The sequence below is a fragment of the Strongylocentrotus purpuratus genome, unplaced genomic scaffold (genome assembly GCF_000002235.5).
Source record: "Strongylocentrotus purpuratus isolate Spur 01 unplaced genomic scaffold, Spur_5.0 spur5_scaffold_21, whole genome shotgun sequence".
In the NCBI taxonomy this organism is placed as follows: domain Eukaryota; kingdom Metazoa; phylum Echinodermata; class Echinoidea; order Camarodonta; family Strongylocentrotidae; genus Strongylocentrotus; species Strongylocentrotus purpuratus.
The window spans coordinates 36,855,770-36,967,432 of NW_022145607.1; the positions used below are offsets into that span (position 1 = coordinate 36,855,770).

General features: G+C 38.5%; 3 protein-coding genes across 13 annotated transcripts; all 3 read left to right on the forward strand.

Annotated features, from left to right (window-relative positions):
- Positions 1-1,487: 1,487 nt before the first annotated feature.
- LOC752828 lies at positions 1,488-82,378 on the forward strand. 11 transcript variants are annotated; one of them, XM_030994706.1, is made up of 18 exons: positions 1,488-1,645; positions 15,795-16,221; positions 17,970-17,972; positions 31,531-31,758; positions 32,376-32,693; positions 39,104-39,216; positions 57,493-57,689; positions 58,372-58,455; positions 62,775-63,506; positions 64,217-65,986; positions 67,146-67,202; positions 69,045-69,446; positions 70,783-70,809; positions 72,841-73,022; positions 73,633-73,897; positions 74,586-74,827; positions 76,955-77,160; positions 77,859-82,378. In XM_030994706.1, exons 2-18 carry the CDS (start codon positions 16,121-16,123, stop codon positions 78,002-78,004), a joined length of 5,073 nt encoding a protein of 1,690 aa, XP_030850566.1. In that variant the 5' UTR covers positions 1,488-1,645; positions 15,795-16,120; the 3' UTR covers positions 78,005-82,378. The 11 variants fall into 11 exon arrangements, with proteins under 11 accessions (XP_030850566.1, XP_030850563.1, XP_030850565.1 ...); XM_030994703.1 differs by lacking the exon at positions 17,970-17,972 and adding an exon at positions 26,900-26,911; XM_030994705.1 differs by lacking the exons at positions 17,970-17,972; positions 70,783-70,809 and adding exons at positions 26,900-26,911; positions 71,532-71,552.
- A 9,541-nt stretch (positions 82,379-91,919) lies between these two features.
- On the forward strand, positions 91,920-94,498 carry LOC105441695. Its single transcript, XM_030994715.1, has one exon. The coding sequence runs from the start codon at positions 91,967-91,969 to the stop codon at positions 93,593-93,595; it is 1,629 nt and encodes a 542-aa protein (XP_030850575.1). The 5' UTR covers positions 91,920-91,966; the 3' UTR covers positions 93,596-94,498.
- Positions 94,499-98,644: 4,146 nt separating this feature from the next.
- LOC581917 (muscarinic acetylcholine receptor M2-like) lies at positions 98,645-104,190 on the forward strand. The gene is made up of 2 exons (XM_781894.1): positions 98,645-99,550; positions 103,879-104,190. Exons 1-2 carry the CDS (start codon positions 98,645-98,647, stop codon positions 104,188-104,190), a joined length of 1,218 nt encoding a protein of 405 aa, XP_786987.1.
- The last annotated feature ends 7,473 nt before the right edge of the window (positions 104,191-111,663 follow it).

Below are 111,663 nucleotides of genomic sequence, written 5' to 3' on the forward strand. Positions count from 1 at the left end.
TTAATTAAAACTGGACTCGCTACGCTAGCTCGCATTTATAGATGTTCAAGTAATTATTTTTTACTTATAAAAGAACTTTTCAGTCTTTCTTCACTAGATTGTGCTTAATACTCATCAGGGTTTCTTTTTTGTCTACTTTATTAGGATGTTATGTTTTGCACTGGGACCTCACAAATCTTAAAATTAATATTCAAACATAACATCTAACTAAGCAAATTATTTTATTGTACCACGTAAAGAAAGAAATGATTGATGTCATCCGTAGTGTAATCACAATCATGAAGATGTTAGCAGTTGGGGAAAATACCAATGTCTAAGAATGGTGTATGTTTTGTTTATGTCTCCCTTTGTAGTTGCCCCTTTTTTTCTTCCAAAAAGTACCCTTTTTGTTGGTGCCCCTCCCTCCTACTTTGGAAGACGCTGCGCCGCCCCTGCTCTATGCTACTTGGTGGTGATGCACTGATGCGGATATTGTTCTGACCCCCCCCCCCCCCAAGGTTTTGCTCATTACTCCATTGCGTGCACCCAAATAATTATTATGCCTATTTGAAAAAATAATGAATCCTAACAAACGATGAAGGTGTGATTCCCCCATTCCAAAAGTTGGCCTCGGGAGGAGCATGCATTCATTGAGCCTATAATTGATAATAATAATGGTTCCTTCTTAGCGCATTTCAGGACCTCATGCCCTCTCAAAGTGCTTTACAGATATATATTATTACCCCGTACATCGTATTCAGGCTTACCCGCACACAATGTATGCACATTCTCCACTCCCTAGGGAGCATTCCAGCCAGGCGTCATTTTTACAAGCGCACACTTGCTTATCTAACCACATCAAATTTTGCATCCTACCGGGTACCCATTTAACACCTGGGTGGAGAGTGGCAAATGTAGATCAATGTCTTGCCAAAGCAGGGGCGGATGTAGCTTTTTCCAAAGGGGGGGGGGGGGGGGGTGGCCAAATTTGTTTCCTAAAATCGCGCCGTTTTACTATTTTTCCTTGTTTTCTGTCTGTTTCACTGTGTTGGCCGCCCAGGGGGGGGGGGGGGGGGTAAACCGCCGAACCCCCACCCCCACCCCACCCCTAGATCCGCCACTGCAAATGACATTATTTCAGCAGTGCGAGTCACTTTTTTTTTTTTTTTTTTGGTCTCGAAATTTGAAACTTTGACATTTGGCTCCGTTGGGGGGGGGGGGGGGGGGGGGGGGGGTAAGGTCACCTTTTTAGGTCAGCCATGGGAATATTTTTTAATTTTTTTTTTAAATAATTAAAAAAAAAAAATTCCAAGGGGGGGTTTAGGGGGGGGGTGATGGGGGGGGGGGGGGGTTTACACACATAAAAATACCAAGGGGGGATAACCCCCCCCCCCCCTCCCCCCTGTGTACGCGCCTGACCGGGGCACATTATTGAAACAAATCTAAATCTATCTAATAAAAGATCATAATCTGGGCGTTTACCATGTTATCATGCATTCACACAGTTGCGAGTGTACAGTACAGAGCCATCGATATCGCGACGTAGAACTCGTCTGCATTTTTGTATGGCGCCATACCATTCACCGGCGGCCAGCTTGACACAATCTATAATTTTCGATCTCCCAAAAGAAGAATTTTGCAGATATTTGAACTCTCCAGTGCATAAGTAAGTATAACATATATTGATGAGCACTCGAATAATAATTGGAGCAATAAGCAAAACTTGTAGAGCATTATATATTCTATCTTGCCAGTCATGTGAATGTGAGTGACTGTGAGTTTGTGATTATATCAGGCCGATACACTGCATTGTTGACAATCGACAGATCGAAAGGTGGGGTTTGTGTCGCCCGGTCCACTGGGCTGGTGGTGGTGGTAGTAGTGGTAGGCTTGGTACGAAGCTAGCCGCGGCGCCGATATGTCGATGGCATTAACATTACATTGTCATCAACGCATCTCTTCTCGTTGTGGTTTTCGTATTTGTATTGTTATTTTACGACATTTCAACTATAACAATGTTTGTTCAAATTGAGTTTAGCATAAAGCATCTATAGTGTAGCCAACTATAAATACTCTATTTAGATGCAGGTACTCAACTGGAAGAAGAAAATGAAGAAGAAGTACTCTCATGAGTGAATAGAAATAAAAATAGATCCTAAGTTCATGTAATGTTGTGATGTCCATGTAACTCTGATTAAAAAAAAAATAGTGAGCAAAATTTTTGAAGAGAAGCAGCTGAAACTGGACAGGGCTCTGCCGTGGAACCGCTCTACGGCGTACGGCCATCGTATCCTAGCCCATTTCTGGGACAACTGGGACATTGTCATATTATTTGCCCCAAACCTCAAAGAATGACCAAGATACAGTTGATGAATTTGCGGTGTCGAGTGAGAGAAGTCAAGAGTTGGGTGTTTCATTTTGGTTTTGCAAAAATGTTATGTTCTTTATATTGAAATTATAATATAAAAATCTTTCTAAAAAAATTCTTTAAAAAATGAAGTACCAAGTTGATGGATATTTAATTTAATGGTAAACTATTTTCAAGAGAAGTATCTGCTTACCCCTGCCCCAGATTAGTGACTACCCATGATGCAATAGGAATATAAAAGTACATGTATAATTATATTAACATTTCCGAACTAGGCACTAGCCTGATCCTTTTTCACAGCGAATTTTTTTTCTTTTGTTACTTTATCTCTATTTTTGTGGTATTTCTTAGGAATCTAGACTATTTTCCTTCTAATTACTTATGGAAAAAACATAAAAAATGGACCCTCAAAACCTATTTTTTAGGCTAAGGATTTGGAACAAAAGATACCTAGATGAAAATTATATTCAGCCTTCAAAATAGTCATATATTTTCTTTACTGTTTTTGTTTGTTCCTATTTTTGGACTAATTTTCAATGAGTTTATTTTAACAATGGTAGGAGTGCCCTGGTGTACTCACTTAAATTCATTGTTTATATAATAAAGTATTACTAGAGAAATTCAACCAGCGGAATATGAAGACCAGATAAAGCCATTCAGAAGGTCATTATCAAAGATTATTCTCTTGTATTTTTGTTGTTGTATTTTGTTGTAATTTATTTTGCTACATGTGATCATTTTTCATATGAATGAGAGCCAAGAAGAATCAATTTCAAAATGGCAATGTTTACATGTCCATATTATTCCACCTTCCCTGTTAAAGGGCAGATACCTGGTGCCCTCCCCTCCCCCCCCCCTAAAAAAAATAGGAACAACTACAATTTCTGTCTAACCCCAACAATTGTAAAATGATATTTAACACAGAGCATTATTCTTTAGTTTGTATCATGAATGCTAACAATGCGTCATTGATTCATATTGGAGAGTGTGTGCAGGTATGGTACCCATACAGTATGTACAATACATGTATGTTAATTAAGCTGTTTCAGCTCTGTACGAATATAAGGATGGGTTGTCAATTTAATAGAGACAGTCAGCACAGCATGCAGGCCAATTTAATGATTCTTGCATGGCTGGTTTGGGACAATATTTGATGCGGTAGACTGCCACCCGTTCATTTCAAATCTCTGTCACCACTTTCCAAGGCTTGTGATAAAGCCTGATTATGTGTGATAACAGATACTGTATTTCATTGTACATTCAATTAAAAAAAAGAGGCTCTCAATGCTATTAGTCTTTGATACGAAAATTGATTCTGACCACCTTGCAATGAGTAGTAAAATTTATGTGGTATTGCTTGGGAATTTTGACAATCCCCATCAAAATGCTTTGTCTGTGTTTTGTATTGTTTTTAAATTTTCCCTCTCAATTGGCGTGTTGATATTTTCTGGTCATCTTGCTGGCAGATCTTGTAATTAAGACACCCCCCGGCCGTCCAATATAACAGGTCTAGTGGTGCGGCTGGTGCCCCGCGTGTATGGAGAGGTTCACCTGTTCAAAGCTTTGGAATAATGTTCCAAATGCCATAAGATAAGCCTGATCGAAGATTGATTGAAGACCCTTTATTGAAGACCCCTTTTGTCAGAAGCTTTTAAATACTGGTAGGTTAGTCATGTGTCACCAATGTAGCATTCTCAGGAGTTTTTCACTAGAGCGCAGTAAAATTTGTACAAGTTATGTACATTGTGAGAAGTAGCAGCACTTCATGAATAGATTTTATTATTATTATTATTATTATTGTTATTATTATTTTTATCAATATTATCATCATCATCACATTGTTTTTGTTGTTATTATTTATTATCACTAGTAGTAGTAGTAGTATCACCAGGAGGTTGAATAATCTTAAAACAAAATTACGTAACATGTAATCATGTTAAAAACTCAAGCACAGCAAACAAAATATCAAACTCACACACACAAACACACACCCACACATGTTAACACATTTACAGTGTATTTCATAACCTTTCTTTGATAAATTTGTTTTGTGAATACACGTCAGGTTACCAGTGAAAACACTGTAACTATAGGCTGGACTATATATATGACAGGTGGTTCACACAGTAGGATAGAAGGTCACTGTTGCATTCATTAAACCTCAGTCACACCGACGGGTCTGTCTACTCCGGACCGACACAGAAGGCCCATTTACACTTTCCCAAACACCATTTTGAAAACTTCATTTTTTTGGACAACATTCACACTACTGGAAAAACCCATTAAAAAAAAAAACGTTGAAGTTTGCTCATACCAATTTTTTTGAGAGTTGTGTGCATGTGCCACTTGTCGGTACCCTGCATGCATTAGCACGGAAGGAAAGCGGGGAGAGTCACATGACCAAAAATCGTCATCTTACCAAAGTTTGCATTTACATCGCAAAAATCAGTGAAACTTCTCCCGCAGGCGTTTAATGAAAACCCTCTCCAGAGGTGGATTTTGTTTCTATTCTATTTTTTTCATTGTGTTTGCCGGTAGTTGCTGCAACTAATGGCAAAGTTGGCAAACACAACAATGCATGCCGAAGTTTCACTGATTTTAAGGTCCCTGATGCTTCCGTGCTAACACAAGAAGGGTACCTAGGAGTGTCGCACAAGCACTACTTACCCACGAAATTGGTATGAGCCAACTTCAACGTTTTTAATGGGTTTTAAACACCGGAATAAGAGAAAAATTGATGATTTTATTGTTTGCAGTGTGAATGCAGCTATTGAGAGACTGGCAGAGTGACAGACCTTTACTCAAAGCTTTAAGAATTGTGGTAATTAAAGTGTCAAATTAGAGTCTGTTGCTTGCCGACTGGTTTGGCAGTGTAACTGAGGCATGAGGATGGGAGGTACCCTCCTTAGGTAAGATAGATTCAGAGCAATTCTCAGCAATGAATTGACGTCATATCACATGTGGATCTCTTGCTTCCTACATACACCTGTACATGTAGGTACTGGTGTATTGAATTTCTAATTTGTATTGCTGAACCTGTGGTACATGTACACTGTATATGCTGGTAGTGCGTGTTTATTGAATTGGTTGTATTACAAGGGAAGCCTAAATATAGTGACCCTGTAATTCTCATAAAATTAGATAAGGTACTACATGTATATTGTCAGATTGATTAGACTGTAATGAAAGAGTAAGTTTTTTTTAAATAGTTTCTTTTATAATAATATTTATACTGAATATATACTGAATGATTTAGGGTGCAGGGGGTATAAATTGTGTCAATACATTAAAAAGGTTTACAATTTGGTTTTGGAATTTGTTGGTAATGGAGAGACAATATATTGTACTTTTATGCAATGTAAATTCAAAGCAAGTAGGGGCTCCATGTTGAAGAGATTTATTTTGAACAAAGTTCTGACTTGCTGAAAGAATTAATCTCAATTGTGCCCTTTCCTTAACTCAGCGGCTGGCTGAGTCGTTGCAAAATTTTCGGCGCGATTTTCAAATACCCCCCCCCCTTGAAAAAATCACTGCCGTTGAGCAAAACAAAAATTTGCATATGACCTCCTTCGAAGCAGTTACCCAAAGTTGACAGCCCTGTGTCAGTCTTAACGGCTCTGAGTTATAATGGGCTTACTTCGAATCATACATGTAAGGTCCCTTCATCTGGTCGGGTGGTCGCATTACACAACATTTTGTGAAAAAAAAATAAGAAGATCATGCGACCTCTTGTTGATTTGCCATAGGGTTTTCACAAAGTGTCATGTAATTTGGACCAGACTATTTGTAAATGAGAGGGGTTTATTTCACAAACATAACCCCCCCCCCCCCACACTTTGTTAGTAAAGGGTCATGTTTTCACAAATGGTTGGGTGACGCAACCACCCAACTGATGACCCAATGATTCAAATTACCGGTAGTATTGGTAAGCCAATATATTTGACTAGACAGAGACCCCCTCAATTGGTCCCGCAAGGTGTTATGACTTACATGTATAGAGAAGGTTGAGTTCTGGGAAGAGGTGAAAAATAATTTGTGAGCGTTATCATTCTTATTATGCAAGTGTGGGAAGAACATCAGATAAGACATGTTCTTTGAAAAGCATGGCTCTTCAAATGCCTTCATATTCTAAATATGCAGAGACGCCAAGTTCAAAGATCGGCAATGCGTGAAATTTTCAAATCTAGCGCACGCATCGTGCGCAAGAGCATTTTCAGACCCTCGAAATGCGTGATGTCACGCCTAATGCGTGATACTTGGTGGCTCCGAATATGTCATGTAACATCGTAAAACTCGGGGGTAGGATTTTTACGCCACGTGTTCGTGTAGTCCCAAATACATCTTGTCATTTTGATGATTCCAGAACCTTGCAATACACACAATTTCTTATATGCTAGATGATCAACCTTTTCTGGTCGATTCCACACCGTTTCTTTCACAATGCAATCGCATGACCAGAACTCAACTTCATCTTTGATAATAGAATTCCAATGCTCACAAGTGATACAATCTCATTCTGGATGTGACTCACTGATAATGATGTTGACATTTGATATTATACTGGGAATATGTTATTACCAGTCGGATGCATCCATAGTGCTTTGGGATAGTGAGGTTCACATGACAGCCTGTTAACTTAAAGATAAACTTGAGTTCTGGTAAAAAAAAGAAAATGAATTCTCACAGAATCTAACGAAACTTACACTGAATGCTCAAGATTACAATTAAATGTCATGTGCCAAACAATTTTGGAAGAAAATGTATACTGGCTGAGTAATGAGCATAGAAAGATAAGGAAATCAGGGTAGTACTAGCCCCGACACATGTGTGTTGTCCCATATACATCTATCTGTGTAAGTGATTGTTACTAATTACCAAGACTCTGCCAAATTTATGATGATTTTGATGACTCTAGAACCTTGCATTACACACCATTACTTACATGCTATATGATCAACTTTTCTGATCCATTCCACACCATTTCTTTCACAATGCAATTGCATTACCAGTACTCAAGTTTATCTTTAAAGATGGACATGATTTTAAGTTTCAAAGTTGTCTTGTACTAGTAGTAGGGACCATGCGGAATTGCGAATGCACTCGTTTGCAGATTATGTTTGAGTTCTGGTAATGATAAAAAATAAATTATCACAGAATCCAACAAAACTCACACTGAATGTTCAAGATTACAAAAACGAAAATGTATAGGCCTTTAGAGTGGTGAATAATGTCCAAATGTTGAAGGCCAATTGAATATGTTAAGTATTGGCTGGGATATGACCATCTGAATAAAAAGATTTCCTATCGGAACTCAGTGTTATTTTGCTCTGGTTTATAACATTAGGAGCCAGAGAAAAATAACACTGAGCTCCTATAGGAAATCCTTTTATTCAGATGGTCATATACTCATATTTGGACATTAATTTTGATGCTCTTTCGGAAAATGAAAAAAGCACAGCTTAGGTACTCTATAAGACCCTGCATGGTCACTGACAGGTGGTTTATCTCAGCAAATAAGCTCTCAATTAACATAAGAAAAAGGGGATCATGGGGGGCCAACGGTCACAGCTTAGGCATTTTTTGCTACAAATGTACCGGTATATAGAGGGCGCAATTAGTAGCTATAAGTAGTGCAGTGGGACTTTATGTTTACCAGTTATGGTTTGCGATTGCATTGTGAAAGAAACGTTGTGGAATCGATCATAAAAGGTTGAGCATCTAGCATCTAGCATCTGCAAGGTTCTGGAATCATCAAAATGATAAGAAATTTGGTCCATTCTTTGTAAAGTTACAAGCACTATACACAGAAAGATGTATATGGGACTACCCTATATCTCTCACAGACCATGAGAGAAACAAATTTACCACATATATGAATTAGTAGGCGGTTTCCCGGCAAATTTGTTATCATCATGTATTAGTCAAAACATATTCTTTCACATGATTGGTAATGAGAGCTTCCATTTCATTTTTTGAAATTGGGGCGTTTCCAAAACTGGCCTTTACCTTTAAAGAGAAATAAACTCTCTTGTGTAATGATTTTGTTCTCTCTCTTCTCTCTTTTGACTTGAAGTGTTTATTGTGAGCCCACATGTCTAGCCCATGTCAGCAGGTGCTTGTATACTTGCACTTGATTGTCACAGTATTAATCACCATCCACATTCTCACCCCATATGTTTCTAATACCTTTTTCTAACTGCACTCTATCGGAGTCACACCGATGAAAATACCGATTGAATTTTCCTTATGTAAACAAAGGTGAAACCGCAGTTTTCCCCCTGTCGTTTTCTAACTGCCGGTGAAATTCACTCGCTGTGGCGAGCCCTTGCCGGAAGTGAAGAATTATTGCGTAATTATTAAGGCCGCGCTCCATCTAGCTAGCATGCAGCATGTTCAACCATAAGTCAACAAACACAGCTGGTTACGATAAAGCGTGCGTATACTGCGATCTTTGACCATTTTAATCGCTGTTTTAATCGCCTTTTTCTCCCGAACGTTTTCTAACTGCACGTTTCATCGGTGTCACTCCGATAGAATGAGAATTTCTCCTGCTCTTGAGCAGGAGAATTTAATCGCCTATTTCTCTTCTTTTCATCGGCTATTTAATCGCCTTTTTCTCCTCTGTTGATTTCTAACTGCTACTTTCATCGGATGCGTCCGGATGCATCCGATGAAAATCGGTGCAGTTAGAAAAGGGTATAAGGGCGCGTTCATGCTTGATTTTGACGGCCAGAATCAGGCATCTGTTACGCGTTTAGTTTAAAACACGATTGCGTTCATGCTCACTTTTGTAGAATCACCGAAAAACGGCGATCACGATCGCTGATCGTAAACTTACAAAAAGATGCGTTTACAATTTGTAAACGCGTTTAAATGGGGTCAACGCACTGACCTCTAGTGGGTCTACGTAGCATGCGCACACAGGTTTGCGAATCCAGCTGAAGGCCACCCAAGGAGAATTGCCTGGAGAAGTGAGCATGAACAGTGCACCGTGGAACTGCGATTACGATGAGCGTTTACGATGAGCGTTACAAATCGCTCATTCTGCCTTCAAAATCAAGCATGAACGCGCCCTAAGTTGGTATTGATGGCAAGCACATTCATTTTCTTTTCTGTTTTTTGTTCAGTGTACACGTATCATGATTCGGACTAAACTGTATCATGTTATATGTACATTATGTACATGTAGGTGTTTTAAAAAAAAATTTAAAAATAATGTCAGGGTTTTTCAAACTGATATTTGTTTATTGTTAAGTTGAAGTCTTGGAATGTTTGAAATATTCTTTTTTGATTAAAGCTCCCCCTATTAATGGCACTTTTAGTAGATAGTAATAGTGACTAAGTAGGGTGTGGTGTTTAAACAATAATAAAGGATCTCTTATACATTAGGTTATTGCACTCATGTCTGTCAAATTATATACTTTTGACTGAGCATTACGCTGATTACAGCTCTAACTGCCTAACTGCTTTCTCAATCTTTTTCCCGTTCATTGTACAGCACATGAACAATGCTTTATATCAGCTTAAACCAAGGTAGATTTAAACAAAAGAGATTATAAAAGGGCAAGGATAAAGACTTGTTCAGTTTGAGAGCCCGGCTGATCCAATTTTTGTTTGAACTACTTAGGAAAATATGTCATTAAGCCCATTTAACAGATCCCAAACACCATTTTGAAAAAAAATTGTTGATATTTGGACTACCATTTACACTACGGCCGGACAAAAACCCATTAAAAAATGTCAGAGTTTGCTCATATCAATTCTTTGGTGAGTAGTGCGTGTGCACCACTCGTCAGTGCCCTGCATGCATTATTGCGTTAGCTCAAAGGCGACGAGAGAGTCACGTGAGCAAAAATCACTATCTTACCGGAGTTTACATAAATTTACACTGCAAAAATCAGTGAAACTTCGGCAGGCGTGCATTAGAGAAAGTCACACTCCAGTGGTTGATTTTGTTGTTGTTTGCCGGTATTTGCTAAACAACTAGCGGCGAAAAACACTGGAATATATGTGAGAAAAATCTATGATTTTATGTTTACATTCTAAATGCAGCTACATGTAATAGGGACTTTTCGATTTGCACGTCCACTAGTGGACTGCGACGTATGCGGTCACTTTTGAAGCAGTGCGCATGGGCTTCGACGAGCTCATCGTTAGTAGCAGAATTCTCGAACGCGTTCGCCCTTGTTTTGCCGTCGTTCGCAAACTGTGACGATACATGTTCATAGGCAATCTTTTGTAGGCACGAAACATCACATTGAAGTCACAAAATGGACCCATTAATTGACCTAATTCTAGAACCAGAGAGTGGTGGAAGCATGAACTATCTTAAATTAAAACATTTTCGTGTCTGTAATTTCCCTTAGATCAAAATTGTTGTAGAATAATTCATAAAATGAACACATTTTATTTGTGCATCGCCAATCTGTTGCAGCATAATTTTTGAGATCAGTCCCATGCACCAAATTTGGTGTGTTGAATCTTTAGCTTTTCGATCAAATTTCGCGCTCACTAAGCAGAATAATTCATAAAATGAACACATTTTATTTATGCAACGCTAATCTGTTGCAGCATAATTTTTGAGAACAGTGCCATGCACCGAATTTGGTGTTATATCTTTAGCTATTCGATCAAATTTCGCGCTCACTAAGCGAGCGTCGTAGTTGTTTAAAATCGAAAAGGTAACGAACAACAGTCAGCGTGCCTCGTCAACCCTGCTTAAAAATGACCGCATACGTCGCAGTCCACTTATGAACGTGCGAATCGAAAAGTCCCTACTGTTGCAAATGAGGGGGTGGCCTGGGCTTCTGGAAGGGGGAGAGGGCACAAAAACAAAAATCAAATTTTGGATGACAGGACCTGCATCGATCAGCTTGTGGCAGATTGAAGAGGGGCACAGCCGGTCAGCGCCTACCCTCCCCCCCCCCCTCCCCCTCCCCCTCCTACTTTCTCTCTCGTTATATCGATACTTACGCGTCCAAAAAAGCAAAAAGCACAGGGCTCACAAAATTGTATTATTCTAATAGGTTTTATACAGGGATCAATTACCTCGTTCCTGGGAAAGAGCAATTATTGTTGTAAAGAAATTTGCACATTTTTTTTCTACCACAAACATGCCATGATCGAGCAGCACCTAGATTCTACTTGGTTGCCATTATTTTGGTAATACTCTGCAGAACTCACACATATATATGGAAGATTATAAGTTTTTGTCTGCATATTTTATGCACAAATATTTAACCGTTAGCTGCTTGACTGATGGGAAGGTGGGTGTGTTGTAACTTTACAAATAGTCACGATTGCTCCACAAAGCTCAGTCGTGCGAATCGACCAAACAGTGCCGGGACATACCAGCGACAAAGAAAATAGTTACCCTGGCCCTGTGCATGATAGGTTTATCTACACGGGTATGAAGCTGACTCCATTCAACCGTGAGGCGTAAGGTTTTTCAGGTTTTAACCACTAATGTAAAGCTTATCACAGGAGAGAATTAAGTCGGGAGTGATTATTAAGTTTGTGAGGCTTACATCGTGGACCTACTACTTACATGCAGTTCCACAGGATCCTGGCACCTTTCATCTGTTTTGTTCATTTTTGTTTTACTGCATTGATATCTATCTTTTGATTGGTTGGATGTGTTTTGTGGATTCTCTTCTATTAAGTTACAGGTAACTTTTGAAAGACAATGTTTCTTTTTGCTTACAGGTTGTAGGGTATATAATTTTTGTAGACCTTTTGAAGCTTTTCGTTTTCTGAGGCTCCCTTTTGATTGAGTGTTATAGAGTATAATTATTTATGTAATATGTCTATTTTTCTCTGTTTAACAGTTTGTAAAATATATATTCCATTTTGGATCATTACAATGTCCTTTATTAATGATAGAATGGACATGACTTATGTGCCATTCAATTTGTGCTTGCAGCTGTATAAGAAACCATCCTGTTTAAATCAAAACATATATGTTTTCTTCAGTACTCTTCAATTAATATCAAAGAAATAGTGGAACAACTGGACTGTGAATTTACATGTAAAGTTATATGCATAACATTCAGTTTTCAATTAAACCAATATAATAATGATGAACACATTTTTGACAAGTATTACTAAGTTAATCAAATACTTATAATTTAACAAGAAGAAGGATAATGGACAATTGTAAAGAAATTCCATCTGGAAAATCGTGTCATAGATTTTCCTCCAAAACTAAAAAAGGCTGTTGGCATTATTAGTCCATGAACTCAATTTCTTTGGCATTTTGTTTAAGAGACTGGTAGTTGATAATCATCACGTCTTAATTACTGGTGTTTTATGGGCCTAGTGTACATACAGAGCTGAGGGCATGGGCATAATGAGGTTGCTGTATTCGCTGTTTTATGAGAAACTGGCAGGTACTGCATGGTACCGGTATATGAAATTTTGCTGATTTGAAATCCAGAAATTACAAACTGATCAAGAAATGGATCATAGTAAACCAAATGACTGTCAATTGTGTACACCTTAATATATTTTGACAGTTCGTACATACATGTGTGTAAGTAATTCTATTATAATAATAATAATACATGAGATTTATATAGCGCCATTATCCATTTTAATTAAATGCTCAAGGCGCTATTTCAAAATGATGTCCTGAAGTATTTTGATTTTTTTTTTCTTGAATTATACTTTATAGATGTACATGTACATGCATACCCACAATTATACTCCTTTCTTCCAACTGCATGGGCCAGGAGTGTCGATTTTGACAGACATATATTGCACATTACAAATGTTCACTATCAATATTTTTTTTTTTATACCTTCCTCAAATCTGAAGCACCGGCAAAATTTGTGAACATTTTGTGTACTAGTATGTGCACTAGGAAATGCTCCTACTACATGTAGATAGCCCTTCCTTCAGAAGTTCAGGCACACAACAATCTATACTTGCACAAATTACTGGTAAAAAAAAGAAATGTCATTAAAAAGAAAAAAGAAAAACAGACTTTGCCAAATGTTTAAGGTAGTACACATGTAGTGGAGATACATTGCATGCAAGCAGTGGCGGAGATCCTTACTTAATACCTATTGTTCAGGGGGATATGAATGAATAGATCATCCCCCCCCCCCCTGAATGATAGGTTTTAAGTATTAGGATCTACGCCACTGCATGCAAGGAATAAATTAGTGGCAACATTATTTATTAATAAACTTTAGCGAGAAGTTAAGAACATGTGCTGAAAGGGAATGAATCCTTTTGTTTGAGAATGATTTCGATCTCAATGCACATTGTACAATTAAGCCATAGTACCTTATGACAATCTATCCCAATTTACATACAAACAAAGAGCATCAGTTGTGTGGAGACCTGTTAATGTTTATTGACAAAACAGCTCTATATATATGACTCAGCTGCAGGCAGTGATGAGCTAAAGTTAGCCCTTGATCATTTTAAGGAGGGGTCGAAATGACGTAAAACATATCGTATTTGATCAGTGGTGATAGGGCTACGGAAATTAACAGGTAAACAACCAGATTTTTTTAATACAACTGTGCCCAACAAAGATCCAATGCTTATATTCACTTATTAGCTCTGTGTTATAAGTAACAGAAATGTGAAATGTGTTGGACTTAATTACGTTTTCATAAACACTGCCAAGGTTTAACGCCTTCATATCTGAACAAGTATAATGATGTTTATTTCGTTCAGAGTTTGATAGAGCTATCGATCATTCTGAGGGTGCGTTTATGCTTGATTTTGAAGGTAGAATGAGTGATCTGAAACGCTCATCGTAAACGCTCATCGTAATCGCAATTCCACGGTGTACTGTTTATGCTCACTTCTCTGGCTCCTCCAGGCAAATCTGGCTGGGTGGCCTTGCAGCTGGATTCGCAAACCTGCACTGCGCATGCTACGTAGACCCACTAGAGGTCAGTGCGTTGACCCCATTTAAACGCGTTTACAAATGATTGTGCGTTTATGCTTCCCAGAAGCGCCGATTTTGCAGCATCGACGATCGTAAACGCACCTTTTTGTGAGTTTACGATCGGTGATCGTGATCGCCGTTTTTCAGTGATTCTTCAAAAATGAGAAAGGACGCAACCGTGTTTTGAACTAAACGCATAACAGATGCCTGATTCTGGCCAGAAAAAGCTGAGCATAAACATACCCTGAATCTATCCAATTTGTGATTAATTATCAAAGATCATATTTCGATACCATGTCACCGCAAAAGATAATTTGTGTACAACTAGAATGCATGAAATCTACCTCCAAAATCTTGACCAGCATTCTATAGGTCAGCGGATAAGTATAAAGAAAAAGAACTCATAAAGCTTTATGCACTTTAGTTAGTTCCATGCAGTCACTTGGGTGCCATAATTCCATGCAAGTGCGTATGTGTGTGTCGACTACTCATAAGTCCCTTTGATGTTAATCCAGAGTGTATTGAAATGTACAGTGTTTCTTTACAGAGGTGCTTTTTGAAGTTCATAGTGTAATATTATATAGCCACATAGAGCAACTGTGAATCAAACGCCCAACTATTTTTGGAGATTGATCGCTTTAATTTGGGTCATGGCTATCATCATCATTATTCAAGCCCTGGAAGTTTTTTGTGTGGTTGTAAAACTTGTAATGATCGACTATCAGGTTCTCACAAAGTTAACGAAATTGACACCAATATCTGCCATTAAAGTTTGCTAGGAAATGTACTGGTATTGTCAATTTATGGAGGGGTAATCAGCCAGGAAAAGTTATAGATTATGATCATTTGGGCTGATCAAATTTGTAAATGCAAGTAAGTGGGGTTCAAACCGTTTTATAATACATTAATTATAAGAAGAAGAATAGTAATAGTGGCGTTTACTACAAATGTTTTTAAGCATTTGTACTATTATTAGCCTGGCACTTGCTGAATGTTGATGATTGTATGGGAATTTGCAAGTGTTTAAGTAATTTAGACATTTTTCTTCTCTTACCAATGTATTTTAACTTATAAATGCATTCATGAATTGGCACCAATTTATCTGCAAGAATTAATCGAGGAATACACACCCTCACGCAGTTTACGGTCATCTTCACAATTAAACCTCGTATCTACTTCTGTGTAAACTCTTTCTTATGGTAATCGCTCCTTTCGCAAAGCTTCTGCTGAACTTTGGAACAGATTACCTTTAAATGTAAAAAACTGTCAAACTGTCAACCTATTCAAAACTAGTCTCAAGACACATTTATTCAAAATAGCGTTCAATGATTAATTAACTCTGTTCACTTTGACGTGTATTCCATATGTATTGTAATTTGTATGTTTATTTGCATTTTTAGTTTTGTATAAGATGTAATTGTATATCAGTCTATTTTGTGTGTATAGCGCTTAGAGACTTCGGTGGTAAGCACTTTATAAGTAACGTTTTTATTATTATTTATTATTTATTTTAATCTTTATTTCTCTTTTTGTGTGTACAGGTTCTGAATGATAACTCATCTGGTCGACGAAAACAAGTGAAATCTTATACGAAAGAGCCTGACCAATCTAGCCTGATTGTAATTACTGCGGAGAAACCACTCCAATTTGTTCAAGGTTCTTTAAAAGTGGTTTAAACCAACTGTAAAACTATGCTTTCCACGCCGTAGCAACTTAAACTGCTTCCGTGTCCATGGTACAAGCCCGGGATACTGCATCCAAATTATCTTGACTACGAGAGGAAGGGGTGCGGAGCGGTACCGCGGTAAGGGGGCGATAGACCCCAATTGAAGTTTCTCCTGGTTGTTGACGAGAACAGCAAGGGAAGATGATCAACCTGGAGCATCTGACAGAGCAGGAGAGGAAGATCATCATGGATGTCTTGCAGAGAGATGAGCAGCTCAGACAGTCGGAGCAGGAGAGAGTCAAGTGAGTATTGAGCTAGGAAGGGGTAGGATTGGGAGGGGGAGGGGTAGGGTATTGGGAGAGGGGAAGAGTAGGGCATTGGGAGAGGGATAGGGAGAGGGAGGAAAGGGAAGAGAAGTGCAACTTTAGGTGGTTGGGAGGGGTAGGATAGTGACGGGGAGGGGAGAAAGGAGAAGTATGAGGTTGGGAGGAGTTTGATAGGAAGGGGGAGGGATGGCGGTTGGTAGTGAGGGGTAGGAGAGGGGTAGTGGAATAGAAGTTGCTGGGGATAAATAAGATGAGGAGGGGAGGGATAAGATCTTAGGAGAGAAGGGGAAAGAGGGGTAATGATACAAACCCTTGTATACTAATCAACAACCTGAAACAATTCTGAAAACTTGTCTCTCCTATTACTAGTATTAGAGATAAACTTTTATTGAAGATTGCTCCACACGGTCTACTAGTAGTAGTACACTCTACATGTTATGGTTGATTAATTTATTCAATTGGAACAAGCGTTTCATTAAAGATACCTTTTGAATCGATGTGCTATCCATGCACCCCTATATCCATGGTTAATCAAGGAAGAGAAGAGACACACATCATACACCTTGACTCTATGAAAGGACAAGGTTTTATCTTCTCTTTTGTGATTACCAAACTAGGCACAGAAAGCAAAATTGATTTTATTTTACAGGCTAAGCATAGCCATTGTATATTGTTTGGGTGCCTTATTGAATCGACTACCCCTCATCTTGTGGTTGGCATTCCAATCATTGTGTCTGGACTCTGGAATGGTATCAAGTTTTGATAAAATGTATTAGCCCCCCCCCCCTTTATCGATCATTTGATCCCAGCTTATCTACATCCATAGTGAGTAGGCCTTACAGTGACAGTCCTGCTTCCGTGGTTATATACTGTATAGCTTTCTTGGTTAAGTCTGAAATTTAAATGTAGACTTCAAAACCTGTGATTTATTCAATAAACTTGATTCCAAGCTTAAAGTAATGACTATATTTTTAAAACGTCTGTTTGGAGCCAGAAGGGCTTTAATATGAGAACACACCCTTTTGCCTCCACACAGACGAAATTGTCTCGGAGCAACAAAAAAATCCTTGTGTAATTATTCATTTCAAGTATTAGTTAGGTTGATACATTTTATATGTTATCTATTAATGTACATGGAGACTTTTAGAAGAGATGGATATTCATTTTTAAAAATTGTTTTGAGTTTATATCACATAATGTACTACCTAATGCTATGGTCACAAACCCCAAAAGTAGCCTGCTCGGCGGCCGAGCGGCGAGTTTTTAACCAATTCTGCCCGGCGGCTGCCCGGCCACCGAGCGGCGGCCGCCCAGGTACCGCTCGTTTTTAGGGCATCGCTCGGTCGCCGCTGAAGTTTTAGCGCGGAGTTAAAATTTGGGCGGCGCCTGCTCACTTTTCACTCACCGCCCAAAATACGCTCGGTGCCTGGGCGGTCGCCGCTCGGGCACCGACCTAATCGCTGGGCGATGCCTAATTCCAGCAGCGACCGAGCAGGCTACTGATCGGTCGGTCGCTGTTCTGATTTGTGACCATAGCTTAACCGAGAGCTGTACAATAAGCATGTTTACATGCGTGTGCACTCCTTTACCAGCTTGTATTACTGCTATGATCTTTGCATTGAATTCCAAACCTACTTATTATTCATCTCATTTCATTGTCATTAATAATACCTAATCACCTGTCATGTTTTTCCCTCCCTCTTGTCTTGTGTTTTTTACAACAGCGAGTAAGATATCAACTTTTTTTTAATCACACTTGCATAGATTTAGAATTCTCAAGAATAAAGGCCACTTGGCAGGCAGGCAGGGTAGTGTGGATCGAAACACTTTGTAGCTTACAATAAGAAAGCATGTTAGATCAAATGCATGTTTAAGACTTCTGTCACGAGTAGACCAAACTGCCAAAAGTCAAGAAAAGAAATTGTGAATGATATTTTGAGCAATGGCATTGACAGAGTTAACACCTTTTTTTATTGCAATAAAAGCCTAACTAAGGCCTCAAAAATTTAACCCACATGTATTTTTGGACTGAAGCAGTGCCTCCAATTTTTTCCTCACTTGACATGCATGCTTTCAGAATATGAGCTTTTGCATGCCTCACATGTTTCTTCTCTCTCTCTCTCTCTCTCTCTCTCACTTTCTTTCTTTTTTTGTTGTTAAATTTATTTATTTAGATTTGATCTTTGCCTGGTTGTGTTACTTCATGTTGAGTGGCTCTACACATGATCATTAACAGAGTAAAGAAAACTAGCACCTATTGCGCATACTTTTAAGAACATTTTCCAGAAAATATGACCCTCCCTTACATAACAAAATGGGTCTAAAATGTGTCCTTTGTTTTTGGCTTAGCATGTCTACATGCACAAAAAAAGCACAGGTCTTTTTCCAAAATTTGGTTCATTCAATCCTTCATAAATCATTGCAGCTTGCAAACATGATTAAAATATAACCTCTTTTTCTTTAAATTTTATGCATAACAAAATTAACTTCCCTTTCTGTCCAATGTACGACCATTTATTGTTTGTGAATATCCCCAATAATTACAACATTTTCTATCATGCGTACACAAAGTCAACATGAAGTAATCTCATCTGAGGACCGTTTCTCAAAACCGTCATAACTCTAGCTTCTTCGGCCTTTCTGTTGAAACATGTAATGTGGATTTAACATGTATTTCTATTTGGGATGTCCACAAACTGAGACATATACTTGTATGGTGGGTGCGAGAAACTGGCTCCGGGAATCTTTGGCTTATACATTGTAGCTGTAAACTTTATGAAGGAACCAGTTGAAAACTCATGGTCTTGAAGAAGCCAGATCACACTCACGCCCGCATGTACATGTACATGTAGATAGAAGGGAAAGATGTTTTTACTGAAAGAGATACTCGACCTACTCGAAGACGCTAGTCTAGTAGAAAGAGAGAAAAACAAGTGCTATTAAAAAATTCCATTACATGTAGTTACATATGTATGAAGAAAGTTTACAAAAAAACTTGTAGCTCTGCTTTTTCCGAGAACAAGACATTTGTCAGTGGCTTAACTATTCTTTTCTATCCAATCAGACTGGATTCTGCCTTGAAACTTGCAGATTTACTCATTCCTTCTTAATTGGTATGATCTAGATTCAGGGCCCTTGGGGGGGGGGGGGATGCTTTGGGCTTATTCAAATCATGTACCATGTTAACTTATTTGGTTATTGTAGAAGTGGCGACACATTGTAAGTAAACAAAAAAAAAAGACTACATTGCATGATGCACTTAGCACTAGACCAGTATCTGGCTGGTTTTATTTCAACAAGCTCTCCTACTTCGTGATCTCTACCCTACCTGCTTCAAGCTGAAGATAGTGTAATCAAGAGAAAAATTACGCCCTGCCAACATTCGAAAGAATTCAGGATGCTTTTGATTGCAGTAATGGGGGAGATTGCAATTCTGGAGATTAAAATTAAATCAGACAGATTCTGGACTAGCTTTGCCCTTGCATTTTGAATCTGTAGGGTTAATATTTTAAAACAAACGCAGTAAAATATGTTGTAGATCCTCCTCATTCTTTTTTTTCACTCTTAATTTCAAAGAAAGAAGAAACTTTATTTTAAACACACCTGATTTACAAGTACATGTAGCACCTTTCATCATTTTTAGCACATGGCAAGGTATATTAGTGAATTATTCTCTTATTTCGGTGTTTTCCTATTTCCTGTTTCCATCATACTTTTTGTTTGTTTGTTTGTTTTTGTTTACTGTGGGACTATAGCGACATTGTTACAGATTGATTCATTCTAGTATTATTCATTATAAATGTGTATGCACATGCACATGAAGGGTTGCAAAACATGCAATAAATAAATAAATGGGAAAATGAAGAAAAAGAAGATCAACATAGTTTCAAATAAATGGTTGAATCATCGATTAACATACTCAGTTCAATCAGTATTGAAATGATTTATTTTGTATCAATAAATGAATGATTAAGAATATGATTTTTATCAGGCCTATGTGTTATGTCAGTCATATAGGGTATACATGTAAATCTTCTGTTAGATTTACACAAAATTCTCCCAGTTGCAATACCCCCCCCCCTATTATTTATAAGGTACCGTACTTAATTCAGGGTAAGGTCTTGTAGTATTGTAGCGCTTCAAATCCCTTTCTGAATGTACTCAAATGTATTGTATACTGTGGAGAAAAGGTTATTCTTTATTCCGAGAAACAGCTAGGGGTACATTGCTTGAAATAAAGTAGACACGTTACCACAAAGTCACACGTCACACCAAAGTCTATGGGATAATACATGTACATGCAGTCACGTGTGACACAGTGTGAGTGTCTACTTTAGTCCAAGCTATTCTCTCCATTTTTCCTTTAGAACATTATAGTCTGTTTAGTACCAGGAGGGCATTTACTTAAATAACAATGAGTTAATGCTCTCCCGGGATTACCGGTAGTAGAATACAGACTATTATGGTATGTCACTTCTCTCACACATTAGCTGTTGGCCTAAACTTGGTAGTGTAGTGCATGGTGTATTATTTTGTTTTGTTTTTAATTTGGCATGAAAGGATTAGGTTGATTTTGGTTTATGCAATTTTTTCAGACCACTGCCTGGACTATTTCTGTTTCGCACACCCAATCTGCTGAGCAAATAATTATCACACCCTCAATGCTAAAATTGGAGACGGCCCTTTTCATGCACTCTTTTTTTTATGGGTTATTTGCGGGAATCGTACGATTTGTGGAGACATCGCCCTCCGTGTTGGATGCATTAAAGGCAGTGGGGAAAAAGATGTTCGAAGAAAAACATATTAAAAAACAAACAGAATCTAGACTATGAAAACCCCTGCAAATAGAAGAAAAATAACCAATCTATCAGCTGTTTGACAGTAAGAGTGACAGAAGCTATAAATGTAAATTCACATTTTTTTTATTCAACAAAGAGTTATAGAGCTCCATGTAGACATTTAACAAAATTAGACAACCTGCTAAATGCTTGTATTCTGTTACAATCTCAGTTTTTAAGAAAAGTACAATATAATCTTTAATATGGCCGTGTTATGGAAGAACATATATAGTAGAGATTTTTTTTTATTCAAGTGATTTTAAAAAAATTCTTTAATAGTGTATTTCTATTGATACTTCATCTGAATTTATTTAATGTATCCTTGAATGAAACTTGATCGACACAATGTGAGGGAAGAATTTTGTTATCAAAAACACAAAATGAAACAAAGAAAAATACATGTATAGGGTATTGAATAACAATTTGTAGAATCAAAGACGTGCTTTTACAAAGGTTGCGAAAGGCAAATATATCAGCAATTCAGACCTTCATAATTTATCCTTTCATTTGTATATCCAGGTTATGACAATAATCACTCATGGAAGAGAATGCAAATATCAAAGTCCATCCTTTTTTTCCAAAAGCTCATGAAGTCAAATTTAAGCATTTAATGTAATCATTTTGTACAGGTGGAATGTTTGAGAGCAAACACTACACTTCAAAAAGACAAACATGATTCTATTTGTTTAGGGGATGGATCGCATTCTTTAGCTAGAGATTATTGAAAGGTAACCTTCAGTTCCGTTGATCTTAGAAAATGAAATTCTTTATGTAATCCGACAAAACTATTGCCATTTTCAGACTATAAGAATTAAACTTCCTTATGCTCTTTTCACACTGGTTTTGCTTAACCCCGGACTATTTTTTTTTGGCTTTTCACACATGCTGTTTTTAGTCCCGTACTAGCACCTATTCCGGAATAAGAAAATTCCCGCTGTTCTCACTGCAATTCGTTAGCCCCGGATATCGTGAATGTTATGATAGGACAGTGGGCTCCTTACTTCGCATCTGGCCAGCTGCGATACGCTCCATTGCGTAGTACCGGACTATTTTTTGTTTCTGTTCTCATTCATTTGCTAAGCACCGCAATTGCGGGGTTAGCAGGAGTTAGCACCACAATTGCGGGGTTAGCCCTGCTATTTTGTAGGGTGAGTTAACCCCACACTATAGGTGGGGCTAGCCCACTTTGGTAAATACGAGTCTGAACAGAAAGTGGAATAGGCTTAACCCCAGACTATAGGTGGGGCTAAGACCCCCCCCCCCCCCCCCCCCTTAACCCCACCTATAGTACGGGGTTAAGCAAAATTTTGCCAGTGTGAAAACAGTATTAGTCTGAATGACGCATTGTGTCAAACGAAAAGTCAATAAAGAATCAGCACTCACTCTAGTCTGAATGTTCTATTTTACAAAATTCATATAACTGGGCGGGGCTTATCTTGAATGCACACTGATGATTGGCCAGCTGTAATGTCATGTGACCTCTTCAAAATGAGTTCCTTTAATATGACATTCTTTAGTCTGTAGGCTCCTTTCGCTGTATAATGTTTTTCTTATACAGCGTTTCTTTATACGAGTTTGGTATAAAAATCCCAGAGTCTAAACAGAGTCTTTATATGTGTAACAATCTAGAGGGGGAAAATTGTATCTGCCAATACAAGGAGTTTGATGTAAACTGTATGAATGGGTTTATTACTATTATACCCCATTCACAGTGGTTTTGAAATTTGTAGCGGCGTTGTAGCGGAGCGGCGACACCGCCATAACACCGCTACAAATGCATTCACAGTAGAAAAGTTATCCCGCTGCAGCAGCGGGATAAATATCATGTACCCATTCACGCTGCAGCGGGTGATTTTTATTACCTCCGTAACAAACACGTGTATGCATGGCTCATGACCCGCGAGTGACCCCGATATGACCGGAAATACTTCAGCGCGGGGTTTTCGATTGCTTGAAATTGCGCGCGCTAGCTGTACTTTATTAAAAAACTAGCATTTTTATTGCTTCCAGTCAGAATATTTTAATTTTTTGAAGTGTGAAATATTTTTATTTGGATAATTATAATATCTACATAATAATAAAATCAATTTGAATCCACTGGTTACTTTATTTCTATTTCACTTTATGTTCCCCATTGCTGGAGAAAAGAGGTCAGTGATAGGTAAGTAAACAAATCACACGTGTTTGTCGCGGTGTTATAGCGGAGAGCCTTCACACTGAGTAAACACCGCGACAGCAGCGGGACTGTCCCGCTGCTGTAGCTAGGCGAACCTAGCGATAGTTTGTCGCGGCGTTATCGCGAGGCGGTGTTATCCCGCGATAGTTTATAACGGGTCCGAGCCTTCACACTGAAGACAACACCGCGACAGCAGCGGGACAGTCCCGCTGCTGTCGCGGTGTTTGAGGCCACTGTGAATGGGGTATTAGTAAGTAAAGAAAGATGATTTCATCTGATTGGAGTCGGAAGGGTATTAACTCATAGATACATGTACTTAATCAGAGAGTTAAGGCCTTTTAGGCTCCAAAAAGACAACGTAGTGTAGGTGTATTAGAAAGGCCATCCCATTCAACCAAATTAAGATCCATTTAAATTCATTATTTTTATGATTAAAATTGGCCTGCCATATTAAAGACGATGAGTTGCTCTACATACATGAAGGTGAAGTGTGAAGCTTATTCCTGAATCGATATTTACAATCCAAAATAAATACTGTTATGTAATTCATTATTTTGCTGGTACACGTTAATGTCAAGGAAATTCTTTGTGTGTTAAGAATGCGTGACAAAAATGAATTTTATCACAAGCAGTCAAGGTCTTTGCGGTCGTATACCATCGACATATTCATTAAATCGTCCCTATTTTCACGAAGTGACGGTAGTGAGGAAAATCGTCATGCAAAGTGAATGCAATTTTTTTTCACTACCGTCACTTCGTGAAAACAGCAACAAAATGTGTTCTAAAACGCAACTAAAATCCATACATATCTTCTTTTCAAGTTTCTCTGATGTTTGTTGCAAGTAAATATTCTTCAAGGATTGTGTTTTGATCCTCTTTCATGAATATTTCATATCTTGATGCAGTTGTGGACTTTCGTGGCCAAAATTATGGTTACATGTGATCCATAATGATTTTTGAATAAATTCAATAACATTTTCATGTATTTTTCTCCCATTTCTCCACTCCAACATATTCCTATCCACTGTGCAGCATTTTAGATTCCTTCCTCTCTTATTATTATATCATTTTATTTGTTGTCTGTCTCCATTTTGTATTAGCTTTACATCATTATTTTGCCCCTTATTCCTGATACAGATTTCTGTGAATTTTAAGATTTTTGTTGTTGAAAATAAGAACAAACAAACGAAACAACCACAAAATTCAGGAAAAAAGGCTCTCAAAATAAATATGCTTTCCATTACAATGTTTGCCTCAGTACATTTCAAATTTCAAAATTTAGAAATTCAAAACATTAAAAAACACCTATTCGGTTGTAATAGTGAGAAAAGATATAATATATTTACATGTATTAATAGTTTTAATTTCTAAGATGCTCTCTTACCCATACTTTTTTCCAAGGCTTGAGACTTGAGACTTGAATGTCATTTCACTGCATTTGTACATCTGAGCACAGTTTATCCCAGGCATGATACAATAATTATCAACGTTCTCATAATTGCTTTACCGTATTGGTTCTTAAGATTTCACCAAATCATTTTGAAATGATTCGCAATATAATGACTTCATGATACAAGGTAGTCAATTGCTGTGAGATTCGTTAAAAAAAGTCCTTTTAATACAAACAGTTTATTTTTTGTTTGATACTTTGACATAAAAAGAAGCTCTCATGCACATCTAAAAGTTATCTTAGATGTGGTATGCTTGAGGTGGTTTTCAGAATTATCTGTATGGGGCAACTTTACCCTCGCCCCCTCCTCTAAAATTACCCCCCCCCCCCCTCTGCTCCCCTTCTTTAAACCTTTAAACTATATCTCTAGTGCTATTATTTGCTTACTGAAATGCTTGCAAGCATATTTTTCCCCTGAGTTTTTAAATATATCCCATTGCTCCGGAGTAAGCGGGAATAGAAATATGGAGGTATGTTCTGGATGTATGGTGTTTTTTGTTGTTGTAGACTTTAGTGCTTTTTACACATTGTGCCTAATATTACAATCAAATGTTATGGCAAGAATTTAGGCAAAGCTTGGGATGTTGAGGGCTATCAATCAACTTTGTAGACTTTGAATCCATAATTGTGACAAAAAGTTATAAAAAGGGGAAAAAGAAGCATGGCTATAATATGATAATGTAGTGCAGGTATAAATAAAAAGTGAGCCGGGATAAAAACAAAAACAACTGAAATGTGTAGATATGGTTTGCATGTTAGAATTATAATGCTTTTCTCAAACATATCTGGTTATTCATGTAGAGAGTACAGTGCATCAAATAAAAGGGTCAGCTTTGTATGCTCAATAGCATAAATCTTGTCACATATTTGATTGTGTATATATATGATTTATTCCTTTCTTTGAGAAGTATATGTAGATTTTTGTTTTTGCTTTTTTGACAAAATATCAAATGTGTATATAGAGTGTGTATTTTAAAGTGGAATGCATGCTCTTTTTAGTTATACTTTTCTGATTTATTGTGAATTTGTGAACAGTAGGAACAATTATTTAAAACCAATGTACCATTACAAAGGTAATTGGGTAGAAAAAACAATTTGATCAGAAGTCATTGCAAATTTAAAGTAAATTGTAAATGCAAATGCATTGTCATCTTGTTCTATCTAATTTGTTGAATCCAGCTTGATAGGAGCTTGTATCCCAATCAACATGGCATTTCATGAAGTTTTCTTTGTGCATCTTACCAGTGCCCCCTACCAGTGCCCCCCCCCCCCTTTCATCATCTAACATTGACTTAAATAACTGTAGACCTAAACTGTTGCTGAATTCCTTCCATGATAACATCAAGTCCCCTCATTTTGAATCTGTTTGAATAAAAATGAAAGAATGAAGGAAAATACAAAGAACAACAGTAAAAACCTATCTCGCCCCTGAAGAAAATTCTGCTCTGTACATGTACATTTTGGTATCAGAAAATACATTGTACATGACATGTACCGGTAGTCAATTAGTAATGCACTATTGTTAAAATTATTTGGTTAATTGTAACCTTGTCTTCACTTGTAAACATGTAATTCATTTGATTTTTTAAATATATATTTTCTTTGATATTAGTATTGTTTAGTTATCATTGTTAATTTGTTATTTGTGACAATTTGTGTTATTTACATCTGTATCATTTATACATGTCGGTACACTAGAATAGAATAATTGTATGATTCTCTTAGATATTGCCATTTGAGAATTGTTGATTGAGATTTTTATAAAAGTTAATACATATGCTAGGCAATACAATACAAGAAAAGAGGTTCAAGATTTGCTGAAATATATGATATTAGGGTAATCATCAAAAGCAGAAACTATAGACTGCATTTCTTGATTTTAATGTTTTTAAAAAAATCATTTACACCATTTGTAATATTCATATCATTTCTTTGCATTCATCATTATATTTACTCGTTAAAGAGAATTCTCTCTCTTCCCACAAAAGTGCCTCAATTTGTATCTACATTTTCCGCTGTTTCTATAATTTGTTTATTTTCTTAGAGTTCTATATTCTTTCGTGTTTTCCTTTTTCTTTCATGGTTTATTATTTCATGCTTTTACGTCTTTCAGGCTTACTATTATTTCAATTCAATTTTTTTTATTCCTTATTTGATTTATTTCCATCTCACGCTTTTCACATGCACAAGGAGCAACACAAGGTATTTACATGGTTGGGTTTTTTCTCATAACCTTTTCAACTAATTTTTTTCCCCGTACATTCAGTTTTCTGTGTGTGTTTGTCAGGTATCTGTATATATTTTGAGCGTTTGTGCACTTGTAGTGTTTTTAATATTGTTAAATTTGTCACACAGGTTATGCACATATAATGCAACTAGCGTTGATCTATGTTTGATTGATGCTTGGAAAGGTCTACTAGTAAAATAATTATTCCTAAAGATTATGTGTTTACATAATACTATAAAATCAATTAAACATGTATTTTATCATTTGTATACAGTGCTTTTATCTGAATTATCAAATAAGAAAGATTGGTGCTTGCAAATACCTTCTAGCATGTAATTAAAACCCACAGATCTTTGATTTGTGAATTATGTTATAGTTTAACTGATAGTTCTTGTTCAGTGATCTTTTAGCTGAATTCATGAATAGGAAGGATAACAAAAAATGGAAATTTGATAAAAGTTTTATGGGTTGTTTTCAGGGGAATTAATGGATAGTTTTGTGTGTCTAAATTTTCCCACACCCCACACTTTTGATGTTGTCTTTATCACAAAGTTATATTTCAATGGTTATAATGGTTGATATTGTGGCTTTTATGTTAATATTGAATGTATGTATGTTTGTGAATAGTTGTTTATTTGATTTTTTTCTCAATATTGTTTACCATTTGAATTAATATTTTTTTCCTCCACTTTTCATTTGGTAGACTATATTCAAACTATAATATGGAGACTAACTATTTTTTTTAGAAGCATTTGGATTTATTGTAATACTAATAAACAATATTTCAATTTAGTTGTGATAATAAAAGACTAAAACTTGTTGTGCAAAACCTCATTTCAAGCATGACTAATCTAATGATGTAAATGATCAATCATTTCTCATACAAGTATCATACTTATTTCCTGTTTTCTTGGTAACATAAAAGCCTCGTTTTGGGTCATGACTTGGTCATGCTGAGGTGACCTTCATTTATGCCCACATAAGTTAACTAATTCTTGAAGTCTTCCCACGTAATATTTTGTAAACAGGCTTTGCTTGCAGGAGGCTTTGTATAAATGTACAGTACATTGTGTTTGTAGCACTCTAATATTTATACAGTGCAAGTTTTAGCCTTTTAAAAAGACACTCTTGTGCTGGTTCTTGACAGTTGCATGGAAGCACATTTAGTTTTTGAAAGTTCTAAAAAAGAGCCCTTGAAAAATTAAAAAAAGAGTTCTGTTGAAGATATTGTATTAGCATTGCAGCACTTAGGTTTCACTTGTACTGTAGCAAATCCAACATGAGAAACTGGAAGGAAAAGGTCTAAATTTCACTGGTTTATGGGGGAAAAAATGTGAACAGAGCAACTTGATATCTACCAGATTTTGGAATAATGATAATGCCATAATGGTAACAACAACGGCATAGTTTTATTACATTGAAACTGAAATTTATTTTTATAATAATGATAAAATAGAAGAAGAACATGATCAGAGTAGTTAGGAACTTTCTTAGATATAGAGATATGTCATCATTGAAATAATATCTGGGCATGTAGTGGACAGTGTTTCTATTAGGTGACAAGTTGACTCACCACCAAATTTTGACGTATCGATTTTGCTGGTTGCCAGTATAATAGCCTAATAGTACATGCATATGACCTGTGCCTCATCTGACCATAATACCTGTTTAATAGTGATGGTATATCAAATTTTATAGGTATCTATGTGAAAAGAATAGTCCTATCACAGTATATTAATTCCAGACAATTAATCAAAGAAGGATTAAGGATAGGTCCATTTTTGGAGGAACGTGTTCATTTTGCTGGTAACGTCTCCAGTTAACAAACACCCTTGAACTTGTTGACTCATGAATATTGCACTCTTACAAATTACAAATTACTATCTTTTGATCGATGTGAATACCTGAAGCTTCACTGTAAATCAGCTTACTGGTATAGATCTATAGAAAACCCTGGACCACAGAAGTACATGTATTATCAATGTAGGGAGGGAAAGAGAGAGAGAGAGAGAGAGAGAGAGAGAGAGAGGGGGGGGGTGGGGGACGGAGGGGTAAGAAAGACAGATTAGATAAGAGGACATTTAAGCATCCTAAAGTATGTAAGAGTGCTCTTGAAAAAGCCCTGATTTCATAAGAATTGACAAGGTTTTCTTTTTCGGGTGAAGAATATAAGCAAAAGGCAATGAAGTGTGCAACCATGATACAATTCAGATGCAAAGTGGTTAAATGTATAAGAGCAAGGGAGTGAGAGAGAGAGAGAGGGGGGGGGGGTTAGAGATATCAAAAAAGAGAGAGAGAGAGAGAGAGAGAGAGAGATAGAAATAAAGAGAGAGAGAGAGTCAGAGAGACAGACAATGAAAGAGAAAAAGGAGACACTCTCAATAGGGTTCTAAATTGAATATTCTACTAAGAATACTGTTTACTGCACACTTTAGCGGTTATGAAACAGAATCTTTTGTATCAGAAGAAGGACATTTTTTTTGTCAAAAGCTGCAAAGAGGGCCTACTAGGGGTTTGTGGTACCTGATTCAATAGATACCCTCGATACAGCTTAGTGCTCTTCTTTCTACATGTGTTACATGCATGTAGACTTTCAAAATCACAAAATATGCAGTGTAGGCTACATTGATTAAAAGATACATGTATGAGTATGATCTTCTTAAAATAACTTGTGAATTATGAGGTTGCAGTGATTGAGTGTTTCCTACCATTTGTATCATCCTCTGAAATACATCTCATGTATTATAGTAATGTTTTTTTTAAACTTTTGATTGCCCTTTTCGCACAAATGTTTTCTTGAATTCTTTTCATCCTAAAATACTCCAAAGAAGAGTTTTGACTGTAGGTTTTTATAGCTTAATACAAAAAGTTGTTTATTCTAACAGCCACCATATTGTTTGGCCTTTTATCTACATGTATTTTTTGTCTTTCTGAAGAATAATAATGCATAATAATTAAAGACAGGTTGTGAATTATATATTCATTCCATGTAACAAAGTTTAATCTGCAACATACAGACATGGTATGCTATTTAAATGTTATCAGACCAAAATAAATTTGTCCACCAGTAGCATTGCTACCCTTTATGATAAGGAACAGATAAAAGGCTAAATCTTGACAACCAAATTACTTATCAAGGTACATGAAGTAGTCTGAAGGGAAACAAATATTTTGTTTGAAACTTTGAAAAGGGGATCTAAATACCAACCTTCGATTGCAGAACTCCTTGACATTATGAAGCTCTTGATTTTCACAATGTAGATCCCAAATTGGAGCAGGAGAGAACTTAAAGGAGATTGTGAGAAGATTATATTCATTAGGGCTAATGTACATTGTATTCAATGATTTCATGCATTGCAACCCTAGGGACTTTCCTTGATGAACAGGCTGATTAGAAGGAAAACAAATATAAATTAGAAATATACAGATATATATTTGAAAAGTGAAAACTAAACTAGAAAACTACACCATGGATATGCATATGTCGGATAGAGTTTTATATCATAGATTTCTCCTGATCTTTCTTTGTTCAGCTTTTAAAGTTTGTGACAACTTTTTTAGTTTATATCATTTATTTGTATTGCCTTTAAAATTCAAGGTAAAATTTACTTGATTTGTTGTAAACACCAGAGGTAGGGTTCTTTTAACTTGGTGAAGAGCTTAGAAGTATTTGTTGAATAATAGAGAGAATTTAAGAGCCTTGAGACGTGAGAGTTTGTATCAATACTTGAGATGGTTTGCAGAGAAAGAAGGAGTTTATTTTATTTTGATAAAAAACCCAGCAACCAAGTGTTGTATTGTTGCTATATACTCCATTCAATTAGAGTTTAAATATCAAAGGGTGAACATTGAATTCAAGCCCTAACCCATGCCATTTTATTTGTTTATTTTGTTCTCTTGCTGGTGAAATAGATTTGAAATATATTTAATAAGTTATTCTCTATGTTTGCCTCATTTTGCCTTTTTGTTTGTCATTAGATTCACCCTTCCTCATAATTTCTGCCCTGTAACTGCCAAAGTTCATCTATTTGTTCTCTCTAGTGTTCAATAAGAATGTAATCCTCTGTGTTTTATAATATTGTCATCTACTATATAGATACAATGTACATGTAGTTTACACCCTTGTGAATTGCTGTAAAGGTGTCAGGATTGTCAGTGAGGTTTTGCTTATTGTGAATAATTTGGGCAACATTATATCATTATGTTTTGTTTTTTTGTATACTCCCATGGTACATGTACATTAGAAAATGAATTCATAACAACAAATAACAAATAAATAGTTGCTAGAAGTCTAAACGCAGGTTGCTATTTAAGTGTATACAAAAGCATTTTGCTCTTTAATTGTGTAAAGTATTCATTTTCTGTTTTCTTTAGAACTTGATCAGATATAAAGCTATACAGCTTTTTAAAATAGAGCATCTTCTAGATTTATCCACACTTATCATTTCACAACTTCTATGTTTCCCACTTGTTAGACACAGAAATAGTAAATTCTTTATTCAGTATTAATTTGTCAATATGACACATACACATGTCACTCTATGTTTATGCATGATAGCCTCATTCATTTCTTCTCAAATGTATTCCTTTACAGAAAACTGAAAACAGAACTCCATGAGCTGCGAAGAAAATCTGCAGTGAAGGTCGATGAGGACAGTGGGGACAGTGGCAAGAAGGTTTGCGCTCGTTGTCGTGAGCCGCTCGGCACGATATTCAACTCGGGGGAAGTGTGCCCTCGTTGTCAGCACAAAGTCTGCTCCAGCTGTAAAGTGCTTCTTCCGAACACCAAGAAATGGCTGTGTACAATCTGCAACAAGCACCTGTGAGTATTTTAATAATAATATTCAGCTTTTATATAGTGCTCAATACATCTTAGACGTCTCTAAGCGCTTTACAGATATACTATTATCCCGGTCATTGGATTCAGTGCTTGCCCAACACATTGTGTGCACAATCTCCACCCTGATATTATCAAGATTCAGAAACACCTCTTACATGGAAGTCATTTTTTGAGGGCAGAATCCTAGAAATCTGTGCATTCCTGATGGATTTCCATTTTCTTTTGTAGGTGGGTTTTTTTTTGTAGAGAATTGTATGAGAATTTATATGCAACAAATCACAATTTATATTTGATAATCATGAGTAAGAATTTATAAATGGATTTTGTATGCAATAAATCAGAAGAAAAAGTATATATTCATACAGTGTACCTGAAATGGCTGATTCTGAGCACTACATTGCCATACCCATTGCATACAGGAACCTGGAGGTCCCTGTAATAGACCTGTAGTAATTTTATGTTTGTTTGTACTCTCATACCCCGAGAGGGGGTCAAAGAGTCAATAAAATTCTACAAATTCTACTGAAAGAGAATTCAGTCGTCTACAGGTTAAGAAGATCCAAATGATCATTTGAAATTTTTTTTCTTCAATATCTTAGGCAAATCCGACTAGAATCAGGAGAGGCGTTTGGACCTAAAGAAGGCCAAGCAGAAGCCTACGGTTCAGACCTAGTCAAGATGTCACTCGCCAAAAACAAGACTGGGCGTGACCCGATCGTACACGTCAATGGTGGTCCTCAGAGCCCCGCAGACTCTGGTTTCCATGGGCGCGGTGGTGCCAACGTACCATCGGTCGGTGAGAGCAACAGCACCACGTTTGACGAGGACTACCCAAGCGATGTCAGCTACGAGCAGAGCATGGTGTCGGGCATGGAGAGCATCGGACCGAGCGTCTCCCAGCGTGGCACCGTTGTAAGGTATGACTCTAGTACTCCGAGTAGTCCGTGGCTATCGCCACCTGCCTCACGGCGCGTGGCCTCCGGCACCGACAGTACATCTACACCCCCAATGTCAGAGGTCGAAGACGGCCATTCTAGGCGGTACAGGAGGAAGGTTCGGCGCGGCGGTGGTGGAAGCGCTAGTTTCTCCCTGCCGAGCTCCGCGACCTCGTCGCCTATATCCTCATCTCACCGTCATCATAGGTCACATCATTACTCATCACACGGATCACTTGCATCAGGGTCAGGGTCACACTGGGGTCAAAGGTATAAAGGTCATGTGGAGATTCATTCCTTCTTTCCCAATCTCCTCCTTGTTTGCACTTTCCTAAGAATCCCAAGCATTGTAAATTTGTGTGAAGGATGCTGTATAAATATAGGAATCTTCTTGCAAACATCTTCTAACAAATGCTTCTTAAAAGTACATTTAAATATGCAACTGTAACCAGCATGTACTATACAACTTGAAAATTGTGTGCCAAATAAACCAGTGCCAGGCATTATGCAAACTGTAAAAAGGACATTTTTAAATACACTTTAATTACATTTCTAAATACCTTTGGAGAGGTCTTGAAGCCATCATTCCCCTGGTTGCTTATTTACAAGCATGCACATACTTTCTTTGATATCAATCAGGTAAAACAAACCAAACATTGAATTTATTTTTTCAATTTTTATGAGATACTTTTATGAACCAGAAGATTTTGGTCACAGTTGAGTCATTATAGCCTCATCATTTTATACTGGCACACCTGCGAAGCCATTTTTTGACCTCTAATGCACGCATCATGAAACATACTGGTACCCTTCAAAATAAGAACCCCTTTCCTCTTTCTAGATTGAAGTGTTTAGTACTAACATCCCAATTGCCTTTTTGCAAATTGAGTAGAAAGGTCAATTCTATCAAAGTGCACTGTGTAGCTGTTCTAAAATATCTATGCAATGAATTACCAAATAGCTATGCAAAACTGTTTGAGGTCTAAAATGCATCTTGGAAAAAGGTATTTATTATGCTAATGCATTGCTAATAAAAGGGAAAGAAAAATATCTCAAATTGTCCAACTAAACACAGTTTGCTGCTGCATGTTTTCTCCCAAAGATTTGTACATCTAGTTTATAAACAAATCATGTTTTTGAGTAGATAGAGTACCAATTCCTTTTTTCCCCTAATCAGTTTGCATAAATTTCTTATTAACCTCTCTACCTTTTTTTTCTTCATTTTTCATTTTTGTCTTTGTTACCTAAACTACAATTTATTCAATAAACTCCTCATATTTGTGTCTGTAATTTAAGTTTGAGCATTGATCTCTATCTAGTTGCTATATTCTCATACTTGACATTTGATATCACTGAAAAGAGACTCTATTCTCCTTTAGTAATATTGATGCACTTTGCAACATTTCACTTTTGAATAGGCCCATATTTAAGTGTGCTGCACATTCCATGGTTACCTTATCATTACAAATGGGGCATCATTGTTAAGAGAAGTAAGCAGGCTTTTCAATGATACCAAAATTCAATTACGATATAGTTATAAGAGAGATGTTGATGCTCAAACCTGAATTGCAGAACTCTTTTGGGGGAGTTTATACTGTTATCTGAGAACCGATGTAGCATTGTCTAAATCTATCTGAGTTCTGGGGCCCATTCCTAGAAACCGTCATAAGTCTAACTTCTTGACTATCCCATTGAAACGCGTGTTAATTCTATAACACACGTTTCAATGGGATAGTCAAGAAGTTAGGCTTATGACGGTTTCTAGGAACGGGCCCCTGGATCCCTTCCACAAATCTGGAATTAAATAGAAACTTGATAAATGACAAAATATCCAAGCTCAACCACGCAATAAAGGAATTGCTCGTATTCACCATGCTCTGTGTGATACAATACAGAAATGTGAAACATATTACACTTTTCGTCGCTTTTGCTTTCGTCATATCTGAACGAGCCTTGATGAAATATCTACTGGGCTCAATGCTGTAATTAGGCAATTCTGGTTCTCAGCTACCGATATCTATCTCCTCAAAAGCTTCCTGATCCTGCACATTGAAGATTGAATGAAATGTTTCTCCATGCATGACCTTTGACCTTTGAACTCTCAACCTGTTATTCCCATGAAACCCTGTATGCATATCCATCCTGTGCATTCTCTTTTTTCCAACATGAAGTACCTTTTTTGAAAGCAGATCTAGAGCGTTTGCATCTTGCATGGTTTTTCTTGCTATTTCTACCCTTGTAACTCTTCATATGTCACTTCAGCACAAGGATTAGTCAACAGGCAACAATAAAAGTGCATAGTGCAATTAAGAAACAAAAATGTAAGCTTAAATAATTACCAGGGTTCATATTCCTAAAACCTAAAAGCTAGTTGTCAACTCATTAGGCTATAATACATAGTTATTTGACAAGTAGGCTTAGTAAAATTTGATGAATATAGGCCTTCTTTTCCGTCTTAATCAATGATGAAACTACTCATTTATTTGCTTTACAAAGTATTGAGTTTTACATTTTTACAAAGTATTGAGCTTTAAGTTTTACAAGAAATCTCTCAAATACTATGAAGCTAGCTTTGCTATGACTGCTCTTAAAAAATATTTAATAATCCATGGTTGTTTGTAGATTGGCACATGAAGAGTTGCAGTAGATAGAAATATATTTTGTTTGTATCTATGCCAAATGTAATGATATTGTTATAATACTGTTGATGATAAAGATCATTTGACATTGGTAAGTATAATTATTCATCATTCTATGAACAGATCATACATGTACTTTGCAATGTGTGATGATTTCAAGCATAGATGTCAGATTCAGGCTTAAACTGTAAATACAATCAAGCTATATATACATGTAGATGGTTATGACAATATGTTTGCTGGAATTCTCTCTTTTAAAATTTCAATCAAAAATGCACTGTACAATGCAAGGTACATTATGTTGCAAAACTCACAATACACTTCTACATGAACTTTGTAACCATAACAATTACATGTAGGTGTTTACAAGGATAGGATTCGCCAAAATAACTGATATTTCATCACCTTATGATTATACACTTTAGAATATGAAAAGACATTGTAATGCGTCAAGACAATTTTTTAAGAGAAATTAGTTCAGACTCCAAATCAGTAATGATCAAGCATTTAATTTCTTTTTTTAATGTTTAGGATGCAATCATTATTGGCCAGGCTAACATTATTGAACAAGTAACACTAAATATTCAAGGGACCAATCCTGTACATGTATCTAACATGGTACTGTATCTTGTCCATATTATTTGCACAGCTGTTGTCTGAAATGCAGAACACACGACTCCCATTTGCGTTGTCTCTGGTGTCAAAATTATTGCGCATTCAAGTCATTCCGTCTCCTAAGGTTGCACACTTTTAAGGAGCTTTGTTACGATGGAAAAAATGAAGAGAATACTTCACATCTGTCATTTCTTCCACATAATACTAGGTTTGCCATATTTTTTACTTACATGTACATGTTAATGTGCCATTATAAACTGAACTTTAATGATAGTCATGATACCTAATAGCGATCTCCAGCAATGCATACAGGCTTTCGTTCACAGAATGAAAGAAAGGAGATAACAAACAATTACAAACAGAACCATGAACAAAAATAAAAATTTGAAATATAGCCAAAACAAAAATTCAATCTTTTCATTGACAAGCTACAAGTACCTAGAAGACATGTGCGCTGCCTTTATTAAACATAAAATAAATTGGAAAGAAAGAGAAGGAAATTGATTGAGGAGAAGGGAAGGGGTTAGTGTGGAAAGAAGAAGATGCAATCCTCTCCCTCACAGTTCATCTACCAGTAAGCCTGGTACACCCCCTCCCATGATACCAGTGTCCTGGCCTTATGTGGCTAGACTCTTGCTATGTGCTACTGAATCTTCCTGCATTAAGCATACATGTTTGTCCTACCTACAGTTCATTGTGAAACTAGCCTCTCAAGAAACCACTAAAAAATGAGGACTTGTACCTTTTAATCTCATGATTATAAGTGTAGAGGATGAAATAAGAAAAAAGCCAATAAATGTGAATGTATTACTAAATCTTCCCCCTTGCCTCCCTATCTAGAGTAAGAAAAGAGGCCCTTCAGGTCCATGTTCAAAATGTTAAATAAAAACTACCTTATGCATCATATATAAACAAAGAAAGCAAAGACCAAAAGCTTGATCCATAGGAAAAAAGTGAATCATTAAAAAAAAAAATGTGTCTCTACCAGATGACATTCATAGCAAACAAGAGGCCCATTGTTGATACAAAATATGCATTGGAAAAGTTTGTCAGTCACGGGTATGTGATGTAAACACTTGATGGAGTCAGGTGTAAGTGTAATGGATAGCTATCTCAAAGTATTAGAATTAGATACATATGGTCATAACAGATGGTACATATTAATCAGTTGTTTCTTTAGATTTGACAAACACTTGAACCCATAAGATAAAATTGGTTTGCACTTTGATACAGATTCATCATACAGGTAGACAACTCGTCGCTGTTTTCACGAAGTGACGGTAGTGAAAAAAAATTGCATTCACTTTGCGTTACGATTTTCCTCACTACCGTCACTTCGTGAAAATAGGGACGAACTGTCAGATGTACATACTAAATGTATGACGGTTCCTCTCAAACATGCAAATCTCAGTTCTACACCGACAATGAAAACATGAGTAAAGAAATCTCAGTATGAAATAAAGTTAATTATGAGATATTGTCTGGTCTCTTCAACTGTTATTTTCATGAACACCAGAACCTTTAAATCATACCCCAAACCAGACAAAAGAGACGTCATGGTCCTAAGAAAGCATCAACAAAATGTTCAGATTTCATAGTTTATATTCAGAATACATCATCAGGGTTTGGACAAATTATACCCATTCGAATTGAACCTTTATTAAGTTTACTAGATTGAACAGTGTATCAGTAATTTGTTGTAGAACGTGAAAGTAAAATAAATTTCAACAAGCTGTTTTCAAGATCGAAACTCTGCATTATAAATTATGGCATTATTAGTTGATTCCAAATTGTTGAAACCATATGGCACCTTGTCAATAATTCCTTTTCACACAGAATTGTTATATCATGCCGTTTCATTGTCACATGTTTTGACAGATGAGAAAACCATATGGCATTTCATAATTCCCATCAAGTTTCCATGGTAATGGTGATCAGTGGTTAGTGTTCTATCCACACCTTGCAATTAACAAAATACAAACAGGTATCATCCTCGCCTTCTTGGAGCCAGAAAGGTGTTAACTCATATATACAATAACACATAGTTTACAACCTTTTGGCTCTGACCTCACTATGAACATGACTGACAAAGAAAGCGGACAAAATATACAGTTCCTCAGGTAGACGAAGGAACACCCCTTCACTGCTATTATGTAAAAATGTGTAGAACAGGTGTCACATGCATATTCACCTTTTTACATAATAGCAGTGAAGGGATGTTCCTTTGTCTACCTGAGGAACTGTATATTTTGTCCGCTTTCTTTGTCCATCATATTCATAGTGCCTACATGTACACGTACGTATAAGTCACCTCAGAGATGTAAGCCACACTTACATGTAGTTGATCAGTTTAATCATGGCACCCCGATGCTGTACAACTTATGAATTTTGAACAATATTCAGATCGATTCAATTCAATGATACCCAAGCAAAGAACAAAATTTAATTTATTGACTGTCTTGGCCCAGGATTAAAAGCATTTTATTAGGTACCATTTTTTCTTCTTCTTTGATTTGATTTGATTTGATTTATTTTTCCACTCAAATATCCACAAATTAAAATGACATATACATGTATAAACCATACAGTATTACAATATATAATAGAACAAATGAATTATACAAGTAACAAAATACTGTATATATGGATAAAATAAGTTTACAGAGTACATTTAAGTTTGAGAATGAGACAAAATATTTTATATTGCTTAATTTAAGTGAGAAGGGAAAAAAAGGAATCTCAGAAAAGCTAGGCCTCATCATTAGGGAAAACTTTGCGCTTACCATTCCAGCATAGTGAGCATACTATATACATGTATGAATATCCAATTACAATACATACAACCATGCTGTACAGGATATGAAACTATTCTTTTTTATTTCAAGTTCTTTCTCTAGTTCTTTCTCTATCAAAGCACAAAGGGACATATTTATGGTAAGCGGTACATAAGTATTGCAATTATTATTATCACTGTCACAAACTCTTTTAAATACAGTTGGTCAGTTTTCAGAAAGATGACCCTATGGGTACAACAGGTAATGATTTTCAATTTTCTATGCAAAGACGTCATATATCAACATTCTTTTTTATTCAATTCTGTATGAATAAAATTTGTTTAATTTCTTCTTACCTACGCAGTAATGGTGTTGAAGGCGGGCTGCATGATACGGCTGACATCACAATGGAGCGCATCCCATCACGGAACGGTTCTCCAGCAACCAGCCGAAGGGGCAGGCAGGGAGGAGATGCAGGTAGGATTGATCTCATTACCATCTTGATTTATCTAATCACCATTCCTTGAATTAATCCTTCTAATTTACATCATGCCAAACCTTTTTTCATTTCATGCAAGCCAATTCGGTAAGTAAAATCTGTTTGATTTCTTATTATTGTTCGTGAACCAGTTGACAAGTCATTTCCAGATCATTGGAAGCGTGATGGGCAATTACCCATGGCAGTAATTAAGTTTGAACATTGTTTTATGTGATGTATCATTTTTGTACAGGTTGAACAACAATATTTGTATGTGTACCATTCACCAACAAATATTTTGCTCTGTTAGCTGTGGATTCCATATCGCTACACTATACTAGTACTGATATTCAAGACATGAGCTCCAAATATTACTCCAATAAAGAGATATCACTGATTTAGAAATGCTCTCATTTACATGAAACATTAAAGCTTCTCGTCAGTAGACTAGTCGATGCACTGCATAGAAACACCTGCACACGGCATTCAGTTCCATGCGCACGGTTGTACACTATTCTTCATTTTATTCACTCTCTTTAACCGTTAACCCCTAGAATGCCAGGTAAAGTTTGTTTTGAGGTTGAATTCACTCTTTCTTTCTGTACATACATTATCAATTTATCATTAGGTGATTGGTATATGCTCTAGGTTGGTCCTCTAGCCCTTCTGTGTCAGCATCTGTTTCAATAAAGCAGTTTATACATATAGTTGCAGTCTGAGCATGTGTAGATAAAGGTCATTGCAGACCAAAATGTGAAATACACACAGACAAAATACTGGATATGTGCTCATGAAAGTTATGTAATCATTACCGGTAATCATTTATGCACAAGCAGTGCACTCTATTATACAGAGGTGGAAGTGTTCTTTGAAAAAGGGTAACAAAGGCTATTTATGTAGCACCTCCGTCGGTGTAGGAGTGATTATTTCAAAATGTACAAAGTGGGACCTCTTCATGTTTATAAGATCTGTGGATATTCTGGGTCATTTGGGACATACATGTATGCTAACCATGAACTGGTCTATTCCTCTTTACTGTCAAAAGCAAGGAATACATGTTTGTTTGTTTTGTCGTCTCTGTATCGCACCATCTTCCTTTTTTTCTCAAAGAAGAGGAGTTGGTTAACCTCCTGATTTCTTTTGTTCTACTTTGGATTATATCTTTGTATGGCTGGTAACTCACTACTAATGGGGTGTTGCAAGAAAGTTGCAATCAATTGCAAATCCCCCAAATCAAGCGTAAGTCTTGCAATTGATCGCGACTCAACTTTCTTGCGATGCCACAATAGTAAGAGCAAGGGGGGGGGGGGGGGATTGAAGCTTAATCTAGTAAACTTAATTTGATTGTTGAAACTTTAATCCTAACAAAATCCTAGGAAATTTAGGAGACTAGTGGGGCTTTGCAAGAAAGTTGAGTGGCAATCGATTGCAAAATCAGTTGCAAATTTTGCAATTTGCAATCAATCGCAACTTTCTTGCAATGCCCCATAAGGTTTGGATTGTGGTATCATTTTGTAAAATATAACGGTGAATTCTCTGTTTATCACACCGAAAAACAAAAACAAAAAATTAATCTTGCGTATTAAGTGTTTAATAAAAACTCAATTCCATAATCATCTCTTCATTTCTTTCCCTTATACTTCATCTTCAATTTCTCTAAACGCCCCTTAAGCAGGTTCTTTTGACGAAAGAATATATATCTACAGCATTTTCAGTAAGGCTACCACATGGTGTAACCGATTACCTCAACATTTTGTTTACATACTTTCAGTAGTTTTGTTTCTAATTGGCACATATTTTCTCAGTTACGGGTATTTTAATATATTAATGAACCTCTGCTTAATGCAGTTGCTTACATCAGCGTTTTGTGTATTGCATGTGTCAAAAAATAATAATGATAGATTACCGTTCTATAAAGCTTAATGCAAAAAAATTCTAAGCGCTGTGTAAAGTAACATGTTAAAAATATACGAAAGTCCTGTAGTGAAAATTAATATCAAGTATTAGGGGTAAGTAATGAACTCACCAATTTACATACTCGAATAACAACCATCTAGTCAAATACAAAGTAACCCAGGTGAAAAACGAAGCATACACGAAATGATAACATTACATCTGAAAGATAGTGAAATAGCATTTTAAAAATTGACATTTTAAAACTGAAATTACAAAGCAGAGCCATTAAATACACTAAAACTTTAATATGAAGTTCATGAAGAGCAACTACATTACGAGGAGGAAGATTCAGACAAATACTGCTGTTTAAGACTGCAGAGTTACTAAAGGGTATTAAAAAGGAATGCTATTATTACAAGACCAACCCCCCATTACAAGACCAACTGCTTAGAGGCAATTTGCGGTAAAGAATAATATTTTTATTATTATTATTATTATTATTATTAGAAACGCTTTGGTTAAAAGTTGATCTTTTAACGTAATTTTATCTTTCAATTTATTTTATCATATACTGGTATTTCAGATGACTGTACAAGATATCTTCAAATTGGTGAATAGTACATTTATCATATGACCTACAAATATGACATTCATGAATTCAGATTCCTCAGTCAAATTATGGTTTTGATGCAATTGAAATTGAATGGATAAAACATGTCCATAAAGAGAATATAGTCATGAAAGCAATATGCAACTGAGATGAATTGGGAATAGCTCCCTCTGTTGACCAAATGCATTACCTTACACTCGCATCTTAAACTAATAATGATGACACAGCAGGGAGTTATGATGATATTATACTCTAGTGTTGTCATCTATCATCTAGTACAAATTTCTTTGTCGATGTATTGGGTCAATAACTTAGCTAACGGCCAGACAACATTGGACAAAATGATGTTTAATAAATTTCAACATGCAAGTGAACAGACAGTCAAACACACGCCAGTACAAGCACTCATTAAAATGTGCAGGTACATTGTGATTGCTTTTTTTCCCCCTCATCCTTAAACCTTTCACATTTTCAACTTCTTCTGAAAAACGCATGGCAAGATTTTTAACCAAACTTGGTAGGGAACATTCTTAGGCAAGGGCAGGGCGCGACAAACCCGCTTGCCCGACGTCCCGGGGCAACCAAATTGAGCCGTCGGGCAAGTAAATCAAATTATCACTTGCCCGATTCGGGCAAGTGATACTTTTACAGTAATTTCCTAGTGTCCAAGAACTCTACCATTCACCCGTCAACTTCTTACCCGTCGTCAAAATCCAGAAGCAAAAAAGCGATCGTTCCGATTTCGAAAAAACTTCACAGACAGCTAGCCAGCTCAGCTAGCTCAGCGCGCATGCAACAGTGACACTTCAAGCCATGAATGCCGCTCCGCCTCCACGCACGGCCGGCCGTGAGCTAGCTAGAGACAGCTAGCGCGATCGTACCAGCTGCGAGCTTATTCGCGCTCTCTCTCTCTAGCTCTGCAGGCCGCACCGACAGGCCTTTGCTATTCTCTGATTGCCGATTGGTTGAATCACGCCAAATATGACGTCATTATTCTAGGGAAATGAACACGTGCGAATCGGAATGGAATAAACAACAGGGATTTTCTAGTAAGTACAAAAAGTCAAATGTTTGATATTTATTCATAATGACTGTTAATGATTGTGAACATATTATTTAAAACTCGCTGCTCATATAAATCAGATGAATGTTTTTGTCTCGTTTTCAATTTATTACTGCGGTCTCAAGATCCGACCGAGCGAGTCATTTTGATAATAGTATCGAGACCCCCAGAATATAAGCCGTTGTTGTTTTGTTTTCATGGTTTTAGCGACGTTGTTTAGTCTAGTTTTCGCATACTTATCCGAGATTTATCGTAAAATATCTTCAATATTATTATTTAGTAAGAATTTACAAATTTTGGCATGATATTTATAGCAGTGAATGATGAAATAAAAATGTCCGTACTTTATTTAAAATAGTTGATTACCCATTATTTACATGACGTTTCTTGATGGAAGAGTTGACCCAAATTATTAACAGCTGAAAATTAGCCTACGTTTCCAAATGACAGCGGCTTTGCCGCTTGCACAGACACACATGTGATGTTGCACCATGGTACATGTGGCTACCATTAATGACATGTTTGTATCATATTTTTTACAACAGGGTCATTATGCTTTTTTACATGACTGAATATTAAAAACTTAAACCTGCTTGAACCATTCTACCTTGCCGAGATTCATGTGAATCTGATTATTTATGGAGAATCAATAAAATGCGTTTTTTAAACCTTCAACCATCCTTTGTTGACCATTTTCTTTGACATATTAGGTTATTATTCAGTACAGTTACACTGTACATGTATGTGCATTAATTTGCTATCTAAAACACTAACTTATCATTACGAGATAATAAATGCTTTAACCTCGAGTCCTTTTTCGCTTTAAAGTTTTGGGCAAGTGGAAATATTGTTTGGGTAAGTAAATTGAAAACCCACTTGCCCGACAGGGCAAGTGGTGAAAAAAATTCTTGTAGCACCCTGAAGGGAGGTCTAAATATTTTCAAATGGGATGCGTATTATAACCCCCAGGCCCCCAAAGTTCCTCAGTGGCAGCAATTGGATATTTTATTCTTCTTCTTGAATACCATGGCTGGATTCTAACCACAATTTGTGGAATCACCCGCATGAAAGGGAACTGTAAAGTTATTAAAATGGGGTATATACCTACCAGGGAGCTGCATCCCCTTAAAAGCTTCTTAGGCAATTTTTAGACATCTTTTACTTTTCTTTAATTTTGACTTAACTCGATAGGAAGCATTCCTCAGGAAGAGAGGGGGGGGGGGGGGGTATGAAAATTTTCTGAATGGCTCCTGACTCCTCCAGGGGGAGGGGGTTTGGGAGTAGCACACCCCCCCCCCCCCAACAAACAAAAAAAGCCCTCTGGTTTACATTTTTCACTTCTAAAAAATGCATGGCCATATTTTACTTAAAACTAACTATCATCGGTCAACACAAGAAAAAATAAGTGGTTCCAGAAGCGTGCCCTGTGGCACTCCGGCCTTAATGCACCGCCATGCTGATCGAGTGTCCTGATAACGCTGTACTCAATGAACGATGCTTTGCTATAAAGTGTTCTACAGATCAGTTCTTTTTGTTGTATCTCTGATACGCTATAATATGAGTGCTTTACCTGAGAGTTAAGGGAGTGTCCTTTCTACTTGGCTGCTGGTAGTGAAGTGGCTTTGAAGTTCACAGCAGTGACATTCTTCCTATAGTGGTAACGGTATGTTATTCAGGTATCTATCTATGTCATCCGGGTTAACAGCTAGCAATTGCGGGGGTTAAGCAATTGCCGCACTAACCCTACTCAGGAGCAGGGCCAGCTTAGCCCGGGAACTTGCTGCACTAAATACCCTCTTAGCTCACTTTCGAAAAACCAGGTGTGAACACGAAAGATAACCCGGGAACTTGCAGCGCTAAAAACTCTCCCCCCCCCCCCCCCCCCCCCCCCCCCCCCCCCCCCCCCCCCCCCAAAAAAAAAAAAAAAAAAAAAAAACCATGTGTGAAAACAGTACAGGTATGTTGTTCTACATGTATATACATAACACTTTTGGGTCTGCCTACCGGTAGTAGGCTGGCATTCTTTTGGAATACTATTTGGTCAATATAATTATGTGGAGTCATTGAGGTGCGAAATGAAATGCCGCAATCTGGCTATACTAGGGTTTTTTCTTACTAAGTGTAGTTATACAAAGGAAACTCGTTTCACTGAAACGGTTACTACAGCGCTCCTCAAGGACTAAAAATAGTATGGTATAATTAGAAGTATCCAGGAGGAAATAAGAGATAGAAGTGTGCTGCAGGAGCTAGTATGTGGAGTAATTGTTGAAGAAATATAGGGCTTCAAATAGAGCTTTCCAACTCCTACTTTAAAGTGCCCATTGAACATGATTGAATATGGGAGGTAATTGGATGAGGTAGCTACCGGTAGACAGTCTGCTAGTGCTATGCATTCTAGGAATAAGACAGATGGGAGTATTGATGTCATACAGAATGTGATGGAATCGTCTGTAGACGTAACCTCAGGTAACAGTGCTGTGTTTAATATGATAAAAACGATGCTTGTGAATGAGTTCTTTGTATGATCTATCCGCACTCCAGTTGAGGCTGTAAGCGGATAGATCCTGTAATGAACAAATTAAAATGTGCATTGTTTGTTTTATACACGGAAACTTCCGGATCTTTGTTATTTGATGTAAAAGAATTCAATTTAAGATTGTTTTGTGTCATTAACGCTTACAAATAAACCCAAAGTTTAATAGGCTACCTTTAGCGGGATCTTACCTCTACATGCATTAATGCGTAGTGCAAAACATGTATTAAACCACACATGGTTTATACGCATTAATGTGTACAATATCACTGCTGGGCATTGCACTTAAAAATCGTTGGACAGCTAGCACTGCATACTATTTTTTGCACGCTTTTTCATGAAAAAATTTGGGAAAGTCTCAGTAAATGAATTACACATGACCGTGTTTGAATGATCATTTGATTTGGATGTAGGAGTGAGTTAATTGTATCACTGAATTAGGGGCATTCACACGTAGATTAAATGATTTTAAAAAATTGATTTGTGGAATGTTCAGCAAAAAATCCTAAGGAAGTGAGCTTTTTTGGAAATAATGCCTGGGCGTGGTGCGGGTGAACGATGAGAAAAAGAGTGATTTTTAGAAAATCGATTTATCATTTATTTTGCGTGAATGATAGAATAGAAGAATTAGGAAAAAAGGAAAGATAGAGAATATGATCGAAGAAAAATAAAGAAATACATAAGGAATAATAGAAAAGAAGAAAGAAGGAAAAAAGGAAAGAGAGAAGATGATAGGATAAAAATAAAGAAAGATGTAAGGAATGATAGAAAATAAAGAAGAAGGGGAAAAGATAGAGAAGATGATAGAAGGATAAAAATAAAGATATAGAAATAAGAAAGAAAGAGACAAGGAAAGATAGAGAGGATAATAGGATAAAAATAAAGAAATACGAGGTGCAGACCTTCGAACCCATCGCTTGTTCGCTCGCGCCAGTGATTTTTTTGTCCGCCATATGTGTGAATGATGGCAAATAAAATCAATTTTAAGAATGCGCACCAAAAAAATCACTACCTGTAATTACTGCATGTGAATGCACCTATAATAACTAATTTCGGATATATTTCTGTTTATTTTTATGGGCAAGAGATTTGTTTTTAAAAGTTCAGAAGTGAAGGAGTTGGCTTAAAGTTTTTGTATTGTGTAATAGCTGTGAGAAATAATATTGATGACTATGATGAGAAATATGTTGTCATATGTACATGAAGCATTCGCAAATATCTCTGCTTCCTGGGACTTAGTAATGAAGTGTAATTGCTCTTCTGTGTATTAAGTGAGTTCCAATTACAGGTTACTGGTTTTAAAGTAAACCAAAGGTCTTTGTCTTGTTGTTTTGCCATGGTGTGTATCATTCATTTATGAATATTTGGATGTTAGAGGCCTTGGTCCCAGTTTCAGACTTGGACACCTATAGTCTCCATTAAAACACTGATCTAAATCCTTTACTCATAAGCCTGGAGCGAAGAAAGGGGGAAGTCCACCTTGATTTTAAGTTGCTTTTAAAGCCCCACTGTCCTACTTGTAGCTACTTGCTTCCTCTATATAGAAAACTTCCCAAAATCGGTGCCTGTTGGTCCCCCATGATCCTCTTTTTCTTATGTTAGTTGAGAGCTGAGTTAATGAGATAGCCACCTGTCAGTGACCTCGCTGTGTGGTCTAAGCCCAGTAGTATTGATGGTCTTTAATAGAAGCAGAAAAATGAGAGAAATGGGTCAGTGAAAGTTTGAGCAAAAAACGCTGGTAAAGTACATGTCCCAGTGCTAGTATGGAACAGTACAGCACTTGTCTGTAAGTTACTAATTCCGATGTCAATGTCAGTGTCTATGATATCTGAGAAACACTTCTTCTTCTTCTTTTATGAATGTTATTTCCATTCCGAATACAATGTAAGGCAAAAACATGAGAGCTTGTAACGAACAATCATAGCAACATATAAAGACTTTATCACATGCATAGATCTTACTGAAAATCTGTATTTGAGCACAACTTCTATATCCAGCCAAAGCACTTAATTGCTGGAGAAACGAAGTTGAACCGGAGTTTAATACAGGGGTAGCTTTATAAGAAGGATGGAGCTGGGCCTTTTGTTGAAGATGCATTTTAGCATAACCCTCGTTGTTAAGGATTATATCATCAAGGTCTGTTCGTTATGTAACTTGTTTGTGCGGTTACTTATTTACAACTCTCTAAATTTTCTGAGCCTAACCTATTGTTACTTCTCTTCTCCTCTTCATCCCTGGGTGTATTATTGTTACCTAAAACCATTCAAAATATACCGGTATCACAATATCTCAATCCCTGTATAATCACTGACGTTTGTTTCACAAAGGAAACTGTCTGCATGTGACTCTATCCCTAAATAGCAATCTTTTGTTAACAGGAAATCCAGGATATAAGTACATCTGGAGGTTTATTGTCGTTTGGTCTACGAAAAACCAGTCCATCTATTACCCAATTTGTCTATCCCCATATGGTCTGTACTCAGCCTGTCTACTATCCACATGGTCTAAAAAAAATCATTTGGTCTAATGACCATTTAAAGATAAACTTGAGTTCTGGTAAAAAAAGAAAATGAATTCTCACAGAATCTAACGAAACTTACACTGAATGTTCAAGATTACAAATAAATGTCATGTGCCAAACAATTTTGGAAGAAAATGTATACTGGCTGAGTAATGAGCATAGAAAGATAAGGAAATCAGGGTAGTTCTAGCCCCGACACCATGTGTGCTGTCCCATATACATCTGTCTGTGTAAGTGATTGTTACTTTACCAAGACTCTGCCAAATTTATGATGATTTTGATGACTCCAGAACCTTGCATTACACACCATTACTTACATGCTATATGATCAACTTTTCTGATCCATTCCACACCTTTTCTTTCACAATGCAATCGCATTACCAGTACTCAAGTTTATCTTTAAGCTAATATACATTTGGTATAATTTTCATTTGGTCTAATATACATTTCGTCTAATTTCCAATTGGTGTAACCTCCAATCATTCTACTTCACATTTGGTATAATGTTTATTTAGTCTAATACCCAGTTAGTCTAATCCCCAGTTTGTCTAATCCCCAGTTTGTCTAATCCCATTTTGTCTAATCCCACTTTGTCTACTATCTATATGGTCTAGCAATCAATATAATCATAAATAATTATCATCATCAAATAGTTATTAAACCTTATGGATGGTAGACAAACTGGAGATTAGACTAACTGGAGATTAGACTAACTGGATATTAGACTAAATAAATGAGCAATAGAACAAACAGTAGACTAATTGGAGATGAGACCGAATGATTAGTAGACAAAATGAGTATTAGACCATGTGGACAGTAGACCAATTTGGTAGCAGACGAAATGCTTGTAGACCAAATGTCAATTCATCCCTCTGGAGGCTCAGTTACAAAATGAGTCATGTAACCTCTAGGCATCATGCATGTAGCTTTTTTTTTCCAATCAGACAATATTTCACTTTGTATACTTTGTATTTGAATGTAGGCAGGAAAAGTGGAGTGCATTTATGACATACCATGATAGTTGTTAAAACAATGAGAAAGTATTTTCCACATATTCTGCTTCTGGTTATTCTTTTTTTTTGCTATCTTTCTGCTTGAAGGGTCTATTTAATATATCGTCTGTTTGGAGCCAGAAGGGCGTTAACTCTAACGCCCTTTTGGCTACAAATGGATGATATTGAGTGATGTGATAAGATATCAATCCCAATCGATTGGAACATCACAATAAAAATTCATCACACAAAAGTTTGTTGGAAAAAAAATGATCTCGGCATCTTATCAGGAAGTGAGTTTAAGAAATGTACTCAAAAAATTCAGAAACCGTTAAAAGAGACAATATATTAATTTTTTTACACAATGAAATATTTGTGCCTGACACTTCATAATGTATGCTATTTTTTATCAGTTTATAGATGAATGTTTGCAAAAATTCATACATGTCAATTTGCATTGGTGATAACATAAGGGTATAGAATACCATAGAATACCATTCACATGACTGATTCCTCTTTCTATGTTGACTGTGTATGTCTATGTGTATGTCTATGTTATGAATATTTGAATGGTATACAAGTTAATGTACTTTAATATGTATGTATTTGTTTTCTTTTCTTTTCCCCCTTTTTGTTGTTGTTGTCTTATTGTATGTATATTCAGAATATGTTATCTTCAAATTTTAATCTGAATCAATTTGTAAATGCATTGGTTGAATGATTGTGAAGTGCATTAGAATCATTTCCGTATCCCAGGCTGCTATATTGAACACATTTCTTACTTGTATGTTCAAACTCTGTTCACTCTTTAAATGATACTCCTTTTTCTCATTTCCACTGCCTTGTGCTGTTATTCTGAATTATGTTCAACTTGGTCATGATTGTTTTGTATTGTTTTCTTTTTTTTTGTATCCAGACCTCAATATGCAAGATAGCAAGTGCAATGCATCTGAAAGTGGCATAGGGTCAATTCACAGTGGCTACACCAATCAAAATAAGGCAGGGGGTAATGTTCCTCTCCCTGTAGATAGCTCTAACTCCCAAATAGTTAACCAACCAAGTGCTGTGCAATTTTCCAGTAACAACAGATTCATATCAGAATTAGCTTTCACGACTAAATCCAATAAGAGTTTAGAACAAAGTCGCAAGGGTGGTAGATATGACTTGTCGATTGACAGGATATCGGTAGATAAAGTAGAAGATCAATTCACCACAAACAGCTCTTCACTGACGACAGTACTGCACCCTGATGAGGGCGAAGCTATGTCAGTGGTTTCTGAGGAGGAGCAGGGCAGTGCACCGTCTTTCAAAGCAAGTCCTCTACCCCAGCTTGCCAACCCCTCACCTTCATGTAATACTACCTCACCTGCCCCTTTAACCAACCCACATACAGGCTCCCCAAGGCCTTCTCGGCATGTGACTAACAGAATGCATGTCAGCACCGCCGGTTTGAGTGTTCATAACAAACCAACCAGCAACTCCGATGAATTTGATACTCCCGGTTCAGAGAGGGTTTATGTAGGCAGTGGTGATTACGACTTTCAGTATCAATCAGTTTCTGATGATATGGATCAAACGCCGGGAGATGAATCGTCTCGTCAGTCAGATACAGACTCGCAGAGCATCACGAGCTCCAGCACAGTGGCTTGGGACACTATAGCAGATGCAAAAGAGATGGACGCAAAAAAAGCCAACGTTTCATTGGAGAGTGATAGACAATGTATCACTATTGAAAGTAGTGATAATCAAAGTACCGGTACTCGTCATGTTCTGCAGGAGAGTAGCCTAATTAAAACCAACTTACAGCAACACGGCATTCCAGTAGCAAGTTCTGGATATGAATCTGCATCGTCTGTGTCTGTATCGAGTGAGTCCCGCCTCAAGACAAACGGCATGTTACCAGGCGGTCCTGTCTGGGATATTGGCTCGAGGAAAATCGTGCTGGATGGGAAAATGATCACCATATCACCCGCGTGCGAGTATCCTATGCTTCAGTACTTAAACTCTGATGGCTCACCCGATGAATTTGTCATTCTTGAGAGTGAGGAGGTATCACCAGAAGTGAGCCTGTCTGAGAAACTAGCACCAAACCTCTTTCCAAACATTGAAAACAACAATATTGCTCTTACAATGGAACCTGGGCAACCCAAATATGATGGGGTGAGTTCAGTTTCCAAGAAAGACATGGCTTTAGCTGATGTTTTGTATCTTCAGGAACAGGGAAGTCTGCTTCAGAACTTGCAAAGTGACAACTCTGCTGACAAGGCCAATACAGCTGCACAACAGGACAGCAATTATCATGAGCGGGATTTAGGCAGTGAGAAGAAGTTGGCAGAGACACATCCTAGTTCTCAGGACCATATTCATGATTTAGGAAGTATTAATTCTCACTACGTAGCAAGCCATGAAAAAGATGATGATAGTAGCGATTGCAGCTCGATAGATCTGTCAAAACTTGATTTCTCGGACAGCAGCGACACAGACATGTATCCTGACTTTGACCATGATAATACAGGGAGAAAAGTTTTGCTGTTGGGAGGGGAAATTGCCACATTACAGAATAAGGTGACAGAAGAATATGTAAGTGAATGGGGATTTGATGATACAGATGGGCTGGTTCCATTGGTCTTGCCAGGGATGTCTTCGGGGATGTCTTCAGGAAGTGAAGTGTCTGTGAAAGGAGAGGAGAGTGATTCCCTTGTATCCTCATTTTTAAGGAGGTTCAGGGGAACGCCACTTGCACCTCCAAAGCCATCCCCACCAGATCGCAACCATTCTGATGATGAGGACGACTCAGAAAGGTTCAGTGGGTCTTTAGATATCTCCAGTGATAGTGATTCTCTTGATGAGACTCACCTTCAATTTGATCCATCTCTCATTGCTGACTCATCAGAGGAAAAGGAGGCTTGTTACAAATCAAAATTGGAGTACAACAAAGCTTTAATGAGGTCTCTGCTGAAGGAACAATCAACCGAGGAAGATTCAGGGCAAACCTCAAGTGGGAAGGAACAAACCGTGAGAATGAAAACTGGTCCACAATCAGTGGATAGTCCACAGAGTCCACAGAGTTCAAATAGCGAAGCAAGTGAGAAAAATGTACAGAAAAGATCCAAAAGATCATCTAAGAACACTGTTACTGCAAGCACAGATGGTTCTGTAGAGTCAAAGCCCAGGCGTAAGAAAAAGGGCAAGAGTAACTCCAAATTGGATGATGCTGAAGCGTCTGTGGGATATGCCTCAAAGAAAGGGTTGATGAAGCAGTCAAAGACACCATTTGGTGTTCTTTCTAGTACCCCCGATGGGAAGACTCAGTTGTATACATTTGGAGGAGACAAGGATAGGCCCACGGGTCCTGCAGACCTTAACAGGGGAAGATACACTCCTCTCAAAGATGCAGGAGTTAACAAAGAAGGATCCAAGCCATTGGACAGGCCAAAGACTCCTTATGTTTGTCAATCAGTTCCTCAGCCTCGGATCTATCGCAAGCAACCGTCAACGCCCAATCTTCCAGCAACACCAAGATCTCTGAAGACCGATGGTGACAACGAGTCATCCTCATCATCATCCTCATCATCTTGCGATGAGGATGAGGATGACACCATTGAACAGGATGGTCATGATGAGATCGATAACAGTCCCACACATTTATTCGGCCGTAGGAGAACGAACAGACAATTCTCTGTTCCAGTTGATGATAGTTCAGACAGTGAGCTCTCCGTCATTATAGAGGAACCTGAGGAGTTTGATGCAGATCTAGAACAGTCGTATGATTCAAAATTGTAAGGATGATAACACATACATGTACGCAATATTTGAAGAACCTGTATTTAGCAGTATGTTGTGTAGAACCTGTATTTTCCGGTATGTTATGTAGAACCTGTATTTTCTGGTATGTTATGTATAACCTGTATTTACCGGTGTGTTGTATTATTGACCAACTAGGTATGATGCTTCCTCTCTTGCCATGAATGAATGAATGCGTAATTAAAAATGTGATGATTTGTGATTGATTGTCTTCATCACAACTCTTTATCTTTATAGGATGGGACCATGGTTGATACTTGTATGCATGACTAAGAAAGCATCGATTCTGTATACTTGTCTGCATATCACCAGAATCAGTATTATTATTTCAACTCAAATTTGTATATTCCTGGCTTCAATTGTGGTGTGAGGCAGCTCAAGGTTTTAAAGAAAAGAAATACAGAGATGTTGTGCATCTAAAAAAGCTAATTCAGGGATATTGTTCTTTGTGATTTTCTGTGTTAAACTTGTTTCCAAAATGGATCTTTGAAATTTTATCCAGGTTTTTGTAACATTGCACAAGGTTATTTTAGCAATAGTTTTGAGAGAGATTAAGGGATTTACAGGAATTTATATTTCAAACAAATACTGCATTTATTTACTTACTATCTGATAATGTGAACAACTCTATATCTTTATTCATCAAATTGGGTTTATAATATTATAGTCATTTGTTCTATCTAATAGTTCATAACATTGCTACTTTTGTTTGTTAACAAATTTCCTGTATGTATTTCTCTGTGCTCTCAAATGACTAATTATGATTGTAGTAACTGCCACTTGTTTTGAAATGTGCCTTAGCCAGTATTTTTAATAAACCCACCAGTACATAGAATATTTTTTTAATTAACCCACCAGTACATAGAATATTTTTTTAATTATATATCTCTTGATTGTTGTTTTTATGTGAGCTCATTACTCAAGCTTGGAATACATCAATTGCAAAATAATTCATTACCATTTAAGTATTGAGAAATATCTCAAAGATCATTGGCTTGGAAGACCTGTAGTTGTAAAATCTGAACATTAGTGCTTTCAAGATTTAATTTGGAAAGAAAAACTATTGGTAAAAGGCTGAAAACAGAGTATTATACCTTTGCCTTGTATCCATATTAACCCTCTACCTCGGGACAATATTTAAAGACTATTTCAACGAAGCAGAACACTAAGTTTTTACGACAACTTTAAATCTGTTGTCTAAGATAATGAATGTTTAAATATGAAGTATTAAACCACCTTTTTCCCAATGACAGTGAGACATTTTTGTATATACTTGTTTTCTATTTATGTACAGTAAAATTGTATTGATGGTCTGTTAAGAGCTATTAACATCTGCTTCCAATCATAGATTTTGGTGCTTCCATTTTGTATAGATATACTTGAATCCACCGATATAGTTAAGAAAGAGTGTAGGAATGTTTTGAAAGAAATATTATTGAGTATGTTGAAAGTGTCATTAGTACATTATAAGTATGTTCCGTGCTCATTTTTGTCAGGTTTTCATTTTCAATCAGTTTTTCAAAATACTCTATGAAAATATTTAAAAATTAGAATTACTTTCACAATGTATACGAATAAGAGGACACTGAAAATATCTGTTTTCAGTTCATGTCATAATTCATTGAATAACGATATGTGTTCATGGTACTAACAAACATGCAAGCACCTCGGGTTTCCCCCAAAAGTTCACACTTTTTCCATGCTCAAAATTAACTGCCACTTTAACTCATAGTGTGCTCATAAACGTGTGTAGCTAACTTCACAACTTTTCATAGTAAGATCAAATTTTTCAAAACTCAGCCGTTTTTTAAAAATAATTGTTGGTGTTTGTCCACTTATGAATTCAACAGTGCCACTTTCTGATGCATGAGCATTTGATACCCATCCTTTCACTTCCACTCTGCCTCTCAACTTTAAAGCCATACAAGGAGCATTCATACAAATTAAATAAATATGTCTTCTTAAACAATATGAACGCACCTATCCATGTTGAGTGTTTGTGAAATTTGTTGGGTTATTGTTTGTTTCTAGAATTAGAGGTAACTGCATGATGGGAAATGGATTGTGGTGGTGGTTTAGTAAAAGCCTGCTAAACGTTAACTCACAGACTTCCCAAGTCCCACCTCAATCTGCATGTCCAACCCTCCTTTATTTTGCAAGCCTTTAATTCTTTTATCGGATTTAACAGTTATAAGAAGTTTAGAGATGCAGTCAGGTGTATTAACGGGGAGACAGTGTTAAAAGTTGAAGGTAGTGCATTGTAAATCCTTGAATAAAATGTGTGGGCGTTTCTTGAAAGAGAATAGCAGGAATATCAGTTGAGGAAAAAATACATTGCATCAAAAGGGTGTAGGGAAAGTTTACTAAACTAAGCATTTTGATTTATTCAAAGCAAATTATCAAATGTTAATTAGTTTCTATGTTAACGTGGTTGAAGCTATTACAATTTATATAACTAGAAGAAATGAAGTCATGATATCCTTGATTGTATAAGAATTCCAAAAAGGGGAGGGGGGTATGTACAATGTTGTTTGAGTTTTAAAAAATGACAAGAACTACACACTGGAGGTGCTTATAAATACTTGGATATTATTTGGTTTATATTATTTGATTGGGTGAATAATCACATATTTAGCAATGTTCTTCTCCAATAGGGGTACCCTCAGTTTCTTGTTTATTATTTATTACTGAATGGCAGTCCCCAAATTCTGTATTTTACTGTTGGATATGAATAGCTTGTCCTTGTGTATATTCAAGTGTATATTTATATATTCTCCTTTACCATATGTCAAGTGTAATGGCATACCGGTACATAACATAACAAATTGATGAATTTATACTTAACATAACTAGGGACTTATATTTCCCATTCCAAAGTATGGTAACCATTCATATTCCGATTATTATTTATCATCAAGATCTTGTGTAGCAAATACATATTTGTCGCCCCAAAAGAAGCCCTGATGAATTTTGATTCTTCTCACAATCTTTTGAAACATAAATAAACATAAAATACAAAAGACATCATTTTTCGCAAAGCTTATTGTTACTGGTATCTTGTGCAGCATGAAATATTGGTTATCCCAAACTCATCTTTGACTTTAGCTTATTTGAACGTTTATATCCCACTGAAACTCAAGGAAATCCTCCCATAGCAGGAAATAAATGTTCTGCTATAAAGAGATATCCTTCATGATGATTGAATATATCTAGAAAGATGAAAAATCAAAAGGTAGACCACTTGTGAAGTTGATTAATGCCTAGCCACTTTTAGTCCTGTGTTGTATACCATGGGCGGTGTCTTGAGTGGCTGAGAGTACTATAGATGAAGCATCCAGCCTACCCACCTGTCTCTCTATCTACCCACCCACTGGTATCTGCACCTCCTACCAATGCTCCTGGCCCCCCTACCTCTCTCTTTCTCTGGTGCATTACCCCTCATTGAGGAGTCATCTTAGAAGATTGCATGCAATAGATCCTCCCTGGTACCTTAAGAGGGCTGCATGAGCGGTCTGTCTCTACACCCTTATCAACGAGTTGTATACTGTTGTCGAGCTTTTCATGTTCGATATGACAGGTACACTATGAGTGTCTTAAATGTGTAGTATGTGTTATTGTTTTTTTTATGTTTGCATGTGTCGTTTTAAAGTTGTTGTAGATACAAGTGGCAATGATAGAGTTAAATTGAGTGTGTATGAGAGAGAGAGAGAGAGAGAAAGAAAGAGAGAGAGAGAACAACTAGATACTCATTTGGTAGAATCTGGATATAGATATTGAAGTTATTCCTATTTCTCATTGTGAACAATGATTCCTTGTTTATTTTGAGTTGTGAATTGTACTTTTTTTATTTGTATTTCATTGAATTTTTTCCCAGGTGACAATTTTCCCTTCATAATTTGTTATGAGTATGTTTCTGTTTAAATAGGAAGAAGTGTAATGTGTTCAGATCTGTAAAAAAGTGATGGCAGATCTGGGATTTTCTTGTGGGGGGGGGGGGGGGGGGGGAGGGACAATAAAAAAAAAAACCTCTTGCGTCTTTATTATTTTGGGGGAGGGAAGGAGGGGCACATGAATACACATTTCTATGGCGTACTTGAACATACATGTTTGATGTGGTTATGCTGGGGAGCGAGTTATGTACCTGTCGATGGATTAAATCCTTTTGAATACCAAATCAAGCAGTGAAGGATGTTGAACGACATGTTTTCTGAAAAATTGTTATGGGATTATCACTACATTTCTAAATTAAATATAAGTGCACAAGTAATATCTACTAGGTAGATGTTTCACCAAGCCTTTATTTAACCACTACAGTGTGATAAAGTTTTACAAACATGCACAAAAACCAAAAGACGAGTTTTTCATAGTCAATTGAACAACACATCAACATCCATAAATTTCATCAGCCTATTCTGAAGTTCAGGGGGAAACAAAAAACTTTTTTTTTGTCCAAGAATTTTAATTTGAGCAAGTTAATCGACTATGGCACTGTGAGGGTAAAAGTTGTGACATACTTGTGGGTAATTCTATAAATTATTGACCCATTTTGTGAAATTTTTGGTGTCCTTGTTACATAAGGAACCCACACGTATTTGTGGCTCTGAGTAAAGACTTATATAGTGGAGTGTGATTGTTAAGTGATTCTAAGTATGAGGATGAAATATTACTCTTGGAAATCATTTTACAATCTCACTCCACTATTTAAGTCTTTACCCAGAGCCACAAATATGTGTGGGTTCCTTATGTAACAGGGACATGTCACAAAGTGGGTCCCTAATTTATGGAATTAGCCATGTACAAGCAACCAGCCTCTTTCTGATTCTCATGACAATATCAAATATGTTTTTGATTTGCAGCTGATTATAGCCAGTATGAGAAGTCCAGATCAAGAAAATCCCACAGTCCTGCAGGCAGCAGAAGAAACTTGCAAGGGGCGGAGCTGTCTGAAGACGAGAGGAGCTACCGGTCTAACGGGTCTGGTGGAAGGGGTGGGTCCGGTGGAAGGGGTATGTCTGGACACCCCTCTATACCAACCATCGCCATTCAAGATACAGTGAGTTATTAAGACCTACTTAAGATCTTAAGGATAAATTTAACAAATCTAAGAAATAGGAAAGAAAACTTTTTCAGTCAGGCCTTTGGTATATTCATTTTTTTTCTTCATTTTGAGTACATAATTGTACCTCTTATTGTACTATACTGGGGTGTGTGCAGGTAATCCACTACACCAGGGTTCCCCCTACTCTTATACGAATAGTGCAGTGGGTTCTTAACGTGCAAAGGTAGTGACTCTTCTCTACACAGGGCTTCCATTTAACATCCTATCCGAGGGACGGAGTGTTCTCCACTTAACATAGCCTCCGTCTATGAACAAGGGGAGGGGCACGTTAACACACAATGCAGGCTTCAGTCATCCGCCTGGGTGGGATTCAAACCCGAGATCTTTGGATCGACAAGCATAGGCTTGACCGACTGAGCCAACTCGCTGCGTCATCACTAACAAATCTTCCCTTTCCAAGACCCCGAACAAATATGAATCAGTAAACTGCAGCATGTTTATAACATATGAATGGCAACTGCTCACAGCAAAGGTCCTATGCGTATTTATTGGCTTGTCTTATAAAATACAGAAACGTGAGGCGGTACAACACTTACATGTTAGTCTTTGTAAAAAAAAAAGTGGCGGCTTATCACCTTGTATCTAAACAAGGTTTTCATGTATTTTTTTTTTGCAGGGTGACTCATCGTTCAGTGAAGGTGAATACTACAGTGGTTCGGAAAGGTTGCATCGACAGGCCCTGGAAGCTAACATGTACAGGGTAAGTCTAGCTGGTAGTGGTAGAGATGGTGGTGGTTGCTATGGCGATGGATGAGGGATGTCGATAAAGATGATGATAATGATAACGAGTGGATGTGTGTGTTTGTGTGTATGGGATGTCAGTTTGTAATTATGATAGACTAAAAGATTAGCGATATAAATTTGGAAGTATCTTTTCAGGAATTGGCTAGATTGTTGATGATGTTGATGATGATGATGATGATGATGATGCCACCTAAAGGGACTGGTAGATTATCCTAGATTCGATCTTGAAACAAACTGAAAGGATAGCTTTAAAAGGGTTCTCTTTATTATCCACCTATGTCCTGATTTAAGACGGAAGAAATAAACAAGAGGATATAAGATATGCAGGGGAAAAAATGTTGCAGAATTTGACTTACCGTATTTAAAACCCTATACAAACTGAACAAAAACCTTTTATTTTTTCAAAGAAAGTAGCAGTAATAGTCCTGTTCTACAAAGTATATACCCTTTTTATGTCAAGGAAAAGGAAAAGGGGGTTATTATTTAGAAAAGAAATGCGAAAGTAATGGGGATCTGAAACCTTGACTAAACACATTAACCATTGTTTAAGGTAATGGTGCCCAAGTAGAAGAATATTATTTCTGTCATGCTTTGCAAAATGATGATTGCGATGATGATAATGATGATGCTGAATGATTGCATTATTATTTGTGTGTGTGATCTTATGAATTCAAGTTCTAAAATTGCTCCGCAAATGAAAAAAAAAAAATGTATAAGATATTTCTGGCAAACAACTGATAATATGATATGATGATCAAGAAGATATGTTAAAAAGAACATATTTGTGAAGAAATGAAAATCAGCATTTCAATTGGTAGACGGAAAAATCAAACTGCATTTCTAAATCTTCTACTATTTTGGTTTCAAAACAAAATTTACATTGTAGTAGTAAAAGTAATATGTTTATTGATTTCATATAATTTTATTGTGTTATTGAATATTGTGCATAACACATTTCCAAGCCTATACACAACTATATCCTTTTCATATGCACTCCATTGACATTTTACATTTGCATTTGCCTTCTGAGGTAGATTGGGTTAACAAAATTTGTCTGTCTTTCCTCTCTTATAATACTTAGTACTTTCTAATCTAACTTGGGATTCGCTGACATGCTAAATTCAACTCTTAGAGGGCATGTAATGGCTTTCAGGGAAATTTATAAAGTATTTATTCATGACTATTCAAGAGCATTACTGCCTCCTCATCTCTTTTTACCCACTGCTAAAGATATATGAACTTTACAATATATATTAATCATGCACTCACAGTTCTATGTATGCACGGGAAGTTATATTTGTATGACATCATATGTTCAACTAATTGATGGGAAAACATTGTTATCGCTAACTCAACATTGCACTCAATAATATGTTTTCAGCAAAGCAAATCTTGAGTTCTGCTGTTAGAATGCTATCTTAAAAGAAACAATGTCAAAGTAATTCAGAATCGCCTGTTATGAAGTGAGAAGGATCATTAGACCAGCAAAAAAATAAAACAAAATGTGGAGATATTGTTGGATGTAATATTCACTGAAAATGATAGACCATTTGTGTAATGTAACAAAATGTAATGCATACGTCTTTGTGAAGTGCCTCAATACAAATATTCTATTCACCTGTAATGTATTTTGATAGTCAGACTGCACAATGCATATATTACATGTTGTTAGGTAGGATAAGCCATAATGTTTATCCTACCTGGCATTAACTGAAATACGCAGTTCGCATTCTGACAATTGAAATAAAATTATTTGAAACAGATGAATGAAATAATTATATCCAGGCACTTAACAAAGACGTGTGCATTAGATTTGGTTACATTACAAAAATGGTCTACCGGTGTTGGAGACCACATGATCATTTAGTGTAAATTTGTTTTTTTCTGAAATCCATCATCATCAGAACTCAGGATAACTATTAACAACACAATGATTTTTACACATATTTATAATTAACAACCTAACATACAACCTTGGTAAGGGTATGCATAATTTTGTTGTTAAATGTACCGGTATGCTTATAGTAATGGATCTACATTATATACTTGTAATAAATCATTTCATTTTTACAAACTTTCACTTGTGTTCCAAGTTGTGTACTATAATTAATTCTATGCCAATTTTGATCCTGAGGGTCATTAAAAGTTGATTTGTGAGAAAATAAACGATGTAAAAAAAATATATAATTTTTTTTTTTTAAATAAATAAATAAAATAAAATCATTTTTTGGTTCTAAAATAAATCGTTAAAAGTGATTAGTTCAAATCAGGAACATGTTGCTGTTTCGAAGGAAAGCTTTGATGACTATGTTTTAAGCCCATTTATAGTTTGGCAACTGTGTCAAGCCTTACAGTGTGATGCAAATGGAACATTGTTAAAGTATACTGAAGAAATTTCATTTAAACTTCCTTTTATGCTACTAGAGTCTAGAACAATATGTAGGTATCATTTAAGTATTATAATTAAGGAACTGAAATTTTGAGATGATACTCCACTTCTCTTCAATATTGGTATGCGAAATACTGTGTTTATTTCCAAATGTTTTGACATTCATAAGAAATACTTCTCTCATACATGGTTGCATACATACTCACACATACTAGTCAAGTGCACACTAAAATAATCTTTAGTAATTTGCTGGGTTTGTGTTTAGTTTAGAGGACAGCTCACATTCATATAGATGCTGCTGCTAAAAGAGTCCTTTTTGTTGAATTACAATTCAACCCGAATAGTGAGAGAGCTGAGGGGTGTGATTTCAAAGCTACTCGTTGTGCTTAATGTAAGGTAATATGATGCTGAATCAAAATAAGTATTTTTGGTAGGAAGAAACCAAGACAACAAATAATACTTATCATAATGCTAAATATATTACTCATTGCGGATGTTGTATCGAAAATAATATTGCTAGTTATATTCGTTTGTCTCGCAATGTATGGTCAACATGGGATCTAAAAGATTACGACGTTTCGTGCGCCGCTGCAACACTTCATCAAGTGATACTTATCATTGTTAAATAAAATCAATGAATTCAGTTCTACAGACTGACATGTAAAAAAGTAATTAGTATTCTCGGTCAGAAGTAGTTACCTTAGGTAGCGTGACTATGCAACCCCCACCCCTCCAAGACAACTACCCCTTTGATAACCAACCCCTTGACAACCACATGTACCACCTAGCCTAGGGCAGGGGTTCTCAAACTTTTTCCTTGATGGTCCAGATGTGATTTCTCTGAAAGCTTTTAAGGTTCCAAACACGGGATGCCATTTGCTTGAAAATTCTTATTGTCGCTCGTATAATTCAGCTTAAACAAAACAATGTATAATTGATTGCTGGAAAACCGGGCACGACACAAACTTGAATTTATTTCAGACTTATACAATCCGCTCCTAACGTTTGCAGTAATTACACTTGTATACTGAAGAAAATGGAGGCTCGTTTTAGGTTTATATCTGATTAGAGAAGAATTGTTTCAGTTTTTTATTTTTAAACAGAGCCTCCAGTGCCTGTACTACCACTCATCAAAATTTTCCTGAAAAGTAATAATAATAATAATATTTAATTTTTATATAGTAACTGTCCTTATACTTTCAAAGTACCTCTTTTTATTTTTATTTGGATGAATTGCTATAGGGAGATGGACACAACAATCAATCTTTTCAAAGAGCACACACAAGCCCTTGAATTGAGCATTCCATCTCATTCAAGCCCTTAATACTGGACACAACAATAAATTGCATATAAATACCCCCATTATTGGGTTGAGCACTTCGGGTCAAGAAAGGTGAAAGAATTAATCCTTCACTGAATAGAAACTTTGGCTACTTATTTTGAATCTATCTTCGCTCCAGTGATCTCCAAGAGTGAGCAGTCGCATTTCTTTCAGGCCACTGTCTGTACTTTGGACTGGTAAAGGTATGGCGATAATTTTAAAATTTCATCTCCTCTTCTCTTCTTGCTGCTTTTGCCGTTTTTTTGTTTGTCTCTTTGTATGTATCCCTGCTGGTATGTTCCTAGAGAGAGGTTTGTACGCACTAACTGGTTGCTCATCCACAAAATTCAAAACAACATAATGCATTCATTGTTCGGCTTCACAAATGTTGCAAGGCATTTTCGTTATCGTCAACTATATATATCTTCAACTTTCACTGTCATGCCAAAAACTGCTTTAAGCTACATCTATTAAAGAAGATTCAAAGAAAAAAATTCCTGTTTTGGATAGAATAGACTGAAGCAACCAGTTTTTGTGTATTTTCGTCTCTCTCTCCATATCCTAGGATGATGAAGAAATCCACCAAACTTTGGAGTTTTCTACCCAGAACCCTGAGTTTTCCCAACTTCCTGTTAATGAGGAGGGAACTAGTGTAGAGGAAGAAGAGTTGGAAATTAGGAAGAGCTATGTCTCCTTCTGTGAAGTTGACCAGTCAAGTCTTGGAGAATCTCAAGATGAAATGGTGGAGGCTTGTGTCATCACGACAAATGCAGTAATTGAGAATGAGCCCAGTGATTCCTTGAAGGAAACGGCTGTTGATCAGAAACAGCAGGTCATCTGTCACGAAGATGATACTTTGGATGGCATGAAGTCTTCCTTCAATGGGCCCAAAATTGAAAGAAGTGAGTTGGACAATCTGGCGCTCCGTGAAACAGAGGAAGGGCTACTGTTGGCAACTGCTTCTGGAGTTGTTCAGCAGGTTCTCATTGGAGCTAAGCGACAAATGCAAGAAGAGATTCGCACAGGCAAAGGAGAGGACTCTCCTCGAGTCACAGTATCAGCCATGCAGCCAGAAGTACAGGACTCTGCAGAAGGAGCAATGGCACCTTTGAAGCCAGAGAGATCCCCTGCTACTGCCGACCCTGATGTGCCAGTGGCCTTTGACAGCAGTCTGGAAGCGGGAGCTTCGGCTTCACCTGGACAGCCTGAACCATCCACAGCCACCATCAAGATCATGACGGACCTCACAGGGGCCGGGCCCATCAGAGAGTTGAAATTAAGTCAAGAATTATTCAAGGTATTGCTTTGAAACTGTAGTAAAGTGCTCTGAATAATGCTTGGCTTTTCAGTTTGTTTTCAATCTGAACTATAAAAAATGTCAATCATTTGTATCCACTTCATATGCATAGTGTTATCTTGTAAGTGTGATACTGAGTATTTCTATTGAATATCACATAAACAGCACTACTTTGGAAGATGAGGCAAACAAGAAGAACAAAAATTATCATACTTTATCTTGTTTTCTCATTTCAACACAAACGGGTAAGCTTCAACTTTGCATTCCTTTGTATGTATCTAATGAAAAATTGTCTATTTACAGAGTTTTATGACTAAAGGTATTAGTACATAATTTGTGCTACATAATTTATATTTTTGCCTAAGTTGATCCCTGAATTGTTGATGAATGTGTTGATCAGATCAAGTAGTCTATCGGCTTTGGTTGGCACTCTTTGGACCATCTCTCTTCTTTCCAATATATGACACTGAAGAATATCTTATGATCTGCATGTGTAGGCATGGCATTGTGGCGATCATCCATATTTATGTGTATGTAATTTTTGTGGGAGGGGATTTGCTTGTTGATCTCATGGATTGCATGATTGTCCAAGGAACTCTTCCTCCCATATCTGCTTCTCTTTACATCATTGGATTCATCAAGAATGCTGCATGGAAAACATTCCTAAAGAATGTTCTCAAGACAGTGTTTGCTGGTTTGCCTCTGTGCAGGAGTCTGGCAAGAATGGAGATCTCGGAGTGACGCAGTTTGATATCCGCGGGACTGGTCCACCCAAAGTGGAATCAGAGCTTGGTACCAAGGGTCCAGGAGAAGAAGACGATACTGAGAGGACAGAAAATGTCCAAGAGGAAGAACCACCAACCAGGAAGGTTGAACTGAAGCAGACTGTAGAAGAAGTCAGCAGTGGGGAGGCTGTCATGGTTAATCCTTCAGAACCCCAGGTTATGGTAATGGAAGGACCAGTAGAATCTCTGATACTTCCAAAGTTACTACACCAGCATGATGAAGTTCATGCCATAGATGTTGATCCTGAACAGAAGTCGTGTGCAGAGCAGGACGATGTCGATGAAGAATCAGAATCCATAGGGTTTCCTGATGGTGAAAGCACAATACTGGGTGCAATCAAATCTCAAGAAAAGCCTGTAGAGGAAGCATTGGAATTAAGCTCGGAAATGGTGCCCCTGCTGGCACTAAAGCCTAATGAAATGATGCTTCCAGAAGATCCTTTGGTCGAAGTAAGACAAATGGCTGAAGACACGATGACCAGCATCTCAGAGTCTTTGTGTGAAGAGGAGATGTCTCTACCAGATCTAGAGCAGTCTGAGAGATTAGAATCTACAACGGTTGTAGCTGATAAATGTTGTGCACTTCAACCTGTGCCTCCTGAGGAACCTCTGCAGATGAATGGAGAAAAGCCTGAAACCTTTCAAGATCTAGGTGAAGAACAGAGGAGCATACATGCAGTTAACATAGGTGATGCTTCAACTCTTCCTCCAAAGGGAGACAACAGCCAAGATGAAAGCAAAGGAGAAGATGAAGTTAGACAAATGGAGAGCAGTGATACATATCTCGACCCTCCTCTTGGTACAAGCAGTTCAAGTTTGGTTCACAGAGAGGTCAAAGACAGCAAAGAGGACATGTCGATTCGGCAGGAAAAGGATCAGAAACAAGAAGAAAGATCTGATGGATTGCATTATAAAAGGGTCTCACAAAAGAAGAAAACGGTTGCTCATCACGTCAAGAAGGTCCTGGAAAGAAAAAAAGTAGGAGAGGACAGTGTGAGACCTCAACTGTACAAGCCTGGCAATCAAGATGAGAAAATGTCAAAAGGGATCCATGAAGAACAGATAAAATCTGCAGCTTCTCTAAACCAGATGGATGAGAAAGATCTCCACCAATCTGGTAATGCCAAGCTGCTCTCTCTTGGTGAAGAAAGTAGTACACAATCCGGGATAGCACCCATAACAAAAGCACCTCTATCAAACCAAGGAATTTTATTGGAGTCCCTTCTAGCACTCAAAGTTGATGAGATAGTGCTTCCTCCAGATTCTCTACACGAAGTAAGAAAGGTGGCTGAGACCACATTGGACAGTATTCAAGAATCTAAAAGAAGGTTCTGTGAAGAGGCGACATCCCTTCCAGAACAGACCCCTGTGAGAATTGCCTACCAAGCCGAGGAATTTCAGGATGGACCTCAAGGAGAATTCGCCAAACAAGACCAACTGGAACCAATGATGATGAGGAAAGGGAAAATCCTTCTGGGGCATGAAATACAGCTCCACTCAGCACGACACCTCCCTGTTGTAAGAGAGATGGCAGAGTTTGAGTCTTCCTCAGGAGGAGGGGCAGTAGAGTGCTCAGAGGAACCATGTCTTGTCAGGGAGGAGGAGGATTTCGTTTCCAATAGGGAGGAACGAGGGATAATTACTCTCCGACATGTAGGTCTGTTTGGATCATCTAGGAAAGGAGGATTGCAGAAGGTTAGTAAATGAGATATAGAATTGTTGTTCTGGTGTCTGAATATTCTTACTCCTGCTAAGTAAATAATGGAGGTGTTATGGTCTAGTGGGTAAGTCCCTGGACTATGCAGTACAGGGTTCAAATCCCTGTCATGGCCAATGTCCTTTGGGAATACATTAATCTACATTTGCCACTCTCCACACAGGTGAAGTAAACGGGAATCCCCTAGAAAATATTCCCTTGAAATGCTAGAGCACTGTAATAGTAGCCGTGCATAATAATAAAATATAAGGACGGTGGAGCGCCAGGAGTGTAAAGTATCCCAGATATGAGAGCTATACAAGACCCCAATTTCATTATTACTAGTATTATTACTGTACGCAGCATTACCACAGCTCAAATTCTTCCCTGATCCTTGATATGATTATTGCCTTGGTACTATATCCATGCCTGACTCTCAATAGTCTATTTTATTACCCCTTGTGGGGTTGATTGATAATAAAAATCAAGCAGTTTCTCCAAAAAATACATTTCCTTGATATTACCGTATAGATTTAGTTTTATATACAGTAGGCTTGCGGTTGCACCATGTGAGAGAAGGGGAGGATTAGGGAAACCTGGAAAGGACTGTCAGTAATCTTTCTTTCTTGAGTGTATGTAGTCCTGAAAAGGACTGTTGGTAGTCTTTTTTCACTTATAGTTTTAAGGAGAACTATAGCACTGCTGGGAGAGGATGGGTAGTAGGAGTGGCTCGACGTTTCGAACAGGTTGACTATTCATCGTCAGGAGAAGATATAGTTTGTCTACCGGCTCTCTTTTGAGAAGACAGCAAAATCTTGGAACTTACAATTCTTCTAATCTGTTTTAGACTACATACTACATAGCCCTTCAGGCTCCAAAACAAAATTATGCATTACATTGGATATTGTTTATTACACATCTTAAAAAAATCTAAAGTGATCATACAGGGCACCCATTTGTAAACAGAAACTAATTTCTTGTACAGTAATCTAAACATACTTGTGCAGGTTACATGTAATACTGTAGATGTTCTACTGTGGATATTTCATGCTGTTGTTATTGTTGTTGTTTTGTTATTTACTTCTCACTTTTGAAATTGTCTTTCAATTTCTCATGAACTGTGCATGTGGCAAATCTTTTGTTAATTCTTGTGTTAAGGTGAATGTAGTGAACGATCAGTGGACTTCTCGTGGGTTCTATGTCACGGGAACGTTGGTATGTCATATTTCTCTTTTTGAAGAACATCGTCTCAACCATCAGTAGGTAGAAATAGCCATGAAACCAGCACGTTAGTATTCATATCAAAAGTTACCTAATTAATACCAAAGTAAATTCAAGTAAGTCAGTAGGAGTAGCGAATTTAACTATCATGTAGAAGACTAACAATTATTTTAGTTCCAGTATACTTAAAATTGTCGAGCTGACATAAAGACCTGGGGAGTGTTTCACAAAGAGTAAGATTAACTAGAGTTTGGACTTGAGCTGTGGCAGGCGGTTCATTCCACTACCTAGTTCCTCTAACCATTCCTGGCATTGGTTTATCAAAGGACATACACATCGTGAATTTCCCCTTCTTTTCTTCAACAGTGAACTATCAAAAAATGTAAATTCTGTAGATTTGTGTCGCCCCTTGAGAGACCAATGGTGAGCCAGAGCAACCCCTGGCATGAATGGCCTGCCATAGTTAAAGTCCAAATTAAGTCTAAGTAGTAGTCTTTGTGAAACACTACACAAGTCTGACAATACTGATAGAAAAATGAAGTGACACTCGAAGATGCTTGCTGAATACCAAGGGCATACTTGTTGGTAATTGGTAGGTCTCAAAGTGTAGTTCTACTTTAATATCCAATTAATGTCTGTTAATTTCTGTATTTATGTACCATAATTTGGGTGGGTAGATTTTAATTCTAGATCTCATTATTATTCTTCAATCTATACATTATTACATTGATATTACGATAATGATTTTCAATGATACTGCCTTTTGTGGTCTGATAACATCTATTCATATCAAATGGAGGTTAACGATTGAATTTACAGTTCACAAGAAAAATCAATGTACATCTAATATGCAATGTACAGATATGGTTTATTTTTAAGTAACTGTTTAGGTCTCTACGTTCATTAATAAAACACACAGAAGGTATTTGTTTTGGTAAATCATCCAAAGCATTTCCTGATGTCTTTTGATCATTTACAATGTGTATAATTACTAAAATTATGAACTACTTCTATCTTCCAAAGGTTACATTTTGGGCTGATATTATAAAGTATAGTTTCCCCAAAGAAATGAATAATGAAAACTGCTTTCAATGTTATCAAATCAATGCTATTGAATAGCTTATACAGATGATGGAATGTTTTTAAACAAAAATAGGTATTTAATTTACCTATGACTCAGAAATTTGAAGAAAAAAAAGAGGTGAATTTTAGGAAATGGTTGTTTTGGACCTGCTTATCTTCCTCTTGAAAACACTTAAAAGTCCCTCTAGATGTGTACATTCAGGCTCTACTGTAGAAATTGGACACATTATTTAAGTGTTGTGAATAGATGCCAGGTTTTTATTTTTATATTAAGGGTTAAACACTAATACATAAAGATGAATTCATATAACTGCATAACCTAACCCACACCCACCCCTACCCTCGCCCTCACCCAACCTCACCCTCACCCCACCCCTATCCCCACTCCATTAAATTCATGTACAACCATATTGTGTATGTGTACATGTACCTCAGTTGATAATTTAACTTCACATCGCTGCACCATATGAATGTACTCTGCACTAACACCATTGTAGCACCATCTGCACCTAACAATGGGGTCTTCAGGAAGCACTAGAGATTGTATCCATCCATCATAAACCTGTGTCTTTGGCCAGTCTTTGTTCTCCGACACACTGTAGAGAATCACTAACCAGACTCTATAGCTTCCACCACCCTCCACTGGTTCTCAAGATTTGATCCCATCCTATCTCTTTATCACACTGGAACACCACCTGTGGTCTTCACCAATGCTCTTCTTCTGTGCTCCTCATCGCCTCCTATCTGCTTCAGGACCCCAACACAGGACAGTGGGTAACCTATCGCAATGGTCAGCTCGTTACGAGCTCAGACGCAGTGACTGCTGATCAAGATCCTGCCAAAGGAACCTCCAAGTCTAATGGGCATGCGGGCAGAGCTCCTTCCAAAGAAGAGCTTCGAACAGTCCCTGATGTACAAGTAGATCCAAACTTAGACAAACCTGCAGCTGTTACAATCGAGGTTGACATTGAAATTCCCCCACGAGCGCCAAGAGTTCCGGAGGGAGACCAAAGGACGACGGTGTCATCGCTCAACGAGGAATTCAAATCTTTAGGGAAAACGGAATCATTGTCAAAGTTCACATCTCGATCATCAACAAGCAGCGTGACCTCCCCAGTCGAAAAGAGATTATCAAAGAAGAATATGCTGCATAAGGTAGGGTTAGCACTAACTAGTACAGCAGTGCCACTGTAAAGTGTAGAAGACATCATTACAATCTAAAATAATGCCTCATGTGACCATGGATTTACAAAACCCTGCCATCATCTCATGTATAAATTATTAATTGAACACTTCCATTTCAGGTCATCATCATCACTTGTAATTGTGCCATGTGAAAATGCTTCATCACACATAGTTCCCTTTAACTTTATGTTTTGAAAAATATCATATTAATAATTTGCATCTCCATCTATTGCTGTTCCATGAAGATAACCCTACATGTAACATTAGCAAATGACCGGTTTACTTACATACTCAAATGTATGGATGTTCCTTTCCTGTGGACCTACATGTATAGTGACAAGATATTCCATTAACTTGATATAAATGAATGAACTTCAATACTTGAAATCTACCCTGCATACATTACTTGTTGCTATGTCGGGAAAGTTATAGGCAAGCTGTCAGGTTGTCAAGAACAACCTTTGTTTTTTAAAGTATTCTTGAAATTTGAATATGTTAGTAAAGCAGTCTATTGATTTGCAGAGGTTGATACTTGATAGGAGCAGAGCCTTTTTTCTTGTGTGCCTGTTAGGAAATCATAAAAAGATTCTACTCCTATCCAGTATTAACCTCTTGAATGGGTTGGAAAGGGGTACCTTGTCAATAGGCTATTTTCGTAATGTAACCAAATTTAATGCATACGTCTTGGTGGTAAAGTGCCTCGATACAAACTATTTCATTCACCTGATACAAATAATAGTATTTCAGTAGACAGAATCCGAACTGGATATGTTAGTTGTTGCCAGGTAGGACAAACATTATAGCTTGATCTACCTAGCAACAATTAATATATGCAGTTTGCATTCTGACTATTGAAATACTATTATTCTTATCAGGTGAATGGAATAATTCGTATTAAGGCACCTCACGTAGACTTATGTACTAAATTTGGTTACATTACGAAAATGGCCTATTCAGTTAAAGTTTAACCAGGAACTTCAAACATCACCTTGCTGTTCATAAATCAATATAATTATAATTTCAAATGTCCATTTGCGTATGTATTGTCTAGTGATGACCACCATTTTGCTTACTCTTTTTTTTTAAACGGGGGGGGGGGGGGGGGGGGGGGCAGACAGGTATGTAAATTAGAGAGTACACCACACAGGATTGTTATATCAGGGCTATTGCAAAGCATACCTTGAAAAGCTGGCCACATCACAAATGCTTGTAGATTTGCACCAATTTTCATAACTTTTGCCAACTACCCCAAGGAATTTGAAAAAATGTGACATCAACTTCATATTTTTACCCTCCCTCTTATCAGACAAGAGAAAAGAGAAGATCCCAAAAGGTATAAAATCATCTTTTTATAGATTGTTGTGGCACTTGTTTAGTATCTATACATTTCTGGTTAGGTAATCTCTTACTAACCTTTTTGTTTTTTGTTTTTGCACAAATCAGTAACACTAGGATAAGTTAAAGTTTATAGCCTGATGTGTATTATAAAACAATTTTTTATACTAAAGAAATGAATTGGCACGTTTCAGAGTTATTCTAATCAGCACATTGATTATGCTAGTGATTTTCACAGCACCCCTACTAAAGTTCATGGATCTGATTGTGTGTGTTTTTTGTTGTTGTTGTAATCTATGTTGTTTTTGTTTTCTAGGACTTAGTGAGCCAGCTTTCAAATATAGGCCCTGTCAGTTACAATACTTAACAATATTATTTTATATAACATAATTTAGACCCAACCTCAAAATAACAAACAGGGACAACACTTTCTACAGTGAGAATTAGAAGCTGAGATTACTTTTCAATCGAAACATATCAACTTTAAATCTTGAAAGCAATCTAGTGAATAGTTATACAGTTATAATAATAATAATATATGTCTTTTTTCCGAGGGTAACCTCATCAAGATTTATACTGCTCTCCCTGAGGGCCCTGCAATCATGTTATTACCCCGGCTTTTGTTGCCACTTCATGAAGTGATCGTTAAAAAATTTAAATGTTAATATTTTTTCATCAGATTTTACTCCATTTTTTTCTTCTTATTTTGGTTTCTTTAAGAACTATCAGTGGGTACAACAGGTAGGTTTTGTAAATTCAAAACTCCACAGGGTGCATGGCAATATGGCAATTGAAATGCATAGTAGACTTTTTTTTAATTATCTGTAGGCTAATTAGTAATACTATAATATTAGCATATATGTCTATGTGTACATTATGTTGTTAGTCCGGTCAGCATCTACTTGTTGTGTTTGTGAGGAACTTGTGTCTCAGTTTAAGAGTTCTTGAGTGGACACTTAGTTTGAAGTCGTATTTGTGTTTTATGTCGTTGTTGTGAAATATAATATTTTGACTGCAGAGAGGTAGAAGGGCATGATATTGTAGTTCTGCCCTTTTGGCTTTCTAAAGCAGATTAACTGCATGTAAGTGGGGGTGTTTTATGTTCTGTTTTATGTTCTAAGGTTGTTAGGTAACTAGACAAACATACATGCACATTCATACATACAGTATGATATAGTTTAATATAAAATGAATTGTAGTAGCCGTGGGTTACATTGAATCAATTCAACAATCAGAAAAATTAATACATTCACATGTATGTTCTATGTTGCACGCCTGTATGATGGTATTAACCAGGGCTATACCAGGCCCACTTTACGCGGCTATTCTATGTGTAGTAAGCAATGTAGATTTGACAACTAGATCTTTGTATGGGGTTGTCGGAATATGGCTCTTGATGTCAGTAAGTGATTTGCAGAGCTGGTACTGTTTGAAGATATAATTTTGTAGAGCTGTAAGAGGTAGCAACTTTATTAACATAGTGACAAGCATATCTAGACTTGAAATCACTTTACAAACACATAAACCATTGTACAACATTGCATTACGAACGTGTAGGGATAATTTTGTAAAATTTTCTTTGCCTCATGAAACAGAAATTCAGATATGCAATTGTTTCTTGTTGGAAAGTGATAATATCTTTAGTTTTACAGAAATGTGATGGTATTTTATTGAAAAATGTGAAATTAAAAAAAAAGGAAGGGGAGGAGAGAGAGAAGAGAAGGGCTAGTGACAGGGACTACAAACTAGAGGTTCCAAGAAATAAAAAAAATATATAAAAAATCAGTGAGGCAAAACATCATTTAAGAATCCTGCTCTTAATAACACTGACCAAAAAAATTGATATTTGATATCGAGTGATATTTATAAAAAAAAAAAAAAATCATACATGCAGAGTCACAGTAATGAAATTCACTTCATAAAACATATACCTTCAGAATTAGTTGTCACAACGCAGCCTCTTTATTATTTTGATTAAGACAAGTTTTCTTGATGTATTTCTCTATTCTTCCTTCTATCGTATGAGCAGGGTAGTTCGTCTAGCCTGACCAGCCTCTACAGCACAGGGGAAGAGTTCTACGGCAAGTACCCCATCACAGGGGACGTCAGCTTTGGCCTGGGGTACAACTTCAAGACCAATGTCTTCGAGGTCAAGATTGGTGGCTGTCGGGACCTGGTCCCCATCGACGCTAAGAAGAACAAGTCAGATCCGTAAGTTTATTAGTATTTTTTGGTAGCTTTTGTAGTTGAAGTGGATAGGTCCATGGACTTTGAAGCATAAGGTCCAGGGTTCAAATCCCTATCAATAAACAAGTCAGATCCGTAAGTTTATTGGTATTCTCAGGCAGTTTGTGTAGTTGTAGTGCATAGGCAGATGGACTTTGAAGCATAAGGTTCAGGGTTCAAATCTCTGTCAAAGCATTACGTCCTGTGGCAAGATATTAATCTACATTTGCCACTTTCCAACCAGGTGAGGTAAATGGGTACCTGGTAGAAATGAAGATATGCCAAGTTCAAAGATCAGCTATGCGTGACATTTTCATGACTCGGCGCGCGGGCGAGGGGATAACGTACGTAGAGCATTTTTTCGAAATCGCGCATGCGCGTCGTGCCTGAGAGTGTTTTCAGACCCTCAAAATGCGTGACACTTGGTAGCTCTGTGGTAGCCTAGGCTACAGCCAGGTTAATAATAATAAAACTATCTTAAATAAACGATATAAGTCTGAATGTCATGTCTGTAATGCTTGAATTAACCAGCACTGTATCTGCTTCTGCTGAGCACCAATCATTAGCTGATATGGTAATCTTATGTTTTCTATAGGTACATCAAGACCTATCTCTTGCCAGACAAGTCCAAGAACAGCAAACGTAAGACCAGGACCAAGAAAGGCACGATCAATCCCAACTACAGTGAGAATCTGAAGTATCCCATCGCCCAGAGTGAGCTGGAGACGAGGACCCTTAGTGTGGCTATCTGGCACTATGATCGCTTTGGACACAACATGTTCCTGGGAGAGGTTTTGCTCCCCCTAGACGGTCTGGATCTGACCAGCTATCCGGTCAAGTGGCATCAACTCAAGACAAGGGTGAGAACAAGTGGAATATTTGGTTGTTCTGGGGGGTGTTTCACAAAGACTAAGATCGACTTTAAATTGGACTTAACCGTGACAGGCTATTCATGCCATTGTTTGCTCTCACCATTTACCGTCATTGGTCTCTCAAGGGATGTACAAATCATGGTCACAAATCTACAGAATATACATTTTTTGATAATTCTTTATTGAAGGATAGAATATTATCTAAAGATCATAATTGAGAGACCAATGATGAGAGCAACCAGTGTCATGAGCGGCCTGCCATAGTTAAGTCTAACTTAAAATTGATCTTAGTCTGTGTGAAACACCCCCCTGGTGTTACATGTGTTACATATGAGTGTACTCTTGAATTGGGTTGTGCCTTAATAGTATCAAGAATAGTATACATGTGGTTACTTTTTTCTCTCCCTATTAAGTAAAACTATATGTGAGCATCATGATTATATTTGTTACTAGATCCGCTTAAGTTGTGGACCTACTTCCCTTCCTTGCTTTTGAGCTTGTAGAAATCTTAGTGATGCTAGCTAAATCAACGGAGCAGTATACTAAAAATCCCCTCCTCTATAAGTGAATTATGGAAGGTTAGCATTTAATGTAAAGTACAAGAAAAATCCTTTAGACAATCAGTTACCTTGTTTCCATTATCAATTTCAATGTATTCCTTCCATTTCCCTCACAGGTTCCACCTAACGAGACCAAGCCCATCTCCTACAAGGGAGACATAGTCCTAGCCCTCATGTTTGAAACCCTGCTCGACGAGAACAAGAACGGAACCAGCGGGTCCAAGTCGACGTCATTACGGCGCAAGAAGAAGGGTCCACCGTCTAAGGTGATCGGAGGGAGTCTCAAGATTCATATCAAGGAAGCTAAGAACCTCTCACCTCCCAGAGTTGGGGCTGTTGTCAACCCCTACGTCAAAGTGTAAGTCAATCTAACCCTGTAAATTATTCACATAAGCATGGGTTCTCATGGAGCATTGGACACATTTGTGTATTTGATCACCTGATAACATACATCACCGGGAGTGTACAAACAACGTGTCTAATGTAATACTCTGCTCTTTCCAGCAATCACCCCTTATGAAAAAGTCATCATCATTAATTTTCCATCGCCCAAAGGCTCTCCTAAGGCCTGTCTTCATCAGCACGAGTTTGCCAAATAACCCACTATTTTCACGAAGCTCGAAATTGGGTCTTCACCCGACTGATACGCTCATCACAAACTAGCTCGGACGGACGCAAATTAGCCCGCTACTTCCCAAATAGCAGGATATTTTGGAAACAAGACCAATATTTCTTGGGATATTTTCTTGACCAAATATCTTGCTAATTGCTACTGCGGGCTGACGAAGACACAAATTAATTGGCTAATTTGCATTCGGGATAGTTAAAGGCCCACTGCACTACTTGCAGCTACTTGCGCCCTCTATATAACAAACAATGCCTAATCAGTGACCATTGCTCCCCCATGATCCTCTTTTTCTTATGTTTACTGAGAGCTGAGTTGATGAGATAACCACCTGTCCAGTGACCTTGCAGGGCAGTCTAATCCCTCCTATAAACTATGGCAGATAAGCTTTAAAATAGTGGGTTATTTGGCAAACTCGAGCTGATGAAGACAGGTCTCTAGAGAATGGGGGGGGGGGGTATTTCTTGGTTGCACACCTGCTTTGCTATGTACCAGATTGATACACTTGTTACTGGTAAAGTCTGGGCCACATAACACAAAGCTTAACAGTTGATTGTACAATTGCTATTTTGGGGATTGATTTCACATAGTGATCAATGCAGTCAATCACATGAATCAACCATAGGATCAGTTACTAAGCTTTGTGTAACAAGGCATTGATGACAGTGATTTATTGCACATGGAAACTGCAACCTTGTCCTTTTGAATCTGCCCTTTTCTTTCTTTCCTAAAGTAGAAGGAAGGAAAAGGGCTCAGCTACAATCTAAAGTAATACCAAGGATATACAGTTTATATAAGTCAATCGCATGTATTTCATGTAGGTATACCAGAAGCAAACTCTTTTAAGATATCACTTTTACAAAGGGTACATGTTCACGTATGTAATTCAAGCATTGAAGCTTTTTCAAATATGACATGGTAAACTGCTGCAAAGAAATGCCACATTTAAAAAACAACTTTAAAAAATTAATTTATGTAACGCTAGAATGTATGAAATCCACCTAAAATTGTTAAACCTTGCATTCTATGGGCCAATAGATAATAATGATAAACAGTAACATAGCTCCCCTCCCCCCATCCCATGTAGTTTAGCAACATGCAGACCAAACTACCTTTGGGTAATTGGTACACCGGTGATAGATCTACAGTCTGAGTCAAAAAAAAGTTTACACCTAGAAAATTGCTAATTATTTTTAAAAAATCATTGATTAACATTAAACTGTTATATGTCTTATGAAAGAGTGTTTATCCCAAATCATTTGGTACCATTTTTGTGTGGTATGTGTTCACGCTTGGATGAACAGGAGACATTGTTTGCGAGAGTGCAAAAATCGACTTGCGCTAAAGTTGCCTACCGGTACGTGATTTTTAAATAAAACAATTGGGATTTGGGTATTAATTCGGTCTTTGCAGATCCAAATAACACCCCTAACATAATTAATCATGCCACACATATCAAATATCAAATATCAAATGTCAACAAACATTTTTGCGCGTGTGTGTGGGTGTGTGTGACTTTGCCCGTTGCAAAAAACATATGCAATGCATTTCATTTGATACGTTCAATCCATTCTCTCACTCCGCTAATCCCAACATAAATTATACTGTAGGCATCACTTTGGCGCGAGTCGATTTTTGCACTCTCGCAAACTATTCCACCTGTTCATCCAAGCGTGAACACATACCACACAAAAATGGTACCAAATGATTTGGGATAAAACACTCTTTTATAAGATGTATAATAATTTACTGTTCATAGATGATTTTAAAAATGATTAGCAATTTTCTATGTGTAAACTTTTTTTTGACTCACACGGTATACATACCAAACAAGTAAATGTTTTTGATTTGTTTGTGCAGGTACTTGGAACCAGACCGAAGTAAAACTCATAAGAAGAAGACCTCTACGATGCGTAACACCCTCAACCCATCCTATGAGCAGAGTCTGGAGTTTCCTAACGTCACCGAGGACATTCTCAAGGAGAGGGCGCTAGAGGTCGGCATCTGGGATAGCGAGATTGGATCTTCTTCGTTGCTAGGAGGAGTAAGACTCGGCTCAGGCACTGGTAAGATCATGTTTCTCTCTGTTGTTTCTCTCCGTTGTTTCTTTGTGCTCTCTTGGTTTTTTGTAGCAAATGTTGTTAATTTGATGTTTCTGAATAATTTGTGTTCTTCATTTTTTTTTGCGGGGGGGGGGGGGGGGGGGGGGGGGGGGGGGAGGAGGGGGGGGGGGGAGGAGGGGGGGGGGGAGGAGGGGGGGGGGGAGGAGGGGGGGGGGAGGGGGGTTGGGGTGTATATACCTTTTATGCTTGCATTTGGAGTGCCATAAAATAAAACACTTTGACAATTCTGGAAGATTGCGACATCTTCATAACGAAATTCGATAAAGATGACTTGATAAAGCATCTCTCTCTCTATCTCTCTCTCTCTCTAAGTGCCATATCGATCGACTTTGGCGATCATGCTGTTCCACAACCCTCGGCTTCTACTCTTATCTCTTAGCACCACTCCCAGTCCTTTCACTTTCAAAGTATCCTCCTCCTTCCCCTACTTCTCCTTCCCACAATTTTCCCTGTCAAAGCAAGATTCTCTAGGCCTTTTTTACTTGTAATGTGACAAAGCATAAGTTCTCATTTGTCAGTATTGCTACCAATTAGGTGATTAGATTTAATTAAACTTCTAAAACTGCTTTATTACACAACATACATACCCACGATTGATGAACCTTTATGATTGTTTTATTTCTTATTTGTCTCTCCTATAGGCAAGTCGTATGGTCGAGGTGTTGAGTGGCAAGACTCTACGGGGATCGAGATTCAACTGTGGGAAGAGATGCTGCGCAATCACAACCAGTGGGTCGAAGCATGTCTCACGCTCAGAGCTTCATTCGACAAAGACAAAAAGACATAAGAGCAAAATCACCATGGCAACATCATCATCACTCTTGTTGTCATAGCAATAGTCTATGTATCATCATTGTCATTGTAGTGGTGGTCGTTGATGCTCTTGAAACTTCTGTCGACAAAGATATTGGAGCCATCATCGTCATTTTGGTAGTTGTCATCGTCACAATCGCGTAGTGGTGGTCGTTGAAGCTCTTGAAACTTCTGTCGACAAAGATATAGAAGCCGTCATTGTTATTGTGGTAGTTGTCATCGTCACCATCATGGTACCGGTGGTCATTGTTGTTACAGATCTCTCATTCTTGGAGCTTCATTGGACAAGGACAAGAATATATAGGAGAGCAATCAATGTCATATCATCCTGGTGGTGATCATGATAGTCGCCATCAATGCAATGAGTGTTCATGTCAATGTTGGTGAAGTCAGGGATGCCAGTTTTCAGTCAAAAGCTTGAAAAAAGGCCCTGGCGATTTATTTTCAGGCCATAGTTTAGGCTTTTTGTGTGTACAAAATAGCCCATTCTAGGTAATTTTCTAACTGGCATCCTTGTGAAGTACATACATTTTGAAATGGCATTCCAACTAGATGCAGATATTTATCGTAATTTCTTGTCCTATACTATGCATGAAAATGGGAATTAATTGATAGTAGATGCTTAAAGCAATCATGTAACGATTAACCAGATCACTATGAATACATGTATATATGATACGATGGTCTCCTCAATTAGGATGAGGGAAAGTGAATCTTTATATCTCCTGGAGGTGTTTTCAGTAAACCACAAGTGCTATTTCATTGCCAGTAGCTAGGATGCACATTTACAGAAAATATTGTATCATATCTTTTCCAGGGCATTTCAGGGCACAATGTATTCAGATGGAATGATATACATGTAGTTATCCCACATATTCATTATTGTGTGTGGTTTTCACCTGCGTACAGCCAAACATGTGGGGATTTTTACACCTTGGAATAGATAGCTGGAGTGGCTTAACCAGCTACTTTCCTTAATCAGACAACTTTGAGATTGAACCAAGTCAACATGTACATTCAGAAATGAATAGGACTGTAGTCCTGTATATTCAGAATTGTGTAAAGGTTTTTTGTTTTTCCGTATTCAAATGATTTGATCTGGGAAATCATAAATGAGCGTGATTAAGTTGATCAATCAATCAGAAACGTTCACTTTTTTGAAGCCGGTCCTTTTTAATTTACTTCATGTAAAATTTATAAAAGTAGATATATCCCAAGGCATTTTTCTGAAATATGTTTTGATATACAAAATTCTTTGCTATACAGGATTTGCCTCATAATATTTGAGTTTTTTGCCTTCTCATACTAAATGTAGGCTGTGGTATGTTTATGTACATGGTTAATACGACATGGTAATCAATATATCCAAATTTGCATGAACATGTAAATACCATTCGTTTGTATATTTATTCCCTTTTTACATATTTATTTTATTTATGACACTCCTCTTAGTCTTATGAACTGCAACTTTTTCTTAGATATTTAACCTGGGTGAAACATCTTCTTTGCCATTCAAATGAAATTGTGTTGTAATGCCTTGTACTCGGGTTAAATGATAGAAAAGAACAGGATTTTTATGGGGTAAAATAAGATAATAATATTGGCATTGTACCTTGCAAACAACTCTCTTAAATATATATATATATAGAATAATATTTTATGAGTTTATTACTGAGGAACTATTGAGGAACTGCTCAATATAAGTGGTATTTTTGCGTAGATCCTATGTATACATGTACGTGAAAGGAAGCGAAATTTGTGTATTATCTTGTGCATATATTGTTTTTCCTTTTTTGAGAACACCGCAAAAGTCTTCCATCCATGTCTATCAAATATGTTGGTGTTATCTATTCGTTTTGTATTCATTTGAGTGGCTTGTGCCCATGCATTATTCTTGAATCTCAGTTCATGCATGTAGCAAATGAATATTGGCAATTTGATCAGTTAATATTTCATGCAATTTGAAAAGCATTCAACCAGGTCTATACCATAGGAAGATATACAGTACTTGTGACTTCAATGATATGCTTGGCCTGCCTCTGTAAATGTATTCTTACCGGTAATCATGTGCGTATTTGATGATCACAATCTTAAATTCTTGACATTTTCCTTGACAGTTATATAAATGATGAATTATGCTGCATACACCTGTATCTTATAGAATATGCCTGATTTAATCAAAACTGTTTAAAAATAGTCACTATTGTGATAACTTTATTTATTTGTAAAAACAAATCCTTTCAAACTCTAGGTAGAAAAAGCAAACTGTAGGGCCATGTATTTTGATAAATTGCTAATCTCTTTGTTTGGTTTGTGTTTTTTTCTCATTTTTAGTCTCACCTGCTATAAAGATAAATTGAATTAAGCAACTCATAGTCACATGTATATTGTTCACACAGTGGCATTAGGTATCTCTCTAGTTCATTGAATAATTGTGAAATTCTAGGATTTTAATTTTATTTGTACACTTTCTTAGACCGGGACAGGTACGTCAACCTATGCAAAATAAACAAGGGGGGGGGGCTACGGATCACCAATAAAACTAATAATTTGTGGTACATGTTCATGTATTGACCCATGTGTCCATAAATCAAGGTATATTTGTCTTGCACAACACCATTTAGTCCAAAACTATACTTTACTTCAGTGTTTTGATTTTGCTACCTTGACAATAATGTTTATTTGTAAGATTGACAATTGTATTCACCTTTGATATTTATATGAGGTTTTGATTGGAGAAAACAAGATAGTTTCTTACAAACCTGGACGACATCAAACAAAGGGGGAAAAATCCTCTCTCTCTCTCACTTATAGTAAATCAGATAAGGTTACATAATTCTCAACAATTTTCTGGTCCATTGTTTCTCATGAATTTTCCATTTGACTTTCATGATTATAAATCAGGCAGAAAAGAAGAATTTGCTACAAAAAACATGGAAATTTATTTAAGGTGAACTGGTATTCCTTATTTGTCTGTATTGGGAATTTTGTCTATGCATCTCTTAACCCCAAGGAGGGAATCCGTATTGATAGTTATCAAGGTGATGGCATTTAATGAGTATAATTCTTAATGTGCACATGAAACCAATTGACTCTTTATGAAATGTATATTCTACAGGCCTTTTTACCATTAAACTATTAATTACATCATTTACATGTATATATAGAATGTTGAGAGTTCTTTTTTGAAAGAATGATTTTCATGAAATATGTGCAATGAGAAATTTCAGGATACCTACTAATACTCTAGTCTCGATTTACATGAAAGTATAATTTTATATTACTAGAAGATTGATATGATCTGTGTTATGTAGGTGCTTGGAGCAGTATATTAGCATACAGCTAAACTTGTCTATTAAGGCCATCCAAGGAAAACATGAAACTAGCCACTGTAGACAGGTCGTCCTTCCAGACAGGTTCTACAACACACATATCTCCCTAGAGAGAGGCAATAGAGGTGGTCACTGTAGACAGGTGGCCTTTGTAGACAGGTGGTTCTTCTAGACAGGTTCTACAACACACATTTCTACCTAGAGATGGCTGCTAGAGACAGATTTGACTGCACTTTTAAATGGAATGCAAAAACAGTAGAGATATTCTCTCGTTTTTTAAATTGTTGATGTATTTTACTATCCTGCGATTTCAGAAAATGAACTGTATTAGAATATTCATGTAGATTTGGAATTCGGTATAGGTGGCTACTTGTATTTAAATGAAAGCATGTTTTACTAAACTTAAAGGATGGTAGCAATACAAATATTTGGTTCAGAATTCTCAATCTGTATTCTCTTGTGTATTTTTACTGGATTTTAGGAACATTTTACAAACTTTTCATAGTGCTTATTTTGACTGATAAATGTGTGGGATAACCTTCAGTACACCACTATGATATGTATGCGCATGGATTCATAAAGAACAGTAACTATAATTATATTGAACAAAACTCTCCTCAAGAAAAATGTGCACTGTTATTTATGTCATTTTAACAAAACATCATTTATTGTTTGAGCATGGAACTTCATGTGTTGTATGGTAGAGTTTAAAAAGTCTGTTTTGTTTTTCTCTTCCACTTTTGTAACCTTTGCACAGCAATATTTCTCCAGTGCTTTCTTTCTAGCTTTGTAGTAGTATACAGTGTATGTGGTTTGTCGATGACATGGATCCCTTTTTACTGTGCCTTCTTGCATGTTGATCGTTTTGTGTTATACGTTCCGTTTTTTATATATATGTATTTATATATATGAAAATCTGGATGGGAAATGGTTTTACCAATATAAAATTTCATATATATATGTATTGTGTATTGTAAAGAGAGAGGTGATGAAATTATTAAATGGAAGGGATATATTGTAGTAGTTTTTTATATCAAGCTACGCTAGCAGACGACGACAGCCGTATCCAGTAGCAGCCTACGCTAGCAGACGACGTCTGCAGTCTGCAATAGCCACCCTCACCACTAGAGGGCGCTATTCCTATTGGAAGCTTCCGTGGATGAGAGTCAACCTGAACTCTCTCTCTCATGCAACCGACACCTCAACCGAACAGACGTACCTTTACTGGAAGTTAAGGATGTCAAGCCTGATTGCCTGATACATTTCCAGTGAGTATTTCATGTCTGGTTATGGTGTCTATAAAGTAGCTCCCAAGTCTACTTCATTGGCGTCACGGACTTTTAGGACCTCGAAATGCACCGTTTTGGGGTAACTTGTGTTGTTTTGTCACTTTATTTTGTCAAAGCGGGGCACGGACCTAAATTTGCCGGGTTGTGCTTGGGGCTGTGCGGGGTGATGCTCGCTGGGTTCCTAGTGGAAACGGGGTTTCCGGGTGGAAGTGGTGGGCGTTGCCCGCTGATAGTTCCGGCTGACCATTCTTTTTTCTGTGGGTAAATTTTCTGTGCCGTTACGGGGGTTGAGTGCCGTGATGGGCTGGCGGGTTCGGTGGGGGCTGGGTAGGCCCACTGGCCGGATGGCTGCGGTGAAATATGGTACTTTATCTCCCGTGAGTGGATGTTATGTTTTTATTTGTGGCTAGTGTTAATGCTGGTGGTGTGGGTGTCCTGTTTTATGTCTTTTTAGAGTGTTCACTGTGATGGGTGTGAATGACCGTTCTGGGATGGTATTTCCAGGATGGTATATCTATCTGGTGGCTTGATTACACAGGATGCGATGGGCAGCCATGTTGAATGTTTATGAAAGCATTGTTATTGAATGGCGTGATTTAATGTGGTCTGTCGAACGGTGGATGGTGGAATGTGGGTGACATTCCAGGGATGACCGGGGGGGGAATTATATCCCCAGCCTGGGTTACGTTTTCTCATTTCATATCCCTCCGAGCGTGAGTCTTACGTAGAACGGGTTTCAAAATTCGCGCACGTCTGCTGGCGTGGCTTGGAGGGATGGACCAATGGGGGCGTTGGATGCGCTGTCCGTCTAATTTCTCCGGAGGGGGGGAAAGGGAATTTCCCATTCGCTCACGTGCTGTGGCGTATACGTTACGTACGTGATCGAGAGGCAGGATTTTCTCGGAATCAGCGGAGGAAATTTGAGTGAGCAGATTCCATCTCTTTCACTTTGTTTCGTTATCGAGGCAACTTGAAAGATTTTTGCTCCGGCAAGTTTTCGAAATTAGCTGTTTCAAAGTTACTTTCGAGTGGTTCCCAAGTTCTTTCGGACGGATTGGTGCATCAGGCGTAAGGTAAGAAACCTTTTGCTTTGTTTCAAATCATTTAGACCGATTTTGTCGGGCTTTTTCCTTCATTTATTTTTTGGTGTTTAGTTGGGTTGACTGGTTACGTGGGTGAGTGCCCGTGAGCACTCACGTGTAGTCCACCTATTGTGGATAGGGGGCTGCGCGCTGTGTGACCAATTAGTTTCAACGAATTGAATTAAAGAGGGAATAAAAAGTGATTATTGGTTGAACATAAGCTGTTTAATTATATTTAGTGGATATCGTGGGGGTTCTGCTCCCAGGAGTTCTGCTCTTGTGAAGGGGGTTGTTTCTCCTTTGCAGGCTTGGTTAATTTAATTATATTTAGTGGATATCGTGGGGGTTATGCTCTCGGGAGTTCTGCTCTTGTGAAAGGGATTGTAGTCTCCTTTGCAGGCTTGATTACTTTAGTTCTTTTATGAAATAGTTATTAAACAATCCTTAGGTTAGTTTAGGGCAAGTACTTTAAATTTGTTGGTTTATTTGTTTGGTTGGTGGAAGGAGTTGTATTTATAATTCCTTTTGCTAATTAAATAGATGGACAGCTAGGTTGCTATATTTGTATTTCTGAACTGGCTGTGGTTGGAATTTGTATTAATCGTGGTGGTGTTCTGGTTAATCTATAACTGGGATTGCTTTTGATTGTCTGTTTATCTTGGTTGACTGTTCGGTTTTTAACTCTGTTGTAGGGGTGTTTTCCGGGAAACAGGAGATATCAAATAAATAGATAGCACTTTTGTGACCGTGGGTGGGGACTTGGCTCTGGGAGTTTTATCCCAGGGTAGTCGTGAGTCTTGGCGGTGCGGAGGTGGGGCAGTTGTAGTGCTGGAGTATTGGGACATCGATTGCGTTATACAAATACAATTACAGTATTTGTTATTCCTTATATTTAGGGACATTTTCGGAATTTACGAATAATTGTAGACTTAGTGATTAGTACTGGTAGGGGTTTAATAGTCAGTGCCGGGGTGGGACTATACCTATCCCGTCTCTGGTGTGCTGGTGAGCTCCTTTTATTTATCGAACCTCTCAAGCGGGGAGTGTTAGCTCATTTTTGAGTTAAGTAGGCTCTTTGTTGATATTTTATATCGGTTCGGTGAATTTATTTAGGGGTTTTTGTTTTTGGGTGCAATTGTGCTAATATATCCTAGTATATTCTACCCAATTATTTATCTGTGGTTGTATGGGTATTAATAATTGTTGGGTAGTTTAATTAATATTCTGGGATATATTTTGTTGTTGCACAAATATCCTAGTGTGTTCTATCCAATTATTTACCTGTGGTTGTATGGGTTTTAATGATTATTGGGTAGTTTAATTAATATTCTGGGATATAAATCCTAGTATATTGTTCTGTTCAATTATTTTCCTGCAGTAGTAGGTGTTTATAATTGTTGAAGAGATCAATCCGTATCCTGGGATTTATTTTATTGTAGAGTTGGTATTATTGTGGGAGTGAACCTCGCATTGTGGGAGTATGGCGAGGGTTCCGATCAATAGATGTACATTCGCGGAGTTACTGGCAATGCCCGGGTTAAGCCCTGTTCGAGCAGGGTGTATCTTAGAACTCCGGGAGAAACACGGGGGAATTACTCCTGAGATTATGGGGTCCTCTCCTTTATTTGAGGATCTGGAGAATCTGCAGGATCGATTTGATTTTCGGCCGCGTATGGGTTCTGGGGGAGAGTTCCCTGGAATGACGTTTAGAACGATTTCCCGGACAGGGGATTTCTGTAGTAGCACGCCCCGTGAGGGAGGTTTCGGAGACCAGAGTCCCCATGTTTATCCCCATGATAGTTATCCACCCCCACCGGGGGGGTCGCGCAGGCATTCTGCTGTATATACGGGGGGATATGAGGGTGGTGAGGATACTACTCTTTCACCCCGGACTCTTCCACATTTGCCCCGGGATAAGAATGATGCCTTCTCCCGACCATCTGTGTCTAGGTGGGAGGGAGATTGGGGAGGTAATCGGGGTAGGACCTCGTATCAGGCACTCCCCAAATCAATTGCGTTTGACGGGCGGGGGAATTGGCGCGCGTTTTTCCGCAAATTCAGCGCGTTTGCGGAGGCTCGCGAGTGGGATCACTCCCAGCGGCTTAATCATTTATGCTGGAGTTTGGATGGCCAGGCGAGTGAGTTTTTTGATGGGATTCAGGAGCGGGACCCTGACATGGGTTATTTCGCAGTAGTACGCCAGCTGGAGGGCAGGTTCGGATACCGTGAGCCTCCAGAAGCCACCCTGCTAGAATTTAACACTGCTAAGCAGGGGCCCACAGAATCCTTGCCTGAATGGGCAGACAAGCTGCACCAGCTTGCATCCCGGGCATTTCCCGGGGTCCCCGATGCATACGTACAGCGGCAGCTGGTGTTGCGTTTGTGCCAGGGCTGCGTCGACCGCGATGCTGGGTGTCATGCCCTTAATCAGCGCCTTTCTAATGTTGGGGAAGCAGTGGAGGCTATCCGCTGGTTTCAGCACGCACATAAGGCCATGTACGGCCGCACCCGGCAGGCTAAAGTGTTGGCGACCGAAGCAAGCGAGGCCAGAGAGCCCGAGGTGCGAAAAGTGGATATTGCCCCGCGATCGACGCAGGGTACTCCGGATACCCGCCCCCCTTCACGACTCGAGACCCGGATGTCTGAGTTGGAGGAGCGGACGGATAACCGAATATCCGGGTTAGCGAAAAGTTTTGATACTCGGATGTCCGGTTTGGCGAAGAGTTTAGATAACCAGATATCTAGTTTGACTTCCAGTTTGGATATCCGAATATCCGGTCTGGAAAAGAATCTGGATAAATTTATTGAGGCTCTGCATGAAGCGCGGGTGCCTTCGCCGACCCAATCACCCAGGGGTTGTTATGCCTGTGGTGAAATGGGCCATTTCCGGAGGGATTGCCCTCGGGCTAGAACCAATCCATTAACCCAGCGAGTTGCTCCCCCCGAAGGGGAACGAAAAGTTGCATTCATGGAATTAGACGAGGGAAACTTTCCCGGGTCGGAGGAGAGGGCCGCTCTCCAACCCGAGAAATATGTGGCCAAGAATTAGACGCGCTCGAATCAGATATGATTGATCCTTATCCTGATCTTACCCCTATGGTTGCTGCTTTTTCTCGTTATTTAGAGGGTGTTACCTTGGGGGATTGTTCCCCTGGGGGAGCGGAGCTAAGTGATGACCCCCTACCGGAGGAGGTAACGATCTATAGATTGCGGTCCAGCTCTCTGTTGAGTGTGGCACTAGTAGTTGGGGGTTACTCTGTTAACGCTATAGTAGATACTGCTGCCGAGGTAACTATTATTTCGGATCGGATATTCGGGAGGTTGAGTCCACTCCCTGAAAAGATGCGGGAGGTTTTAGTTCATGCGGCTGGTCGGGATATGCGAATGAAGGGCATAGTAGTAGGGCCTGTGTCCATCAGGTTAGGGACTAGGGAATTCTCTGAGGATTTGTATGTTGCTCCGATCGAGGATGACATGCTGCTGGGTGTGGATTTTCTCCATAAGCATGGGGTTAATATACATATTCGGCAGTCTCGTCTCCAAGTAGGGAAAGAATTTATCCCCATGGAATTTGGTGAAGGCCCAGGACAAGGGAGGGTGGCCCGTGTGTACTTAGGTAAGTCTGCGGTAATTCCTCCTAACCATGTCAAACGGGTTTCCTGTATTATGGATCAGCGTATGGGTGATTTCATCTTTGAGCCAATAAGTACTCTATCAGTCCTAGCACCTTCTGTGATACATGGGGGAGGAAATGGGATGGAGTTGTACGTGATTAACCCGACGGATCGTAATATTTGTTTGCGAGTGTCTGAACTTTTAGGCGAGGCTCAGGAGTTAGGGACGGAAGGAGACTCGAATACTGTCCCTTTTCCCGCGGTTCGCCAGCTTACAACGGGGGGAATGAGAATGAGAATTTCCCCTCTTATTTGGAAGGGCTGTATGAGCGTTCGTGTGTTTTATTGGCAGAGGACGAGCGAGTAAAGCTTCGTCAGTTATTGGTCAAATTCGCGGATGTGTTCGCGCGGGATGATTTTGATTTTGGGAGTTTTACGGCTATAGAGCACCCAATAGACACAGGAACCGCTGCTCCGGTTAAGCTGAAAATGCGGCGGACTCCGCTTAGTTTCGCGAAAGAAGAGAAGGCTCATCTAGAGAAAATGTTAGATGCAGGGATTATCCGGTCCTCTATATCGGAGTGGGCATCTGCCCCAGTGTTAATCCGGAAACGGGACGGGGGAGTCCGGTGGTGCATTGACTACCGGGCTCTCAATGATGTTACCCGGAAGGATGTATATCCGTTACCGAATATTGAGGAGTGTCTGGATACTCTCTCTGGGAATGCTTGGTTTTCGAAGCTAGATGCGAACTCTGCATACTATCAAGTTAAAATCGAAGAGGAAGCTAGAAGGAAGACCGCGTTTACCACAAAATACGGGCTGTATGAATTCGTGCGAATGGGGTTCGGTCTGTGTAATGCGCCTGCGACTTTTTCGCGGGCGATGGATTTGGTATTGCGGGGTCTCAATTGGGAAATTGTTCTTGCTTTTCTGGATGATGTAGTGGTCCTCGGGGCTACTGTGGCGGATCATCTGGAGAATTTAGAGACTGTTTTGGAACGCTTTGTTCAGTATGGGCTAAAGCTGAAACCCAAAAAGTGTGTTCTGTTTCAGGAAAAGATAGAGTTTCTGGGACGGGAAGTAAGTGCCAATCGGGTTCAGCTCAAGGGGGAGCATGTCCGTGCAGTACTTGAGTGGCCTACTCCTGAGAATACTAAACAGGTGGAACAGTTCCTTGGGCTGGTGAATTATCACCGAGTTTTTATCAAGGATTACGCCGCAGCCGCGGTTCCTCTGTATAGTATCACAGGAAAGCATGCTTTCTGTTGGGGGGTTGAGCAGCAGGAGGCGTTCGAGGATATAAAGAGGCGGTTAACGCGGGCTCCGGTATTAACTATGCCTAATAGTCGGGATTTGTTTATCTTGGACACTGATGCCTCGAACGATGCAATAGGCGCTGAGCTCCTTCAATTGCAGGAGGGGGAGGAGAGAGTGATTGCGTATGGCAGTAGTGCTCTCACTCCAGAGCAGCGGCGTTATTGCGTGACTAGGCGGGAATTGCTAGCGGTGGTTAGATTTACTCGGCAATATCGTCACTATTTACTGGGTAGACAGTTTGTGGTTCGGACAGATCATAGTAGTCTCACATGGCTCCTTAGTTTCAAATATCCTCAGGGGCAGTTGGCCCGCTGGATGGAGGAATTAAGCCAGTATGACTTGCGGGTAGAGCATAGGCCAGGTAAGAAGCATGCGAATGCGGATGCATTGTCGCGAATTCCTGAGGATATGGCTGTCTGCGAGGAGTATCGTGCAGGGTTTAACTTGGAGGACTTACCTTGTGGAGGCTGTGGATATTGTACAAAAGCGCACCGACATTGGGCCTCATTTTTGGAGGATGTTGATTACGTGGTTCCGCTGGCATACAGACCGAAGGTTTCCCGGGCAGTGGCGGTTGAGGGAACCGTTGATTTTGTTTCTGGTTTTCCTTTGGAACTGGATGAGGTAATTGTCCCAACATTTCGGGTTCAAGTGGTCACCACTGAGGATGTGGTACCACTCCCGAATGCGAGTCTGCAAATTGAGCAAGGTAAAGATGCTCAACTCAGTCATCTCAGGAACTGGTTGGTCGATCAACTAGAACCGGAGAAAGCAACCATTATGTTGTGGGGGCCTGCGGAGAAGTATCTGTGGATTAATCGCAATGTGTTCCATATGGTTAACGGGGTGATATGTAAGCGAGTCAATGATCAGGATTATTTAGTAGTGCCTCAGTCACTAAGAGATGGGGTATTGAGTGCTAACCATGATATCCCGTCTGCTGGTCATGCAGGTCGGGATAGAACGGTGGCGAGGATAAAGGATCGGTATTTCTGGTATAATATGCACCAGGACATAAAGGAATATGTGAGGACTTGCTCGATCTGCAATCATTGTAAGAAATCGACCCGGTATGGCCACAGTCCTATGGAGTTGTACCATGCTGGGGTCCCTATGGAAAGGGTTCACCTGGATTTTCTAGGGCCTTTGCCCAAGTCATCCAGAGGGAATGTATATATCCTTATGATGGTGGATCAGTTCACCAAATGGGTGGAGTGTATTCCCTTACCTTCGCAGACCGCGGAAGAGACAGCTCGGGCTGCGGTAGGGGAGTTTTTCACAAGATTCGGGTATCCATTAGCGGTGTTTACTGATCAGGGACGGAATTTTGAGAGTCGCCTTTTTCAGGGATTGTGTAAATCTTTGATGATACACAAGGCGAAGACGACTCCATATCGGCCTTCCTCGAATGGGCAAGTGGAAAGATATAATCGTACTCTCATGGATGCTGTCAGGTGCTTCATCGGAAAGGCACAAAATCGTTGGGATGAGTTTCTTCCTCAGATTGCGGGTGCCCTTAGGACTACTGTAAATAGAAGTACTGGTTTCACTGCTAACCGGTTAATGCTGGGCCGTGAGGTGAATCAGCCTGCGGACTTGTTGTATCCGGTGCCGGGGGCAGCCCTTCCCATCGAGGCAGGTGAGTATCAGGCTAGTTTGCGGAAGGCGACGGAAGAAGCACATGAGTTAGCCCGCAAAAAGCTGCGTTCAACCCAAGAACGGCTTAAGCGGGATTATGATGTCCATACCTTCCGGCGGCAATACAATAAGGGTGATTTAGTGTATGTTCTGGACTCTGCTAGTCTGAAGGGAGTCTGTAGAAAATTGAAGCCCCCCTGGAAGGGACCAGCTCGGATAGCAGAAAGACTGTCGCCCGATCTATATCGAGTGGAGCTTCGCAACATGATCTCCACTAGGCATCAGGATCGCCTGAAGCCATGTAGAGATAGGGGCGTGCCCACCTGGTGTAGCACAAAAAGGCAGGTGCATCGGACTGAAGTTTATTGCTTGTGCCGGAAACCAGATGATGGGGATTTCATGATTCAGTGTGACCATTGTGAGGAGTGGTATCATGGTAAGTGTGTTGATGTTTCCCCGAGTGAAGGGGAGGCTATGGATAAGTATTCATGTCCACCTTGCCGGGCCAAGGTTCCTGGAGGGGTGGAGTAGTGGGGAATGTTTTTTTTTGTGGGGGGGAGAATTACGTTGTTAGTATACTTTTGGTAAGTATGCTGATATCTTTCCCGTTGATCTAATTCCCTTTACAGATGGATGATGACTATGGCGGCTCTCAGCCGCCGCCCCCGGGAACGGAAGAGGAGGCGTCGTTCTCGGGCGCTCTGAACAAGTTGGTGGAGGAGGCGGTCACGGATCGCAGGCTTCTGTATCCGGGATTGGTATCCCGGATGGCTCCTCGGCTGGTCCCGTGGGCGGAGGTGCTCGACCACCTGGATCGGCTGTTCCTGTTAGCGGTAGAGAAGGGAGAGGTAGGTTGGGTGGAGTGCCTGCAGGAGCACTTGCTCGATTGTATACCCCACTCTGACTTATGCAACCGCTTTCCTCATCCGGATCCTGACAGGAATATATGTCCCCGGGAAGAGGGGATATTGTCAGGTAAGCTGTACCTGGACCCAGGGACTCCTTGGTGGAAGCCGGAGATGGTGGAGACGCAGCAAGTCTCTGTCGCTCTGGCTTTCCTTTCCGGTAAGTATCGGGAGGGTTCCTCCCGTAGGTTATGGTCTCCCGAGGGGCCTGGTTTGTTAACAGGGGAATCGAATTCGATTCCCCCTACTGTATCACGCGCTCCGGCAACCACGGTAGCCACGGGTTCGGAGGGTGTGACTGGGGTGGATCTCTCTACTCCGGGGGATTTGACCCCTGGAGTTGGGGAGGACACTGCGGCTAGGGCGGGTTCTGGGGAGAGTTTGTCTACTCCGGGGAATTTGATCCCTGGAGATGGGGAGGAAACTGTAGCTAAGGCGGGTCCTGGGAATGTGACTCCTGGAGAGAGCGTTTCTCCTATGGAGACTGCGGGCGAGGACGACCCTCATTTAGGGGCTGACCCTTTCAATCGTCCGGAGGGATATTACGTTGTTCGCCGAAAAAAGAGGCATGGCAAAGGGGGTGCTAGCAGACAGCAACTCCCGGAGCCTGAGCTTCGGAGGCCGCATCCGGGTAATGCTCACGCGCCGCGATCGGGTATGTATTCGGATAGTTCGCGGGTCGAGCATGAACCGCGATCTGATAGGTATGTGGATAGGCCTCGGTTTGAGCGCAGACCGCGAACCAGGGAACCTGGGATGTATTCGGGTAGGCCGCGGTATGAGTACGTACCGCGACCCAGTGCACCTGAGACATATTCGGGTGGTTCAAGGGGTTATGAGAGAAGTCGTTCTGGGACTAAGCGGGCTAGCGAGGATGATGGTTGGGGGGGACCCATCCGGAAAACTCGTCCTTGTCCGGTGCCTGGCTGTTCAGTTAGGCCTAGAGGCCCGATCAAATGGCATATATACTCTCATATGCCGGAGTGTTTTCGTTTTTTGCGAACTGCAATTGGGCCTATGCGGGATGTTACTCTGGCGCAAGTCGGTTGCTTGCGTTACATCGCAAAGACGCTTACGGGGTCCGATGATTTGCAGGGATTGAAGTCCCTGTGCGCGAGTCAGACTTGGGAATACACGAATGACGTGCCAGAGCATCTCGAGCGGGAAGCTCAATATTTCCTGTCAGAGATGCACTGGAAGAATCCCGGGGCAGTGATCGTGCACCCACCTAATAGTCCTGCGGCTTTGTTACACTGGAGGTGGTTGGCGTTTTTGACGTCTAAATTGACCACCCCCCAGTGGAGAGAGTTGCAGCGCCTTGGTCGCCGAGTCGCGGTAGCGCCGCGCAAAGTTGTGGAGGAACCTCCTTCCCGGAAGGTGAGCCCGGGTGCTCCTGATGTTCGTCCCCAGGCCTCCTTTGATGCCGGGTCGGATATCCCAGAGGCACGGGTTCCATCTCCTGCGAGGGAAGCACCAGAGGTAAGTCCTATGGATGTTACACCCCCGGTTTCCGGTTCCGAGCCAGCTCCTGAGTCAACTTATTCTCAGATGACTCAGAGGCCGGCAGTTCCCCGGGCTTTTGATAGCCATTTTCATTTGGACCGGATGGAGTCCGTTCAAAAGAAAAAGGGGATGGAGTGTGTGACTGCCATTTCGGGCAGGGCCCCCAATGTTCCTGTGCGTCTTTGTGGGGGGGTAATGAATTACGTTGACCCTCGTCGATTTCATGAAATTCGGCTCCCTGCAGATCCATGTTTCCCTGTGTCGGTTGGGATTCACCCGAAGCACGCGGGAATTTCGAGTATTGGGTGGCGTGATGTGGACCTGGTCGCAGATATGGTGTGTGGGGGTCAAGTGGTGGCAATCGGGGAGATGGGGTTGGATTTCTCCGTGGCTGCTGATCGCTGGGAACCTCAGCGCCGTTTGCTGGCTGCGCAGCTTGCGATTGGGTGTGCGGGACGTGTTTTAATCCTGCACCTGCGGGGGGAGAAGTCCGATCCACTCGGAATAGCTCCTTCTCGGGAATGTCGCAGAATAGTGGGCAAGCATGTAACCCGGCATCAGAGGATTCACATCCACTGCTGTTCCTTGGGTTCCGGGGAGATCGCTGCCTGGAGAAAGGAGTACCAGCATGTGTACTTTGGATTTACTCCTATGGTAAGTCAATTCTCCCCGGCTCAGCTTGCGGCTTTGAAGCAGGTTCCTCTGGACAGGCTTCTGTTGGAGACGGATTCCCCGTATTTCCCTCCCCAGGGAGTGAAGCATTCCACTCCTGCTTACATCGGGGAGGTGGGGGCAATGGTGGCCTCTGCGCGGGAAGAGCCCCTGCTCAAAGTACTGGAGGCTACCACTAAGAACGGGCTTCATCTCTATAAGCTCCGGTAAGGGATGATGTTTGTTATCCCTGTAAGGTTTTTAGGGGGATGATGTTGTTGATTATCCTTACAATATGTTGATTATCCCTGTAATATCTTAAGGGGGATGATGTTTATTATCCCTACAATGTTTTAAGGGGGATGATGACGGTGACTCCTGCAATGATTTGAGTGGGGTGTCGAAGTGACTGACCCCTGTAATGTTTTCCTTGAACAATTCCCTCCGGGATATCGGGGAATAGTGATTATTGGGGGATGTTTGTGATTTGTGGAGAATGTTTGATGATTTGTATAGATGTAGCAAACTGGGTGTGGTCTTTTCGAGGCCATTTTATTTAAACTGCATTGGTTTAAAATAAATTGCACATTGCTGGCACTCGATTCGCCCTTTGATTTCGTTTGCTTCTGCTTTTCCTTTCCAAAAACGAAAAAACTATACTGTTTGGATCACCCTTGTTTGTTTTTTTCAGTACAAAGAAAGGGGATCGGCATGTTATTTTTCTATTATTCTGTGTATAATGAAATTGCCCTTTTGAGGGCGTGATAGTTTTTTTATTTATGGGATGTATAATAGGGTTGTCCTTTGTAAATTGGCAAAGGAGGGAGGGTTTTGTTCACGGAAAGAGTAAGAAATTCTTTTTCCCGGAGGATGGCATTGTTTTCTGTACATTTTGTGTGTTGTTATTGATGGACCTGGCTGTTGCAAAAGCCGGTCTTAACGGGTTTCAGCCACTAATTGTGGCACCCGAGTTTTTTTTGAGGGGTTCAGTTCTCCCTGGGATGAGTTCTTTGAAACGGGGGGGAATGTAGTAGTTTTTTATATCAAGCTACGCTAGCAGACGACGACAGCCGTATCCAGTAGCAGCCTACGCTAGCAGACGACGTCTGCAGTCTGCAATAGCCACCCTCACCACTAGAGGGCGCTATTCCTATTGGAAGCTTCCGTGGATGAGAGTCAACCTGAACTCTCTCTCTCATGCAACCGACACCTCAACCGAACAGACGTACCTTTACTGGAAGTTAAGGATGTCAAGCCTGATTGCCTGATACATTTCCAGTGAGTATTTCATGTCTGGTTATGGTGTCTATAAAGTAGCTCCCAAGTCTACTTCAATATATTATTGACATCGTCTTTCAAGAAGTTTGATTTGTCTTGTATTTGTTCATATTACATTCATATTAAAGATAAACTTGAGTTCTGGTAATGCGATTGCATTGTGAAAGAAAAGGTGTGGAATGAATCAGAAAAGTTGATCATATAGCATGTAAGTAATGGTGTGTAATGCAAGGTTCTGGAGTCATCAAAATCATCATAAATTTGGCAGAGTCTTGGTAAAGTAACAATCACTTACACAGAAAGATGTATATGGGACAACACACATGGTGTCGGGGCTAGTACTACCCTGTTTTCCTTATCTTTCTATGCTCATTACTCAGGCAGTATACATTTTCTTCCAGAATTGTTTGGCACATAACATTTATTTGTAATCTTGAACATTCAGTGTAAGTTTCGTTAGATTCTGTGAGAATTCATTTTCTTTTTTTACCAAAACTCAAGTTTATCTTTAATTCTAGTAAAAGGCAATGAATGAAGATATACATACATGTTCAGAGGAAATGTAAGAGTGAGTGACAGGACCGGAGAGACAGGGAGAGAGGGAAAGACAAAATACAGTGCGAGTCTAAAAAATGTTTACAACTAGAAAATTGCAAATTATTTTAAAAATCATCTATGAACAGTAAATTATTATACATCTTATGAACGAGTGTTTTACCCCGGATCATTTAGTATCATTTTGTGTGGTATGTGTTCACGCTTGGATGAACAGGAGACATTGTTTGCGAGAGTGTAAAAATCTCCATTCAAGGCAGTGCATTAAAAGGACGTCGACCGTAGCAATCCCCATTGTCTTCGTGCGAATCTAAAAGTCCCTGTTGGCTCAGTGCCTATCAGTGGTAGAGCGGTGTTCTTGTAACTGGGAGTTTCCATGTTCGAAAGCAAGTCGATGCACTATAGTGCCCTTTGGTAAGGCATTAATTCGCTTTGAACATTCTTAATTCCATCTGAGAGGATTTAAAGGTGTCACATGCTTCCTTAGGAGTCGGGTAAAACGAACAAGAATGGGTGACAAGACATATGACAGAAAGAGAAACAAAATATAGAGTTACTACTAAATAATTTGTGCATGTATACACGGCACAGGAAAAGGAAAGAAAGAACTATAGGACTGTACATTGAGGAGGCCCGATGGCTCAGTGGTAGAGCAGTGGTCTCGTGACAGGGAGGTCCTGGGTTCGAAAGCAAGTCAATGCGCTAGTGCCCTTTAGTAAGGCATTAATCCACATTACCAAGTCCCCAGAGAGGACTTAAAGCCGTCAGTTGCTTACAAGCATACACATGCTTTCTTTAAGGAGTCGGGTAAAACAACCAAGAATGGGTGACACGACAGGAGAGAAAGTGAGAGAGACAGAATATAGAGGTAAAAAGAGGACAATAAAGAAATGTCACCATTTTAAACGAATGACCTAATAGCAGGGAGGCTGAGGAGTTTGTTACGCGAGTGGGCTTGGAAATAAAAGGAATTTAAAAAAGGCATAACGGAGAGAACTCTTTTGACACATTTTCATGTTCATGATTTAATAGATTTGTATTAAAGTCCCCCATTAAAAAAAACAAATATTAATAAACGCTGGACTTCGTAATAAGTCGGATAATTTAACTGCATCCAGGCACGTGGCCACAGGGGGGGGGGGGGGGGGGGGTGGGGGAGGGCACGGGGAGCACGTGCCCCCCTCCATTTTTTTCAAATTCCAGGATCGGTTGAACTCTTATAGACCCCTCCCCAGGACGTCGATCGATTACATGTATGTGTCCCCCCCCCCCCCTCCCCCTCCCCAAACATCAAACTCTGGCTACGTGCCTCACTGTATCAAACATTATTTGGGGTTGGAATACCCCAGGATTCATAATTTCAATAAAAAGAATTTCAAAGTCATTATTGATTATTGAAATATTATCATGCACAACATAATTAAAGATAAAGCAACACCAACGCCGACTCTTCTTAGCCTATTTTCAAAGACAAAATCATATCTATCGATTAAAAAAGGATTTATTAGGATCATGGGATAACCAAGTTTCTGTTTGTCTTATGAAAGAAAGCTGTTTATTGGAAGGGTTATCTAAAAATGATTGAAATCCATCAAAATATTTATTGTAACTTTGTATATTTACAAGCATTAAAGAGAATGTTTCACTATTAAAATCTTTAATAATATTGTATATTTGTTATATGCTTTGTAAAAGATTGTTATGCTGGATCCTCGCGATCAAAATTCAAATTCAACTCTTCGGATGATATTTATATTTTCATCAACAATTTCTTCAAGGTTCCTAGCACATTAACAATTAAAGGATTGGTCATTAGCTTGAATGGGTCTTAATAAATCAAAAAGGTCATCGTCGCTCACACACTCAGAAGGTAAGTGGTGATCTAAACACTATGAACATGACTGACAAAGAAAGCGGACAAAATATACAGTTCCTCAGGTAGACAAAGGAACATCCCTTCACTGCTATTATGTAATAAATGTGTAGAACAGGTGACTATGCATGTGACACCTGTTCTACACATTTTTACATAATAGCAGTGAAGGGATGTTCCTTTGTCTACATGAGGAACTGTATATTTTGTCCTCTTTCTTTGTCCGTCATATTCATAGTGAAATTAGCCACAATGAGAGAGGACCTTATCATTAAGGGAGGGTAAAAACGCCCATCCATTTGGATATGATAACACTTGAAATACTAAATTTTCCCAAAGGATGATAGATCAGTCTTGTAAGTCACGCCATGACGCTTGTTCTGCGTGCAGGAAATCAAATGACCTGCATATACAATATATCCTTTGATAAAGAGACTGCCTCTCGATGTGATTTCCGATAACTCTCTAATGGTATCTAGTTCTCTGATAGAATGCGTTAACAATGAGAATTAGTAATTTTAATGTGTATTCTCAGTTAGCATGCTTTACGGAGATAAATTGTAATAATCAACCACCACGCAAATAGAAATAATAGGAATACAAAATATTTAATGCAAAGAAAAAAAAGCTCTTCGACTAAAAAGAATTGATGCAATCTACTAAGCCCCACGAGAGCGATAGAAATGGCACGTTAAAAGTAAGTCAATACCGTTCTTAGCCTTCTCAATACATCTATCATCAATAAGTTTGTAATGAGCTTATTACCGAGGTCTCACTAATTGCATCGAAAAACCGAACGTACCCGTCGGGAACACTTCTGGCAATATATGCGGAATAAGAGGATTATTTCCAAATCGGGTAACCATCAACAATGCAGTATGATTTAAAAAGGACTTCTCAAAGTATAGTTGTTCTTGACTGCCAATTCCCTGATGTTTTCAGATTAAAAGCCATTAAAAGTGTTTGTCTATTACATGTTTTCTTTAATTAATTTTCTTGAAATACAATAAGCCTATATAGCGCCATGATGGTTTCGTTGAGCGAACGAAATTTCAATAAGATTTAGAAAACGGTAATGCCACCAAGCTCTTAAAGAACTTTGAATCGGAAATCAAAATAAAACTTTTCCCTGGCAAATAATACTATTTAATATGAACACACGAATATGTTTCAAGGACCAACACTTTTGTAGGTTGAGTACGTTTAATATATCGCTGTAGATCGAAGACATCTATTTTTAGAGACTAATTTTCGCACTGGATTTTGCGGCCTTTGAAAATGATTACAAAATTTGAACTCGTAAAAGGTTGTCAATTTTATTTCTGTAAGTTGCTTTTAAAAGTTAAACTTCCGCAGCTGCGGCATGACAAGGACGATCGATCGTAGGTTTACTAAAAAGTTATTCTCCATTGTAGAGTTGACAAGCTTGAAACTAAATAGGACTACAATTTAATTCTACTTCTCGCTTCTGATTCGTTGAGGGAAATAGCATCTAAATATGACTGTATATAAACTTCTGCTTTTCGGTAAGAGAAGTATTTACTTGCAATTCTGTGTGAGGTGCAACATTGATCATGGCCGATATTTCGAATAGCACGCAGTCCTACTCAACGGACATGTTTTGGACTGATATCCAGAATGCAAGTGAATACATGAATGTCACTACTCAATCTTTGGATCCCTCTGGAACAACTCCACCTCGTCTGAGGAGTCTCATCTTCCCCGTTGTCTTTTTCGCGCTCATTGTACTTGCCAACATCATCAGTCTTGGCGCATTCTTAGTAGAAAAACGTCTCCGTACCTACAATAATTACTTCATCATAAACCTGACCATACTGGATCTGCTGGTTGGAATCGGACTGGGAGCTGTCATAGAGCACTCGTACATCGGCCGGTATCCGTTTTCTCAGAATGCCTGTAAGGTCATAAGTGGGATCTTCGAAGGAATCGTCAATGCTTCTAACATCAACGTGGTTGTGATATGCGCTGATCGACATCAAGCGGTCTATGATCCCATTAACCATTACATCTCTCGATCAAAGCGCAAGGCAGTCATCATCAACTCTCTGCCATGGGTGATTGGACTCTCGTTCTGGATAGGGTACGTCACCGTGTGGGAGTTCGTCGTCGATTTCGACAACGGACCTCACTGTATTCAGCGGTTCCATCTCAGTCCGTGGGCAAATATGATCCAAAGTATGGCCACGTTCTTCTTGCCTTTGGCCATCATCGCCGTCCTCTATGTCAGAATCTTCATCAAGATTCGGAAGACGGTTGAAAGACGGAACAACAAGAAGTCGACCAATTTTGCGGACCTCCACCTATCTAGCTCCAAGGACACTGAGATGACGGGTGAAAGCGTTTCGTCGACATCGCATACAGGTTCCTTTAGTGACATTACGGAGACAGGGAGAAAAGAGGGCACCACATCTCCATCACGTAAGGAGACCAAGATCGGAAATAGTGGCCAAGAAGTATCGGTACGTAATCTACAGAATGTTCCTCTAATTAATAACACGATGGCAAAGACGTCAGTAACCTTGTCCGTCACCTATCCCAACATGAGAATATGATCAAAACTGTTCTAAGATGATGAAGCGGATCCTAACGATATGATTGATTGAGAGCGTACACGTGACCAGGCATTTATTTTGCCTATAACACGTAATTTTATTACTATATTATGACCGGTCATTATAGTAAAATCATGTTATAAAACAAATAAAACGTCATCTTATAAAACAAATAATACTCATCATTTTGTTCGGGCATTTGTAAAATTACTCGGTACCTTCGAAAAAGTCCAAACACCCAACTGTTAACGTACAAATCTGAACACGATTTCTTTATGATGTTGATAGGGCGCTCAAATTTCTCTTAAGTTTTCTTGGCAATCATGTTCAATTAAAGTGACTCGGTAACATATGTTGAAGGTTGATGAAAAAAATTGCATAATTTTTGTATAAAATGTTACTTACTATATTCCTTCTACTATACTAACCCTCTGACATGCAAAAAATCCTAAACAAATTCTCAGACCACAAAGATATCTATGGTTTTCTTTAAAGGCGTCGATGTGAGGCACCCTCTAACAGTGATTAACAGTAAATTCTCCCAACCAATTTTGAATTTTCCCAACCGTTTTTCCATGAGAAAAACACATAAAACAGGCTATAAAAATCTGTCAACAATTAACTGCCTGGAATGGAATGTAGAGCCATTTTATTACTTTGTGACGATTTACATTCACCTAAAATGTAATTAAATTGTCCTTGTCTTGATGCTGAACAGGCTTTGACCAAAAAGTAGCAGAATAGAAGTAGAATAATATAGTTGGGAGAATAATTAAGGAATCGATCAGATCAGTTTTTCCAAATTTGTACCATGAATAATGATCCGTTTTCACTCAAATTTTCAGATTATCTTTAATTGTACATCCAGCATTGAAGTCACTACCTTAGCACCACTATCTCTCATCTGAACAACTAAGGCCAACTTTTGTACCAAATAAATAAAGAGATTGGCTGCCCTAATTTTTTTTATGGTCAGTTTTTATTCTTTTCTCTCTTGAAACAAATTATAATCATAGTACAAATTACAATCATCATATGTAACTCTCACTGCAAATGTGATGACATTATAAATCAGTATAAATTTTTGTCTTACAAACGGCTTCAAAAGAAACTTACATAGTTAGTTCCTATACATCATATTTGAAACAAAAATTCATATTTTCAAAGAAAACATATGCAGTTGTATAATCCAATTTTTTTTGTTTTAACAATGTAGCAACTTATACTTCTTTTTATACTGTTGTCCTGAGAGAAAAGTTTTCTCTTTTTGTTAACCCTACCCTACCCGACCTCTCCCTTATCCCCCTCCCCCCCCCCCCCTTAACCGGTGGACGACTGGCTCTGGGTTCCAATTGTTTGTCTAATACTCAGGTTTTCCCATTTAGAAAAATGAATAGTGAGAGTTCCCCTCATTGCTGCCAATTTCCTTTCTTCTACTTTATCCCCTATTATACTATTCTTTATTTCATTAAAAGAGGGTGGTTTTTAAGTTCTCTATTTCTATAAATCAGATATTTAACAAGAATTAAAACATGATTCATTAATTGATATTTTCCTTTATTTCTCTCCTCTTTCCCATACAGAATTTCCTCCAAACTACAGTTATGTATTTCAAAGTCTAAAAATCTCGTGCACATTTCCCACACTGATTGTGCAAATTCACAAGTATAGAATAAATGTTTATATGTTTCTTCATCTTTTTCGCAAAATGAGCATAAGTTAGTCGAGACAAGACCAAAACGGAAGAGGTGATGGTTTGTATATAATATATTATGTATAAGTTTGAACTGAAACTCTCTTAATCGACTGTTAAGTGTACACTGTCTTAGTCTTAAAAATATGTTTTCTATTTCCTTACAGGAAAAACCATAGTTCCTTCCAATTCTCTCAAAAACCAAAGGTTTAAAATCATCTTTCTTTATTAATTGTACATAAATTTGTTTTGATTTTAAATCAGCTATATTAGTTGTTTTCTTCCCCAAAGTGAAATCAGTTCCAGAATTATTTTTTTCTTCTCCCTTTCTAAAATTATTTTTCCAACAAACTGGTAAACAGGCATAAAAGTGCTTGATCTTTTCAATTTCATTTACTTCAACACCTAAATCGATAAAATGCCTGTCACTTTTTAGTTTACCATCGTTTTCCAGAATATGTTTTAATTTGTAAATTCCTTTGTCATACAACCTCTTATCGTATATACAACTTCCTTTATATCGAATAAGTTTATTATTAAAAATTACCACATCACCAATGTCTATACTCCTTATATGTCTCGTATTCACCCAATCTTCTAATAAATCCATATAAAATTGTGGAGCTGTCACTTTTAATAAACTTGGTATATAGTCACATGAAAATATCAAATCTCCACCCACGTGTTCAGTGACAAAGTTAAAATATTGTTTCCATTTCATGTCTTCATCTTTGTTTAGAAGTTTTTGAATCCACATAATTCGCTGCGATTTAACTTGTGCAGAAAAATGTAACATCTTTAACCCCCCTTGGTTATAGTCTAAGAACATGGTGTTTCTATTGATTTTATCTGTTTTTCCTTTCCATATGAAATCTAAAGTTAATTCATCCAGTGAATCATAAACCCATTTTGGAACAGGAGTAAGTGACGCCCGATAAAGAACTTTAGAATAAATGTGCACTTTCAATAGTTGAATCTTACCCATAAGTGTTAAGTCCCTTTGCTTCCAAAAATTTAAAAGTGTTTTTATTTTACTTATGATTTCTTTATAATTTAGATCTTCTTTCCTGTGTTCATCGAGGGAAAAGAAAATCCCTAAAACCTTAAGAAAGTCAACTATTTCGCCAAAAGCAAAATCACAATCTAAACGTTGACATGAACCTAACCTTAATATTTTAGTCTTGTCGTTGTTTATTTTCAGTCCAGAAATTTTTTCGAAATCTGCAAATAATACTTTTAACCTATTAATTGATTTTTTATTGCGAACAAAAATTGTCATATCATCCGCATAAAGTACTAGTTTAGTTTCCTTATCTCCAAAATTAATTCCGTCCACCAATTTATCTATTCGTAATTTGTGTGCCATTACTTCAATACACAAAATAAAAGAGGTACGGAGAAAGAGGGTCTCCCTGTCTTACTCCCCTTTCTACTTTGAAATAACCAGTGGACCCTCCTTCATTTAATACACAACTTAGAGTGTTCATGTATAAAACTTTAACCCACTTTTGAAAGGACGGACCGAAACCAAATGACGACAGAACTTTTTGAAGAAATTGATGTGAAATTGAGTCAAAAGCTTTTTCGAAGTCTACAGCTAACAAAAAACCAGATAAATTGTAACGGGATGTATGAAAAATAATATCATCTATAATGCGAATGGCCTCACCAATATTCCTCCCTTTCATGTAGCCCACCTGATCTCCCATAATGATCTCATTTAATACTTTCTTGATTCGCTTAGCCAAAATTTTTGTTAAGATTTTATAATCGACATTAAGAAGGGAAATGGGTCTATAATTTTTCAGTGAAAAGGGATCTTTCCCATCTTTAGCGATTAACGTAATTACAGCTTGTTTTTGAGACGATGCTAATTCTCCTAATCTATATGCTTCATTCAAGGCATCTTTAACTAAATCTCCAATATCCGGCCAAAAGGTACGATAAAATTCTGAAGAAAAACCGTCATTTCCAGGTGATTTGTTCTGTTTTAATTCTTTTAAGATTTCTAGGCATTCTTTATTACATATAGATCCTTCACAGTATTCTCGAGATTTTTCAGTCAATTTTGGTAAACCTTGAAAGAAACTATTACAACAATTATCCGAGCACTCGTACTCTACTTTACTGTACAACATGCTGTAAAACTTCCGGATTTCTTCAGTTATCCTTTTTTCATCCTAATGATTACACCGAACGATATAGGCTGTTTGCTGACAACATTTTCTTACAAAATCCCTAAAAATTAATCATTGAGGACTAATTCCCCTCGCTGTCCCATGTGACTACGAAAGTAATATGGAATTGGCGCTTAACGAAAATGTAAAGGTGACATAGTTGTTTAGTTTACGTTTTTGGTATTTTTTAAAGTTTGAATAGATTCCATTGGAAGATCAAATACCAGTCTAAATACAAGAATTCGTTTTATAGCTTGTATATTTTTGGCTGTATATGTTCTTATCAAAATCTACGGTGTTTATAATTTTCTTTTTTTTTCTCTTTGATCCTTTGTCCCGGTATGTTTCTCTTTCTAACAACTCAGACATCGGCGTCATGTCGCGGGGAATCGACGGCTGAAATGACGAAGGCGACTCGTACTCTCCTCCTCATCGTCATCGCTTTCGTACTGACATGGATTCCGATTAGCGTAATCGGTTTAATCTACACTATCGAACCTCGTCTTGTCGTAACTGGTCTGCCAAATGATGTTTTCATTTTCTTCGGCAATCTGAAGTATGGGAATAGCCTTCTGAACCCTATATCCTACGCCATGTCACAGCCTCTGTTCCGTGCTACTATCATCAGAATGTTCTCCTGTAAACGCGGACCGTCGCAGGTCAACCAGCCTCGATAATTCACCTATTTTGCAACATATTTTGTATATTTCAACATACTTTTAGTACGTAGTCCAATATTCAGCGCATCCAGCATGAAGTGATCCCTCCATATCCCCTGACTGTTAAATGGTATTACCATATTTCTTGAGCACTACTGTCGTCTTCAATGTTGGACTGCAATTGTGATCGATGAAAATGGGCACCGGACGTCTCTCACCCACAGCCTGAGACCTGAGTGTAGAATTTTACGTTATTATTATCATATATATATATATATATACATCCATTTCATGCCGACGTCGCGATCTACTCAGCGGTAGTAGTATAAACGACTTATTTTGTTTAATAAATTGTAATTTGTGGAACGTAACTTTAAAACTGAAGACAGTTCAGGAAGGGACTCCTGAACTCTATTATCTAAGCCATGTCTCCTCCGTTCTTGATCTGCACCTCCGGCATCAGAATGTTCTCCTTTAACGACCGTCGCGGGCTATAACTCACCTTAATAGTTCACCTATTTTGTGATATATTTTGTATATTTTCAACATAATAAGTATTGTGTAGTAAATATTTAGCATATCCAGCATAAAGTGTTCCCTACATAACTCCTGCCCGTAATTTCTTGAAACACTATTGGCGTCTTCAATGTTTGACTATGATTATATAGGCACCCTAGTTCTCACACCTGTTCCCTTATCGGTAGAACTTTCAGGGGCGTCGCCAAAGGGGGGGGGGGTGTGGGGGTGCGACACCCCCCCCCCCCCCACCTGTCAGGATATTGTCGGTAAAATTGCGCTGCCGTCGGGAAAAAGAGAAAAGGAGGAGGGAAAAAAAGAGAGGGAAAAGAGAGAGGGGAAAAAAGAGAGGGAAAAAAAGAGAGGGAAAAAACAGAGGGGAAAAAAAAGAGGGAAAAAAAGAGAGGGAAAAAAAGAGAGGGAAAAAAGAGAGGGAAAGAAAAGAAAAAAAGAAAAGGAAAAGAAAAGAAAGAAAGGAAAAGAAAGGAAAGAAAGAAAAAGAAAGGTAAGAAAAGAGAAGAAAGAAAGAGGAAAAAAGAAAAAGAGGGAGGAGAGGAAAGAAAGGCAAAAAAAGAAAAGAAAGAAAAGGAAAAAAGAAGAAAAAAGAGTGAAAGTGAAACAAAAGAAACGGGGGATGAAAGAGAGGAGAGAGATGGGAGGTAAGAGTCTGAGAGAGGAGGAGTGGGAGTAAAAGAGAGAAGGAGGTTGTTGGGTGGAGTCGTCTCGTCGATTGAGCAAGAAAGACACGGGTAAATATGTCGCTGTGTCGGTATTCTTGCTCGATCCTCGTGTACTATATCAATGCAGAAGTTTGAAGTCGGTCAGATGTATATTGTCGGTCGGCCGACAAGTTTTTTTCCCTACGAACTGTGACTTCTTATCCGCTGTGACGACTTCGAGAGTGACTACAACTACAATACTTGTATTTTCTCGAAGTTTCACTTTCCTATGATATCAGCTAAAGAAATCAGAGGTTAAACTTTTTTGGGGAAACTTAATTCAAACAAGGTTTAAGAGTCAACAACGGTACGACGAATCGTCTTCCTTTCTTTATATTGTGATGAAACGCCAAAAATTCCGCGCTTCGCGCGGAAGGGGAAAACTTTATTTAGACGAGTCGAAAACGGTACAACGAATCGTGTTCTTTCTCTAATAATTTGAGGAAACGTCAAAGCTTCCACGCTTCGCGCGAGACTAGGAAACTGAATTCAGACAAATTAATAGGGCTTATTTAGAGCCGAAAACGGTACAACAAATCGTGTTCTTTCTCTAATAATTTGAGGAAACGTCAAAGCTTTTGCGCTTCGCGCGAGAGGGGGAAACTGAATTCAGACAAAATTAATAGGGCTTATTAAGAGTCGAAAACGGTACGACGAATCGTCTTCTTTCTCTAATAATTTAATGAAACGTCAAAAACGTCAAAACGGGAGGGGGAAGCTTCATTCAGATAAGGATTAAGAGTCGAGAACAGTTCAACGAATCGTCTGCTTTTTGTCATTATTTAATGAAATGTCAAAGCTTCCGCGCTCTGCGCGGGAGGGGGGAACTTAATTCAGAAAAGGATAAACAGTCGAGAACGGTACAGCAAATCGTCTTCTTTTTTATAACAATTTAATGAAACGTCAAAGCTTTCGCGCGGGAGGGGGGGGGGGATTCATTCAGCCAAGGATTACCAGTCGAAAAACGGTACAATTAATCGTCTTCTTTTCCTAATAATTTAAGGAAACGTCTAAGCTTCCGCGCGGGAGGCCCATCACCCACACCCCCCCCCCCCCCCTAATGAGCGCGCTTTTATGTGATTCTCTTGCTCACTACCGCCCCTCCCTAAAATAAGATCCTAGCTCCGCGCCTGCATTAAAATATATAGCTATCATGCTGACTAAATTGAAGAAATAATTCGCATATTTATGTCGTCGAGGAAAATGACCATTTTGCGCATATGCAAGTACTATAGATAGTCCATAGGAGAAACAAATTTAGCCTTCGGCCCCAGGTTTATAGGGTTGAATTTGTAGATATTGGACATTTAATTTTGTCGGTAATTGGTGGCTAGTTTTGTCGGTAATCGTTGGCCTCTACACCCCCCCCCCCCCCCCCACTGAAAAAGGTCTAGCGACGCCCCTGAGAACTTTACGTTATGATTATATACATCACTTTCATACCAGTGTTGCGATGTACTCAGTAATCTTATATGAACGAGTTGCTTTGTGTTGATTGTAATTGTGAAATTAACGTAACATAACGTTCAAAGTAAAAGCATTTGAAATTCACATATTCAGATTTATCTTATAATGATGTCAAAATGTATCGATTTGTATCCACGATTAAGATTAGATCGCTAGATCGCCTTGCTCGTAAGGACATTAAAACTATTTGGTGGTAGTTATTTTAGAAAAGAGGTAAACGATCGTGGATTTTTGATTCATTCGGGAATCGTGACACATGCTATACGACTTGGTGTATATATCTGAATCCTAAACTAATTGGCTAAAGTGCACTTGTACATGTATTTCACCGTTAACAGCTCTGTCCTGGCTCTGCATGAGTATTGAGCCTATTATAATAAACTTTGCTTGTCTTTATGTGTAATATGCTATAACAACGTAGGCCTACCCTATTTTAGATTTTTCATTGCGTATGATACAAATTGTTGGCCTGTACTTTTTAATGGAATGAAGATATCAAAATAAGATTAAAAAAATAATAATAATAATGATCAGGGCCCGCGCTACGGCGGGGCTCGGGGAGTTCAAGCCCCCCCCCCCCCCTCGCCCACACTAAAAAAATATATATTAAAGTGAAATAGAAAGAAACCAACCAAGGCCCTGGCAAAACACTCGTTTTTTGTCTCGCCTGCAAAGCAAAAAAGCGAGACGTAGGCTTTTGCATTTTGCTTTCGAGATTTGGTTTTGGGTCCGAGTCCGGGACGCAAAAACGCTACTTATAATATAGCGCGATCCTCGCCTATATATATATTGCTCTACAAAACGTATCTGGCACAAACTTTGGATTCTGTGATAGGCAGAGATGATACGATACTCGCTTGTAATATATTTTAAAAACAGACATTTATTTTTCACCTACATAATGTACTCATAAAAATAAATGGTTAACATTAAATTTTCTAATCTTTAGGAAGTGTCTCATTTGAATGAAATAGTGCTTCAGACCATAATTTACGTCATTCGACGTGGGACTTTACGTTGAACCCTTCTTTATTTGTTTGTGTTCATAAAATAATGCTCTTTTATTCGATTTTGAGTTGAAGGCCCGGTCACACAGCCTTTCGCGTCAGTATCGCGGGTAAAATTTCGCGATTTTTTTTTTGCCCGCGGTTGCCCGTGGTGGAAAATGTGCAAAATTGGCTTACCCGCGGTTTACCCGTGGTATGCCCGCGGAACAGACGCCGGCGACTGTTCCGCGTCCTTATCGCGGGTGAAGCGCGGCGGTACCGCGGCCTACCACGGGTATAATAAAGCAGCCGAACCGGGCTGTAGAAATCATAACCGCTCAAGACACAGTCCCGTGAAGATCAAGCTATGGCACCGAAGAAGAAGCCCACGTCGAGTTCCTCGGCCAAGAAGAAGAAGCAGCGTGCGAGCAAGAAGCCGAGGGCGAAGGCAGCAGATGAAGGCAGCCCAGTGCCAGTGGAGGCCGCCAAGAAGCCCAAGGCAGGAGTCACAGTGGAGGTGCAAGCTGTCGTCCACTCTGCTGCCGAAGTTCCGAGTGCTCGTGGCGAGGTCGAGGCCAGTCCTGCTGTCAGTCCAAGATCGAGCTGCCAGTCTAGTTGAAGAGGAGGAAGAATCTCTTGATGGTGAGTACAATTTATGTTATAATTTTTTAAATTTTTAAATCTTCGTCAAGGAATGATGGACCACTGTTCGTTCAAAATTCATTCATTTAAAGAAAAAAGTTGTTATGCATTATAGAAGATAGCAGTAGGAAATCTTTTTTTAAATTTATTTTGTGTACACTATTAATTTTGAGTAACGTGCAATGCATACTGTGATTAAAAACAATTTAATGGGAGGATATTTTATCTCGTGTGCCAAATTTGGAATGAAAAGCATGTCGCTGAAGAAATTATCCCCCCCCCCCCCAAAAAAAAGTTATTATTTGTATGTATATTTTTTATAAACGATTATTGTTTATTAAAAGATACTTTTATTATTCTGCCTGTTCAGGTGTTACATCTGCTGCCACCACCAATGCTGCAACCACCACCCCTGTGACCACACCCGCTGCCAACACTACTGGGGAGGGCGCCATGCGAGTGGAGGAGGAGGATCCTGTGTCGGAAGAGCCTGGTTCTCCGAAATCCCCGGAACCCACCCCACGTCAAGAGGAGGAGGGGGAAAAGGAGGAGGAGGAGCAAGAGCCAGGTCGCAAAAAGCAGAAGGGCAAGGGCAAGGGCAAGAGGAAGGCTGATGATGCTCCCAAGCAAGCTTGGAGTCTCCCCGACGAGGTACAGCAGGATCTGGTTGAGTGGCTTCAGGGCAACTCTTACCTTTGGCTCCGGAGCACCAAGGATTACCATAAGAAGAAGTCAGCGTGGGAGATGAAGGCACAAGAGATCGGGGTCACGTTCAAGCATCTGCAGAACTGGTGGAAGAACGTTAAAGATTGGTACGTAAAGCTATCCAAGAAGACGAGTGGCCAGGCAACAAAGCTGTTGACCATTAGAGACAAGTGGGTGCTGAAGAACATTGCCTTCTACAAAAGTAAGTACATGTCATTACATTTATTTGAAAAGTTTTGAAATTTCAATAAAATAGTTAAATATAGTAATTTTATTGTATAAATTTTTGACAAATTTGCCTTAATTTGTTTATTTTTGTAAAGACATTTAATATATTTGTTCGCTTCAGTAAACTATAAAATAATAAAGTTTATTAAAGTTCATTTAACTTTATTCAAAAACTAAATTTCAAAACTATATTCCAAAAGTATATTCCGAAAAATTGTTGAAGTGATTAGATGTATACAATGCTTTACATGTTTTAATGCAAAATGTCAATGCCATCATATTAAACAAATGTTTAACTTGTTTCAGGTTCGATCCCCACTGAGGCTCCAGACACCCTCGTCAGTCTGCCACGTGCCCCCTCTGCTAATGCTACTGCCTCGTCTGCTGCATCTGCTGCTGCCTCGACCTCCCATGCACTGCCCTCGCTGGAAACTCATGACTCCGTGGAAAGCCAGTCCAACATCCTGGAAGAGATGGAATTGGCAGCAGTGGAGCAGGGCTCGACCAAGTCTAGTCGCCGGCGCAAGAGGGGGAGGAGGGATGAGGAGAGCCTAGAGGAGGAGAGCTGGATGCAGGAACTGCGTTCTACCATGAAGGCCAACCAGGCACTGCTGGAGAAGCTGCTGGAGGAGAGGTCTCAGGCTCAGTCAGACCGAGAGGCCTTCATCCGCTATGTGTCTGATACGCTCCGCACTGCTCCCCAGGAGCAGTACTCTGTCATGAAGGAGCTCATCACGGATATTATGCGTGAGGGAGGACAGGGTCAACGTGACAGGGTTGTAAGTTCGGGGCAACACGGCGTTTGGAGGGCATGGTGCTTTGGGGTGACGAGCATTGTTCACAAACAATGTTCGTCGGCCCAATGCGATGTGTTTTTTCCGAACGTGGCGCTTCCAGTGTTATTGTATGAATGAGCACACGCAAGTAACCCCTCATTTTATTTGTTTTGAAACCCCCAGGCCCAGCGACCCACATTTAGGTTGTATAGCTGTGTATTGTACACATCTTTCTTGGGCACGCCTTTCTTTTTTCTTTCTGTCCGTTGCTTGTTAAATTGAGTATAAATGTGTACCATTTAAACGTGTAGATCTTATAAAAAAAAATATTAAAAAAAAAAACACACACAGGATGAATAACGACTGCTTATTTTGTGTTCTCTTGAATATGTAATAACACTTTGAAATCGCTTCATTCATATAAGTATTATTTGTATCTTTTGTAAGACGTAATCAGGTTATTTTCAAACATGATTTTGTTAATAGAAGGTTTATGTCCAATCTTGTCATTTTTGTATTTGCACTGATGTGTGTTTAGATTTAATTATAATAGTTATAATTAATCGGGAGTCAGTGCTTGAGGACACCGCGGTCATGATACTTGTTGATAATTTTCTCAATATTGTAATTATGTATTTTTTATTTTTGGATATAGAATTATGTTTTTTTGATATTCTCACTTTCTTGTCACTGCACGCTCACCCTTCACTCCTTCACTCTTGCGCGCTTCATGTTAATATGTCACTCAAATTAAATGAATCCTGATGTTTTAATAGATGACCAAAATTTAATTGAACACAATAGTGAATATTATACAATAAATGAATTTAATAAGAAGATTGATTTCGATTTTAATAACATTCATGATCAATCTACCTTAAGACCACCTAATAACATTAGTAATCAATTTAGTCTATTTCATATGAATGCTCGAAGTTTGAATAATTTTTTTCTTCCTTTTGAAATATTAATGGACTCTATTAATAATTTTCCCTTTTCGGCCATTGGCATCACAGAAACGTGGTTACATGAAAATTCATCCGAAATGTTTAATCTTTCTAATTATGAAATGATACGTAAAGACCGTAAGAATGGTAGAGGAGGAGGTGTTGCCATATACATAAATAATACATTTATTTTCAAAATTCGAACTGATATAGAAATTGAAGGTTCCGAAAGTTTATTTATAGAAGTTAGTATGAGTAAAAATAAAAATATGATAAACGGAACTATTTAAAGACCACCAACTAGTTATGTAGATACTTTCATAAATCAAATAGATTCCGTTTTGAATAAGATATCGCAGGAAAATAAACATATATATTTAATGGGTGATTATAATTTAAACTTAGTTAATAAAACAAACAATAATATATTAAAATTTTATAATACTATGTTATTATATTCTTGTTATCCCCATATTTCTAAACCTACTAGAATTGATAATGTAAC

Coding starts and splice junctions, on each gene's coding strand:
- LOC581917 (XM_781894.1), top strand. CDS start 98,645: ATGGCCGATATTTCGAATAGCACGCAGTCCTACTCAACGGACATGTTT. Junction 99,551..103,878: donor ATAGTGGCCAAGAAGTATCG/GTACGTAATCTA, acceptor CTAACAACTCAG/ACATCGGCGTCATGTCGCGG.
- LOC752828 (XM_030994703.1), top strand. CDS start 16,121: ATGATCAACCTGGAGCATCTGACAGAGCAGGAGAGGAAGATCATCATG. Junction 67,203..69,044: donor TCTATGTCACGGGAACGTTG/GTATGTCATATT, acceptor TATCTGCTTCAG/GACCCCAACACAGGACAGTG. Junction 77,161..77,858: donor AAGACTCGGCTCAGGCACTG/GTAAGATCATGT, acceptor TCTCTCCTATAG/GCAAGTCGTATGGTCGAGGT.
- LOC105441695 (XM_030994715.1), top strand. CDS start 91,967: ATGTATTCGGGTAGGCCGCGGTATGAGTACGTACCGCGACCCAGTGCA.